Genomic DNA, 126,393 nt, shown 5'->3' with positions numbered 1-126,393 from the left:
CAGAAAAGAGAAACAGGTTCACCAAGGTCCCATGACTTGCCTGAGATACTCAGCAAGAAGGGGCTGCAGTTCAGTCCAGCGCCTTTGGTTTCAAATCCCTGCTCCGAGACTCCATCTGTCTCTTCACTCCTGGGCGGGGGACAGGGGCCTGTCTCCCTGTCTTATGGAGTTCTGTCTCCCCTTTATTCTCTGGATCTCAGTTCTTTTCACTGTGAGCACTCCCTCCCCACCAACCATGTTAAGGAGGAAAGTGAACTGAACATTTGAACCCTTTTATAAAACAAAGCCTCCCAGTGTTCGGCGGGGAAAGCATTCTGGACAGAAGCCTCAACATAGAGAAGGCATCTTGCTGGCGGGTAACCATGGACAAGTGCCATCCCACTCAGGGCCTTGGCTTCCCACCTCTGCACCTCCCCACCGCAGAGACAAGAAGTTCACCCCTTTGCGCTTGGTGAACACTCCTGGAAGGAAAAGTCAGGTGCTTATTTCCCAGGGCAGAGAACCCAGCCTGTCTGGTTGATGAGTTCCACTCTCTGAAAAACAGGTTGGCCCGTGACACCTTTCTACATTGACCTCCATGGACTCCATATACATTTAGGAATCAAAGTTTTTTAAAAACACACAAGAGACAGACAGGAGCACCAGCCGAGGAAGGGGAGCCTGCAGTGATCAAGGCAGGGCAGAGACCAAAAATCCATGGTAGGAGTAGCCGCCAGAGCAGATCCAGTGCAGAGGGAAGGCACTAGTGTGGAACGAAATGGCTGAAGGCAGAAACCCCAGCTCTGGGGGCAGAAAAAAAGACACAGGAAAGGGGGCAACTGGTTACCCAGAAACGCACATCTGAGGGGGAGGATGGAAATCTCCACTGGTCCCTGGTCCCCTTCACCCTCACTCATCCCCAGGACGGCTGTTAATCATTACTCAAGGCCTGCCAAGGCCCCTTGACACCCCCACCCCCCTGGAGTTCGGCAGGCCCAGATATGTGCTCTTTGGAAATGGGTTCTGGAATCAAAAATGGTACCTGATGCCGTCTTGGCCCTTATCAAAGCCAGACACGCACACACCCTTGCCTCTGGAGGAAGCTATGGGAAGTACTGAAGGCTAGAGGGCTGTCCTGGGAAGCTTGCTGGAAGGGTTCAGGAAGGATTCCCAGATGGGATAGCTGGCTGCAGGAAGCTCCAGTTGTTCAAGGATTATGCACCTCCCCCCCCCAACCAGAAGGGCAGGGTTCAAATCCCATCAAATGGTTTGAAAACCCAGCATATGCAAGAATTCGAGGGAATCTTGAATTCTGCGTCCCTGCCATGACCGAAGCTACAGCAGGGAAATGTGCCCATAAGGCCCTTTGAGCTGGTGAAGAAAAGTCTGAGGCACCGCCTAGATACACTTCGCTGGAGGAATGATCCACTCTGGGCAACCCCAGGAGACCCCAGAGCCCGTATCCTGGCACAGAGTCAACAAAACAGTGGGGGCCGCACTTAGCTCTGCAGCCAGCCCAGGTACCGGTTCCCATGCTGCTTGCAAATCTATTCCCATCCTGGGAAGAAGGATTCAAGAAAAGGGTTTTTTAAAACGTGTTACTTTTTCTAAAACCAATATCCTACTAACTTGGCTAAGCCTGGGCAGTTGGGGGCACGGAAGCACAATCCTGGCCTCTGGCCCCCGCAGGCCAGCTGCAGAGGCTGCTAGGCTGATTCTGGCCAACCACCAGAAAGGTTATTGGCTGAGAGACAGCAGTTTCAAGGCCATTGCCCCACCCTCCCGCCCCTCCCCCCACCCCCACCGGAGGTCTCCTGTTGGCAAAGTCCCATCTTGACCACACTTTCTTGCAGAAACCGCAGTCCTCGGATTTAGGAGGGGGGCCTAAAATTTCCTTGGTTGGCCCCAGGGGTGGGTGATGCTGCTTAAGTGCAGGCCACTGATGGCATTCAGAAAGAAGAGGAAGGAGGCCGTGAACTCGCACCAGAACATCAGGGTGAAGCCAGTGAGCGTGACATGGTTCCAGAGGAGGATCACGAAACTCAGGAGGCCCCCGGAGGAGAGGATGAAGGAGATGAGGAGGACGACAGAGCCCATGGCCCACTTGCGCCGTGAGTGGAGGTCTTCACACACCTGGGACACCATGAGAAGCTCTAGGCCCAAAATGGCAGCCACCACGGCCAAGGCGCCCACACTGCGGGCCAGGACCATGCCCACGGCCAGCCCAGGCACATGCGCCCGACTCAGGTCTCTGAGACAGTGTGTCCCCGTCTGGTTGGAGGAAGTGCAGAAGTGCCAGAGCCCGAAGAGGCGGTCTCCATCCAGCAGCCAGTGGCCATCGCAGATGGAGACAGAGGACAGGACCAAGGCCAGGGCAGCGCAGACAATGATGAGGGCCCGGATGAAGGATTCCAAGAAGGGCCGCTGGGGCCTTCTCTGGGCCAGCAGCCTCTGGGCCTGGAAGACATCACGGAGGGCATGTCAGGTAGAGGGCCCTGCTCCACCCCTCCAACCTCTTCAGGAAAAACTCTTGTCCATGCCCCCAGCTTCCCAAAGCCTTAATTTCTGCTGTAGTTGCCTTCAAGGCCCAGAATGCCAACCTTTGCAAGTAGTTTCTGTCCCCCTCCTCCTTACCTTTCAGCAAAGACCCACCTCCTTGGGGAGCCTTTCCCCCATTCCACCTGCTCGCTGTCCTCCATTCAAGACCTAGAAGCACCAAATGTCCCAACTATTCATCAAGCATGAAAAGTTCCCTGACCTTTCTTTAATGATCTCCACAAATAAGAGATCCAAATTCCATTGACTAGCAGGTTGGCAGATCCTAGTCAGCTCTGAATTCAGTAAACTTGTCAGGCCAGGCTAGTGTGACCTTGAATTTGCAGTACCCACTGGGTTTCTTTGTACACAAAGCAAGAATCTGAGCACCGGATTATTAGTATTTTTTTTTAATTAGCATGCTAATACAAGCTACATTCCCCTTCTCCCAGGACTTCCCAGTACACTTCAGTTTTACCCTAATCTCCACCCAGCTGGTTCTGCACGTACCAGACTCCATGTTATTACCTTGTTTTCCTCAGTACTGAAAATGATGTTTGCACTTTGCCCTTCAGTCTTGCCCAGCCTGAACCTGAACCCCACCCAGAGTTTGTCAATCAGTATGTCTGTCTAGTAGCTTCTGGGCGTGGAGAGGCCGCTGAGGCTCTTTCCAGCCCTGAAGGGTGCACCTGCCCCTCCCTTCTGGCAAACTGGGCCAGGCATCCAGTGAGGTGTCCCTTATCTCACAGCCCTGGGACACCACCAAGTATGGGTTCTATCCACAACCAGAAAGCAAAAGAAGAAAAATACTGCAAAGAGTCAAACTTCTTACCACTGCCCACAAGCCCTGCTCCTTCTGCCCTGCCTCTCTCTCCCACTTCTCTCCCTAGCACACTCTTCCTGGCCCCTTTGCTCAGACATAGCAGACCCAAAGACAGACCCAAAGACCCAGACCAAATGATAAAGCGTAGAACTTTGTTCCTCAGACCTACTGGCCCCTCCACCTAAAGGTTCTTCTCCAGGCTACTTCCTTCTCTCCAGTCTTCATGTCTCTGTAGAAATGTGCCTTCCTCACAGAGAGCTTTCCTGCCTCCCCAACCCAAATCAGGTCTCTTCCTGTCAGGGGCTGTCTTCTTCACTGTTCAGACCACCAGTCATCCACTCCCTTCTGACTTGTACTGATTATATATTGCCTGTTGCATGCAGACACTGTGCTCTCCAAAAGGGCAGGGCCCCCCAGTTAGGCATCCCTGGTCCGTGGCGCAGAGCCTGACCTGGGCATTCAGTGAGCGTTTGAGTGGAGCCGCAGGATGAAGAAACAGGCATCGCCACCACTGTCCCCGCCATCCAAAGCTCTCTCTCAATGCATCTCCTGCCCGGTCATAAGTTACCCACCCTTTACAGCGTATATGGAAGAAACCCAGGCGACAGCCCAGTCTGGGAGGCAAGCAAAGCGGGGAGTCATGTGCGGGGAAACCGGACAGGGACTACGTACAGTGTGCTCCCTATACCATGTGTGAATGGAGGCTTCCAAAAGCAATCAGTGGTAACAGAAAGCAAAGCCATGCTCCAAGGAGACTCTTGCTGTTCCAGCCCCAGCAGGAACATAAGGTCGGTGGCTAACCTGCCCACCTGAGCAAGAGTCACTGCTAAATTTCAGCCCAAGGGATAAAAGAATAAGGGCCTGGTTTGCTTTCATCACTTCTATCAAAGCAGGGCCCTATTTTACTCAAACCTGTGAGACTGGTTGAGTAGGGAGCTCCACCGGGGGTGTGTAAGGAGGGAAACTATGTCATGCAGAGGTCAGATGACCTCCCCTACGTCACTCACCTAAATCACAGTAAAAAAAACCGTTATGGCTGCCTGCAAAACTGTATATTGTACAGGGTGTGGGATGCATCCGGCCAACACAGTGACCCAACACACAGTGATGGGGGCCTTTGTGTTAGGGGCTCAGTACGACTGGTGAGGGAGAGGAGTAGACAGTGCAGAGGGATGCCCAAAACAGGATCAGGGCCCCAACTCACACCCCACACAAAGGCAGCCTGGGACGTTATAAAGAACACTCCAGTGGAGTCGGCTGTGGTTCTCCAACGAGGACCCCTTGCTTCCTAAGCGGCTTCCAGGGGGCTGAGATGGGGCCAGAGGACGCTGAGTGGGCCAGCTAGGACTGCTTCCCCACTTCAACCACAACAGGCCCTTCTTACCTGCTGGAGACACTGGGAGCCTAGGAGTCTGTGTTGAATTGCATCAGAAAACAACAACAACAACAACAAAACAAAACAAAATGGCTTTTCTGCTAAGAAACAGACCAAGGAAATCTTGAAACTTCTGTGTCTACAAACCATTAAAGGTGTTTGTCCTTGGGTTTGTCCATAGTGTTTCTCTGGACATACAAAATGGAGTTGGTGACCCCCGCAGGAGACCAAGTGCCAGGAAGTTACCTGGCGGGGTTAGGAGAGGCCCCTAGAAAGTCGGTTGGTAAGGTCAGGAGATGGGAAAGACCCAGATACAAGACCCCAATCAAGTCATGAAACAAAGGACCCAGGACCCAGAAAACAGGTATGTTCTGTGCCCCGCTCAGCACCACCTGCCTTGGGCACAGACTGGACTTTAGTCTCCAACCCTTCAGACACCACACTGAGATCAAAGAGAAAACAGCTCAGGTCATTTCATCTCTTTCCCCTCCCACCTCAGTGCAGGCCTTCTTGTAAACTCTCTGATCACCAAGAAAACTCCCAAGGATTAAATGAGATCACGTATGTAAAGGTACTTGGGGACCTCTGATAATATGAGCAACAAGAATAATGCATATTGGAGTTTTCATTCCGTCCTGCCCCTCTTCAGACTTGCAGTGACCCAGGGCCTGAAACCTCCTCCGGGAGGGCAGCTCACAGCAGTGTGCTCAGCCGAGGGCCAATGGGCAAGAGGGAATCAAGGCTGTCTAGAGCTGCCCCTGCCCTGCCGACCTCCAGCTGTGGGACCTTGGCTAAGGCACTTAAATCTCTTTTCCTCTGCGAAAAAATGTGTTTCTCTTTTCCATCTCTAAACCCGAATGATTCTATGTTCAGGACAGGGTCATTCGATATTCCTGCACCACCGAGTCCAATGGCAAGGTCTTCTTTTCCTCTATACCCCAGGACCCCACCGGCTCCCCTCAACCCCACAGGCCCCGCTCACATCCTCAACATCCTCTCCCCCCCAACCCCCTTATATGCCCACTCTGTACAGGCCCAGGTCAAGCCCCCACCATTATTAACCAGAAACTTCTTAGCCAGCTTCCTAAAGACTTGGCCTGCACAGCCCCATCGAGCCTGCTTTTTGCTGTCTGTGCTCTGGCATGCATGCATCCCCTCTCTTGGGAGTTTTCTTACCATAAAGGAAGATACAGCGGTCTTCCTCTGGGTAGGGCAGGAAGAAATTATCACAAGAGCTAAAAATGGCCCCTGGCACAGCTTTAAGGGGCTCGGAAAAGAGAGCCACAATGAGCGTCTGCAAGGGACAGCGCCCAGTGCACCCACCCTGCAGGGCAGCCTGTGCTGTATGCCACCCTATCCATGGCCCTCCCTGTCTCTCCATGCACTAATGAGGTCCCTCACCTGCTCCCAGTCTTCTGGCCCCTCGGGGCCCAGCACGCAAAGCCCCACCCTGTTAATCCAGCCAGTCCATTCTGCACCTCTTAATTTAGCACTCACTTCCTCACAGGTCTTCTGAATCCTTGTTTACAAGTCTCTGTCCGCAGTGGACCACGGGGCTACCGGAGGGAAGAAACCACACCCAGTCCCAACCTTAGCTGTGGGTCCCCTTCTCCCCAGGGCCCGTCCTAGAGGCTCTCCCTGAAGACACAAGGTTCTGATCCAGAACAAAGAGGAAGCACTTGCTTTCTCTCGCCAAGACACAGGATGCTGTGTCCCAGCTAGATGGGGTTTGGGGTGACTGGTGGGTAGGGTTTCTCCTGCTAGTAAAAAGCAGAAAGGGCAAGTAGGATTCAGAGCCAAGAATTCCTGCTTTGAATCTAGATTATGTCGCTCAGCCGGCTGCAGTGGGCTGGCTACTTCACCTCTGAGCCTCAGTTATTTTGTCTATAAACTGGGCAGAACAGCATCTACCAGAGTCAGTGTTGGGGTGCGGGGCTTTGGGCATCTGCATGCAAAGTCAACGAGCCTCTCCCATCGTTAGTATTGTCCCGCCTGGGACGGGGCGAGCTGGTGAAATGCCTCAGCGGAGAAGTTCGCTCTCAGGGTAGGTTAGCGGTCCCGCCACTGAGTTGCCTTTGGACAGCAGCGCGCCCGAGGAAGGGGGCAGGAACGGGTAGGATCTCAGCCAACTAAACCACCTCTCATCAGCCTGAGAAATCAAACCTTCGGGGATGCGGGTACCTCCCCTCGCTACAGCCTTCTCTATTAATAAAGTATCCGCGCGCAGCAGAGAGTGCGTCCCCGCCCCAGCACCCGAGACGCGTCTGGGAGGTGGGCTTTCTAGCCCCTGCCCAAAAAAGTTCCCGCTTCTCCGGAGACGCATCCTCACGTTACAGAAGACTTGCCTCACTTTGCAAGCGGACTGTGCCCATTCCTCCATCCCAGACGCACCCCTCCCTTTTAAAAAGGCTCTGGTGAGGCTCACCACGGTTACTGGTGACCCCAAAGAGAAGCAGAAAAATCCATTCCAAGAAGCTTGGGAGCCACGGGGGCTTGCGGGACCGCAGGAGACCTCGCGCAGGAGTAGCACTGGGCTGGGGGCATGGGGGGGCGGGGCGGGGGCCCCAGGTTGCTTCCGGCCCACCTTCCTCCGAGCCCCTCAAGCTCGCAACAGAGCGCTGGCACTCCCAGGCACTCCCGGCACCCCCGTCCTCCCGCGCGGCTGCGTCTGGTGCTCCGCGCAAAGTCCCCTCCGGCCTCCCGGTGGGGCAGAGTCTCGGGGCGCTGGGGGGAAGCCGGCTCAACGCCCCGCCTGGTCCTCGGGGTTACCTGCACGGCGATGGCAGTCATGCTGCGCCGGGCTCGGTCGCGCGCTCCTCCTCGCGCCCTCCAGCCGCTCCGCGGCTGCAGCTGCTTTGGGTCTGGACCTCTCCCCGGGGGCGGAGCAGGGAGGCTGGAGGGCGGTGGAGAGGGACGGGGCAATCAAAGCGTAGCGGGGCGGGCACGTCTGGCCCCGCCGCCCTTTGCGGCTCGGTTTACGCTGAGTCAGCGCTGGCGGCCCAGAGGAGCCCCCGGGCAGGGGCAGGGGCGGGGAGGGAGGGCTCCGGACTAGGGGGCGCGGGCCAGGCCTGAGCCGGCTAGGGTCCCCCCACCACCCCCTCCAGTCTGAGGGAGGAGGATCCGGCACTCGCGGGAGAGCTGACCCGGCTGACTTCGACGCCGGGAGTTAACTTCCTTGCTCCTGAACATAGAGGGGCGACTACTCCTGGGGCTCTGATTCCTCAAGGGAGGGCCAGGCGGCGCCACACGAGCCGGTTCCAGTCCCAGCTTGTCCGGAGGGGTCGGTAAGGTCCAGAGAGGCGAGGTCCGCGCCCGGGCTCTGCTGCCTTCGTCACCCGCTGTGTGGCCTTGGGCTGCTTGTGTAACGTCTCTGAGGCAGAGTCAATAAATAAAATATCTGTGAAAGGTCGGGGTCTTCCGAGGCCCGCAGTAAGGATAAACGTAGTGGAACTTTCTGGGGGCAGTCCTTGCATCGGTTTTGTCTCCCCCAAAGGGGGATATACAAACTGGCTACTTCCTGGCCCCAGGGACCACTGGAAAGGCAAACAGGACAAAACAAAAGTCACTCAAAGCCTCGCAGGTTGAAGTCCAGTGGAGAGCCAGGACTGGACATAATTGCCCATCCCAGTCCGGGTTTCACTTCTTCCCACGCTGATGCACCAAAATCACGGGGGGGGGGGGTGGGAGTACTTATTAAAACTCATATTGCTGGGCCCCACCCCCAAATTTCTGATGGAGGAGGTGGAGGGCAAGACCCCACCCTGTGTGTGTGTGTGTGTGTGTGTGTGTGTGTGTGTGTGTGGTGTGTGTTTCCAACAGGGGGCTATAGCTCCTCCTGGTCTGGGAGCCATGAAAGGAGAACCATTGAGCTAAGCAAAGGACAGCTGGCCAGACCCAGCCAGGTAGGCCCCTCTCTGTTGGAGGGGAGTCCTTCCCTCCCTGGCTCTCACCTGCCTTCTCCTCCACTTGCAGCCCCCAGAAGCCAGGCTCTCCTTCCTCCAGAGCCCTAGGCTCTAGAGGAGGGCCTCACACAGGAAAAGAGGACCTGGCCCTGTTGGGGTTCCCTTTCCAGAGCCCTAGGATGCTCTGTGGAAGGGACTTTCTGGGGTTTCTGGGACCTGAAGAATTTCACTTGACCCAGAGTGCCTGGACTCAAAATTAGGAAGAACTGTCAGGATGGCTGACCCATCCCCCACCGTGTGTGTTCACACGCCTTCTAAGATTCCATGTGTGGTCAGGCATGTTTGGGGATACATTGCCTGTTATGCTTCCTTGGTAAGAACAGAAAATCTTGAATCAGTGGAATTTAGAACATGTCTCATCAGCAAGATTGCTAGAGAAGAGAAACGGCTTAGAAATCATAAGGAGGAAGTGACTGTCATTTTACTGTCATAGGAAGTTGGGGGCACAGCCAGGAGTCTGGGTGGAGTTTGTGCTGAGAACCAGGCAACAAGTCTGGAAGCTGGTCACCTGGGCTGGTCCTTTCCATTCTAGAATCCCCGAGTTTACCTTGGTGCCCAGGGCTTGGGGCCAAGTGGGCGCACAGCACCCCCTTGGGGTACACTTAATTCCTACTGAGATGGTGAGAGAGGCAAATAACTCTCCAGGAGATGACCATCTGGAGAGACAAGGAGTTCCCCATGCCATTTTGGGGGCTATAGCAGGGGCAGAGACTGGGGTGGGGTGATGGGGTGGGTTCCCCAGGAATTAAAAGCAGAAATAACATGGGGACAGCACAGAACTAGCGCTGTTCCTTGACTTTCTCTGCCTTTCCTCCCGGCATTGTGACAGCTTCAATACCTGTTCCTCCCAATTCTTTGCTTCTAGGCTGGGCCAGTGTTGGAAAAAGGGACGGCCTAAGGAAAGGAAGGAAGTGACTCCCATTCCACCCTTCTGACCACTCTTGTTTGGTGAGAAAGACCGAGGCATTGTTCTCAGAGACTTCCAAGGCAGAGACACAGGTGCTGATTAATAAATCAACAAGTAACAGATCTACTGGTCAGTCAACAAGGACTCCCCCACCTCTGGGCCTTTGTACTTGTTGCTTTCTGTCTGAAATGTACTTCGTGGGGTGCCTGGGTGGCTCAGTCCTTGAGCGTGTCTGCCTTGGGCTCAGGTCATGTTCCCAGGGTCCTGGGATCAAGCCCTGCATTAGGCTCCCTGCTCAGCACTCCCCCTGCTTGTGTTCCTTCTCTCGCTATCTCTGTCAAATAAATAAAATCATTAAAAAAAAATTCGTTTGAAATGTACTTCCTCAAAATAGACACCTGTAAGACTCCCTGCCTCACCATTCTTTTGAGGTCTAGGCTTAGAGATGACCTTGTCAGGGAAACTTACCGTGACCACCACATCTAAAACCTCTAGTCACCAATCACACACACACACACACACACACACACACCACACACACACACACACACACACACACATCCCCTTTCCCTCTATAGCATAAGCTCCAAGGGGCCAAGGACTTTGCCATGCACACTGGTATATCCCTGGTGCCTAGGACAGAGTCAGGCATATAGTAAGTGCTCAATAAATATTCGCTGAGTACATGGATGAGTTGGTTGAATACTTACCATGTACCCACCACTGTCCTGGCCAATGAGGGACAAGGGAGAAAAAGACAAAGTCTCTGTCAGTGGTAAAATGATTGGGTTTAGGGTCAAATTCTGCTTCCCCTTTTTATTTCTGCTCCCTCCCTGGCATATCCAATTCAGGCCACGTTGTCCATCCCCATAGTCCCTCACACCTTGGATCCAATCTATCCTCCCTACCATGGGCCCCATCATCTCTGAGCCCACGATGTCTGTGGACCAGCCTCCTGCTTGGTTTCCCTGCCCCACTCCCCACCTCCTCTATTCCTTCTTGCAGCTTCCTAGCCCCTTTTCCCAAAGCCCATGAGGCTGGAGTTGTCTGATCCCTGCCTACTTCCCTTGCCTTGCCTGGTCTCAGGGCTTTCGTGCTCACTGGGTTCTTTCTGTGCGGGAGGACCTCCCACTTCCCTGCTTCTAGGGTGTCTACTGGGCAGGGACGTTAGCTGGGCCCAGGCCTCGCTTGACTTCCCAGCCTAAGTAGCAGCCGCCCACCCCCCACATGCTTGCCCCTCTCGACGACCTTTGTATGCTCTTTGTCATTAGCTCAATTTCTCTATTTGCTTCTTGGATTTTCTGTCTTCCCCTCTAAAATACCAGAAGCCCCCTGAGACCCGGGACTGTCTCTCACTGCTGCATGCCAGTCCTAAAAACAGGGACCCTCAGTAAAGCTCAGAGTGCACTGAGCGGTAGACCAGGCTTCAGATGCCTTCTGGGCCAATTACTTCCCCTCTGGAAGCGCCTCTTTGATGTCATATGGGGAAAGTACCCCTCCTGGTGTCATGAGGGTCACAGGAGACAACTGTTGTGAAGTGCCCTAAAGACTGTCTGGCAAACCAGTGCCCGAGGTCCTGTGGTCTAGACCTCCCACTGTCTCTGACCTCAGGGACCAGGGATACTTAGAGAGGAGACAGGGCTCCAGCCCTGCTGTTTGGGAGAGTCAGCCTGCAGAAGGAGATCTCTGCCCTGGAGTTGTCTCTCTTGAGGGGTTGGGGCTGGGGTCTAAGGGGCAAGAGACAGACCCTCCTAGAAGGCACGTAGGGAGTCAGCCCTGAGCTCCGCGGTTCACTGAGCAGTTTGAAAGCTGATGACTAACCCAGTCTGCCCCTCACCTTGTACTTGGACCTCTCCAACTCTTGCCTGCTTTCTGGCCTTGGAGACAAAACAGCATCATCCTCTGCCTCTCCCCTCTCCCTTCTCCCTTTTTCCCTCTGTGCCTCCTTCCCACGGGGTCTTCCTCTTCTCCCAGCTCCCTTCCTCTGGGCCAGTCCTGTCCCTTCCTCAACAGGCCTCCTCCTTGCCCTTTGCCTCCTAGGCTCTGCACTCCAGCCCTGCATTCTGACCTCCCTGTCGCAGGCCCCATGATTGCGACACACAGACCTTGTTTACCACATTCTAGTGTGGCTGGGGGCCACGGGGCTCGCCTCTGTCCCTCCTTCCTCCCAGGCAAGCCGCAGGTGTAAGGAATGAAGCGGAATGAAGCAGGAACCGCACACACACACACACACACACACACACAGGCACATACATGTTGAGGGTGGCAGGGACTGATGACAATGGGACCTCTGAGGATGACCTTCTTCTTTTTTTTTTATTTCAATGAAAATTTATAAGTTTATGCTGATATTTTCAATTCAACATTAAGATTCCAGAGGGTTACTTAACTTCTTTGATTTTTAAAATGTCCTCTTAGGCTAAAATTCTTGTCTCCTAACCACTTCAGCAGAATTGCTTGCTTTATCCTATAATATACCTATAATGTCTCAAAATAACCATACCAATAAGGAGTTCAGATTTAAATTTTTCTGAGGAACATTCTATAAAGAATATATACCCAAAAGTGTGTTTTAAAAGCAGCTGAGCCAACAATTTTCTCCATGTCGTGATGCCACCCGTCTGTGAAGGTGACCTTTTTGAGGCGGCCTCTGCTTTCTAAAGCAAGTCCTTCCTTGAGATGGGAGGCCCCCAGGGCACAGGGACCCAAAGATTTCCAGGCAGACTTCATACCCATGCTGGGGACACTTCTAGCACCTTCTTTTCAGACGGGGACACCGGACTTGTTGGGATACTCTGAGGCAGCCGGTCTCTTGGGGATGGATGGTCCCTATTAGCCTAGTACTTTCAGAAGTCACAAAGAGCAGACTGCCAGCCCAGCCCTGAGCAGAAGGCGGGGTTCTTCCCTAATCACGGTACCCCATCGAGATCAAAGTGTTCAGAAATCAAGATTAGACCGCAGGAATGGAGGGGAAATTAAGTAGTGTAGACAGGGCTTTGCCTAAGCTCTGGGGAAGCCCGGGAAACACCCCTCTGCCCAGGTTATTAGATTTGATGTTTACAAGAAAAACTGGCTGGGTCAAAGGATCTGGAAGGACTGATAAGGGAGACAAAAATCTCTAGGGAATTCACCGGGGAGAATCCGTCTCCCCAGGAGAGGGGCAGTGGCCTCTGTGTGCTCACTGCTTACCATCCTCCATCCATGGACACGTTTTGTTAAGTGTTTCCTAAATAAAAGCAAAAAAAAATCGTCAATCCAAAAATTGGAAGACTGTCTACTAAATCCTTGATTTCCAGCTTTTCTGAAAACGCAACACTTTGGAACCCTGAGAGTCTTTTTCCTGGCCACTTTGGGTGAATGCTATTTGGACAGACTGGGCTCTGTGGGCCCCACTGATCTTACCCTGGGCTCTGTCCCCTGCCTGGCCCTTATAAGAATTCAGTGTGTAAGCCCAGCTCTGTGTTGTGCTCCTAAAGTAACTCAGCCATGTTTTCAGTGTCTGCATATTTCTACCTCCCCCTGCCCCCACCACGGCCTTCTCTTCCTTGGCCTTGGTTTTGGTTCCCCATAACTCTGGCCTGCCTGAGACCCACCCCAGTCTCTCCTGCCCAAATTCATGACTGTCCTGCAGCAGCTGTCACTCCTCTGGTAGTGATATCTACCTTCCATGTTCAGGGTCTGGAGACAGAGTCCCCTCAGTCCAGGAGAGCCAAGCTGGTCAGCTTATCACTATTATTTTTTAAGATTTTATTTATTTATATGACACAGAGGGAGAAAGTGCACAAGCAGGGGAAGAGGGAGAGGGAGAAGCAGGTTTCCTGCTGAGCAGAGAGACTCATGCAAGACTTGATCCCAGGACCCTGAGATCATGGCCTGAGCCGAAGGCAGACACTTAAGCAACTGAGCCACCCAGGTGCCCCCCTATTCATTTTAAAGAGAACCTAACAGGCTAGTGCTGATTACTCTCGGGCTAGGGCCCACCCAGTCCAGAAAATCTGTGACCAAGGGCTGGGGACAGGGTCACATGGTATGAGACATGGCCCCCTGGGCAGCAGAGGCTGTGGGCAAAAAAGGGATGGGAGCAAGGCAAGTATATATGCTGACCAGTCATGCCTCCAATGCTCCTCTGTGCAAGGTTCCAAGCCCACACCTCCTTTACAGAGGGCATCTCTTGGTCGATGGTGAAAGGACGCTTCTACCTTGCTTCCAAGTTTGCCCTCGTTGATATTTTGTCTCTGACCCTTATAAACTGATTTTATTAATGCATTTCAAGAATTCTAAATGTGGCATTCTCTAGCTCCTACGTATTTCTAGAGATTTACGTGATTCTCCAACTTTTCAGCAAAGAGATGGACTCCCACCCCAGCTCTGTTTTGTCGGACTCCCGTTGAGGGCATAATCAACCATTCTGCGCCGGGCCTGGCACAGTGACAAGATCCTTGCATTCAAGATCCGCCTGACATTTATCTTCTTTTTGTTCATACCCCTGCTGGCACCCCCTTTAATGTGTTCACTATGTATCCTTAACTATGGGCAGATCTGCGTGTGTGGGCACACAGACGTGTGCCTTTGGCATTCTTAAGTGGCATTGGGCTATAAATCTTCTTCGGTTTCCTTTCCTTTCCTTTTCTTTTTATTTTTTTTAAGATTTTATTTATTTATTTGAGAGAGAGAGAGAGAGAGAGAGCACAAGAAGAGGGAGTGGCAGAGGGAGAGGAACAAGCAGACTCGAGTTCTGCCTCAGGCTCCTGGCTCAGTAGGAGAGTCTGCTTCTTCTCCCTCTTCCTCTCTGCATACTTGTACTCTCTCTCTATCTCTCTGTCAAATACATAAATAAAATCTTTAAAAGAAAAATGTTTGCTACGTTAACTGGGTATTCATATCATTTGTCTTCTCTCTCTCTCTCTCCCTGACATTAGCCTTTTCTATTGAGGGTGAATTAAACCGGCAGGGGTTGAGGTTTGAGCAAGGGGCCCAGAAGACAGAAGGTGCCCTTGTTCTATTAGGGTCAAAGGAATAGTGGGCCAGACCCAGCTCTAACTCACCAAGAGTCTGACGAACAGCCCTGGACTTTCTCTGGCAGAGGACCCCAGGGGCAGAATGGGTCAGCAGTGGGAAGCCCCATCAAGATCATGAGTATCAGATGCCTTGTATGCTTTGTGTATACCTAGTTTCATAAATAGTCTGTGCCCCTGGGGAAATGTAACATACCGGGAATAGTTCACATCTTCTGCTCCTTCAACCCCCTTCTGTCTATATTCCCGGTACCATCTTCTGGTCTGTCTATTGTGTCCTGTCCATCTATACTCAACGCCTTCTGAATTTCATCCTTCCCATTTTTCTGGCAGAACTGAATGTTCTCGAACAATTTAGCAAATGCCTGTGACCTGTTCCCAAGATGCCAGGGCATCCCATGTATGTACTTGAATATGCCGAATGTGCCTGTTGCTCCCCAGAATGAGTCCTCGGTGCACACCAGCACCCACAGCTGTGTCAGCTGTGATCCCCACATCCTTGCCTACATCTGATTCTATCCTCTTTGTTAAAATTTGCTATTTTGATGGGTATAAACCAGAGCATGTTTATAACTCCAAAATATTTTCAGAGTCCTACACAATAGTTTCTTGATTGGGAAAAGGACATGTTTGCATGTGGACTCCTAGACATGCACTGCAAAAGGCTCTTTCAGTTCTGCCTCCCATGATGATTGGTGACCACTGGTCCAAACTATTGACTGTATCGAAGAACTGCTGTTCTCAATTTTTATCAGTCTGAAGACCTGCTGATGTGCTCTGTGGGGGTGGTGGGGTGACGAGTACATGGTAAGGACTGAGAAGGTCCCCAAACTTCAACTTCCTAATGGACTATAATTCATGACAGAGGTATATATTACACATTTACATATTTATTTGTAGGTTTAAAAAGGTTTTCCTAACCATGGAGGTACTTGGAACCAAGTAGGTTCCAAACTTTCTCCCCTTTTGTGTTCCAAACTTTCTCCCCTTTTTTTTCCCAAACTTTTTTGGAGGGGAGGGACAGGGGGAGCAGAGGGTAGTTTCCTGCTTTGACTTGGTTGTGCCCCTCCTAGAAGCTGGTTATCCATGGCGGCAAGGTGAACAGGCCTGGCCCATTAGAGCTATCTAATGGCCCCAGGGCTGCCATCTTGGAGAACTGGGGAATAGGAGGGGAAAAAGACATTTTTTAATCATTTTCCCAGAAAAAAAGCCCAGGTCTCACAGAAGTTAAGGGTTTCATGTTGAAGTGATTCAGAATTCACCACTGGGACATCAAAACCCTTTGAAACTCAAGTTGTTTGAGAATAGGTTGTTGTGTTTGTATGTTTCTTTGTTTTTCTGATCTGCCTTATCCACCTAAAAGCAGAGCCTCAAAAGAACTTGAAGGGAAGGAAACACTGTTTTTCCTCTACCCATCTTTGGGTCATTGTCTGGGGCCCTGACAACTGGACTGACAAAAGACGGATACACAAGAGAAAAACAAGTAATAGTTTGTTAGTGGGAGTATCACCTACGGACACTAGGTTGGGGGCAGAGCGGGGAAGCAGGCACTCAGTGATTAGTAACTCAAAGAAGTGGGTTAGAACTTGGCCCTGCAGCATTTTAATAAAAGAATATTACATTTATTTTATAATTTTTATTTATTATTGAAATATAAGTGACAATGTTAGATTAGTTTGGGGTATACAACTTAGAGACTGAACAGTTACATGCACTGCTCATTGCTCACGGTCAGTGTATCCCTCTGTCACTGTACAAGATTATTACAATACTATTGACTCTACCCCCTCAGCTGTGCTTTCCATCTTTGTGATTTATTTAGTTCACTACTGGAAGCTGGTACCTCTTAATCCCCTTTCCCTATGCCATTCATTTCCCCTCCCCCAACCACCAGTTTGTTCTCTGTATTTGAGTCCCTTTTTTTGTTGTTGTTCATTTTTTTTTCTTTTTAGATTCCACATACAAGTGAAAAAAAAAAATGGCAAGACAAAGGAAAAAGGCTGAGTTTCCAGGGCAGTGAGTCGTGGGGATGCAAATCCATGGGGGAGATTAGTGGAAGGTAAGGGCCAGTTAGTAATCTTGTGAAGTGGCTTCCTCTGCGGCCATGTCTGGGCTGGTAGGGGTCTACAGTTGTTCCCTGTGATGAAGTTTTATCCTTACTGGTAGAGAAGAGAGGATGGACACCTTGGTAAGTTTATGTTCTGCTTTTAGGGAAATAGCGAATAGACAGAGAACTTCTCTTTAATTTTATTATTTTTAAAAAAGATTTTATTTATTCATTTGACAGAAATCACAAGTAGGCAGAGAGGCAGGTGGAGAGAGGAAGGGAAGCAGGCTCCCCATGGAGCAGAGAATCCGATGTGGGACTCGACCCCAGGACCCCAAGATCATGACCTGAGCGGAAGACAGAGGCTTTAACCCACTGAGCCACCCAGGTGCCCCAGAGAACTTCTCTTGTCTCTGCTTTTTCTCAGTTGCCTTCAGCTCAAAATAATCCTTATGACAAAGTGGCATATTGTGGGATGGCATCTTCTGCTACCGTTCTAACCCAATTGTCATCAATCCGCTCCCTGGGAGCAACAATGGAAAATGGAATGGAAGTCCAACAATGGAAGTCTTATCGCTAGAGACTAAAAGTCAGCATCCCACCTAAACAGAAGTTGTCACCATATCACATCTCCCATCTGCTCTCCTAAGAGCCTGTTGATCTTTCCCCAAAGTTATTTGTTTTCCCATAAGTGCCCTTTCTCTCTTACTTCCCCTATTAAGAAGTCATTTGCTCTTTTCAAGAGTATCTTCTTCCCCTCTCCTTTCTCTATTTAGTGACATAGAAGCACCAAATTCCAGCTCCTCTTTCAGTCATGTTTTGTGTGTGTGTGTGTGTGTGTGTGTGTGTGTATGTGTGTACACCCCTGTTTGTACATGATTAAACTCCGTCTTTGTTCTTGCTAAGCTGTCATTTGTCTCTTTAATTCACAGGGCTCAATGATATAACATAAGAGGGTGGGGGAAAACTTTGTTTCCCAACAGTATCTTCTTTCATTACCAGTCTGCTTCCTGGTGACTTTCTCCCCATATACCAGTGGTCCCCAACTGGTTTACTATGGCTGCTCAGCTGATGGAAGTTTAGATTTAATGATCTGGGCTGCTCAGTTAAAAACATTGTCCTAGACTCGAGAATTGTGACTGGGGCAAACCCTGCCCAGGTCCCCTCCCTAACGTTCTCTACTCCCCTTTCCCCAGCTTCCTTCCTTCATTGACCTGGAACTCAACTGGGTGTGAGGAACCATTAACATTAAGTGGGTAAATGGTCAATTTACTTCCCTCAAGGAAGTAAACTTTTTTTTTTTTTAAATATTTTATTTATTTATTTGACAGAGAGAGGGATCACAAGTAGGCAGAGAGGCAGGCAGAGAGAGAGAGAGGAGGAAGCAGGCTCCCTGCTGAGCAGAGAGCCCGATGCGGGACTCGATCCCAGGACCCTGAGATCATGACCTGAGCCAAAGGCAGCGGCTTAAGCCACTGAGCCACCCAGGCGCCCCAAGGAAGTAAACTTTTAACATGCAGATCGATACTGGTATACCAAGACAGATCCCTAATTTGAACACTACCAGGCCTTGTAGAAAAATGGGACTACAGAAAGTTTTTAGGCTGATGCTAGACCCTAAACCAGGATTTTCAACCCGACCTGCACACTAGGATCACCTGGGGAACTTGTAAAAAGACACCCAAGTCCAACCCCCACCCCAGACCAATCAATTCAGTGTCTCTGTGGGGCTGCGGATGGACATTCTTTCTTAAGGCTTCCCAGATGAATTTTTTTTTAAAGATTTTACTTATTTATCCGACAGAGAGAGAGAGGCGAGAGAGCACAAGCAGGGGGCGTGGCAGGCAGAGGGAGAGGGAGAAGCAGGCTACCATGGAGGAGGGGAAGCCTGATATGGGACTCAATCCCGGAACTCCAGGATCATGACCTGAGCAGAAGGCAGTGGCTTAACCAGCTGAGCCACCCAGGTGCCCCAGAAGATTTTAATATGCAGCTGAGATTGAAAATCTCTGTCCTAAGGGCTTTTTGCTTTCCTTAGTTTCTTGTTTACCTTCTTCTCTTCTGGGTTCTTGAGAGATTTTATTTATTTATTTGACGGAGAGAGACACAGTGAGAGATCCCTCTCACACAAGCAGGGTGAGTGGGAGAGGGAGAAGCAGGCTTCCTTTGGAGCAGGGAGCCTAATGCAGGGCTTGATCCCACAACGCTGGGACCATGACCTGAACCGAAGGCAGATGATCAATCACTGAGTCACTCAGGTGCCCCCAGAAGATGTTTTTGATGTAGAATAATTGGAAGGCAGGCAGGCAGGGACAAGGGAACCCCGCCCTAAGAGGAAACCACCCCCCCTTTTCAAAAAATTTATTCATTTGAGAGAGAGAGAGAAAAAAAGAGAGTGAGAGAGGGAAAGAGAGAAATAGCACCAGCAAGGGGGAGGAGGGAGAAGTAGACACCCACTGGGCCAGGAGCCCAATATGGGGCTCAATCCCAGGAATGAGAGATCAGCACCTGAGCTGAAGGTAGATGCTTAACCACCTGAGCCACCCAGACACCCACTATAGAAAACTACCCTTAATAAAGGATTTTACCCCACCCCCTCCTGCCCCGCCCTACAAGGATCCCTCCCTCCTGTTCCATGTGACAAAATCCTGATTAGATGACAGGCACGAGGAGGGTTAATCACATTAAAACAGCCTGCTAAGAAGCCCCTAAAACCCCCTAAACTTAAAAACTCCCACAGCAACCCTTTCAGGTCCTCTCCCTCCTCAGGGAGCTTTGTACCATCCCTTAGCTATTGCTCAATACACTTTGCTTTGCTGCCCATCCCTCTGGTCTACCTCATCATTCTTTGAAGGGGCGTGACCAAGAACCACAGTCAGCCACGGAGGAAAAAAAAAAAAGTCCTATAACATTTTGACCTTAGAGTTTTGTTTGTGTGTCTGCTTCACACCACTTACAAAGCAAGGTGGGTTCCGAAGGGCAGGGTGGGTGTTGGCTCTTCGTTTCGGTAAATGTTGTAAGTCAGAGACCACGCGTGTGTAGGCATGTACGGTGTGGATCTAGATGGCGACACCTGTTTGCACATCTCTCTTGAGACGCAAAAGTCCTTGCTTATCCATTTACCCAGCAGTGTCTCACGTCTCAAACACAAGCAAGAACTGGGAAATCAGTCCTCCAAAAATTCCCCAACAGAGTCCGGGGAGTTAGTACTGAATTCACTTATTACACTGCTCCGTGTTCCTATGTGCTCAGGTCAATGGGAAAAGTTTAAGAGGACAAGGAGCCCATGAGGGACTTAAGAGACTTAAAGTCACCCGTACCTGACAGGGCTAGCTGCAAATATTTGGAAATCTGATTTATGCACCCTCAGATAAAAAAGGTATTCGTGTATGGTTTGTGTTAGAGGTGCAATAATATAGTAATATTTGCCGAGCACTTATATCCTAGGTCCCATGCCAAGCATGCTAGAGTGAATTGTTTGATTTATTCCTCATCTCCCCCTTTTAAGGCAGGCACTATGATTATATCCATTTGGAGGGAGGAAACAAGCTCAGAGAGGTTAAGCAACAGACCCAGGCATACACAGATGGTAATGGATACCATTTTTGGGGTTTAAACCCAGGCCTCTTTGCAAGGTCAGCACTCTGAACCTCAGCATGTCACTCTCAACCCAGACTCACTGCTCACGTCCTGGGTGCTTGGAAAAGAGTGCTTATTCAAAGAGTCTCTTAAGTCTACCATAGTATTTTCTAGAGCTTTCCAGAATGTTCTAGGTGGTGAGCAGAGATGGCAAGTGAAGAACCTGGAAATTCCTCTCTTTGGGCAAAATGTCATTGGAAAGTGTACCAGGTAGGAGGACTGTGTGTCTGTGGCTCTGAGTCTGCCCACCCTACACCCTCCTGGGCAGGGGGGACTGGGCTGAACTGTTCTGCCACTTATCCCAGGTCACACCACTCTGGGGGTTTAGAAGGAGTCACCCCAAGATGTACCACTTTGCCTTACAAATTATTTCAAGCTGAAAATGATCAAGGCCCAAAAGACTTAGGAAGAAATTAAAGTCTTCCCCTTAACTGCCTAGAAGTATGAAGGTAATGGACGCAACTGTTCCAGGAAGGGAGCTATGACCATAGAGAACCACAGTATGATTATGAACTGGGGCTAGTGGACGGGGAGGAATTGAGCAAAGTCTGTTTGTTACAATGCCTCGGTCTCATTGTTCCTGAGGGGACCCAGCAAATATTTGTTTACCAAATATTTACTCTTTTTTTTTTTTATCTTCCTGTGAATTGTCTTCCTCCTCTTTGAAGCCCCAGACCCCTATGCACGTCTCCTTAGTTCAGGATAACGGGTATTCTTCATTCCGTGTTTGGAATCTTGTTTTTATGTAGACTCTCCACAGGTCCACAATTATATTTTATTTTCTCCTGTTAATCTGTCATTCTAAGTCTTGGACCACTAGAACCTTGAAGGGTAGATGAAAATGTTTCCTCCCTAATACCACCAACAGAATTGTCCCAGCCGAGCACAGAGTTGGCTTTCCAAGTCGTGTCTCTGGGCCCCCCCCGGACTCCACAAATTCCAGAAAAATCACAACATCTCCCTCTGCTGGCCTCTGCCTGAGATTACAGTCAATAGATCGAGGTATTATTCCCCCGCCAAAACATGGCGCCCAACTGCCTTCCATATACACACACACCACCGGGTTACAGACCTCTGGGCTGGGCCGGTGGGGACTGGCTCTCCATTCTCCATGTCTCTCCATTCCAACAGAGCCACAAATCACAGAATCCCGAGGCAGTGACAGCAATGTGCCTGATGGGTGGATCCATAACCCAAACAGGGCAGTCCTGGGTGGGGCCTTAAAGGTGGATGCTGTGAAAGACCCCTTTTCCTGGGGTCTCCCAGGGAGGAGCTGAGAGCCTGGGCTCCCTGTGGCCTTGGCTCTCCTCCCACATAATAAGGAAGCCAGGCCACCCTCTGTAAGGCCAGTGCCTAGAGAAACCCACTGGGGATAGAGCAGGAGGCTCATAGGCGTTCCTAGACCCAGAGAGGCCTGGCTCCTTAACAGAACGCAGGCTTCACTGTGTGAATTGGAACCAGTGGAGGTAAAGGCCCCCCAAAAGAGGAAGTTAGGGGTTCCTTGGAGGGTTTCCCACCTTCAGACTTCCCTCAGATGCGGTTGAACCAACTGGCCGTGTGTTCCTGGGAGAACACTCCGTCAGGGAGCACGCTGCTTGTTAGCATTCATTGAATTGGTGCTTTTCAAACATTTCTTATGTGTGTCCTTTTGTGTACCCCTCAGTGAAAATGCCAAGTTCTTTCACGCTTTCCTGAGCTGGTGAAGACACTTTCCTTGCTTCCAGGGGTTCTGGTCCTGTGTGTTTGAACTGGGATGCCTCAAGTGAAGCCTCAGTTTCCGTGGTGATGTGGCTTAGGGCTGTAGGGCAGGAGCACCTCTCCTCTCCTCATGTCCGCACAGCTGCTGGCTGTGACACGGGACCCACCGAGGCAGGGTGTCCCACAAAGGGCAGAGATTTGACTTTCCTCACCCTCAAGCTCGTGTCCCAGACGCAGCAAGGCCAAACAAAAGAGTGCGGATTCTATCTAAAGCTTGCATCATTTCTGCATTCTGGGATGGTGGCAAAAGTCTTCCAGAGGAAAAGATTTCTTTCTTTCCTCCCTCTCCTTCCCTCTCTCCCTTCTTTCTTCCTACCTTCCTTTCCTCCCCCCTTCCTTTTCTTTCCTTCTTTCTTTCTCTCTTTTCCTTCCTCCTATCTTCCTTCCTTCCCTCATTCTTCCTCCCTCTCTTTCTTTCTCTCCCTCCCTTTCCTTCTTCTCTCCCTCTTCCTTCTTTCTTTCTTTCTTTCTCTTTTTTCTTTCCTCCTTCCTTCCTTCCTTCCTTCCTTTCTTCCTTCCTTCTTTCTTTTCCTTCCTTCCTTCCTTTCTTTCTTTCTCCTTAAAAATAAATTATCTTTTATTGCAGAGGTTGAGCCAATGATTAATTACTGAACTTCTGGAAATCCATCTAATGTTAACCTTCTTGTTTTTCTCTCCTACTCTTCTCCGAAAAGTTTGGAACAAGGGTTGTTGTGGCAAGACATATCAGGGCAGGACCAAAATGGAACCTCCCCTTGGTGGGCCCAACAGCAATTTCTACAATGGAAAGTAGAAATATGGTATTTTTTTTTCCCTTTTCCTTCCTTCCTTCCTTCCTTCCTTCTCCTTCTCCCTCTCCCACTTTCCCTTCCCCTCCTTCTTCCCCTCCTCCTCCTCCTTCTTCTTTTTCTTCATCAGAAACGGAATTTTTTTTCTCACATGTCAAAAAAGCTGGTATTAGGGCCTCCAAGCCTGACGCAGCAACTCCGCATGCCACTGTGGGGCTCAAAATCCATCTTCCTGCTTGACCAGCTTTAGCAAGTGTGTTTGGGTCTCAAACTTGTCTCTTTGTGGGCCCAAAGTAGCCGCTCCACCTTCAACATGGTGTTTGCATTCTGGGCAGAAAGAGAGGGCAGAGCTAAGAACAAAAGACACATGCCAGCCCTTTCTCAAAGGATTTTCTCAGCTGCCTCATCTCACAACCTTGGCATTTCCATATTCAGAACTGGCCATTTCTAGCTGCAGATGGGACTGGAATTTGTAGTTTTTCACTGTACCCGGCTTCCTCATGCAAAATTGGTGTCCTATGGCAAGAAGGAAAGGGGGCGTGGATATCAGGTGGGTGGTAAGGGCACTGTCTGCCACAGGACCACACTTGGTTGGTGCTGGAATGTTCTGAGATATGCATGGCTCCTGGAGTCTCCACTTAATGGCTCCTCCTAGTATTAGCATTTATTTCCATACTCTGCACTGGTCCCAAATACAGACAGATTTTATGCAGGTTGCTGGATGGCATTACCGAGCTGAGTAACTTATGTACGGGAGACACAGGTACAAGCTGGTCCTCCGGATCTCACACCCCTTAGGAGGGCTGCTATCAAAAAGGCAGACATCAAGGAGTGTTGGTGAGGATGTGGAGAAATTGCAACCCTTGTGCATTGGTACTGGGAACATCAAAGGGTGCGGCCGCCATCGAAAACAGAATGGTGGCTCTTCAAACAATTAAAAATAGAATTACCATATGATCCAGCGATCCCACTTCTGGGTATGCACCCCAAACAATTGAAAGCAGGGTCTCAAAGAGATATCTGCACCCCCACGTTCACAGAAGCATTATTCACAACCATGAAAAGGTAGAAGCAGCACAAGTGTCCACCAACAGATGAGTGGGTCAAGAAAATGAAGGGTATACTTACCATGGCAAATTGCTCAGCCTTTAAAAGGAGGGACATTCTGACACACACTGCAACATGGATGAAACCCGAGGGCATTAGGCTACATGAAATATGTCTGTCATAGAAAGACAAATACTGCATAATTTCACTTATAGGAGGTATCTAAAATCGTAAAATTCTGCAATGCCTGAGTGGCTCAGTCACTTAAGCATCTGCCTTCGGCTCAGGTCATTATCTCAGGGGTCCTGGGATGGAGTCCACATCATGCTTTCTGCTCGGTGGGGAGCCTACTTCTCCCTCTCCCACTCCCCTTGCTTGTGTTCCCTCTCCCGCTGTGTCTCTCCCTGTCAAATAAAGAAATAAAATCTTATAAAAAGTATAAAGTAGTAAAATTCCTAGAATTGAAGAGTGGAATTGTGGTTGTTAGGGGATGGGGTTGTGGGGGAGGTAGGGGGAGGGGGATGGTGAAGTGGAAAGTTAGTGTTTAATGGGTATAATTTTGCAAGATGAAAAGTTCCAGAGATGGACCATGGTGATGGTTGCACGGTGCTGGGAATATACTGACATGGAACTGTATACTTAAACATGATCAAGGTGATAAATTTCAAATCATGTATATCTTGTATCTTACTGCAATTGATCTGATTTGAGGAAATGCCCGAAATGTTCAGGAGTGCCTTGGCCACTGATTATTCCTGAATGTGTGTCCCTGGTAGTCCAGCCACCCAAATGGGGTGGAACGCCAGAGGAAAAAGATCAATTCCTTTGCTTACTATGTTCAGACACCATGTCAGTGATCTGATTGAGGACAGGAACTAATCATCCACTGTTCCTGGGTAAGAGCTATCCAGTAAAAACATTGTATCAGGGCACCTGGGTAGCTCAGTCAGTTAGGTGTCTTCCTTTGGCTCAGGTCATGATCCCAGGGTCCTGGAATGGAGACCCGAATTGGGATCTCTGCTCTGCAGGGATCCCTCTTCTCCCTCCTCCCGCTCTCTTTCACTATCTCTGTCTGTTTCTTACTCTCTCTCTCAAATAAATAAATAAATAAAATCTTTAAAAACAAACAAACAAAAAACCCCCAAACATTGTACTGAATGTTTGTCAAAGCCGGGGTTTTGTTCCATCGAGGGAACATTTTGGGACCAGTTACTCAGCAGCCTGCTCCTTGAACCCTTCTGAGGTAAATGAATTAATCTGCTTTAGAATTCTTGAAAGAGTCTGTCTTTCCAGGTGTATTCCATCCCCACTCACCCACACCACGGCATCTGTACCGCTGTCACCAGCCTGCCACAAAGAGGGGGCACACAAGGGCTGTGTCTTTCCACAATGTCAGCTTGATCCATTCAAGGTTAATGTAATTGCAAAGCAGATTCAAGATTCCAAAGTCAATGACATTTCACACCCATTTGACTTGGCTTCATACAGGTCACACAAAGCAAGCACAAGACAAAGTCACACGACAAACGAGATACGATAAGGGGTAAGATGTTAATGATCCAAACCTGCAGCGAGTCCCTCAGCGTGGCATGGTGGGGGTGAGGCCCAGATCAGGAGCAGTTGGGCTCAGCTCTTGGAGGCACCCAGGGTGGGCGGGGGGGGGGACGGGATGGACACACCGGGTGGAGGAACTCTGTTCTGTTCAGAGGTCAGTGCGGAAGGGTCAGCATCTGGAGAGTCCCACAGCTGGCTGCCAAAGTGCTCCTTTTTTCAAGGAGTTCAGTCAGTCTCGGGCCTTTGCAGACCTCCTCTGGCTGTGATGGTTACTGCAACGCCCTTGGCAGTTGCATGACTCACTCCTTGACATGACTCACTCTTCTGACTCCATCTTGCTCTCTACAATCATCTTCAAGGAATCTTCTCTGAGGCTCTGGGGGCTGTAGCAACTGGCTTGAAGTGGGTTTCTGAACATTCCTTCAAACCCCAGAAATATGTTAAAAGAACCTCCAGCCGAGGAGAAAACTGTGAGAGTTTGGGAGGTTTTAAGGAGCTGGCAAGATGTGAGTAACTCAAGAATGTCCAATCTTGAACTCTTTCGCTAATCAGAGCCCTCTGAGAATCTCAAGAAATCCATCGTGACATTTTGATTTATAATAGGAAATATATATTTGATCTTTGTTCCCATTCTGGCACAGAGCTCCTAACACCCTTGAATTCCTAAGGGATATGAGTGATATGGTGTCTTTTCTTAGATTAATAAGTGAATTTTAGATGCAACTATGGATGGAGGCTGGTTGTAAGGGGGTGCCCAACTGTGTGATTGGAGGGTTGGAACTTTCAGTCACACCCCCAGCCTCTTGCCTGGGGCAGGGAGGAGAGAAGGGCTGGAGGTTGAACCAGTTACCAGCGGCCAATGAATTAATCAAGCATGCCTATGTAATGACACTCCGGAAAAACCCAAAAAGACAAATGGGAGAACTATGATGTTTGTACACAGAGGGAGGTGTTGGGGGAGGAGTGCCGCCAGAGAGAACATGAAACCCCCTGCCTTTTCCCCACGTTTCCCCACGCATCTCCAACATCTGCTGTCGCTGACTTATATCTTTTCATGAATGATACGGCAGTGATCTGATAACTAACACGTGTCTCTGAGTTCTGCAAGCAGCTCTAGTGAATTAATTGAACCTGAGGAGGAGGTTGTGGGAATATCAGATATACAGGCAGGGATCAGGAGCCCAGGGGACAGTCTGGCTGAGACTGGCATCTGAAGAGGGGGGTTGTCGGGGGGCAGTCTTGTGGGATGGAGCCCTGTGGACTCTGAAGCTATCTCTGGGTAGATAGTGTCAGAGTTGAGTTGAACTGTAGGACCCCCAGCTGGTGTCAGAGAATTACTTTGAATGTGAACCTCCTCCGTCCTTCCACACATTGGAATTGGATGCTGAATGCAAAGTACCTGTGTACCCTCTAGTCAGATTAAGACCCAAGTGCACTGGTTGTCCATTTTAAGGTGCTCTTCTGGGGGGTGGGGTAGGTCCTAGGTCCAGTTAAGCCAAGGTTAAGGGTTTGGGCTCCAACTTCTAAAACAAGTGTTGTACAGATGGAAAGTGTGTTAGTTTCTCCTCAGTATCAGGGAGGCGAAGTTAAGGAAGACAAGCAGAGTGTTCTCTATCAGGAAAGGGTGAGCAAGAGATTAGGGGGAGTGGGGAAGGGGATCCTGCCATGACTGGCTGCTCTGCTGGCCCTCCAAGACCTCTAATCTTTAAAGCTAGGGTCACTATGTCCTCTTCCTAGGACCAGCCTTGTCTTACCCGTGAGGATCAGGAGCCAGAGCCTGCCATGTTCCTGTGGCCACGTCATAGGAATGTGTCCAAGGCTGGCCCCCCACCGCTGCGGCTCCTTGAGAGACCTAGCTCTCTTAGTCAAGTGTCACTCTGGACCCCTCCCCCTCCAGCTCGCATTCTGCCTTTGAGGGAATGGAATATCACAGTTGAAAGATGACCAGATACTAAGAAAGCCAAAGGTCCAAATGGTGTCACTTAGACCAATGTTACTACATCCAGCTAATACTTAACCTAAACACAGATTCAACCTCTCCCAAAAATGTAAATCTTAAGTTGCAGATCAGGAATTTTCTGATAAGCATCCCAGGAGGTAATCTGTCACTTGGTCCCTCCCCATCCCCTGACAGAAAGTGAGATAATCCAAGGAAGGTGAGATAATCCACGGAAGATGAGATAATCCACGGAACACACCCTTGCCTGCCCCCTAAGACGCGCAGTGCCTGGCATTGTTGCAAACACCAACTTTAAGTTTGTCTTCCTCCTACCTTATAAATTATAGGCCATAAGGTTTGTGGCTCGTTCAAATCCAGGATCGGTCTAGAAAAGGCGGTGGGGAACCACCTCAGGCTCACTTCTGGGACAAAGCAGAAGGCACGAGAGAAGCCCACAGCAGCTTAAAGAGGGGTTATAAGGATCAGAGAAGGTGAACTCTCTCCCCTGAGCCCCAGGAGAACACAGGGCTGTGTTCGAGTCCCATGCTTGGTGTAAGCCAACTGTGATTTCTGGCCTGGGTCTGGGCACCTGCTAGCGAGCACAGAGTAAGGAATGGCTCTTAACTTGGCCACTGTACACATCAACCACAAGGCCTCCACAGGCAGAGCGTCCTGTCCTTCTGGTAACCTGAGGGCTCGAGGTACCGGGAGCCTCCACACAACACAGGGAGTGCTCATAGGTGCCATCTCACGCTTCACCTGAGCAACCAGTTTCTGTCAGGTACCACAGGACAGGAGCTGGCCCATGCAGTTACAAAGCACCCCATGCTCCGAAGACCCATACTTGTTTCAGGGCTGTGCTGTTACCACCTTGAAAAATTTTTTTTTAAATTTATTTATTTATTTATTTTTTTTAAAGATTTTATTTATTTATTTGACAGAGAGAAATCACAAGTAGATGGAGAGGCAGGCAGAGAGAGAGAGAGGGAAGCAGGCTCCCTGCTGAGCAGAGAGCCCGATGCGGGACTCGATCCCAGGACCCTGAGATCATGACCTGAGCCGAAGGCAGCGGCTTAACCCACTGAGCCACCCAGGCGCCCCTAAAAAAATTTATTTGTTTGTTTGTTTATTTGACAGAGAAAGAGAGAGAGAGAGTACAAGCAGGGAGAGTGGAAGAGGAAGAAGCAGGCTTCTCACAGAACAGGGAGCCCGATGCAGGACTCGATCCCAGGATCCCAAGATCATGACCTGAGCCTACTTAGCCACCCAGGCGCCCCACCACCTTGAAATTCTTAATAGTCTCTGAACAAGGGGCTCCGCATTTCCATTTTGTTTAGGGCCTGTAGCCTAGGCAGCCCATCCTGCTTGGATAGGAGGAGTGGGTAAAAGGGAAGAGCAGCACCCAGAACTGTTGGGTCGGTGGCTCCGGGAATGCAGGAGGGACAATAGAAATGACCGCTGGGCCGCCATCTTCCAGCCCCCTCCCCCCACTTCCTCAACCCTTGATTCTCCCACCAAAAGGATGTATGCCTAGGTCGCATCTCCATAGGTAACCCGATACCTATGCAGGAAACAGAAGTATTAGGACCCCCCCACCCCATACCTTCAGCTCACCAAATACCCTACTATATATGGCTGTGAGCCCATGCCCTGCCTTGGCCTGATAAAAGACCCCCCACCGACGCCCTCCCAGTGCGACTCCCCCCACTCCCCTTTCCGGAGTCGAGGGAGAACCAGGATGGGGGAGCCGGGGAATCCAAATCTGCCCTTCCCCTCCATTTTTCAGAGGAGAACACAGAGGCTCTTAGGGAAAGAGATGGTGGGGAGTTTGGTCAGGCACAAAAGCAAGGCTCTTCACTCCTCGTGGCGGGGACAGGACCGGTGGTGGGCTGAAAGAACTGCACTGGGGTTGTGGGGAGCAATTGATTTTAGACTTTGGGGTTGGGGGAGGTAAGGAAAATGGGAAGTTTTCAAAAGAACTTTCATATGCTAAAGAGGACCTACAGGATGCTGGAGGCTTTGCCATTGTCAGGTGAAGGTGGTCTTCTTCCCTCTAGCAAGACATTAACATTAAGATAGTTGAGAGCTTTGGGGGCCTGGGTGGCTCAGTGGGTTAAGCCTCTGCCTTCAGCTCCGGTCGCTTGTCATGATCTCAGGGTCCTGGGATTGAGCCCCACACGGGGCTCTCTGCTAGGCAGGGAGCCTGCTTCCCTCTGCCCCCTCTGCCAGCCTCTCTGCCTACTTGTGATCTCTCTCTCTCTCTCTGTCAAATAAATAAAATAAAAAATCTTAAAAAAAAATTAAAGATAGTTGGAAGAATGTCACATGTGTCCCACTCAGGAGTGGGGGTGGGGGAGGTTGCTGGGTGTCAGCTTCTGCTCTTTCTTCAGCTAGCCTTCTGCTCACTCATCACAGGGACTCTGTGAGGACTGGAAGGGGCTGATCACACCCTATAAGCCATTTTGTAAGTGTTAGTTCACCTTGCTCATTCCTCCTCCTGGATGGCTGCGGGACCCACAACATTCAGTGGGACTCTGGAACTCTCAGCGTCTGGGCGGGGTGGCCTCCTCCAGGAGCTAGCTGGGTCCCTGTGCTGTGAAGTCTGTTTGCTTGTGTCTTCCCCCAACACCTCCTGTCTAGCAACGGGGATAGGTGTACAGAAGCAGGCATGGTGGAGCTGGTCCTGGAGGTTCCTCACTGGGCTGGCCTTTACCCTTCATCACTGGCTGTTGAGGACCCTTCAGAAGGGAGGCTGTAGGAGCGGGGGCCAAGGGGATGGAGGAAGCTTCCATTTACCAGCTTGTACTAATAGGAGGAGTTGAATGAATGAATGAATGAATGAGTGAAGAACTGAATAATGCCTGGAAGGAGGAAAAACACATTCCAAATGCTTTCAGGCTGTGGTTTAGGGGTTTGGGGTTTAGGTCCTTATTTCAAATGCTGAGCAGAAATTCCTTTGAGGCCCTGTATGGAGTGGCGTGGAGCTGAAGGGGTCAGGAACCAGGAACCTTTGCCCAGCCTTTGTGGGTGTTCCCCAGCCTCCAGCAAAGTCGGCTACCTGTAGTGCTTAGGAAAGCATTAGCTTATCAAATCCTGCCCTCTTTGCCCCTTGGCATCAGGGAGTTCACACCCTAAGCTGGCTTGGTTTCTTTCTTCCTACTGGGCAGTTGCTGCGGGATGAGTCAGAAAGAGGCAGTGGAGTATAGAGCAGAAAGTCTCAAACTAGTTCTCTGTAGTCTGGCTCCAGGAGCTAAAGATCTAGATGAATATATGAAGGGGTCACAAGTCCATGAAACCCCCATGGGAAAATGGACTGTCAAGCTAATGTTCATTATTATTTTCTCAGATTTCCATTAATACTAATTTTTTCATTTATTTTTTTGGTTGCCACGAAGAAAAAGTGTATGGGCAAAGCCCTTAACATTGAGCCTGGGTGGCTCAGTTGTTAAGCATCTGCCTTCTGCTCAGGTCATGACCCCAGGGTCCTGGGATTGAGTCCGATGATCCCAGGATTCTGGGATCAAGGCTGGCATCCGGCTCCCCGCTCAGCGGGAAGACTGCTTCTCCCTCTCCCCCTTCCCCTGCTTGAGTTCCCTCTCTCTCTGTATCTTTCTCTGTCAAATAAATAAAATCTTTAAAAACAAAACCAAAAAACATTGAGAACATTCTACTCATCAACTTGGGAGAGCCATGTTACATGGTGGAAAGACTATGGGCCCCTCAGAAGTAGGCTCAGGGTGACCAACCGTCCAGGTTTGCCCAGAGCTGAGGAGAGTTTGCTTTTTAGGACAGGGGACTCTCAGTGCTAAAACCAGGACAGTTCTGAGCCAACTGGATGAATGGCTGCCCCCTACAAGCTGCTTCTGTCCGCCAAGCCGGTTGTGCTCACCTGCTGAATTGCTGCGTGTGTTACGCGAACACAGGTTAAGTAGGGGACGCTCAGCCAGGGCTCACTGTTAGCAACTGGGGGGCAGCACATGGGTTTGGCTGCCCAGGCATTGTCACTGTTCTCAGTGTAGTCAAGGAATGACTCGGTTACTTACAGAATTTGGGAATTCTGGCTCCTCAGGAAGTCGGGGAGTCAGCTCAGGGTGTTAGGAGACACAGAAGCTCCTGGCTTCCCCGAGAGCTGCAGGAATTCAGGGAAGACTCAATTCCTGGTGGTGGGAGAGGCCTGGTTCCACAGATGGGGGAATTCAAGCCTGAGGGCTGGGCTGCAGATAGGGTCATTGATTCTTTAGATGCCTGGGCTCTTAGACTTCTATTTTACATGGTAGTTTTGGAAATTTCTACCCAGAGGCAGAGATAAAACCCCATGTACCCATCACCTCCCTTCTGCAACTACTAACTCATGGTCACTCTTATCTCTGTGACTACCTACTCTCCTTCCCCAGTGATTTTTTTAATTATTAAGATTATTTATCTATTTGACAGACAGAGATCATAAGTAGGCAGAGAGGCAGGCACGGGAGGTGGGGAAGGAGGCTCTCTGCTGAGCAGAGAGCCTAACATGGGGCTTGATCCCAGGACCCAGAGATCATGACCTGAGCCGAAGGTAGAGGCATAACCCACTGAGCCATCCAGGTGTTATTTCCCCAGTGATTTATAAGTGAATACATCATATTTCATATATATTACTTCTGTGTGTCTTGTTAAAAGTAAACATAAGAGTTCTTACAGTAAAAAAAAGCAAAACCCACTATCATTATCACACTGCCACCAAAATAGTAATTCCCTCGTATCATCCAATGTCCATCAGTATTCACATTTCCTAATTATGTCAGCACTTTTTTTTTAAAAAAAGATCTTATTTATTTATCTGAGAGAGAGAGAGGGCACAAGCAGGAGGGAGGGCGGAGGGAGAGCGAGAAGCAGACTTATCACTGAGTAAGGAGCCTAATGTGGGGCTTGATCCCAGGATCCTGAGATCATGACCTGAGCTGAAGGCAGACACTTAATCAACCACCCCAGCACCCCACATCACTTTTTTTTTTTTTTTTTTTTTTTTTAAGACTTACGGTGTTCACATCAGGATCCACACATAGTCCATGCATTGCCCTTGGTCAATTTGACTCATAGGGGTCCTCCCTCCCTCCCTCATTTGGCCCTACCAGGGATAGTTTGGACAGAGCTGGGTTTCTGCCCAGTGGCATTTGCCCATCTGGATTGTGCTGGTTGCCTCCCTCTGGAGAGGTTTACAGGGCTTCTCCTCAGTCTCCCGCACTGCTTGAAAGCTGATAGCTCCATCTGGAGTCTTGGTGAGATGGGAGGGGAGATGGCTGGTGAGAAGAACCTGAGGTGGAACAGTGGTTCCATGTGCAGTGTCCTCTGGTGACAGGGGACTCTGGAAAACAGGGGCAAGTCGGATTTAGTGGTGTGAGGCAGGATCTCTGCCCACCTCTGTGTCCAAAGACCTGGCTTTAGCCCATGCCCCTTACAAGGCAAGAGCCTGGCCTCCCCATGTTTTAGGCCCCTGTGCCCATCACGGCCGAGGGCACTCGAATCCCCTCCCCTGGTCAATGTGATGCTTGAGTGGGCTCCATGGCAGCTCTTTCCCAGACTGTCCCTGTCCCCAGGACAGACTGAGGTGGGGACAGGAGGCCTTGTAGAGGCATCTTTCTATCTCGCCCTGGGGAGGAGGCCAGGTGGAGTATTAGGGGGCAGGGCTCTGGGGCCAGCCACCTGGGTCACAACCACTCCGCCCCTTATACAACGTACTGAACTTTCTGGATCCCAGTTTCTGAACCTGTTAGGTGGGGATACTAGTATCTCCTCCTGTAAAGGCTCAGAATAGCCTTCCCAGGACACAGCTGCTAAATGTTCCCAAGGTTGGTGATCCGTCTTGTGATCAGCTCTTCCATCTGCTTGAACACCCAGGCAAACACCTCCGTTGGTGCAGGTGGGAGAGAGCCAGTGAGAGCTAGGCCGGGTGGGGCCCCGGGAAGGTGGGTGACATCACCCAGACACAGCTTCCCCGGCTGTCTGATGCTTGCACAAGTGAGGAGTGAGTCCCCTCTTGGAGTTGAACATTGCTTTTGTCCTCATTTCTCCTTTTGAAAAGCAGGTGTTCCTAGACAGCATTAAATCCCAATAATTTCTGGAGAAAGGCTGAGAGGAGGGGGAAAAGCCCAGAAAATGGAGACATGGCAGGGAGTGTCTATAACGGGAGTTCTCCTCCCATTCTTGGGGCAGTAGCTCACAGGCCAGATGCTCAGCGCAGAGAGCCTCAGAAGTAAATGGGGCTGTCCCACTGTCTTGGAGAATGGCCAACATGGGGGAACAGGCCTTCCAGAGTCACTCTCAAAGGCCTGTGTGTAGTAGGGTTATGAAAGTCTCCGGAGTGGGATGGGACACGAGGATTTGGAAACTATATCGGATTATAACTTAGGTCTGAAAGAGGGAAAAAGCCCTACCGAACTGCAGCACAGCATGCAAAAGTAAGGAAGTATCCGTGAAGCTGGGGTAAGCTGGTAAGAATGAGGAGCACTTCGGAGGAAGTATCCGTGAAGCTGGGGTAAGCTGGTAAGAATGAGGAGCACTTCGGAGGCCGGGCTTGGGGGCAGGGCGAGGCCGTGAGGCAGAACGCAGGAGGAGACGGTCAGAGAACGAAGCAGACTCCCCATGGAGCTGGGAGCCCGATGTGGGACTCGACCCCGGGACTCCAGGATCACGCCCTGAGCCGAAGGCAGTCGTCCAACCAACTGAACCACCCAGGCGTCCCAGAACGCAGGTTTCTTGAAGGCTGGAAAAATGCGTGGCCGGCCTGGCGAGTGGAGGTGTCGGCGCGCCCTCTAGAGGCAAGGTGCCCAAAGTACAGCGCGAGCCCCTGTCAAAGCTCCCGCGGCCCCCTGCTCCTCTCAGATCCAACAGGGAGGAGACTTACAAGACAAGGTCCCGGGGGATGAGTCATTGGTCCAGGCAGATGTTCCCCTTGCCTAACCTTGCTGTGCCGCCAGCGCACTGAGCATGGGAACTGAGGTGGTAACTCGCAGGTTAAAGGTACCGGGTCTCCTCCGGTTTACAAGATTTGCAAAAAGTTTTCAAATTTAAGACTCCGCATCAGGCCTCCTTTCTGAAGGCGTCTTCCCTCCCACCCTTCCTAATAGTCAGACGGTGGGCTTGGCCTGGGGCTGTGTGCGGGGGCACCCCTGAGTCCCTTACTGATGCAGGGGTGGACGCCTTCTGCCCCAAGCTCAGGGCTCTTGGGTCCCTATGCTTGCTTGCCCTCACCTTGTGCTTGTGCTGGCCTGACCATCCTTGAGACCTGGTGGCCTGGTTCCCTCTTCCTCAGACTCCCTTTGCACCTGGCTGAGGGAATCATCCTCCTGGGACCATGGGCATGTCTGGGTCCTAGAGCTGTCCTGTCCTGCCCCGAAACATGGGCACACTGTTTTCCTTGGCAGAGGCCTTCAAACCTTCCCCAGATCTCCGCACAGGTGCCTGGAAGCAGGGAAAGCTAACTGTTTGATGTGTCAGCGCCCCCAAACACCATAGTATTTTACTCTTAGGATACCTGATATCCCTCCTCCATCTTCAGCCACAAAAGGGAAAGGAGAAGAGGAGATTCTCAGGACCTACCTCTTGCCCTCTCTCCCTCGCTCCTACCAGTTGTCTTCTCCATTCCCCCCAGACCTACTTAGAGGCTCCCCCTGCTCCAAGGAAGTGCAAATACCCCTCACTTAGGTCAGACTCTACATCCTCTTTATATTGTAGCTTATTTTAATGGTCTACTCTCTGTCATCTAGGCTTTGCTTTCAATAAGTGAGGGAAAATTTTTGGAAATCAGCCAACCTCTTCTCTCCATAAAGTCAAGTTTTCAAGACTGCTGTTTTTCCAGGGTTGCCTGGGTGGCTTAGTTGGTTAAGCATCTGCCTTCATCTCAGGTCATGATGGGATCAAGCCCCACATTGGGCTCTCCGTTTAGCATGGAACCTGCTTCTCCCTCTCCCTCTGCCTGCCCACTCCACCTGCTTGTGCTCGGCTCTGTCAAATAAATAAATAAAACCTAAAAAAAAAAAAAAAAGATTGCTGTCTTTCCAGCGTAAAAAAATAATAATAATTTGAAAGGTGAACAATGAAACATTCAAAAGACACCTTCTAGGTCTCTAACTTCAAATATGAAGATTATGATTTTGCTTCATTTGTAAGTTGCCAGGTTGGGTATTTTAATATAATTCTGTGCTAAAGGGAATCAGGACTCCATTAGAAGGTAATGAAGTCCATGTCCAGGGAAGAGAAACAGATAGGAATGGGCCTCAACTATCTGGCTGTTGGCCTCCAGGAATGGAAGGTTGCGTAAATGTGGGGGTGGAGGCCAGGGGTGTGGGGAGGGGCAGGTCATGTTAACAGAACAAAGGGTCTGCTTGGCCAGACTGTGACAGTTGGCAACCACTTAGGACAACTGGAGTGTCAAAGCTGAATAACAATTGTAGTTCTGAAGAGGAGGTCTGGTCTAAAAAGACCAGAGACCATAAGAATAGTTGGAAATGTTTATATAAATACAAAAAGACAGCATTTTAAATGTATTTCAATAGTGAGAAGAATGTTATGGGGGCGCCTGGGTAGTTTAGTCTGTTGGGCATCTGCTTTCGGCTCAGGTCATGGTTTCTGGATCCTGGGATTGAGCCCTGCATCCGGCTCCCTGCTCAGCCGGGAGCCTGCTTCTCCGTCTGCCTGTTCTACCTGCTCAGCCTGCCACTTGCCTTGCTTGGGCCCTCTCTCTCTGACAAATAAATAAATAAAATCTAAAAAAAAAATAAAAGTCATTCTCCCAATGTGGTTTATTAAAATTGTGTTGTTTAATAAAAGCATGAATTCCTATATAAGTGATGGGAAGTGTTTCTCTCTCCTTGAAAAAGTTCTTCTGATCCTATAATTTTCCACTCATGTAAATGAAAGAATCTAAATTCCCACATCTTTCCCTTAGTAAAAGAATTCCCGGTAGGGTGCTGTGGCAGACACTGGCTGGCTACTAAGTAAGCCCATTTCCTCTTCTTTCTGAGTACGCACAGCCAGACTCCATTTCCCCACCCCCACCGTTAGGGTACCATGTGACTGAATTCCAGTGAATGGAACATCAGTACAAGTGATGCATGTCAGTTTCAGAGCTGGCCTGCAAAAGCCTCCATCTCTTTTCTTCTTTCTTTCTTTCTGTTATTATTATTTTTTTTAAGATTCTATTTATTTATTTGACAGAGAGAGTACAAGCAGGGGGAGCAGCAGGGAGAGGGATAAGCAGGCTCCCTGCTCAGCAGGGAGCCCCACATGGGGCTTGATCTCAGGACCCAGGGATCGTGACCCAGGTGGAAGGCAGATGCTTAACGACTGAGCAATCCAGGCGCCCCCTCCATCTCTTTTCCAGTCCACACACTGACTATGGACAACTCTAAGGCTGGGGAAGGGAGGGCAGAGCCAGAATCTGGGGGGCACCATCCACTGAGTGGGAAATCTGCTTTGCGCTTCATCTGCTTTGAGTGAGCAATACAATTCTATTGTAGCTGTGGTCAGTCACTGAGATTTTTGGCTTAGCTGTCACAGCCCGTGATGTTACCTTCATTATGGTAATGGTGGATAGCAGTGGGGATTTATCGATTTATTTTGGAGTATCTTTGAGGGGGGGGGAGGAAGGCAAGAAGATGGAATTTTTACAACTCTCCGTCCGTTCATTCACTCAGTATTCACTGAGGATTTACGTGGCTAAGCTCCAAGGATATAGAGACAGAGAAGACACCAGGACCCTCCAGGACCTCATCCAGGAGCGAGCAGAGAGTTGTGCTAACATATAGTTGTAATACCGTACTTACAGCGTCTTGTGATGGAAGTACATCCATGTGACTGGGTGGGATAGAGGAGGCAGTTGCCATTTAGGGGGAAGGAGGGAACAACCTGAGGCCCCCTGCATCTGTAGTTGGTCGGCGGGGGGGAGGGTAAGGATGGCAGGAGTACCAGGAGGAGGTCTAGAGAAGCAAACATCCCTCAGGTCCCACCAGGCAGCTGGCAAGAGGATGGTGTTGGGGTCTAGGCTTGAGCTCTGCACGAAAACCTCAGGATTCAGCAGAGATCTACTCTCACAGTGCTGCCATACGGAGAGGCCACCCAGTGAGCTGAGTGATGGGCTTGAGGAAGCTCCAGGGGGGACTCTGGGAAGTATGATAGGCACGGTCATAGTTCTTCCCTTGGCCTCCAGAGGGCGCACCAGGGCTTCCCATAAATGTCCACTCCTGACTACAGTAGTCTCCACTTACACCCAGCTTTCCTGTGTTTCAATTACCCGCAGTCAACCGCTCTGTGGAAGCAGATGAGCCTCTTTCCAACGTATAATCAGAAGGTCAGTAGTAGCCTGCTGCTACGTCACTGTGGCTGTGTCATTCCCCTCAATTCATCTCATCATCTAGGCATTCTATCATCTCGAAGCATCACAAGAAGGGTGAGTACAGGACTATAAGGTGTCTTGAGAGGGAGAGACAACATTCACATAACTTTTATTACAGTATATTGTTCTAAATCTTCTATTTTATTATTAGTTATTTCTGTCAATCTCCTACTGTGCCTGATAAATTACACTTTATCATGGGTATCAATGTACTGATGGACTATCTCCATCCCTACCCCGCCTTCCTATGAGATAGTGGGTAGATCTGGCCAGCCTTTTCTTGAGATGCTGGGCAGTCAGGTCTCCTGACAGCCCAGCCTTCTCCTCCTGCAGGAGTATCATGGCCATGGTCACCTGCATAGCTTCAAGCTTGGGTTTGCTCCCCCCTCCAATGCCGTCTTCTGCTTCTCACACAGATTCTACTCAATGTAATGTCTGCCTCAAATTCTGCCTTCTCCAGGGTGATAATTTGCTGGCCCATAAGGATCCCTGCCTATTATCTTCCTATTATCTTTGTTTCCTTTTTTTTTTTTTTTGAAGATTTTATTTATTTATTTGACAGACAGAGACCACAAGTAGGCAGAGAGGCAGGCAGAGAGAGAGGAGGAAGCAGGCTCCCTGCTGAGCAGAGAGCCTGATGTGGGGCTCGATTCCAGGACCCTGAGATCATGACCCGAGCTGAAGGCAGAGGCTTTAACCCACTGAGCCACCCAGGTGCCCCTATTATCTTTGTTTCTGAAACACTAATTAAATCTATTTAGCACATGTTGCCCCAAGACAGGCCTCTCGTATGATAATTTATATTAGTATAGTTATCATATATGTGATAGCATTTCCCACTATAGAAAGATTGGAAATGTATCCAAATTTTATTTTATTTTTAAAATAATTTGTATTTATTTATTTGACGGAGGGAGAGAGAGTAAAGGCAGGCAGAGTAGCAGGTAGCGGAAGAGGGAGAAGTAGGCTCCTCACTGAGCAAGGAGCCCAATGAGGGGATCGATACCAGGACCCGGGGATCATGTCCTGAGCTGAAGGCAGTTGCTTAACCAACTAAGCCACATAGGCGCCCCTGTATCCAGATTTTAATAGGCTTAAAATACAAAATGTAATTAAAGGACAACTTTATATTTGCCTCTAATGCACATTTTTATTACTATAAAAATATTAACTTTTTAAAAAAGATTTTATTTATTTATTTATTTGTCAGAGAGAGAAAAAGAGGGAGCATGCGCACAAGCAGGCAGAGAGGCAGGCAGAGGCGGAGAGAGAAGCAGCCTTCCTGCTGAGCAAGGAGCCCGATACCGGACTCGATACCAGGACCCCGGGATCACAACCTGAGCTGAAGGCAGTGGCCTAACCGACTGAGCCACATAGGCATCCCAAAATATTAACTTTTTAAAGATATACTTTGATACTATAAAATGCTCCTATTTTATTTTATTTTATTTTTAAAGATTTTATTTATTTATTTGACAGAGAGAAATCACAAGTAGATGGAGAGGCAGGCAGAGAGAGAGAAGCAGGCTTCCCGCTGAGCAGAGAGCCCGATGCGGGCCTCGATCCCAGGACCCTGAGATCATGACCTGAGCTGAAGGCAGCGGCTTAACCCACTGAGCCACCCAGGCGCCCAATAAAATGCTCCTATTTTAAATGCATATTTTGATGAATTTTGACAAATGTATATAACCATATTCGACCACCATCATCAAGATAGAGCACATTTATATCATCCAAAAGAGTTTCCATGTGTAAAGACATCTCAGTCAGTGCTTCCCAGCTTCCATCTTGGCCCAAGGCTATCATTGATCTGCCTTCTGACCCTACAGATTAGATTTGTCTTCTCTAGAGTTTCAGATAAGTGAAATATAAAGTATGTACTCTTGTGTCTGTGACTTCTCTCAGTCATGATCTATTTGATATTCATCCTTGGACCAGTATTTCCATATTATTGTTGAAGAGTAGTTTTAGTGTATTAATACACCACAGTTCGCTTTTCCGTTCTCCCTTATGGACAGTAAAGTTCTTTTTTGGTCATTGAGAATAAAATTGCTATGAACATTTGTGTACTAAGTTTTGTATGGACATATTTTCATTTGTTCTTTAGTCCATACCAGAAAGAATTGCTCACTCATCTGGCAAGGTTTTAACTTTATAAGAAACTACTAAATTATTAAGTGGTTGCACCATTTTATGTTCCCATTAACAATGTAAAAGAATTCCAGCAGCTCCACATCTTCAACACTTAGTACTATTAATCTTTTTTTTTTGAAGATTTTATTTATTTATTTGACAGACAGAGATCAAAGTAGGCAGAGAGGCAGGCAGAGAGAGAGGAGGAGGCAGGCTCCCCGCTGAGCAGAGAGCCCGACGCGGGACTCGATCCCAGGACCCTGGGATCATGACCTGGGCCGAAGGCAGAGGCTTTAACCCACTGAGCCACCCAGGCACCCCGGTTTGTCTTCTTTTTAATGTAAGAACTTGTTTTTAGTAAGAACTTTTTTTTTTTTAAAGAGAGGAGTGGTGGTTTTTTTAGCCATTCTGACTGGTATAAGGTGGTATCTCACTGTGGTTTTGATTTGTATTTCCCTGATGTTGAGTGATGCTGAGCATTTTTTCATGTGTCTGTTGGCCATCTGGATGTCTTCTTTACAGAAATGTCTGTTCATGTCCTCTGCCCATTTCTTGATTGGATTATTTGTTCTTTGGGTGTTGAGTTTGATACGTTCTTTATAGATTTTAGATACTACCCCTTTATCTAATATGTCATTTGAAAATATCTTCTCGCATTCTGTCAGTTGTCTTTTGGTTTTGTTGACTGTTTCCTTTGCTGTGCAAAAGCTTTTTGCCTTGATGAAGTCCCAATAGTTTATTTTTGCTTTTGTTTCCTTTGCCTTTGGTGATGTTTCTAGGAAGAAGTTGCTGCGACTGAGGTTTAAGAGGTTGCTGGCTGTTTTCTCCTCAAGGATTTTGATGGATTCCTGTCTCACACTGAAATCTTGCATCCATTTTGAGTCTATTTTTGTGTGTGGTGTAAGAAAATGGTCCAATTTCTTTCTTCTGCATGTGGCTGTCCAGTTTTCCCAACACCATTTGTTGAAGAGACTGTCTTTTTTCCATTGGACATTCTTTCCTGCTTTGTCAAAGATTAGTTGACCATGGAGTTAAGGGTCCATTTCTCTATTCTGTTCCACTGATCTGTGTGTCTGTTTTTGTGATAGCACCATGCTGTCTTGGTGATTACAGCTTTGTAACAGAGCTTGAAGTCCACAATGTGACACCACCTGTCTTGGTTTTCCTTTTCAACATTCTTTTGGATATTCAAAGTCTTTTCTGGTTCCATACTAATTTTAGGATTATTTGTTTTAACTCTGTGAAAGAAGTTGATAGTATTTTGATAGGGATTGCATTGAATGTGTAGATTGCTCTAGGTAGCATAGACATTTTAATAATATTTGTTCTTCCAATCCATGAGCAAGGACCATTTTTTATTTCTTTGTGTCCTCCTCAATTTCTTTCATAAGGGTCCTTCCCTACATTAAGGATGTTCTCCACTATAATTTGCTCCAATATACCTTCTGCTGCCCTCTCTCTTTCCTCTTCTTCTGCGATCCCAATTCTAATGTTGTTTTGCTTTATGGTGTCATTCATCTCTTGAATTCTCCTCGATGATCCAATAGTTACCTCTTTTTCTCAGCTTCTTTATTGTCCATCATATTGTCTTCTATATCACTAATTCTCTCTTTGGCCTCACTTATTCTAGCAGTTAGAGCCTCTATTTTTTTAGAGCCTCCGTTTTTTATTGCATCTCATTAATAGCCTTTTTTTATTTCAACTTGATTATATTTTAATTGTTGTATTTCTCCAGGAAGGGATTCTCTAGTGTCTTCCATGCTTTTTTCAAAACCAGCTAGTATCTTTATAATTGTTATTCTGAACTCTAGTTCTGACACCCTACTTATATCCATACTGATTAGTCCCTGGCAGTTGTGGTACTGCCTCTTGTTCTTTTTTTTTGAGTTGAGTTTTTCTGTCTTGTCATTCTGTCAGGAGAAGAATAGATAAACAGAGAAAAAATAATAAAATGACAACAACAACCCCAGAAAAATACACACTAAACAAAATCAAAGAAACCCAAAACCAAAAAAATAATTTAAAAAAAGAGAATATAGGGATACCTTGGTGGCTCAGTAGGTTAAGTGTCTGCTTTGGTTCAGGTCATGATCCCAGGGTCCTGGAATCAAGCCCCATATCGGGTACCCTGCTCAGTGGGGGGGTCTGCTTCTCCCTCTAACCTTCCCCACAATTTGTGATCTCTCTCACTCACTCAAATAAATAAAATATTTTAAAAAGAGAGAATATAATCAGATGAACTGAGTAGAGCAATGCACTGGATCCTGTGTGTATTTTGGTCCATTTCTTAGAAAATTAGATCCCAAAGTTGTAAAGAAAGAAAAACTTATATATGTACAAAAATAAAATTAAATACAATGAAGAGATAGACTGTAACTGTAAATGAAAATTAAAAGACAAAAAAAGGGGAAAGAAATGAAGGAGTATAAATAGACAGTTGTAAGGAACAGAACAATACACTATATCCTGAGTGTATTTTTGTCAGTTTGTTTGAAGAAATGACATCTCAAAATTATAAAGAAAGAAAAGCTTACATATATACAAAAAAGAATTAACATTGAAAGAACAGAGTGTAACTGTAAAGATGAAAATTTAAAAAGACTTTAACAAAACAAAACAAAAAACAAAAAAGGAGAAGAAGAGAGGGAAAAAAACCCAAGAGAATATGATCTGATGGGTGAAAAGAAAAGAGCCATATGCTAGATTCTGTATGTATTTTGGTCTATTAAGAGAAATGTATCCCAGAATTGTGAATAAAGAAAAATATATATATATAAATATATAAAACAATGAAAGGACAGTGTAATTGTGAAAATAAAAGTTAAAAAATATTTTAAAACGTTGACAAAATAAAAATTGCTTGAGAAAGAAAAGAGAAAAAAAATTAAAATTGAAAGATTAAAGAATTGTGGGGAAAAACCCATCAATTCTATATCCTATATTCCCCTGGCACTGGAATTTTGCAGTCCTCGTTGATCAGTAAAGTTGGTCTTGGCTGGATGTTCTTGCTGATCTTCTGGGGGAGGGGCCTGTTGCATTGATTTTCAAGTGTCTTTTCCTCAGGTTGAATTGCACTGCCCTTGCCAGGGGCCAGGCTAAGTAATCTGCTACAGTTTGCTCTATGTGACTTTTGTTCTCCAGAGGCTTTCCATCCAGCTTTAGAGGATGAGAATGAAAATGGCAGCTTCCCAATCTCTGGCCCAGAGCTGACTCCTCAGTGCCCCCTCAGGGAAAAGTAGTCAGTCACTCCTCTCTGCCCTCCATGCTCACCTGGTCTATGACAGAGCATTTCTATCTCTGGCATGTGACCCGGTTTTGAGTTTCCAAACCCTGCAGACTCCTGCAGCACACTCCCATGCTCCTACTGTGGGGGGGGAAGGTTGGGGGGGGGTCTCGCCGGTTCTGCAGCTTGCTGTGCCTCTCCTTGGAGAGCAGTGGCCTGACCATGTTGAGGTTCAGGGTTTATGGCAACCCTGAGCTGAGACCTCACTCCTGGGCTCACCGATTACGCTGGCTTCCTTGCTCCAATACCTGGGAGCTCTGCCACACTCAGGCACCACCCCCCCCCCAGCCTTCCTGTGATCCCAAGGATCCTGAGATCAGACTATACCACCTAGGATTCCCACCCGATTTGCCACTGAACACCTTTCAGGTGGGGATGGCTCTCACTGGAGTCGATTTCTAAAGATCTGATTTGTACTTTGCTGCTATTATCACTTTCCAGTATCCGGCTGATGGAGGCTTCCACCCCCACAGTTTATCTTCCCATATTTTGCCTTGGATTCACTTCTCTGTACCTCCTACCTTGCAGAAAGTAGTCACTTTTCTATTTGTAGAGTAGCAGCTATTCTTTTCTTAGGTTTCTGGTTGAGTTCACAGCTGTTCAGGATGAATTTGATAGCTATCTAGCTAAATTCTTGGGATCAGATGAAACTAAGGTCTCCTACTCCTCCACCATCTAGAAATCTCTCTCCCTGATCCATTAGTACTATATACCTCTTTATTGAGTTTTCTTTACTCACCCACAATGCTTTGATGTTTTCATGGTACAAGTTTGGCAAATATTTTGTTAAATTCATCTCTAACTATTTCATGTTTTTGGATGCTACTTTAAAGTTTTTTTTTAATTTAATTTGATTTTCAGTTGTTCATTGCTAATCCATAGAAATAGAATTGATTTTTTAATATTGATCTTGTATCCTATGATACTGCTTCTTCTCTTTCTAATCTAGATGGCTCTTACTTCTTTTTCCTTACCACATGGTCTAGAGCAGAGCTGGACCCAAGAAAGAGTCTCAAACTGCAAAACACCATGTTTTACCCTCTAAAGTTTAAAAACAAACCAATTTTTAAAATGATAATACTTAGTGCTGGCAAGGATATGGTGATGACAGGGCACTTGGGTACATAACCAGTAATGGCTTTTTTTAATGGAGATAATTTACATATGTATAAAAAGATTCTTATGTTTTGAATCCATAAGTTATATCCAAGGATTAATTTCTAAGTGAAAAATCAAAACATTTTCAAAGATCTAAATATGAAGATATTTTATAAGTTATCATAATAATAGCAAAAATTTGGTATTGCTTATAAAGATACTCATTCAATTGGCAGTTCAACAATGTGATACAGAAATTACACAGACGTTTTTCATGGTATACTTTTAGGAGAGAGAAATGAGGTTATAGAACTTTATACATAATGTGATCCCTATGTTATGCTAAAGGACTATGTGAGATTATTTGTTCTCCTTTTTATAGTTTCTGGTATTTTCCAAATTAGCTGTTATACATGCACATTGTTTTTCAAATTAGAAAAAAATTTTCGCGATATGAAGGAGAGGTCTACTGGGGATTCACGGTATGATGCATTTAAAGAGACAGTACCTTAAAAAAGTTTGTTGAAAAACTCTTAAAATCAGTTTGCAAAATCTTTTGCTTATAATATGAAGACAGTGCAGGTCCCTGTTTAGGATCAGATTGATGCAAATATTAAGTCAGTGGGTAGAAGGAAGGAGGACTCCCGCTGGAACTTTGTCTACACTGGGCTGGAGCAAATGCATTGCAAAATTCCCAGGAGTATGACTGCAAGCAGGGTGAGTGAACCATCCGTCGTGGTAAAGGTTGCTGTTACTGTTGTCTTGCAGCATAGATGGCATTAGTTGCCAGTTCCCACCATCCACAGGGAAGTGAAGGGTCACTGGAAGGGAAGGAACAAGGGGAAGGGAACAACTTTCACTTAGGGAGTCCCTAGAGTTCGCACTGTGATGTGAAGTTCGAAAGCATTATCAATCATCTTCTCCTGAGAGAAGCCCCATGAGACGTGCTTTATAATGTAGTAACCAGGAAGTGATGGAAACCTGCATCAGATGAGCTCAAGCAAAAAGGGGATGTAATGGTTCAGTTATCTAGAAAGGACGGCTTGATGGAAGCCTCCTGTGATAAGGTCATGAATCTCTGAGAGATTACTACCACACCCCCACAGTCCCCTACACACGCAAATGGGTGCACTAGTGTCTCCCATTCCACAGGCCTTTCCAGTGATGGGACTTTGACATTTCTCCTATTGAGCCATGGGGCCTGTGTCCTCTGTCCTTGAATTTGGGTGAGCTTATAATGATGGCAGAGGTAAGGCTATGTGGCTTGGGAGGCAAGGTGATACAGATTCCACCTGGGCCTCTTGAGACACTCACTCGGAACTCATGCCATTAGGAAGTTTCCTCCACATGGCGAGCCCTGTATAGGGGTCCTGGCTGACAGCAGGATCAAGCACCAGGCGCCAGCATGAGTGATGAGGCTCTGAGAGGACTCCATCCCTTTCATCACCTAGCCGCAGCCATGTGAGCCATTCTGAACAATGACCATCCAGCAGAGCCCAGTTTAGTCCAGAACCAGGAGAACGATAATGGAATTATCATAGTTCTTCTAAGCCACTAATTTTGAGGGTGACTTGTTACACAGCAACAAATAACTTTTTTCTTCCAGTGTCCAAATCAAATCTGAGGTAAGAGCTAGTCTGTTGAGTCATGACCATGTTGGGTCTTCACTGTGGCCCAAGGAATGGAGTTTTGTGACCTAGGTTGCTATCAGTATACTCTCCTTTTCCCCTGTTAATGAGATCCTAGCTCTTTTTTTAAAAAATATTTTTTAAAAAATTTACTCATTTGAGAGAGAGAGAAACAGAGAAAGTACAAGCAGGGGAGAGACAGAGGAAGAGGGAGAAGAAGACTCCCCACTAAGCTAGGAGCCTGATGTGAGACTTGAATCCAGGACCTGGAGATCATGACCTGAGCCAAAGGCAGACGGCCAACCATCTGAGCCACCCAACATCCTAGTTCTATCTGCGTTGACAAGGTGCCCAGTCTGTCTTGTAGCAAAGCGTGTGGTTAAATTCTGGCCGATGAGACACAAGCAGAGATGTATGTGGTTCTACAAATTATTACAAGTTTAGAAGCTTAAAACAACACAGATTTATTGCCTTACAGTTCTGGATTTCAGAAATCTGACCCAGACCTCACTAGACTAAAGTCAGGGTGTTAGGAGGGCTGCATTCCTTCTAGAGGCTGTAGGGGAGTCTCTCTTTCCTTGTCTTTTTCAGTTTCTAGAGGCAGCTACATGCCTTGGCTCATGACCCCTTCCATCTTCAAAGCCAGTGATCACAGTGTGATCACAAAGCCAGTGTCACATCACACTGACATTGACTGCTGTAAGGACCCTTGTGATTATATTGGGCCTAGCTGGATAATGCAGGATCATCTCTCTATTTTAAGGTCAGCCAATTAACAACCTTACTTCCATCTGCACCTTTAATTGCCTTTTACCGTGTAATCTAACATATTCAGAAGTTCTGAGGATCAGAACATGGACATTCTTGGGACATCATTATTCTGTCTACCAGAAATTCTCAGATGGGAGGGGGTGTCTTTTTGTCCTTTCCTCCTCCTTCCCCCGTCTTTGTTTTTTAGACTTATTTATTTATTTATTTAAGAGAGAGAGAACACAGGGGGAGGGGCAGAAGGAGTGGGAGAGAGAGAATCTCAAATAGACTTCCCACTGAGTGTGGAGCCCAGTGCAGGGCTTGATCTCCTGGCCCTGAGATCATGATCTGAGCTGAAATCAAGAGTCAGAAGCTCAACTAACTGAGCCACCTAGGCACTGTATTCCTACTGTCTTGAATGGACTCAGATATGTCCACTTCTGGGATGAGGTACTGTGGTTGGCAGGCTGCCAGAACCACCTCTTGAAATATGTTCAAACCAGAGCGTGGGGGTGGGGATGCTGGATAGACAAAAGCATCGAATGTCCTCTATGAACATCTGCTACAGAAATGCTGCATAACCAACAACTCCCAAGACTGCGGACCTTCCAGCAACATTTATCATCATCATGTAGTAGTTCATGGGTCTTCAGTTGATGGTGGCTCTGCCAGGCTTCTCTGAGACCAACTGGACTTAACTTTAGGCTGTGGGTTAGATTTTGGTGTGCTCCACCTGCCTCTCACATCTACCCAGGACAGCTGCTCCTCAGGAATATTCTCATGGCAAATGGCAAGGTAGATGAGGGCAAAAGAAGCCAAGGAAGCATATTCACAGTTCTTGCTTGCATCACGTCTGATCACATCTCATTGGCCAAAGAAAATCACAGGACCATACCTAGTGTCAATGGAGTGGAAATTAAAATTATTCCCATTCTAGTGGGAGGGTCTTCAGAGCAATGCCCAGAGTAATTCTGTTACGTGAAGGTTGTAAAGGGTTGGGAGCCATCATCCACTTTGTCACAATGGTGTAAACCAAATAATTTCTCTCACCAATGGGGGCATTTTGGAGGGATTTTTATTTATGCCCACTTGATCTGGAGGGGTACTAAAGTGATTTTATTTTCTTCCCACTCTAAAAAAATACTTCAGACATATAGAAAAGTATAGAGACGAATACATCACACACTGAAATATGTACTCACAACCCAAATATAAGAAATCTTTCTTACTTAAAAGAACTCCCTAGATTCATATTCTATTCTTCATATATGTAATTAAGTACATGAATTTTATATATTTTTTTATAAATTTTATATATATATTTACTTGACAGAGATAGAGAGAGACAGCAAGAGAGGGAACACAAGCAGGGGAGTGGGAGAGGGACAAGCATGCTTCCTGCAGAGCAGGGAGCCCAATGTGGGGCTTGATCCCAGGACCCTAAGATCATGACCTGAGCTGAAGGCAGAAGTTTAACGACTGAGCCACCCGGCACCCCAATATATATATATATGTATATATACACATATATATATGCACACACATTTAAGGCACATATATATATATGTGTGTGTGTGTGTATGTATGTGTGTGTATATATATATATATATGTGTGTGTGTGTGTATATATATATATATATATATATATACATATATATATATATATCATACCCATAAACATACCCAGTTTGGTGCTTGAGCTCATGACCCTAAGATCAAAAGTTAACGTGCTCTACTGACTGAGCTAGTCAGATGCCCCTATTCTTTTTCTATTCTTGGAACATCAAATTTTTGAGACCTCCAGATAAACTATAAGTACATTAGTTCCTGTTCCAGAATCCTGGGTCCCCTACACTTGGTTATTACCATACTTACCTTATCTGTGACTATTCATAGTACCTGTATCACATAGAAATTGCATTTGGCTGCAAGTAATAGTGCCCTGGAAAAAAGGTGGTTTAAACACACAGGATATTATTCTTTGACAGGAGGACGTCTTCGGATAAGCAGTCCAAGGATAATCCAGTACTTTTTCAGAGTCATCAGGAATCAGGATCCTTTTATCTTTCTTAGCCATTATCAAATTTTCCTCATGGTTCGATATGGCTGCTGAAGTTCCCTCTATCATGTCTCCTTATGTGTCCTTTTTCTCCCTCATCACTCCATGTCTATCTTCTCAAATTAGGTACTTGATGGGAGAGGATGATCTTCATGGATCCAGGAGAATGACCTTTGGTCAGGTACATTAGTAGTGGAATATGTTTGTGAACTAGGACTTCCCAGCTCCTAAACCTATTCTCTTTTCTAGCTTATTGTTCCCATTTTTTCTCTTCCTCCCTATAACAGAATTATTTTCCATGTTCTTTGCTATGAAACTCTGTAATGCCTCCCAATGGAATAAGTAGAGTGAACATCCCTGCCCTGTTGACTTTGGGCTTGGCCATGAGACTTGTTTTTTGTTTGTTTGTTTGATTAATGAAATGTGAGCAGCTGTGACCCAAGCGGAGCTTTTGAATGTGCTTGTACAACTTGGTTCAGCCTCTTGAACTTTCTGCAGTCTTCCAGGAGAAGAATATTTTCCCAGATACCTGCTAGTTCAAGAATAAGGAGATGAGTGGAACAGACCCAAACCCAAACCTCAACCTGGATTCAGGTTCAGTGATCTCAGGGAAGTCCCTCATGTCATAACAAAAGAGCAACCCCATGAGTGCAAAGTATGTGCTTATTTTTATAAGGCATAGTTTTGGGAATTATTTGTTATAGAACATTAGGATGGCAAAAAAAAAAAAAAAAGTTGACTAATACACCCACCAGGCCGGTCAACTCAGGAGAGTTAAGGATACTATTTTATACTCTTTCTGTTGAAAATGACACGAAGTCAATTCATGTCAGAAGGAAAAAGGAAGGTATGACTCACATTTCTGAAAAGCTCAGGGATAGATCTGGTGTCTCGTACAGCTGAACATAGAACCCAGATGATAGTGCAGGGTTTTATATTTCTTTCTACCTATCCCTTGCCCTTGCTTCTCTTTGAATATTAACTTCATTCTATGCTATGGTAAATAACTTCTTCCATGCTACTGGGAAATGTGGCAGCAAGCAGCTCAAGCTTATAATGTCCCCACAACTAGGGGACCCCAAGGATGGGTGAACCTTCCACCGAGGCCTGGCCAATCAAGGTGCTCCAAGCTCCCGGCCATGGGATTGGCTTCATCATGACCAGATAGCCCAAACAATCCTTTTTCCCTAGAATTTTCATGCTGGGATCCTAAGGAAATGTATCCTTCTGATATTCTAGGGTTCTGATGGGCTAATTCCTCAGGAATAGGGGAGCAGATATATTTCCTTAAAAGAAGGGATGATGGTCCAAGTTCACATGAGCACAAAAGATACACAATTTAAGATTGGAGAAGTGTCTGGGCAACTTTAGCCCAAACCTCTCAAACCTTAAAATCCTAAAAAAAGATTAATTCATTTTTTATTTAATCTCTTTTGTTGACTAATAATAGCTATCATGTATTAATTTTTCTTTTGTGTATTAGGCATTTATTCAATCCTATTTTATACACACAAAAAAATCTCAGGCTCTGGGAAGATAAGAAACTTGCTCAAGTTCACGAAGAACAAAAGTGGTCATGCCGTGATTCAAATTAAAATCTATCTGCAAAGCTCATGCTCTTTCCACCCCAGTGTATCACTTGATGAACTAACTGGCAGTGTCCCTTAGAGCCACACTTGGACAAAACTGTGCTAATCGTCTCTCCAAACCCCTCCCCTCTCCCTCCCCCCAACTTTGCAATTCCCCTCTCTTCTGGCCCCTCTCCTACTTGATGGTGATGTTCTGAGGTTGGTGTGCGATTTCTCGATGTGGTCACCTTGGTAGCAACCTGAGCTCTCCCTTGTTCGTGACCTCCTTCAAAACCTCTAATCCCATGCTTTTATGGCCCCGGTTCTCCAACACAGAGGAACCTAATCAAGTTGTCACAGGAGAGTCCTCCAGGTCATGGAATCATATTTGTACTTGACAAGACTTTCAGGGTCTTCTAAAGAAGGGCTGCTGGTGGAAAGGACCAGCCCATGGACAGTCACACAGGAGTCGGCAGTCATGTGAGTTTCCTGCAACAAATCCCATTAACTGGGTAAATTAAAACAAGAGATCTTTATTATCCCACAATTCTGGATGCCAGAAATTCAGGTTTAAGTACTGAAGGTTCAGTAATTCTGGGGATCCTGAAGGAGATTCTGTTCTGTGCCCTTCTCTTAGTTTCTGGTGTTGCTGGCAACCCTTGGCATTCTTTGGCTTATGGCTGCTTCATTCCAATCTCTGCCCTCATGTCCACATGGCCTTTTTCTCTGTGCATCTGTGTCTCAAATTTCTCCCTGTTACCTCTTAAAAGGAGACCAGTCACTGGTTTAGGGCCCATCCCACAGCCAGGATGATCTTATATCGAGATTCTTTTTGAAAAAATCATAGCACGTAAGAAAAAGCTGTTGGTTGACCAATTCCTGGTCTTCCAAGTGTTGAATTATATCCAAGGCAGGGGGGATTGGTTCTCTGGATGAATACAGACAGGGGATCCCAGGGCACTTCTGTTATCCTGTGGTTTGTGGTCTACATTTTTCAGGGCAATGACAGTGTCTGAATTATCTTTAAATCCTAGGTTCCTGAAAGAGCCTTGCTTAATTTGTGGTCTGTTCTTAGCTTCTCCATGTTCTTTTGAAAGAGATGTCATGTACCATCACACAAATAAATAAGAGCGGAAACATTCTGATATCTTCCTTGGGAGCTCCCAAGGGCAAGAGGTATTGTCTTGCCTTGACCCAGGCCCCTAGGGCACAGCTCTCCTAAAGCCCACCTCTGCTGGTTATTTTTTTTTGGCCCGTCCTCAACAACAGACAACTGTAATTTAATTTTAAACACCTTTAATCATCTGGCTGCTTTAAACCACCCCCTCACAACTTCCCAGCCTGGCTCCCATCAAGCCAGCCATTTCTGGGTCCTTCGGTTTCCCCTCTTCTTGCTTTCCTTCTTATCTACACTGGTCAATGACTTGCTGCTTAACCCCATTTTACTGATGAAGAAACTGAAGCTTACAGAGGTGACCTAACTTGCCCCATGTCTGTGTAACTCGGGCAGTGGCTGAGCCAAGTCCCCTAGTGGCCCCTGCTTCTCAGGACTTTGGCTCTTGGAATTACTCTTGTGTGGGGAGAACATTCTGGAATGACCCAAATTTACTTCCATGGTTGACTCCCCACCTAGTGGAGCATGGCCAAGGTAGGGAGCAGCACTTTGTGGACTTGGGCCAGGACCTGTCTGAATGGTGGGGAAGAAAGTCTTGAAGGTGAGGATGCACAGTAGGGAAGGCCCCTGGGCTGCTAGGAAGTTGTGTTTGCTGGGCATTGTGGGAGGCTCTTTACCCATTTTATCAGTCCATTTTCTAGCTGAAGAAAATATGGCTTCCAAGAAGATCCATGATCTAGCACCCAAGAGACTGCAGTGGGATACACAGGAAAGTTTGTCACCAAAGGCAGACTGGAGGTAAGAAATACCACAGGGGTGCTGGGGATGCCTCACAGGGGAGAGGGAGAGGTCGGGTGCCCTGCCCTGATCACCCCTGCTGATCTCATTTGTTCCCAAATGACAGCTTGTGGACCATTCCTGGGCTGTATGTGCATTTCCTAAGGAGCCACTGGAGCGGGCATGGCCCCAGAAGCCACTGGTGACATGTCGTCAGAACACCATAGCTTGTGGGACACCTGGGTGGCTCAGTCAGCTTCAGCTTAGGCCATGATCCCAGAGTCCTGGGATTGAGCCCCGTGTCAGGCTCCTTGCTTGGCAGAGAGTCTGCTTCTCCCTCTGCCTGACGCTCCCCCTGCTTGCGCCTTCTCTCTCTGTCAAATAAATAAATGAAATTAAAAAAAAAAAAAAAAGGCAAGAACACCGCAGCTTGTTACTTTTGGAGAAACCGGTACCACTACTTTATAGTGTGTGTGTTGGGGGGGGTCAGGGCATGATCCCAAACCTGGAAGAACCTCAGAATCACCTGAGATTCTTAAAAAATTATGGCTAGAAAAAGAAAAGAAAAGAGAAAGTATGGCTCATTGGGGGCCCCTCTTCAGCCTGGGGGTTACGATCTGTATCCCTGAGCTGCTCCTCAGGAAGACTCGCACAGTAGGTGGGGGACTTCACAGCACCTTCTGCCAGCCCAGTGGGGCAAGGGTCACCCCTGTCATTGGATGGACAGGGGCACCGCAAAGCTGAGCGGCAGCTGGTGGTCCTGAGAGAATGAGACAGAAGGGGACAAGCAGGGCCTTCCTGGATAGAGCCCTGGGTTCCAATCCCTCACCTCACCTGAAGCTTAATCCCCTCATCTGAATAATGGGTCCAGGCATTTCCATCACCGAGCACTGAGGTCTAGCCCCCACTTCAAAGCACTGCGGGGTTAAATCCTCCAACCGAAGCGACGAGCCTGTGTGGGAGGCTCACCCCACAGGTTCTCAGGAAGTGACAGCTGGTAACTGGAGGCCACGCCAGCTGTGGGCTGATGGGCCTTTCCACACCCATGGTGGTTCTCTCCTGTCTCACCTACACCTGCATCTGGGGGAGAACCACAGAGTAATCCTAACACAGTCTGAGCACACTTACCCTCGGATGGCCAGGCTGTACTATTTTAATCAGGGCTTCTCTGGGCTGAGGCGGGTTCTCCAATCCTGGCCCACAGCTGGGCAACAACATGGAGCCTGAGCACACATCTGCCTGGCTCTGGCCTCCTTTCACGGACAGGCTCCAGTACCGGACAGGCTCTTCTGCCCACACCCCCGCTGGTGTGGCCACAGGGAGAGATCATTCTCTTCTGGGCTGGGTTCTTGACTTGGACGGCCATTGCAAGGGATGTTGCCAAGGGACAAGGGTTGGTTGAAAACTGGTGGGAGAAAAATTCCTGACGCAGGGTCACGCACTGAGCACCCCCCTGGAGTTTCCCACACCATTTTCTATTTCACACTGACTGCTGCCCTCCAGGTTAAGCGAGCAGATGCCTGACCCTGGAGCCAGGTCTGTCTGGGTGAGAACCACACCCAGGACTCATGTAAGGGGCTTTCTTCTTTGATTTACCCGAGGCGGCCAAGAACTGATCAAAGGAGAGAAGGCAGGTATGGGTAGAGTTGAGTGGCTCTGGCTCCCTAGTGCCTCCCTTTAGGCTCAGAGATGCCTGGGAGTTCCGTGGCCTTGGCAGGCTGGGTACCGTGGAGCCAGGTGTGGGATGGGGGCTGGGGGGAGAGCAGAACAGAGAGAATGGAAGGACTCCTGTCTCATAGGCCCTCCGTCACCTTAGTGCCCAGGGAAAGCTAACTGCCATGTAAATGACATTGTTGCTCAAGAAGTCACTTCACTCAGGTCAGAGGTCTAGGTTTTGAACCTTGGCCCCAGTGGGAGCACTCCCCCCGCCTCCCATTTATACCTGAGCTTCTAGGGTTCGTTTTCCATGCACAGGCTGGGCTGGCATGGGACCATCACCATTCTCATCACCCGGATGCCGTCAGGCCCACAAACTGAATGCCTCTGACTGTGTCTACTTCCCAGCAGCCGCCTAGTCCCTTCATTGACAAATTCTGTACTTTCCAACTTCATTATCAAAGTTTCTATTGGTGCTACCTCATGCTGAAGGTATGCTGCCCTCCCTGGTGTTCTGGCTTCTCCTGTTCCAGCACAGGGCACACCTTTTTTTTTTTAAATTTATTTGACAGAGAGAGACAGCAAGAGAGGGAACACAAGCAGGGGGAGCAGGAGAGGGAGAAGCAGGCTTCCCGCTGAGCAGGGAGCCCGACGCGGGGCTCAATCCCAGGACCCTGGGATCATGACCTGAGCCGAAGGCAGCCGCCCAACGACTGAGCCACCCAGGTGCCCCCAGGGCACACCTTTGAGGCTACCTTGTGTGCGACCAGCATCTGATCCAGGGGGATGAACGCCAGCTCTTAGGTTATATACCAGCCTGACTTGCCCAAGGCCTGAGTGGCCTTGGGCAAGTCAACAAAACTCACACCTCCCTGTTCTGCTGGCTGAACCAGGCCTAAGCCCAGGGCATGGGCTTCGGAGGGAATAGACAGCTGTCTGGCTTTAAGGGGCTTCTCCCTTGACCCCTTTCAGCCTCAGTATCTGGCAAGGAGGGCCTGCCAGCTATCTTTTTTTCTTTTCAATAACCTACAACGCACCCCTTGCCTCCTGGGTCCTGATTTCCTGTCTCCTTGCTGAGCACCCACATCCCCACTCGGTTTTACCTGCTCAGCTGCACGTGGGCCTGGGACCCTGCAAATGCCCTGTGGCAGCTGAACATTTCATTCCTGACTGGGGCTTCTTGCCTTGCTCCTTCACTCTGGAACCAGGGACGGGAGGGACTTCAGACAAACCTCAAATACCTGTCAACTCCACTTTCCCTGGAGCTTGAGGCCAGCAATGTCCCCTGCAGAGGGCTGGCAGTCCCTGCGGCCTGAAATCTCAGCCAGCCCACCAGGTCAGTGTGGCTGGAAGGGCGAGAAAGGAGGACGTAGGAAAGGCTGTTTCTGTAATCCTTTTCCTCACCACCAGGGGCGTTTTGCCTGCCTTGCACCCTGGTGGAGTAGAGGAGGGTGAGCTCCAAGGCTTCCAAACAAAATCTTTAGAAAAAGGAAGTGAGGAAGAGCACTCTGAACAGAGTAAACTGTTTCAAGAACCCAGATTACCAAAGATTTAAAGTAACAAATGCACTTTTAATAGGTCTATGGATAAAAACTACTCAGCGCAGGTCAGGAACCCAGGGCAGCCCCTACTTCTGTTGGAGCCATGCCCTGCATGGTCTTTGGGTCTGAGGTTAACAGGCTATTTGCATTATTTCATGTGATCCACAGTATTAGAAAAACAAGGCATTAGATCAGTTTTGATGAAATGCTGGCAGCTGAATCTGGTCCATTATATTCCGTATTTTTTCTTTAGTTCTTCTACTTTGTTGATGTAAGCTTTCATGGCGTCTTCCTTGGAAGTCCCTGGAAGCAATCAACAGGATTATCTGTCACAGAGGCAGCACGGTAGAAGAGCAGCAGCCTGAAAGCCCTAGATAGCCCCAGTTTCATGCTTAGAGGCTCAGTTTCTCGCCTAGAAAGTGGGGTTTCTCTTACCTGTACCTCACAGGCAGTGGCCAGGATTCACCTTGAAATACTGAATGAGTTCGGCCCATAGTAACTGCTCCCTGAAGCACTGAACCCCTAATGTGTGTGCAGCTGTCCTGAGGACCGTCATTGGCCTGCTGGCCATGTAGGAAAGGCTGGACACTCCAGACACATCAGAAAGCCTGTCCATGGGAAGCCACAGTGACTCTCCTGGCCCTGCTTCCTTGGACTCTCATGGTTGGCTCTGCCCTATCAGGTGTCTCTCTGTGGGGCTCTTCTCTGGTGGAGCTGCTATGTTGGCAGGGAGAAAGCAAAGCCAGGCACCCTCTTCTCCCCAGAAAGGAGCTGTGGGAAAAGTTTTGAGAACTCTGAGCAAAAGCGGCTGGGCCGTGGAGGGGAACAAGGCAGCTCTCTGCCTTCATGCTGCCATCCAAAGGACACAGACCATACCCCTCAGAGACAGTGAACCCCGGGTTCCTGGACGCTGCGGTAAGGGAGAGACGCTGGGAATCAGGGTGTTTTCTGAAACACTGCAGAGTGCCTGGGCACTGGTATACGAATGGCCAGGGACAACGGGCAGTCAGCCGGGCATTCCTGCTCCTGTTCCTTGCAAATCCTAGGAGTGTATTTCTTGTACGCTGGCCTTTTCTGAATCTGAGGGTTTTTCACTCACAGGAAGACAGAGGGCTTATTCAGAAGCTAGCTAGGCGAGAACACAAAAGCTGGCAGGCCCTTCAGTGCCAACTTGTGGGTCCTGCTGCTGCAGGTGGCACGTGATAAAGTCGGAGCTGGGATACTTCCTGCCTCCTGTTGCTTAGCATAGAAAAGCTCCATTCACAGGGCCTACAATGTGCCAGCAGCTTGCCATGCATTAGCTCATTCCTTTCCTTTATGTGCCTTTCTGGCTGGAAGGGAGCTGGGGAAGGCTGCTTGGGCTAGGGGATTGCTGCCTGCCCTTTTGAGGAAGAGAAGGGTGTGAGCAGGAAACAACTCCTTGTGAAGGTGTGGGCCATGAAACCACTCCAGGTCAAATATTCACACACACCCCCACCCCCCGCCCCTAGTCTGGTCTCCAGCTCCTCCCCTCCAGAAGACACCACTGCTCAGAGACAGTGCTCTTGAAGAAGGCATATGTGGTATTAGGAAAGAAAGTAGGTGGCCCAGTTTTTTTCCATTTTGGCCAGGCCAGGCTGATTTCAAGCATGTGCCTCACCCACTGTGTTTTCTCGCCTACCCCTTTCACTCCATAATGAACGGTATTTTGTTACTGGGCTTCACAGACTAGGGACAATGATTATGAACAATTACCTTTCAGCTGATTCCAGGCATCCCACTTGGCCTTGCCTTTGAGATCCAACAGCCCAGGCCGTTCTAAAACACGGGAAGGAAAGACATTAGATCTGCTTCAAGTTCTAATGGAGAACGTCATGGACTCTCTTGTCCTGAACTCATCTTTCATTTCCCTGGTTCCTTCCAGGCTCTGCTATGGAGTTAAATGGGTCTAGCATAGTGAGTTCTGCCTTTAGAAACCCAGATGTACAGGGGCACCTGGGTGGCTCAGTGGGTTAAGCCTCTGCCTCTGGCTCAGGTCATGATCCTGGGGTCCTGGGATCGAGCCCCGCATCAGGCTCTCTGCTCAGCGGGGAGCCTGCTTCCCCCTCCCCTCGCTGCCTGCCTCTCTGCCTAGTTGTGATCTCTGTCAAATTAATAAATAAAAAAAACCTTAAAAAAAAAAAAAGAAATCCAGATGTACAGAAATCCAAACTTTTTAAAAAGATTTTATTTTATTTTTTATTTATTTGACAGAGAGAGAGAGAGAGAGAGGGAGGAGGGAGAGGGAGAAGCAGGTTCCCTGCTGAGCAGGGAGCCCAATGTGGGGCTCAACCCCAGGATCCTGAGATCATGACCTGAGCCAAACACAGAAGCTTAACTGGCTAAGCCACCCAGGCAATCCCAGAAATCCAAACTTAAGATCTAGAGAAAACAGGAAGAAAATCGTTCTCATTACTGAGCAGTTGTCTTAAAAGTTAAATAACTCCAGAATTCCTCCTTTTTAAAAACCATACTTAGGAGTTTTTTGTTTTTTTAAAAAAACAAAACAAAACAAAAAAACAAGCACTACATCCATTCATATGGCTTAACATTCAAATGCTGTCAAGGAGAATACTATAGTTTCCCTCCTACCCCTGGTCTCAGTCATGCAATTTCTCTCCTTCATGTTATTGTTGCTATTGGTTTTCTGGGCTCCTCTTTGTGTGAACAGTCTGTTCATACCCTTGCCCCATTTTTCTACCAATTTGTTGGTCTAATTCTTGTTAATCTGTGGGTGTTTTTTTCCCCAAAGGCAAAGCATTCTTTAAGTCAGGCCATGATTTTGTGCTTCCAGACCTGTCATCAGCTGCACTTGAGAAACACACTGGCTGCTTCCCTGCTGACCTATTTTACTGCTACACTGAGAACAAAGGCAAGAGGAGCAATCCTGGTGCCCATGCCCTAGACCACTGTGCCTGAGACACCTCAAGTCTCCTCAGAGGCTTTCAGAGCAGCATTCCCGGAAATGCCAGAAAGGGTGCCGCGGAGTTGTCACCTAGGAAGAACGAGCACACTCCCGAAGCCCTTTTTGTAATGATGGACATGTACATTTGCACTAACTCAGGGCCACTGGCCACTTCTGGTCCTTGAGATGTGGCTTGTGTGATGGAGGACTGAGCTCTGGATTTTATTTAATTATTTTCAATTTAAAACTCAATGTGGCTAATAGTAACGATCTGTGGGACAGTGCAGCCCTAGATTGAACTGACACCTCCCTACTCAGGAATTGACAGATTCCCAAGTCAGTCTACATACTCATGTAAAAGCAGGGCAGAGACCAGGGTCTGGGAAAATCCTGTTTAGCAGAAAAGCATGTCAGTCACTCTGGTCACCCCCACTTCCTCTTTCCTTTCCTGCCCTGGAAGGATATAAGGTTTATAAATCCAGCGCAGAACTCACCTTTGCCCCAAGACTTTTCTCAGCTAAGCCCTTCCTGGGAACTTTGATTTGGTACTGCGCTGGGCACCATTTCCTGCTTCCAGATGGCTGGCAAGCCACCTACCTGCTCCACTGCCCACCTCAAGCTCAGTGGAATTGGCCATGCTCATCCTCCTGAACAGAGGAGGGGGTGACCTCTTTCTGTGCAGCCATGGACATTGCTTCTGAGTCCCTGCCTAGATTGCATTGTGCTGTTGCCTCAGTACACATCCGAGTTTCAGGGACTCAGGGGCAGAATAAAAACTGTCCTAAGCCAGAAAGACTGTATGCAGAATACGGTAGTCTAAACTACTACCTCAAAGCTATACCAAGATTTTTTTCAACAGGGAAGAAACGGTTAGCAGGAACCGTTGTCAGCAAAAATGCTTCTGACCGGCCACAGGAAGCTAGCTGCTTCTCTGCCCCTGTTATCAGGCTTGGCCTGGCTGCCAAGGGCTCTGACTTTGATTCTGCTGGTCTGGGGTGGAAGTAGTATGATTCAACAAAGCTACTACTGAGCTGAGAGCTTGGACTAAGTCTCTTCCAGGCTGGGGTCTCTACTTCCAAAGATGGAAAATGTTAGTGATAACCAGTAAAGTACTTCCAAAAACTAGGATTTGAATTCTGCTACCTGAGCCACCAAGAACAGTGCAGGGTCTGTGAGCCCCATTCAGGGGCATGATCTTAGCTTGGTGGGGGTGGGACCCCCAGGAGCTATTACCATGTTCCATCTGAAGAGTAAGATTTTGGGTGGTTTTGAGTGTGCAGTTCCCATAGATTAAGAGTTCCAGCACCCATCAGGGCTTCTGAGCCTGCCTTGATGAGTAGGGGCCTTCTCAAGCTCATCTCAGCATACCTGTGCTTTTTCTTTTTTTTCCTAAAGATTTAACTTATTTATCTGACAGAGAGATAGAAAGAGCCAGAGAACATAAGCGAGGGGAATGCCAGAGGGAGAGAGAGAAGCAGCAGGGAGCCTGACATGGGACATGATCCCAGGACCCTCTGGTCCCAGAAGGGTCCTGGGATCATGACCTGAGCTGAAGACAGATGCTAATTGACTGAGTTACCCAGGAGCCCCATACCTGTGTTTACGTCACCCACAGTTACTTGTTTGTAGTGGCCATAGATGAACAACATCTCATCATCTGCTGGCTTGGTCTTCAGGTGCTTAACGTCCTCCGCAGCTTTGTCAAACTCAGCCTAAACACGAGGGAAAGAGGCCTAAATAGAGCTCAGTAATGGGGAGACACAGGTTGGAAAAGCAGCATTCCTGGGATGCCTGGGAGGAAAAACAGTTTGTTTTCTCAGCTCCCCAACAGGGCAGCCAGAAAAATCCAGCAAAACAAGGAGGGAAGCATAGGCGTTCACTGGTTCGATGGACAGCTACATACTGGACCCCTCACCATACCAGGAGCCAGGTGCTGGAAACACAGCGGTGAAGGAGGCATGCTGGGAGTGCCTGCAGTAGGCATACAAGTCACCAAAAAAGCGTGGTCAACAGCCTGACCATCCCTGGGTCAGGCCGGCGTCCCAGTAGAGCCGGGACTTGTGGATAGAGCCAGCGTGTTTGCAACCGGTGAGAGGGAGACAGGGTTTGAGTGCGGAGGTGTGGGCAGTGGTGTTTGTTGGACCCTCCACCACCATCCGCCCTCTGGGACTGGCCATTCAGCACCGACCTCTATTTCAGTGTTCTGATTGGAGAGAGGTGAAAGGAGTCAGAGGTCATCCCACTCAGTTCAGTTTCCGCAAAGCGGCTACATTCGAAGGAGGGAAATGGCCTCTGGGTCACCTCCCCCCAAGCCATCCTCTTCCCGAACGTTGGACACTCAGCCCCTATGTCCCCTGACCTCTAAGTTGTCAGCGACGGCTTCCTCGCTTCCCCATTCTGCATGGCGTCCCTACTCCTGCCCTGACCTTCCGGATGGGGAGCTCGGTCTCTGCTTCTTCCATCCACGAAACCCTCTACCTGCCATCTTTCTACCTAGGACCCTAGCCTCTACCCGCCCCCTCCCCCGTTCCCGCTTCATCGCGAAGTACACCCCACGGGCAACTTTCTAGCAGTTGCGGGTGGGTAGCAGTGTCCAAACCCTGTAAGTTCCGCTCACAAGGCTCTGTGCAAAGAGTCAGAGCTGGGCACGAGTCCAGGAGGCACAGCGGGGCTGCAAAGGGAAAGACCCTGCGGAGTTCTGGCTGGGAGATACCCCCCTCCCCCAGCCTGCAGCCTCGCCATACCTCCGCCGCCAGAAGAGGTACGCTTTATACCTGAGACATGCTGGAGGCGTCTGGAGAAAACCGGTGAGCCCGCGGAGGCGGCGAAGAGCAGGAAACAGTAGCGCACGACTCGACTCGCAGCGCCTTTAGAGGCGCAGCCGCAGGCGGCTCCAACCCCTGCCAGGCCAGCGACGGGCAGCCAATCAAAAGCCAGTTCTAAGCTGCGGGGCGTGTCCAGCCGCTGCAGCGCCGCGAAACCCGTCCGAGCCCACGTGGGTTTGTTCGCACACGCGCAGTGAGAGACCGAAGGGGACGCCGGGTACAGGTGGGGCTCGCGGAGGACAGGCGTGCTTGTGGGATTCAGAGCTCGGCGGCTGTGGGGAGTGGACTGCAGCGGTAGAGGGGACCGGGCGGCGGCTAAAGAGTAGAGACTTCTAAATTTGTTCAGTCTTGTGTCTGGAGTGAGGAACCCGGAAGTTGTGCCTCAGGCGCAAGTAACTTCTCAGGCTTGGGGAGGACGAGTGGGCTCCGCCCGTCACGGGATCTAGAGGAGACCTTGCTGGTCCGGTCGGTGGACAGCCGCGCGGTGGTGGGATGCTGGACTGGTTCCCGGAAAAGCGAAGCCGAGGCCTCTTCTCTGAGCTTTTGGCCCGTTTTGTGACCTAGTAATCTTAAGTTTGCAGTCCTACACTGCGCATTTTATTGTGGTACATTTCCTCCACCTGGTGCATGAAAGGCAATGCCGGTGTCTTATTTGTCTTTAACAAACTTGCCCTGGACCCGGTACCCAGCAAATGTTAAATGAATGACTCTTCATTCATAAATGTTTACTGAACTCTTAGCTACCTAACTTGGACTAGTTTCGACATTGATACAGCAGAGTAGGAAACAGATAAATTCCTGCATTGCTGCTACTTATATTGGAGATATTAGTTAATAAAATAAGTAGAAAATTTGTTAGAGGGTTAGGGAGTTAGAAGTTTGCAGTTTTACATGGGAGAGGGAGGGTAACATTTGAGAAAGCCCCCCAGTGAGAGGAAGGAGCATTCCAGGTAGAAAACAAGTGTAAAGTTGTGAGCAGAGAGTGGAGGGAAAGAGTAGAAAGAGATGAGACTGGAGAGTTAAAGAAGTGCCAGACTGGCTAGATGATGCAGAGCTTGGCCTTTATAGGAACTATAGGGATTGGGACTTTTATTTTGAGATGGGAAACCAGAGGCTTTTAAGCAGAGGAGGGTAAGATCAAGGGGAAGCATCTGCAGAGTTGTAGAGGCTGATGCTCCTGGTGGGAACAGAAAGGAGCAGCACAGGTGATGGGCAGAATTCAAAGGTAATGAGAATTTTCTGGTGGTTACAAAGCTGGGTTTAAGTGAGGCTGATTTGTTGCTTGCTTGTTTGGAATATACTCCACTTTCCACCCAAACAAACAAACAACAACAACAAAAAACCAAATTTCTACATGGTAGTTTTGTGAGCAAGTGAGTCCACAAAAGTTGGTTAATGGAACTGAAGTATTTAACTGGTAAGGATTGTGGGTCCCATGGAGCATGGTGCTAAGTGGTTTTCCTTGCTACAGGGCCCACTCTAGGCCAGGTTTTGAAATAACTGAAGACGTGCTCTTCAGCCTGTGTCCTGCTTTCTTTCCTCATTCCTCAGGGACCCATTTTTTGTGATTTCCACTTACGAAAATGCTGCCTTAAGGCCTCCATTTACTGTTTCCTAGGAAATTGGCACTTAGCTTTTAAAATAAAGAGATAACAAGCCAGCATCTGAGATTTAATTTTTTGTAGTAAATTTTAGAGAATATTTGGGGGTCCATAAATTGTATGAATTTTTAATTCTGTATTTCAATAGCATTGGAAGGGTAATTGCTCTTCATATCCCCAGAAAATGCAGCTCTTTTTCAGCTTTTTTTTTTAAATGATTTTATTTCTTTATTTGATAGACAGAGATCACAAGTAGGCAGAGAGGCAGGCAGAGAGAGAGGAGGAAGCAGGCTCCCTGCTGAGCAGAGAGCCCAATGCAGGCTTGATCCCAGGACCATGAGATAATGACAGGAAGGCAGAGGCTTTAACCCACTGAGTCACCTAGATGCCCCTCAGCTATATTTATATCCTTGCTAAAAACTAGCACACTTCATAATAATTTTATTTACAATCATTTTTATTTATTTATTCTTCTGTCTGATTTTTCTCCCCTACATAAGCCAGGGAAAATAGGGATCATCTTGTATTGGTCTGCGCTTCTATCTCCCAAGTGCCAGGAACTTCTTAGGCACTGAGCAAATGGCAGGTGATGAACAGAGTCCTTGGCTCTCTATGAAATGTTATTCTGATTAGCCATGACCTTGGAAACTTAAGTTTATGGAACTGAATGTGTAACTATAGGCTGTGGTAAAGTAGATGAATTCTGATGCAAGGACCATGTAATCTCTTTGTATCACTCCTAGTTGGGAACAGAACACAACACAATTATTTAGGGAAGATGGGGAACCTGATAAGCCACCTAATCCACCTACTTGGCTCTCCCCTTTAGTAGAAAGGCTCTTGTCATTGCTGTAACCTGCCCTCACATCCTTGGGGTGCCAATTTCGACTACTCCTAGGCTACACTTGCTGGGTCTCAGTGTAAAGCCAGATGGGCAGCATACATTAACAGGTGAAAGCTGTTCTTACTCAGTGGGTGTGAATAGTAGTTTTTTAATATTGGGTTTCTTGGTGTAAACTAAACCTCTAATTTCTAAAAGCCTAATCATTAAAAAAATGTACTACAGTTACAGTAAAGCTTTACTAGAAGGCAAGGGCTAGAGTACTCAAAAATGATGAATTCTATCCCTTTGGTATTTATTTTCACTTCTTGGAATGTGATTCCTGAGGCATGGCTCAGTTGAAGGTGGGAGGGTATTAGTGTGTTTAAAGGGAAGGAAGCACTTGGGAAATGCTTCTGGGATAGGAGGTGAGCAGAGTTGGGGGCGTTTGTTTTGTGAAGGTGGAGGGAGTTAAGAGCTGAGATGGGATAAGAATGCAGCACGGCTCCCCCTCCCCATTCTTTTCAATTCCTCTGTCTCTCTAACTTTTCTGATGGTATAATTCCTTTTCTGGCAGCTGCGACTCTTTTTTTTTTTTTTTTTTAAAGATTTTGTTTATTTATTTGACAGAGATTACAAGTAGGTAGAGAGGCAGGCAGAGAAAGAGGAGGGAGCAGGCTTCCCGTTGAGCAGAGAGCTGGATGCAGATGCAGGGTTTGATCTCAGGACTCTGAGATCATGACCCAAGCTGAAGGTGGAGACTTGAGCTCACTAAGCCAACCAGGCATCCCTGGCAGCTGTGACTCTTAACCAGCCCCTCCCATTTGCCATTCTCTTGTTCTTTTGGGTGTTTAGATTCAGAGGAATTGTAGCAAGCTGGGTGTGAGAGAAGTGTGTGTGTATGTGTGATCTATGTGTGTATGATTCGCCCCTTTCCCAAGTACTGTTTCTGTCCGGCTGACATGGCGGGGTGGTGGTTTGGGCTGAGGTGAGACTTAGAGACCAGGGCTTGGGAGCAGGGGAGCAAGGACGCTTGGGGGAAGTGTCCTATGCTGGAAGGTGAGAAGACCTCTTTTTAAAAAGATTTTATGTATTGGACAGCACAACCAGGGGGAGCAGCAGGTAGAGGGAGAGGGGGAAGCAGACACTCCTCTGAGCAAGGAGCCCAATGTGGGGCTCATCCCAGGACCCTGAGATCATGATCTGAGCCGAGAGCAGATGCTTAACCCACTGGGCCACCCAGGCACCCTGAAAGAAGATTTCCTGAAGACTTACTTAAACATAAGTAAAGATGAACACTGCTGAGACGACTCCTGTATCCGGTTTGGAAATACGATTATGGACAGGAGTAAGGAAGCACCTTAGGAAGATATCTTGATAACTATAGTCGGTTACTCTAGTTCTTACTCAACCTCATTAGAAGTATAAACTCTTCTAAATCTGTTTTCATTTTGCCTGTTTCCCTGGCTTCTGGTTGCACATGACAGACCCTTGGTAAAATGCTTTGAAACTAGGTTGTTATGTGAGCCGAGCTGAAGGCAGCCGCTTAATGACTGAGCCACCCAGGCGCCCTGACAATGCCATTTAAAAAACTTTATTTTTGACATGATGCACTAAAAAATGACAACAACAAGAACAAAACAAAACAACCCAGCACCCTAATTTTTATTTTGAGGCAATTGTAAGTTCACATGAAGTTTTTAAGAATACATAGATCTCTTACACCCTTTTCACATTTTTCCCAGTGGTAATATCTTGCAAAACTATAATACATACCATAATCAGTACATTAACATTGAAATATTTAAGATAAAGAAACTTTCCATCATCAAGAAGCCCTTATATTATCCTATGCTAAGGAAATCTGTGTGATTTTAAAAGGTTAAAGCTTTTGCAGGTGCCTGGGTGGCTCAGTTGGTTAAACGACTGCTTTTGGCTCAGGTCGTTAACCCAGAGTCCCGGGATTGAGTCCCACGTTGGGCTCCCAGCTCCATGGGGAGTCTGCTTATCCCTGTAACTTTCTCCCTTTTCATGCTTTCTCTCACTTTCTCTCTCAAATAAATAAATAAAATCTTAAAAAAAAAAAGGATAGTATTTGAAAAAGTATTAAAAAGAAGCTTTTGCAACTTTATTACTGGTTAAATAAATTTGGCCATTATAATGTCCAAGCAGTTGGGAGGGAAAAATCAAGTAAGTGCTTGTTTTTATAGTAGTTTTCATTAAAAATATTCATATGATAATGTCTGTAAGCATCATCACTTTGATTATAGTAGATGTAGTATTGTGATAAATTGTTTAATGGGGGAAGGCTTTTCATTATTGAATATGATGTTAGCAATGGGTTTGTCTTATATGGTCTTTACTGTCTGCTCTCTTCATTGAGAGTTTTTGTTTTAAACATGTTGAATTTTGTTAAATGCTTTTTCAACATCTGTTAAGATGATCATTATTTTTATCCTTCAGTTTGTTAATTTGGTTTATCACATTGATTTGTGGATGTTAAACTATAGTTGGATGCCTGGAATAAATCCCACTTGATTGTGGCGTCTGGTCTTTTATTGTATTGTTGAATTGGGTTTGTTAATATTTTGTTTGGGATTTTTGCATGTGTGTTCATCAGGGATATTGGCCCGTAATTTTCTTTTTTGGTGGTATCTGTCTAGTTTTAGTATCAGGGTGGTGCTGACTTTGTAAAATGATTTTGGAAGTATTCTGTCCTTTCAGTTTTTTAGGATAATTTGAGAAGGATGGGTACTAACTCTTTAAATGTTTGGTAGAATTCATCTCTGAAGCCATCTGTCCCTGGACTTTTGTTTTTTTAAAATTACGGTTTAATTTCATTACTTGTAATCAGTCTATTCACATTTTTTTAAAGATTTTTATATATTTATTTGACAGAGAGAGAGAGATCACAAGTAGATAGAGAGGCAGGCAGAGAGAGGGGGGAAGCAGGCTCCTCGCTGAGCAGAGAGCCTGATGTGGGACTCGATCCCAGGACCCTGAAATTATGACCTGAGCTGAAGGCAGAGGCTTAACCCACTGAGTCATCCAGGCGCCCCTGTCTATTCATTTTCTATTTCTTCATGATTCAGTCTTGGAAGGTTGTGTGTTTCTAGGAATTTATCCGTTTCTTCTAGGTTTCCCAGTTTGTTCAAAGTATTCTCTTTGATCCTTTGTATTTCAGTGGTGTCAATTTTAAGTCTTCTTTCATTTCTGAATTTATTTGGATCCTCTCTGTTTTTGTTTTGTTGAGTTTTTGAAGAATTAGTCTAGCTAAAAGTTTGATTTTATTTTTTCAAATAGCCAGCTTTTAGTATTGTTGATCTTTTGTTTTCTTATTGCTATTTATTTTTGCTTTGGTCTTTATTAGGTTCTACTAAATTTGGGCTTTGTTTGTTCTTTTTCTAGTTTCTATAGGTTTAAAGTTAGACCATTCATTTGTGATTTTTCTGGTTTCTGGAGATAGGCCTGTATTACTGTGAAATTCCCTTTTAGAACTTCTTTGCTGCCTCCCATAGATTTTGGAAAGTTGTGTTTCCATTTTCATGTGTTTCAGATATTTTTTGATTTCCTTTTGATTTCTTTGTTTGACCCCATTAGTTATTTAGTCTGCGTGTGTTTGTGTTTTTTTCCAGTTTTCTTCTTGTGATTGATTTCTAGTTTCATACTGTTGTGGTCAGAAAAAATTCTTGATATGATTTTAGTCTTGAATTTTGGAGACTTGTTTTTTGGGCCAACATGTGATCTGCCCTAGAGAATGTTTCATATACACTTGAGGAGAATGTATATTTTGCATTTGGATGAAAATGTTCTATATATATCTATTTAGTCCATCTGGCCTAATGTGTTGTTTAAGTCCAGTGTTTCCTTACTAATTTTTCTCTCTGGATGATATATTCGTTAGTGTAAGTGGGATATTAAAGTCTCCTACTGTTATGATATTATTGTAAATTTTTCCCTTTATGTCTGTTAATATTTGCTTTATATGTTTAGGGACTCCTATGTTGGGTGCATAAATACTTATGAATGTTATATCCTCCTGTTGGATTGACCCCTTCATCATTATGTAATATTCCTCTTTGTCTTTTGTTACAGTCTTTGTGTTAAGTTCTTTTGTCTGATACATATATTGTTACTCCAGCTTTCTTTTCTTTTCCATTTGCATGGAATATCTTTTCCTATTTTTTCACTTTCATTCTGTGTGTCTTTAGAACCAAAGTGAGTTTCTTGTAGGTCACATATAGATAGGTCCAGTTGTTTTTTTTGTTTTTTTTTTTAACCCAGTCACCCTGTCTTGATTGGTGCATTTAATCCATTTACATTTAAAGTAATTATTGATACCTATGTACTAATTGCTATTTTTGTTGGGTTTTTTTTTTTGGTTATTTTTGACGTTCTTCTCTGTGTCTTTCTTTTTCTCTTGAGCTCTTCCCTTACAGTGTGATGGTTTCCTTTAGTGTTTAATTTGGTTTCCTTTCTCTTTATTTTTTGGTGTATATGTGTTGTAGGTTTTTGGTTTGTTGTTACTCTGAGGTTCATGTTTGAGATATGTTTGTTTTAACCTGATAGTGCTTACGTTTGAGGGCATACTATAAGTTTGTTCCTTTTTATTGCTAAGTAATATTCTATTATATGGATGAACTAGTTTAACAGTCATCTGCTGAAGGGCATCTGTATTGTTTCCATTTTTGGCCATTACCAATAAAGCTGCCACTAGTCACTTATGTACAAATTTCTGTGTGAACATATTTTCATTTTTCAGAGATAAATGTCCAGGAGTGCAATTCTGGGCCATATTGCCACTTCATGTTTGGTTTTGTAGAAGCTGCCATTGTGGCTGCATCATTTTACATCCTTACTAGGAACAAATGAGAGATTCAGTTTTCCCACATCCTTGCCAGCCTTTGGTGTTAACACTCTTTTTTATTTTAGGTATTTTGATAGATTTGTAACAGTATCTCGTGATTTTAATTTTCATTTCCTAATGGCTAATAGTGTTGAACATATTTTCATGTGCATATTTGCCATCTGTGTATCTCTTCTGTGAAATGTCTCTTTGTGTCTTTGTACATGTTTTATTTTTATTTATTAAGATTTAGACATGGCAAGAGAGGGAACACAAGCAGGGGGAGTAGTGGTAGAGGGAGACCAGGCTACCCACTAAGCAGGGAGCCGGATGCGGGGCTCTATCCCAGGTCCCTGGGATCATGACCTGAGCTGAAGGCAGATCCCCAATGACTGAGCCACCCAGGCGCCCCTCTTTGTATGTGTTTTAATTGTGTTTTTTCAGTGTTGAGTTTTGAGAGTTCTTCATGTATTCTGGGTACTAGTCCTTTGTTGGATATGTGGTTGGCAAATATTTTTTCACTGTTTTTAGCTTATCTTTTCATCCTTTTCCAGAGTCTTTCATAGAGCATAAGTTTTTTTATTTTGACTGAAGCCCACCTTACCCATTTTTCCTTTTATGGATTGGACTTCTGGCATTTAATAACTCCTTACCTAATTCTATATCCTGAAGATTTTCCATTTTTTTATTTTCTATTTTTTAAAGTTTTATAGATTTATATTTCATAAATGCAAATAATACTAAAAACATAAATTTTATATATAGTGTTTAAGATTTGGGTTGAGGTTCTTTTTTTTCAAGTTTTTATTTAAATTCCAGCTAATATACAGTGTGATACTAGTTTCAGATGTGGAATTTAGTGATTGATCATTTACATAAAACACCTAGTGCTCATCACAGCAAATGCACCCCTTAACTTATCCCCCTCACCCACCTGAGGTTCTTTTCTTTATTTTTCCTCCTGCTCTGTCTAATTGTTTCAGCACCATGTTGGAAAGATATCTTTCCTCTCTTGAACTGCTTTTCACCTTTATCAGTAATCTGTTGGGCATATTTATGGGGTCTTTTACTGGGTTTTCTCTCTGTTCTAGTGATAAATGCATCTATTCCTCCATTAATACCACAGAGTTGATTACTAGACCTATGTATTAGATCTTAAAATTGGATAAACAGATTCCTCCAACTTTATTCCTCTTTTTCAAAATTGGGCTAGCTATTCTAGTTCCTTTATTTTTCCATATAAATTTTGCAATAATGTCTATGTCTACAAAAAAACCCATGATTTTGATAGGAATTTGATTAAATCTGTATATCAGTGTGGGGAGAATGGATGTATTTACTCTTGGGTCTTCTGATATATGAACTCCGTATGTTTTAGCTTTTATTTTGATCTTCTTTAATGTATTTGATCAGTAGTTTGTACTTTTTAGCATATAAGTCCTGTACATATTTTGTTAGATTTATGCTAATTTGTTTTTGAGTGATTGCAGATGGTATAGTATTTTTAATTTTGTGCATGTGTTCATTGCTAATATATAGAAATACACTTGTTTTTTATATGTTTATCTTGCATCTGTGACTTTCCTGAGCTCACCTATTCTAAATTTTTTTTCTTGTACATTCCTTTGGATTTTCTCTATAGATAATCATGTCATCTGCAAACATGTACAGTTTTATTTCCAATTTATGTGTCTTTTATTTCTTTTTTTTTTTTTTTTTTTTGGTCTTACTGCACTGGCTAGAACTTCCAGGATTGTGCAGAATAAGAGTGATGAGAGAAAAAAAAAAGGGATTAGGTAGATATCCTTGCCTTGTTCCTCATCTTAAGGAGAAGGCATTTAGTCTTTCACCATTAAATATAATGTTAGCTGTGGATTTTTTATAGATATGCTTTATAAATTTGAGATAGTCTCCCTCTATTCCTATTTTTCTGAGAGTTCGTATCATGACTGGGTGTAGACATTTGTCATATGCTTTTTTTGTTTGTTTTTTGCATTCATTGTGCATTGATTTGCATTGATATGCAGTGATTATGTGATTTTTCTTCTTTAGTTTTTTTTATTGTGGCAGATTACACTGATTACTTTTCAAATATTGAACTAAATTTGCTTCCTTGGAAGAAACCCCAGTTGGTCATGACATATAATTTTTTGTATGTATTGCTGAATTCTGTTTGCTAATATTTTAAGGATGTTTATACCCGTATTCATAAGGCATATAGGTCTGTAGTCTTGGAAGATTCTGTCCCACATAACAAGCCTGGCCAGATCCTAACTTAAATGCCCTTCATGGCAACGTGGGGGTACCAATCACTATATCTGAAACTGGGGACAGATTTCATACCACATTTTCTAATTGGAGACTCATTATAGGGAAAACTACCCATAGAGTACAGTTGACATAATGAGCCTGGAGGACCCCTCCCCACAAGTAATTGAGATTAGTTTTGGAGTGATTGCCACTATTGGCCTGCCTGTTTGTTACCCAGAGCTTGCTCACGGTGTTTTTAAAAATACCTGCAGGTCTAAGATGCAAATAACAGTGTTTGGGGGAAGAGGCAAGTTAATACTAACTTCCACAAAAAAATCACAGGCCCAGGGGTGCACATGGTGTCCTTGGAAAGAAATTGCTTTACAGTTTATGACTGGAACCCACGTGGCTCAGAGGGCACAAGGCGTCAAGACCTCCAGTATAATCTTCAGCCATCTGGTAGGCATGATAGTTTTCGCTTGAATACACATCATTGCATTTGGAACTTATTTTTGGAGGGACTGCCTAAGAGCGGTCAGTCTGGTCTGCCTTGTCTGTGCCACTAGCTGAGAGATGTTTGTCCTTTGGGGTAGCTATGGGAAGTTGGGGAGGCGGGGAGGCACAGTGGTGAAGAAGACACCTGGAAATGTGGGCAGGTGTTTTGCGTGGGAGCCATAGAGGCTGGGATATGTTTCTGATAGACTATTCTAGTAATGGTGATCCTATTGTGGTCACAGCCATCTTTCAGGAGTTGGGGGATTCAGGTATCAGTAAATTGGAGGTGCTTAGAGTCGTTGGGGGGAAATTCAGCAGGGTGTTTTGCTTCATGAGAACTTCAGCAGGGGGAGGTAGTTTTTAAGACAGGAGACCTCTAATGAGCGACCCCCCCCACCCGCATCTCCTGTGGTAGAATTTGTTCTCTACGGACATGTCCTAGATATTAAGTTTGTTTCCCTCCCTCCACCCAGACAAAAATCTGTGTTTCTCATTCTAGTGCTATAACTTTACCTTTTTTTCTGATCAGCTCCTATTCCTTGAAGGGATTTTTTTTTTTTTTAAGATTTTAAGCCCCCCACCCCCAACATGGGGCTCAAACTCATGACCCCAGGATCAAGAGTTGCACACTCCACCAACTGAGCCAGCTGGGCTCCACCCCCTGCTGAAGGGAATTTTTGTAAAACTCACAGAGACCTATTATGTCCCCCACTTTGGCCTGCAGTGTGTTTGCATGATCATTATGCTTGCAATCTAGGACCTGGTCCATTCAACAAGAGAATCCAGAATTCAAATCCCCCAAGCCCCTTTTAGCTCCTTGTCACATGGAGGGTGTAGCAATTCGGCTGGTGGGGGGATTCTGTAGAGGAAAGAGAGAAGCATTATAAGTAATGGTCAGGGTGGAATCCCAGGATTTCACATTGGTCTGTATAAACCACTCTCCCCTGCCCAGTCCTGTTTGTTCAGGTTATTACTGGGAAATGGCTGCGAGAGGAAGGTCCTTTTCTGGGGGCAGCCACGTTCGGAGCAGATGGCTGCGCCACCGTACGTGCTCCTGGAGGTTGTGCGGTAGATGGAGAAATCTCAGAGTTGTTTTTCAGGAGGTTTTTTCACTGTGTCATGATGCCAGATAGCTATGGATGGTGGAGGAGGGGAAAGTTTATGGACTACCTTGACTTTTAGCCCATTGTTCCTTGGCATTGGTGATAAATGTTGAACCATGGTCAGCCTGCAAATAGGGTGGAATACCAAACACATGGCGCGGACTCATTTCAAGGGTCACAGTGGCATGACTGGAGTCAGGTGATTTGGAATATTAACACCCAAACCTGGGAAAAACTGCCATTGGGAGAGTGGCATCCCGAGAGGAAGTCAGAGGTTGAATGTTGTACATCTGCTGGGAGTGGGTCAGGGCAGCATTGTGTGCCGTGTGGCCTCCCTCACTGTGGGACCAACGCTTCAGCTTCTGGCTGGAGTCCCAAGTCTGGCGGAGGCCCTGCTTGGACGTAGAGTTCTTGTTGTGCCCATGCCTGAGGACAGACCAAGACGGCGTCCGTGGTAGATCTGGGTGGTGTGGGCTCCAGCAGTGGCTGGTCATCAGAGAACAGGCCCTTGTGTGGGCATCTAGGGGAGTTGCCCCGGTGGTTCAGCCAGCAGCTGAGAGTTGTCACAGTTCACAGCCCATGGATGGTTTTACAAGAGGCAGATCAAACCACTAGGCCCTTGGTGACAGCTCAAATGTCAGTAAAAACGCAAGCTCCATCTGTGGGAACATTAGCCAGGGCTGTGGGAATGGACTTGAGTTCTGCCCACTGAGCAGAGGGACTGTGTGCGTTTTTGGTTTATCACAGGGAGGAGAGGCAGGGGAGCTTGTTGCAGTGGCATTTCTCTACCTGTAGCTCTTCCCGATTGGGGAGAATCCCCTCAGGTACCGCATATAGGAAAGTGTAAGCAAATGTAACATTACCATTCATACGGAAGAATGACAGTACTTTGAATTGGCCTGAAGGGCCCCGATCCACTGGGTCATGTTAGTCTCTTTCCCATTATGAATCCTGTCCAAACTCCGTGGGCTGAATCTGAGTACTTCCTTCCAGCACAGGACCAGGTAGGATGGTACCTGGGTGCCTGTGTCCACAAAGCCATGAAAGTTTGAGCCCCTCCCCTCCCGGAAGTTCCCCAGCACTCTTGGGTGCATAAGGCCTTTGGTCTCTCTTAGGGACAGGGAGATCCCAGCCTATCCATAATCCTCCTCCTCCTTAAAACAGATGTCACGGTAGAGGGCGAGGGGAGGGGTTGGAAATACATAGCAGGAGAGCAGCTCTGTGCCAATCAGCAAGGCCCACTTTTAGTTCCAAGTGGCCTGGTGGCTATTCGTGGCTCAACTTAGTGAACTTTTCAGTCACCCAGTCTCTAGATCCTCATTGCTGACCTCACTTGTTTCGGCTCTGGGGACTCCTTTGGTGTTCAACAGCTACAGCCACGTCGCCTCTCATCAGAGAGGTGGGCGATATGCAGCATCGCTGGGGGGAGTGACTGACTGACTGCTAGCCAAAGCACCACTGGACAGCTCCTTTCAATCCTGCCCTTTGCTGCTCACCCCCTAGAAGTTAATTATCCCTTTCTCCTCCATACCTGCCGCTTGGACAAGAGCATTTGCTACCAGATCTCAGGGGATCTTCTTACAGCCCCTAAGCCCATGAGACTTTTGCCTGGTCCAAATAGCTATGTCTGTGGCAGCATCCATTCTTGTCAGCAACAGCTGCCAAGAACTGTGAAGAACCTGAGATTTTACCCTATTTGAAAGCTGACAGTCAGCCCGTCACAGTTTGCCAGACACCGGCAGAAGACAAGGCACTCTGGGTCAGAAACAAAGGATTGTCTCTATACAACATGGCCAGCAGCAGTATTTGCATGTTTTTGTCCGTGCTCTTGCCTCACAGATCCCATGGGGACAGTGAGAAGGTCTCAGAAGGATGCTGTCCACGCAGTGGGTTTGAGTCAGGCTGGAGAGCCCTGAGTTCGGGTAGTCCTAATCTCTTATAAAGTGCTATGAACAAATCTGCCCAACCTTAGCCCGGAGGGAGACACAACTTTTATTATACTGGACAACCTTCTCCTCTGGAGGGAGAGGAAGAGGATATCTCTGTGTTTCTAGACTGTTTGCTAGACACACTCCCATGCACAGAAAGTTCAGAGCCAAAGCAGCCAGTTCCTCATAAGAGATGCAGATGTGTGAGAGATCTGTGAAGACTCACCTCTCAGCACACAAGGATTAACATTCTTACCGATGATTGTGAATCAAGAAAACTAGAATTTATATTCTGTACATCTTGTTCAAGAAGGAAAGCATGTGAAGTATTCTTTCGAAAGAGTTTAGTGTCTCACCCCTTTGGAAAACTCAACTGTCCAGGATGAGTCAGTTCTCTGGGTCTTCCTTGCCTTGAGCAGAGAACACAAATTGTGATTTTGTGTATTTGCCCCAACTTGAGGGTCACAAAGTCACGTCTGTGGAATTATAGTTATTGATTTTTCAGGGGGTAATATACTGAGAGTGAACAGCATTCGACAGTTTGTTGATTAGAATTGCTTATGACCCTTCCTCAGGAAAGGGCAGCTGCTAATGGCATTATGCAATGAAGTACAACACTGAGAAGCATTTGGTAGCTGTTAGATTTAGCTAATATTCTAATATTTACTTTGTATGTATTGTGCTATGTGAACATCTAAGGTGGAAAACTGTTTTTCTTAACCTATTTAAGAAAAGGTTGAGGTTAAAGATTTTAAAATCACTCATAAGTTAATAGATTGAAAACAACTTTCTCAAAAGTTTTATGTCCATGAAAGATGCGTAAACTGAATTTTCCTTTTCTTTTTTTAAGATATTGTTTATTGACTTGACGGAGTGAGAGAGCATAATCGGGAGAGTAGGAGGGGAGAGGGAGAAGCAGGCTCTCCACTGAGCAGGGAGCCTGATGCAGGACTCAATTCCAAGACCCTGGGATCACGACTTGAGCTGAAGGTGGACACTTAACTGACTGAGCCACCCAGGCGCCCCCTGAATTTTCTAATAGTGATTTGATTTGAATTATACAACTGAACACTTAGAAAAAGGCAAAGGGGATTTCAAATGTTTATTTAATCCTCACATGGTCTTAGTTTATAAATGTATATGTAATTTCATATTTTAAAAATTATTCTTTTGAAAAAATTTAAAGCAAATTCCTGTTCATTTTTCCCCATTTGTATTATAATGACCAGCTTTTACTATTTCATTGTCACTGAGATCTATTTTTATTTTTTTTAACTTAATTTTTTCTTAAGATTTCATTTATTTGAGGGAGAGAGATAGAGCACAAGAGGGGGGAGGGTCAGAGGGAGGAGCAGACTCCCCACTGAGCAGGTAGCCTGATGTGGGACTCCATCCTGGGACTCCGGGATCATGACCTGAGCCAAAGGCAGATGCTTAACAAACTAAGCCACCCAGGTGCCCCCGAGATCTGTTTTTAGAATAAAATTTTGTTCTGCCTCTAAGAGTTAAAAAAACATAAAAAATGCTTTTCAGGTAGGTCAGAGGAGATTAAATTAACTTTTCACTTTTAGTCATAATCTTCAATGTGATGTGATTTAATTTACGAATTTCATAAATTTATTCTTAAGAACTTTAGTTATATAGAAATGTAAAGTTAGTAATTGGCCAAGGTTGAGTTCTCTTTAAAAGGTGGACATTTATCGTTGACCTACTTAGCAGGATGCCAGGTGCTCAGTATTTTTAAGAGAAATAAAAATAATGGTTTTAATCTTTTCCTTCCCTGGTCTTAACTTTTTTTTGGTAAAATGACCTATTTAGATGATATTTAGCAATACATATGATTATTTACTCCACAATCAGTAAGGTGCAATTTTGGAATCATTTGCATTTCAGTGACTGTCATCTTAGCAGAATTCCTTCTTTATTCTACTTTTATACCTGATTGTCTGTACCACTTTAGTTTCCTCACATAAAGGAACAATAAACTGAATTTCTTACCCTCTTTTTATTGATTTGTTTCAAAAGGAAGACAAATGGACTTTTAGTTCCTAGCTCTAGAGGAAAACTAGGCATTTGGTGCAATATACAATATACATTTATATTCTTTTCTTTTGTTTCTTTCTTTCTTTTTTTTTTTTTACATTTATATTTTTTGTATTTGGTTAGAACAGTACTTTGGAAGTTGTACCTTTTTCGTGTGGGCAACACAAACTTTTTAATTTTACTTTTAAATAATCTCTACACCCAGCGTGGAGCTGGAACTTAAAACCCTGAGATCAGGAGTCACCTGCTCTGCCGACTGAACCAGCTGGGGCCCCATACTGGTAAGACAAACACTGAAGCCAACTTGTTATATGGCAGTTTTGGTTTTATAATATTTACATTGAGGAAGGAGATACAACTTTACAAAGATTTTTAGTTTTTTCCAAAATGATTTACCCTAGGAGTCTGTTAAAATTCATGTCCTATCTCAGAAACCTCCGTGTTGCAGGAAGGAAGGTCATCCAGTGCCTCTTCTTTCTGGTGGTTATAGAATATTCTCCATGTTAACTGCTTGAATGTTGAGTGCTTTCGTACTCTTACAGCTTCTAATACTTAACTCATTTTGGATTCCATTCTCTTACAAAAAGGTCAAGAGCATGCTTTCTTCTAATGCTTTCAAAGGCACATGTCCTTTTTTTGGGTTGATAAAGTCGGTCTTCCTTATTTGCACATTCTTTGTGAATTCACCTACTACTAAAATTTATTTGTAGCCCTGAAAGGAAGACTCAGACTACTTTTTTGGCTGAAATGTGCAGAACAGTGAAAAGTTTGAGTTCCCAGCATTCCCAGCTGAGGTCAAACCAGGGGACCTGCTTGTCTTAGCTCTCATACTGTAAACAAGTTTCTGGTTTACACTCTGTATAGTGCCATGCTTTTCACATTTTTGTGCTTTTTGTTGGCAATCTCACTATTTAAAATGGATCCTACCTGGAGTGACGAAGTGCCCAGGAAGGCTGTGATGTGCCTGAAGGAGAAAAATACGCGCCTTAGATAAAACTTTTTTCCCAGACCTGAGTTATAGTGCTGTTGGCTGTTGAGTTGAATGTTAATAAGAGATGAATAATATATAAAATAAGGCATCTTCAAACATAAACACACATAAAACAAGGTTATGCATTGATCAGTTGATGAAAATATTGTGACCAGATATATCAGAGACTCATGAGAACCTGTATTTCTGCAGGAGCAGTGGTTCGCTATTCACTAATTCAGTGTTCACGACCACTGAATAGATCTTATTTACTGCGAATAATCAGAATTGGCTGCAGTTCGTTGTTTCATTTATTTTCTTTGGGCTGATGGAGATCAGTCTGATGTCTTCAAGTAAGTGTTCTGTGAGTATGCCTGTTTTGTACTTGTCATCGTGGTGGGCTCGGAGCCTTTACATACTGTGCTCGATTTTTTTCACCTCGGGAACCTGTGCCACCTGATTGACAGTCCTTCAACTCAGAATTTTGCAATGAGGAGAGGTGCCAACTTGGAATGAGCACAGTTGGTAAGGAAGCTGGCCTGCAGCTTGACTTGGCTTTCCCTGACCATTCCATGCTGAATTTCCACCTCAGCCATCCATGCTGCTGGAGCCTGGGCCATAAAAAACAAAAACAAAAACAAAAAAAAACAGCTCCAACCTGTCCTGTAAGGACCAGGGAGTTCTCCTCCAGGAGGGGAGGCTGCTGGGTGGTATCCATTCTTGGTTCTGATGAAGCACTGGTTACCTGTCAGGGACCTGGGAGCTCCCTGTGAGGGCTTTCCTACACAGATTTTGTGTTTCTTTGTTTTCAAGAGTTGAGTTTGTTTTGGCTGTGTGGCTTCTTCATTATCCCAAACTAGCTGGATGAGTATCAGCCAGAACAGGTTTTTTTTAGGCAGGGAGGTTTAGAGACCTTCCTAACCCCTAGGCAGTGTCACTTTCTCTCCCTCTCTTTTACACCTCTCACTCATCTACACTGTTCCTTTTCAAATCCCCACCCTCCATCATATTAAATACACCCATATTGTATATTAAACTTAACATATAATTATGAATAGAGCTGAGTTGCCGTTGAAATGTTATATGGTATAGGTATTTGATTAAGTGTTAATTTTGATTTTTCAAAATTTTCATATTCTGAAGCAATAAACCTTTTCTTTACGGTCTCAAATATTTTTTTCTTTTTAAAAAAGATTTATTTTTGTAGGGGCGCCTGCATGGCTCAGTCGTTGGGCATCTGCCTTCAGCTCAGGTCATGATCCCAGGGTCCTGGGATCGAGCCCTGCATTGGCCTCCCTGCTCAGCAGAGAGTCTGCTTCTCCCTCTCCCACTCCCCCTGCTTGTGCTGTCTCTCTCTCACTGTGTGTGTGTCTCTGTTAAATAAAGAAATAAAATCTTTTTAAACGTATAAATAAAAAGATTTATTGTTGTGAGAGAAATCATTTGCCTGCACAAGCCGGGGGAAGGGTTGGGGGGAAGGGGCAGAGGGAGAAGCAGACTCCCCACTGAGCAGGGAGCCCAAAGTGGGACTCGACCTCAGGACTCTGGGATCATGATATGAGTCAAAAGCAGACTCTTAGGAAGCCTGGGTGGCTCAGAATGCTAAGATCTCAAGTATTCTCATGGGCAGTGGAAAAGCTCATAGACCGAGGTACTGTGACTGCAGGCAAGGATGAAGGTTTTCCCCAGCCTGTTAGCTGCACTCGGCTCTGCTGACATTGCTGAGGGCTCTGGTGTGCCTTAGGCCATACCTGTTGCTAGGTGTCCCAAATAAGCCGCAGAGCATTCTTTCTCTTAAGGAGCTGATAGGCCAGACCCCTTCAACAGCTGTCTTCTTGTGGCACAGCTAGGTGCTGTGGGCAACCAGAGGGGCTGGTCGCTGAGCCTGGGGCAGAGGAGGAGCTGACAGCAAGGGTGTCCTGGAGCAGGAGGTCCCGACTGAGTTTTGAAGGCTGCCTGTGTGGTGGTGCAAAGGAGCGTAGGACAGCGGGGGTGTGGGGTGGGGTAAGCTGGGGGCAGAAGGGTATGGCCGAGGCTTGGAAACAATGTGGTATGTATTGGAGACTTGTGCTGTCTTGGCTGCTGGAAGGTGGGTGGTGGTGGTGACAGAGCATCAGAGCGGAGGGAGGGGCTGGCAGTGGAGGGCTTCTGTGCCATCTTAGACAAGACCAGACCCGTCCTGGGTGTGTGACCTACTTCTGGGACCTCTGACTGCTGCATGCATTTGAGATTTATTGGTATTCCTTAACTGCATGTCAGATGCATCACCAAATTTCTCACCCTCTCCATCCTTAACAGCATTGATAAATTCTGTAATGTTTAATTTTGTCCTGGTACCTCTTCTTAAAAGGAAATGGGTTGGTTTTATTTTATTTTATTTTATTTTTTAAAGATTTTATTTATTTATTTATCTGAGAGAGGAAGAGAGACAGAGAGAGAAAGCACGAGAGGGTGGAGGGTCAGAGGGAGAAGCATACTCCCCACGGAATAGGGAGTCTGATGTGGAACTGGATCCCGGGACTCTTCGTTCATGACCTGAGCTGAAGGCAGATGCTTAACCAGCTGAGCCACCCAGATGCCCTGGAAATGGCTTAGTTTTGAAAAATAACTTTTTGTCGGGGCGCCTGGGTGGCTCAGTGGGTTAAAGCCTCTGCTTTTGGCTCAGATCATGATCCCAGGGTACTGGGATCAAGCCCCATATTGGGCTCTCTGCTCAGCAGGGAGCCTGCTTGCTCCTCTCTCTCTGCCTGCCTCTCTGCCTACTTGTGATCTGTCAAATAAATAAATAAATCTTTAAAAAAAACAAACAAACACTTTTTGTCCATGCAAATCACACCAGGGAAGCACACATGTACAGTGAAACAGCTTAACTGAAAAGTACATAATCATTATGAAAACATCAAGCGATATTAGAAGTGCATAAAACCGAGAAGTTTCTTACATTTCTACCATTCAGAGATAGGCACTGTTAACATTTTGGTAAATGCCGCTCTGGATGTCTCTGTGTGCTTATGGAAATATTGCCTACCTGTGGTTTTCTAGCTTGTGTTTTCGTTCACTGGTGTGTCATAGCCGTCTTTCAAAGTAGTGTCCGTGGATCTGTATTTCCCTTTAGTGACTGCAGGGATTTTGTCTTATGGTAACTGTGTGACAGAGTTTACCTGAGCAGATCTTCGTTGATGGGCATCTAGACAGATTCTAATTTTTGTTAAGTATTAGAAGCATTTCAGTGAAAAGTTCCTTGAATGTATGACTTTGTGCACTTTTCTTAAAATGATTTTATTGTGAGAAATTTTAAACATATTAAAAAAAATAGGATAGTATGGCAAGTTCCCACATATATCCAGCTTGAGCACTTAACAATGTTCTGCCATTCTTTCCTTTAATCTACTTTCTCATACTGCTTTTTCTTCTGCCAGGGTATTTGAAAGCAAATCATTCATACCGTTTCACCTATTTATTACCTTACTCTTAAGATAAGAGCTCAAAAACACAATAATATCAAATAAAGAGAACATTAATTCCTTATATCATCATCATTCTTTTTTTATATATTTAAAATTTCTCACAATAAAAACATTAATGCATATCAGAATCCATCTAAAATGTTGCATGGGTTGATCTCTTTAAGTCTCTTTTAATTTCTAATCTTCTTCTCCTTCTTTATTTCTTGTGTTAGTTATTTATTGAAGAAACCAAGTCAGGGATGCCTGCCTGAGTGGCTCACTCCGTTAAACATCTGCTTACAGCTCAGGTCATGATCCCAGGGTTCTGGGATTGAGTCCTGCGTCAGGCTCCTTGCTTAGCAGGGAGCCTGCTTCTCCCTCTGCCTGCTGTTCCTCCTGCTTATGCTTTCTCTCTCTCTCTCACTCTCTCTGACAGAAAAAAAGAAAAGAAAAGAAATCAAGTCATTTATTGAGCAGAATTTTCTAGTCTGAAGTTGGGTGCTGACCTCCTTTTTTTTTTTTTTAAGATTTTATTTATTTATTTAGATAGAACACAAATATGCAGAGTGAGAGGAAGTGGGAGAGGGAGAAGCAGGGAGCCCACATGGGGCTTGATACCAGGACCCTGGGCCACCCAAGTGCCCCCAAAGATACCCGATTACCTTTACCCATGTTTCTACTAAGGTATTGGTCTTTTCTTACATATTTCTGTTGTTATGCCTTTCAGCCTTTTTCTGGATGGTTGCTGATTTTTATTCACTTAGGAAGGCCTTTCTTACCTTGAGATTATAAAAATATGTGCCCCCTTTTCTGGTGCCTCTCTGTGATTTTACAGTTAAATGTAAATATTTGTGCCATGTATGATTGATTTTTGTATAAGGGCTGAGGTAAGGACCTAATATTACTCTTCTCTGAATATCTGACCATTTTTTCCCAATGCCATTTATTAAATAAACTGTCTTTTCCCCACTAATGTCAAACACCACTTTTATACTCAGATCTCTAATCTTGAGTCTATTTCTGAGTTTTCTGTTGTGTTCCACTGATTTGCCAGTTTTTCGTGCTTTATTATCACTGCTTGAATTACAACAGCTTAATTGTCCTTTAAAATTTTTATTACTGACTTTTGTGAATATATGAATCATACCAGCTTATTCATGTATACTATTTTATGTCTGATTATTGCTTAATAATGTGTTTTAAAAATTGATGCTGCCTTTTTTTTTTAATAACTTTGCTGACTAAGCTCACAAATTTATTCTTCCAGCTAGATTTTAGAAGTATTTGTGATAGGTCTCCCAAGGCACCCTTTTATATTTTGACTGAGATTTTATTCAGGTTCTAGATGAATGTAGGGGAGAGTTGATTTCTTTTTTTTTTTTTTTCCAATTTATTTATTTTCAGAAAAACAGTATTCATTATTTTTTCACCACACCCAGTGCTCCATGCAAGCTGTGCCCTCTATAATACCCACCACCTGGTACCCCAACCTCCCACCCCCCTGCCACTTCAAACCCCTCAGACTGTTTTTCAGAGTCCATAGTCTCTCATGGTTCATCTCCCCTTCCAATTTACCCAAAAGCACATACCCTCCCCAATGTCCATAACCTTCCCTCCTTCTCCCAACCCCCCCCCCCCCAGCAACCCACAGTTTGTTTTGTGAGATTAAGAGTCACTTATGGTTTGTCTCCCTCCCTATCCCATCTTGTTTCATGGATTCTTCTCCTACCCACTTAAGCCCCCATGTTGCATCACCACTCCCTCATATCAGGTAGATCATATGATAGTTGTCTTTCTCCGCTTGACTTATTTCACTAAGCATGATACGCTCTAGTTCCATCCATGTTGTCGCAAATGGCAAGATTTCATTTCTTTTGATGGCTGCATAGTATTCCATTGTGTATATATACCACATCTTCTTGATCCATTCATCTGTTGATGGACATCTAGGTTCTTTCCATAGTTTGGCTATTGTGGACATTGCTGCTATAAACATTCGGGTGCACATGCCCCTTTGGATCACTACGTTTGTATCTTTAGGGTAAATTCCCAGTAGTGCAATTGCTGGGTCATAGGGCAGTTCTATTTTCAACATTTTGAGGAATCTCCATGCTGTTTTCCAGAGTGGTTGCACCAGCTTGCATTCCCACCAACAGTGTAGGAGGGTGCCCCTTTCTCCGCATCCTCGCCAGCATCTGTCATTTCCTGACTTGTTGATTTTAGCCATTCTGACTGGTGTGAGGTGATATCTCATTGTGGTTTTGATTTGTATTTCCCTGATGCCGAGTGATATGGAGCACTTTTTCATATGTCTGTTGGCCATCTGGATGTCTTCTTGGCAGAAACGTCTGTTCATGTCCTCTGCCCATTTCTTGATTGGATTATTTGTTCTTTGGGTGTTGAGTTTGTTAAGTTCTTTATAGATTTTGGACACTAGTCCTTTATCTGATATGTCGTTTGCAAATATCTTCTCCCATTCTGTCAGTTGTCTTTTGGTTTTGTTAACTGTTTCCTTTGCTGTGCAAAAGCTTTTGATTTTGATGAAATCCCAAAAGTTCATTTTTGCCCTTGCTTTCCTTGCCTTTGGCGATGTTCCTAGGAAGATGTTGCTGCGGCTGAGGTCGAAGAGGTTGCTGCCTGTGTTCTCCTCAAGGATTTTGATGGATTCCTTTCTCACATTGAGGTCCTTAATCCATTTTGAATCTATTTTTGTGTGTGGTGTAAGGAAATGGTCCAGTTTCATTTTTCTGCACGTGGCTGTCCAATTTTCCCAACACCATTTATTGAGGAGGCTGTCTTTTTTCCATTGGACATTCTTTCCTGCTTTGTCGAAGATTAGTTGACCATAGAGTTGAGGGTCTATTTCTGGGCTCTCTATTCTGTTCCATTGGTCTATGTGTCTGTTTTTGTGCCAGTACCATGCTGTCTTGATGATGACAGCTTTGTAATAAAGCTTGAAGTCCGGAATTGTGATGCCACCAACTTTGGCTTTGTTTTTCAATATCCCTTTGGCTATTCGAGGTCTTTTCTGGTTCCATATAAATTTTAAAATTATTTGTTCCATTTCTTTGAAAAAGATGGATGGTACTTTGATAGGAATTGCATTAAATGTGTAGATTGCTTTAGGTAGCATAGACATTTTCACAATATTTATTCTTCCAATCCAGGAGCATGGAACATTTTTCCATTTCTTTGTGTCTTCCTCAATTTCTTTCATGAGTACTTTATAATTTTCTGAGTATAGATTCTTAGCCTCTTTGGTTAGGTTTATTCCTAGGTATCTTATGGTTTGGGGTGCAATTGTAAATGGGATTGACTCCTTAATTTCTCTTTCTTCTGTCTTGTTGTTGGTGTAGAGAAGTGCAACTGATTTCTGTGCATTGATCTTATATCCTGACACTTTACTGAATTCCTGTATAAGTTCTAGCAGTTTTGGAGTGGAGTCTTTTGGGTTTTCCACATAGAGTATCATATCATCTGCGAAGAGTGATAATTTGACTTCTTCTTTGCCGATTTGGATGCCTTTAATATCCTTTTGTTGTCTGATTGCTGAGGCTAGGACTTCTAGTACTATGTTGAATAGCAGTGGTGATAATGGACATCCCTGCCGTGTTCCTGACCTTAGTGGAAAAGCTTTCAGTTTTTCTCCATTGAGAATGATATTTGCAGTGGGTTTTTCATAGATGGCTTTGATGATATTGAGGTATGTGCCCTCTATCCCTACACTTTGAAGGGTTTTGATCAGGAAGGGATGCTGTACTTTGTCAAATGCTTTTTCAGCATCTATTGAGAGTATCATATGGTTCTTGTTCTTTCTTTTATTGATGTGTTGTATCACATTGACTGATTTGCGGATGTTGAACCAACCTTGCAGCCCTGGAATAAATCCCACTTGGTCGTGGTGAATAATCCTTTTAATGTACTGTTGAATCCTATTGGCTAGTATTTTGGTGAGAATTTTTGCATCTGTGTTCATCAAGGATATTGGTCTATAGCTCTCTTTTTTGATGGGATCCTTGTCTGGTTTTGGGATCAAGGTGATGCTGGCCTCATAAAATGAGTTTGGGAGTTTTCCTTCCATTTCTATTTTTTGGAACAGTTTCAGGAGAATAGGAATTAGTTCCTCTTTAAATGTTTGGTAGAATTCCCCCGGGAAGCCATCTGGCCCTGGGCTTTTGTTTGTTTGGAGATTTTTAATGACTGTTTCAATCTCCTTACTGGTTATGGGTCTGTTCAGGCTTTCTATTTCTTCCTGGTTCAATTTTGGTAGTTTATATGTTTCTAGGAATGCATCCATTTCTTCCAGATTGTCAAATTTGTTGGCGTAGAGTTGCTCATAGTATGTTCTTATAATAGTTTGTATTTCTTTGGTGTTAGTTGTGATCTCTCTTCTTTCATTCATGATTTTATTTATTTGGGTCCTTTCTCTTTTCTTTTTGATAAGTCTGGCCAGGGGTTTATCAATTTTATTAATTCTTTCAAAGAACCAGCTCCTAGTTTGGTTGATTTGTTCTATTGTTTTTTTGGTTTCTATTTCATTGATTTCTGCTCTGATCTTTATGATTTCTCTTCTCCTGCTGGGCTTAGGGTTTCTTTCTTGTTCTTTCTCCAGCTCCTTTAGGTGTAGGGTTAGGTTGTGTACCTGAGACCTTTCTTGTTTCTTGAGAAAAGCTTGTACCGCTATATATTTTCCTCTCAGGACTGCCTTTGTTGTGTCCCACGGATTTTGAACCGTTGTATTTTCATTATCATTTGTTTCCATGATTTTTTTCAATTCTTCTTTAATTTCCCGGTTGACCCATTCATTCTTTAGAAGGATGCTGTTTAGTCTCCATGTATTTGTGTTCTTTCCAAACTTCCTCTTGTGGTTGAGTTCTAGCTTCAGAGCATTGTGGTCTCTAAATATGCAGGGAATGATCCCAATCTTTTGATACCGGTTGAGTCTTGATTTAGGACCGAGGATGTGATCTATTCTGGAGAATGTTCCATGTGCACTAGAGAAGAATGTGTATTCTGTTGCTTTGGGATGAAATGTTCTGAATATATCTGTGATGTCCATCTCATCCAGTGTATCATTTAAGGCCTTTATTTCCCTGTTGATCTTTTGCTTGGATGATCTGTCCATTTCAGTGAGGGGAGTGTTAAAGTCCCCTACTATTATTGTATTATTGTTGATGTGTTTCTTTGATTTTGTTATTAATTGGTTTATATAGTTGGCTGCGCCCACGTTGGGGGCACAGATATTTAAAATTGTTAGATCTTCTTGTTGGACAGACCCTTTGAGTATGATATAGTGTCCTTCCTCATCTCCTATTATAGTCTTTGGCTTAAAATCTAATTGATCTGATATAAGGATTGCCGCTCCTGCTTTTTTCTGATGTCCATTAGCATGGTAAATTCTTTTCCACCCCCTCAATTTAAGTCTGGAGGTGTCTTCGGGTTTAAAATGAGTTTCTTGGAGGCAACATATAGATGGGTTTTGTTTTTTTATCCATTCTGATACCCTGTGTCTTTTGATTGGGGCATTTAGCCCATTAACATTCAGGGTAACTATTGAGAGATATGATTTTAGTGCCATTGTATTGCCTGTAAGGTGACTGTTACTGTATATTGTCTCTGTTCCTTTCTGATCTACCACCTGTAGGCTCTCTCTTTGCTCAGAGGACCCCCTTCAGCATTTCCTGTAGAGCTGGTTTGGTGTTTGCAAATTCTTTCAGTTTTTGTTTGTCCTGGAAGCTTTCAATCTCTCCTTCCATTTTCAATGATAGCCTAGCTGGATATAGTATTCTTGGCTGCATGTTTTTCTCGTTTAGTGCTCTGAAAATGTCACGCCAGCTCTTTCTGGCCTGCCAGGTCTCTGTGGATAAGTCAGCTGCCAATCTAATACTTTTACCATTGTATGTTACAGACTTCTTTTCCCGGGCTGCTTTCAGGATTTTCTCCTTGTCACTAAGGCTTGTAAATTTTACCATCAGGTGACGGGGTGTGGGCCCATTCCCATTGATTTTGAGGGGCGTTCTCTGAACCTCCTGAATTTTGATACTCGTTCCCTTTGCCATATTGGGGAAATTCTCCCCAATAATTCTCTCCAGTATACCTTCTGCTCCCCTCTCTCTTTCTTCTTCTTCTGGAATCCCAATTATTCTAATGTTGTTTCGTCTTATGGTGTCACTTATGTCTCGAATTCTCCCCTCATGGTCCAGTAGCTGTTTGTCCCTCTTTTGCTCAGCCTCTTTATTCTCTGTCATTTGGTCTTCTATATCGCTAATTCTTTCTTCTGCCTCATTTATCCTAGCAGTGAGAGCCTCCATTTTTGATTGAACCCCATTAATAGCTTTTTTGATTTCAACTTGGTTAGATTTTAGTTCTTTTATTTCTCCAGAAAGGGCTTTTATATCTCTGGAGAGGGTTTCTCTAATATCTTCCATGCCTTTTTCAAGCCCGGCTATAACCTTGAGAATTGTCATTTTGAACTCTAGATCTGACATATTACCAGTGTCTGCACTGATCAGGTCCCTAGCCTTCGGTACTGCCTCTTGTTCTTTTTTTTGTTGTGAATTTTTCCGCCTTGTCATTTTGTCCAGCCAAGAGTATATGAAGGAGCAAGTAAAATACTAAAAGGGTGGCAACAATCCCAGGAAAATATGCTTTAACCAAATCAGAAGAGATCCCAAATCGTGAGGGGGGATTTCTCCCCCCTCACGATTGGGTGAGGGATCTCCTCTGATTGGGATCTCCCCTGATTGGGATCTCCCAATCTCTTCTGATCGGGATCTCCTCTGACCTGGGGACAAAAAGAGGTTCAAAAAGAAAGAAAGAAAAAAAAGAAAAAAAGAATAAAAAAAAAGAGATTGAATTAAAAATTCAATCAAGAATTTAAAAAAGAATTAAGAAAAAAAAGATTGAAGAGATTAGGATCTCCTCTGATTTGGGGATAAAAAAAGGTTCAAAAAGAAAGAAAGAAAAAAAAGAAAAAGAATTTAAAAAAAAGAAAATGAACAAACAAAAGTATAAAAAAGAAAAAAATATATATTAGATAATCTAGTTAAAAAACGTTAAAAGAGAAAAGGGTAAAAGTTATAAAAAATTTTAGCAGAAGAAGAGAAAAAAAATGAAAAAGAAAAAAATTAAATTAACTGCAAGACTGAAAAATCACAGGCAGAAAGCCATGAGTTCCATGGTTTGTTTTCTCCTCCTCTGGAATTCTGCTGCTCTCTCCTTGGTATTGAAACTGCAGTCCTTGGTAGGTGAACATGGTCTTGCCTGGATTTCTTGTTGATCTTCTGGGGGAGGGGCCTGGTGTAGTGATTCTCAAGTGTCTTTGCCCCAAGCGGAATTACACCGCCCTTACCAGGGGCCGGGCTGAGTGATCTGCTCGGCTTTGCTTTCAGGAGCTTTTGTTCCCTGAGCGCTTTCCGTAGAGTTCCGGAGGACGGGAATACAAATGGCGGCCTCCTGGTCTCCGGCCCGGAGGAGCCGAGACCCCAGGGCCCCGCTCCCCTGTGCGCCCTCAGCGAACAGCTCCCAGTAACTCGCGTCTGCCCAACCTCCGGCCGCGCTCCGAGCTCACCGAGCTTGCGACCGGTTCAAGGCAACTCCAAGCTGCGAGCTTACTGTCGGCTCTGTCTCTGCAGCCGGCTTTCCCGTTCCAATATCCGCAAGCTCTGCGACACTCGGACACCCCCGATCCTTCTGTGACCCCGCAGGACCTGAGGTCACGCCGACCCCGTGTGGGCTTCACCCCGGTTTAGCCTCCGGAGCGATGTCCCTCAGGGGAACAGACCTTCAAAAGTCCTGATTTTGTGCTCCGTTGCTCCGCCGCTTGCCGGGAGCCGGCCCCTCCCCCCCGGGGTCTATCTTCCAGTCGCTTTGGATTCACTTCTCTGCCAGTCCCACCCTTCAGGAAGTGGCCGCTCTTCCGCTTCCAGAATTGCCGCTCCTCCTCTCCTCGACCTGCCGATGGATTCGCAGGTGTCCGCAATCTTCAGATAAGCTCCCCAGCTGATCTCCTGCTAGCTGAGGCAGTCTCAGCCTGCTACTTCTCCGCCATCTTGACTCCTCCTCAGTCCGAGATTCTATAGTTCTAACCAGGAAGTTTGCAACCCTAGGGTACTGTACTTAATGACAACCTTTTCCTGTTGTCCAATTCTAAGAAAATTTGCTCATTACTATGTTAAAAGAAAAAAAACAAGGGTGTTTAGAAATTCTTCTTCTGACCAACTGAAACTATACTGTTTTCCCAGAGGTGACTGCCTAGATTGTATTCAACTTAGCGAAGAATGTGAGAGTTGATTTCTTTACCACTTTGAGCCTTCATAGTTAACAACATGGTCATTTCATTTATTAAAATTCTTGTCTGTCCTTAAATTTTTTTAATTAATTTATTCCAAAGTTTTTATTGGTTTTGAATTCTCTATTGCTTCGGTGGGATGCCTTTTAAATTTCACCAGATTTTTTTTTTTTTTTAAGTAGGTTGAACCTCTGGGGAAATACCACATTTCATAATCTGTAGTATGAGCGTTCAAAACTCTCTTCAGTATGCCTGCCTCCCTGAACTAACAAGCTGTAATTCCTTTTTTTTTTTTTTTAATTTTTATTTATTTATTTGAGAGAGAAAGAGTGTAAGAGAGATTGAGCGGGAGTGGGAGTGGGGGGATACAGGTTGGCAGGAAGGGCAAAGGAAGAGGGGCAGAAAGAGAAACTGCCACCCCCCCGCTCCATGCAGGGCTGGGTTTCAGGACTCTGGGATCATGACCTGAGCCAAAAGCAGACCCTTAACAGACCGAGCCACCCAGGCACCTCTACAAGCTGTGATTCCTGTAGTCCTTAAGACAAATCAGATAATGGTTGCCTCCTGTAGCTGTTATTCTTCAGTGACTGAGTACAAATTATAACAAATTTCTAATGAAGATGACAATGCATTGCTGGCCAAAATTAGAGATTAATGCAAATTCAAAATTTCAACTATTTGAGTATGACATTTGGTCAGCTTTTTATTAAGTGGAAGGAACAGACCTCTAATTATACAGGTTTCATAAGGCGTGCATGTGCTAGTCTGCCCAGACTCCTTAGACCATTTACATGATTTATTTATTGCACCTGGGAATCTGGGATCTTCTGCCTCCGTGAGCTGCCCTTATGCCCAAACTTGTTTTATCCCAAGTTGACTATTGCTAAAGGCAGCTTCTATTCATTAAGAGTCTGTTACGTGAGATCCAACTGTGTGTTGCCACACACAGGTGTAGTTGATTTCTAGGTAGATCTGGCCATGTCTGAACTCTTTGGGGACCAGGACTATGCAACAGGGCTTCATAACAGGTGTGCCTGGATGTGTGTGCGTGTGCGTTGGAGGACTTCTTTGTTGTTGTGGGAGCACTGTGTCAGGAAGAAGAAGTGGTCATGATATTAGCAAACCTGTAATACTGTTCTGAAGTCTTTCACAAAAATCCTGTGCAGTATCCCTTTTTCAAGAAGTATGCTTTATCAAATATTTCAGTATATCTTACATTATACTTATGTAAGTGTCTGCTGAGCTGCTATTACTAGATAGATTCTAGGATTAGAATTTTGGGGGAGCATCGTAATCCAAATTTAAGAAGTAATAGTGTCATCACTAATATTGGAAGTATCCATTCCAGTTGTTAATTTGAGGTCATTAAGTACTTAGCAAGATTATAAGGTGAGCCCTTACCTTGTTTTAGAGGGGGGAAAAATAACTAAGTTCATTAAGAACCATTCATTTAAATATAAACAATACAAATTACAATTACAAATTTTTGTGTTAAAACAGCTTGAATCTTTGCTTTTCACATATAATGAGCTATATATTCTCTCAACTTTAGTAAAATATTTGTTTAAGCATTCTATGATAGAGAGACCCTTTCTAGGCCAAATTGGTATGGCTTGTTTGTGTATATTATTAAATAGTCCAGACACCCTAAAAGGCATAAAGAGTAACACACTATCCATGTACCTAACATCCTGCTTAAGATACGAAATCCTACCAATATAATTGTCCCATGTGCTTCTAATTGCATAATCCTTCCTTTGCCTCAGGAATAACAATTACCTCCTTTTAAAGGTCATAGAAGCTGCTTTTGAACTTTAGTATAAGTGGTGGGGCTAACCCTGACTCTTCTGCAACTTGCTTTTTTTTCATTTGCCATAATATTTTTGAGATTCATTTATGCTGATGCATAGGTCTATTCATTTTTGCTGCTTGTATTCTCCCACTGTATGCCATAAAAAAATTTCCTTATCTTTTCTGTTGATGGAAGTGTTTCCAGTCTTTGCAGTTAATAAACAGTGTTCTTCTTTTTTTTTTTTTTTTTTTTTTTTAAAGATTTTATTTATTTATTTGAGAGAGAGAGAGACAGTGAGAGAGAGCACGAGCGAGGAGAAGGTCAGAGAGCGAAGCAGACTCCCCATGGAGCTGGGAGCCCGATGCGGGACTCGATCCCGGGACTCCAGGATCACGCCCTGAGCCGAAGGCAGTCGTCCAACCAACTGAGCCACCCAGGCGTCCCAACAGTGTTCTTCTTGTGCACCTATTTCACAGATTCCCTAGGGTGCCTTTGACTGAAATTACTGGATCAAAAGATTACTGTTGGGGATGCCCACTTTTCTTGATTAAATTCTCATTGCTCTATATGCTTCCTTGATAACACTAGGTATTATTAGACTTATTCTTATTTTGTTAGTTTGGTGAGTGATAGGTCTCATTATCTTGAATTCCTCTCATTACTAGTGAGGTTTGACATCCTTTCTTATGTGTAGTAGTATTACAGGTATTTTTTCCTGGTGTAATTGTATATTATGGCAGAAAATTATATGTAAAGTTGGAAGTACCATGAAGTAGTTCCTACTAGATAGAAATATACCATGGTTGTATCTTTAGAACATTGACAACTTTGCAGATTTTTTTTGGAGGAAATAATGTGGCATGATTTTCTGATAGTATATGAGAGCATGAACTTGGGAATTAAATTGATGCTTGAATCCTCGCTGCATTGTTTTTTGTTTTTAAGAGGGGAAGGGAGGGACAGAGGAAGAGGGAGAGAGATTTATCCTTTTGTGTCATTCAGGACATTAGCGACTGTGACAAAGCTGTCGTGGGTCACAGTGGGTAGGTGGGAGTAACCTTGGGACCCTTGTGGGTGCCCGAGATCTGGCCTGGGTTTGGGGACTGTCACTAACTGTACGATGAGGGAGAGATGGCTGCGTGCCCTGGAGTTCATAATGGAAAAGCAAGCTTGTAGATAATTGTGAATTGATGTTATTTAGAGTGTTCTCATGTCCCTTGCCACAGGAATAGCTCCACATGGCTTCCAAAGACGTGACCGTTACAGTTCGCCTCATTCGTTCATTTGAGCATCGCAATTTCAAGCCTTTAGTATATCACGGAGTTGATTTGGACCAAACTACAAAGGAATTCATAGTATTTCTAAAGCAAGGTATGAGATGTCTTAGTCATTTTGCTTCATTAGAATTTTGAAAAAATAGCTATTACATAGATGGTAATCTTTTAAAAATACTTTGGAAGATATTAATCTAGGTTTTAAGCCAGGGACGAGGTCAGCTCCTATTCTGTTCCTTGGCGTCAGCAGGAAGTACCTTCCTGAGGCTCATTTAGCCTGTGTGTGCCCACCTCAGGAATTGCCCTCATGTTTGGTTTCTCCCTTTTTTTCTCCTTTTTTGATTTTTAAATTATTTATTATTTATCCATTTATTAAGATTGTATTTATTTGAGAGTGTGAGAGGGAGAGCACGAACATGGGGAAAGGGACAGAGGGAGAAGTAGCCCCCCCACCCACCCTGCACTGAGCAGGCAACCCGATGTGGGACTTGATCCCTGGACTCTGGGATTGTGACCTCAGCCTAAGGCAGATGCTTAACCATCAGAGCCACCCAGGCACCCACCTTTTTTTTTTTTTTTTTTTAAATTAAAAACAATTAAGATCTAGGTTTTCTTATAATGAGTTTTTGTATTTGGAGGTAGATTAACAAGGAAATGCAATGTGGCTAATTGTGTGACCTGGCTGAGCACACAGAGGGCCTTACAGGGCAAGGTAGGAAGGTGGCAGACCTCTGTACAGCCAGAAAATCATTAGGGCTGTTGGTCATTGAGATCACAACCAGACCAACTGGTGCTATTTTATCATTTCGAGCTTAAAATTCAAAAGGCATAAAGTGAGTGAAGTCTTTTTTTCCCCTCCCCAAAGATTTTATTTATTTATTTGTCGGGGACTGGGGTGGGGGGAGAGAGAGAGAGAGAGAGAGAGAGAGAGTGTGCAGGCACACAAGTAGGGGGAGCAGCAGGCAGTGGGAGAGGCAGGCTTCCCGCTGAGCAGGGAGCCTCACATGGGATTTGATCTCAGGAGCCAGGGATCATGACCTAAGCCAAAAGCCGATGCTTAACAGACTGAGCCACAGGGTATCCCAAGTGAAGGATTTTGATAGGACCTCAATGGGTTTCTAACCCCTGTTCTCAATTATTGAAGTGTTCCAGTCATCAGCATTTGATAAAACATCTAGAATGAGCTTTTATTATTTTAATTGAAGAGTAATTTTTTTTTTAAAGATTTTATTTATTTATTTGACAGAGACAGATCACAAGTAGGCAGAGAGGCAGGCAGAGAGAGAGAGGAGGAAGCAGGCTCCCTGCCGAGCAGAGAGCCCGATGCGGGACTCGATCCCAGGACCCTGAGATCATGACCTGAGCCGAAGGCAGCGGCTTAACCCACTGAGCCACCCAGGCGCCCGAAGAGTAATTTACGTATGGAGTACAGATTATAGTTCCATGAGTTTTGACAAATGTATTGCTTTATACCCATCTTAATTTTTTTTTCTTTGACATAATTTTAGACACAGAAAAGTTGCAAAAATCGGACATGGAATTCCAACTTTGGGCAGTTTTACTGCTCAGTATTACCTAAGTAGGGAGTAGGCAAGGTAGGCGACCTATAGAGAAGACAGACCAGTCAGTCTCCTTTAGTGACTATAGTCACTCCTGTAGTGACTATAAAAGATGTCATAAGGAGAACATAATTACTCCTTAAAGTAACTGTAGGCTGACATATGGAGCATATATCGTGTTCTTAATTGTTAGGGAGGAATTGAGAGTTGGTACTAAGATATTGCCAATTACAGAGTGTCTTGCTTTTGAAAAGATAACACTGGCAGCATATTTGGATTTCAAAACAAAAACAAATCCCTCTATTTCTTAATTTGAAATCATTATGCATATTGTGGATTACAGTGTTTCTTGGTATGTCATAGAATGTGCTATGATGTTCTTGGTACAGTGCAGGATAAGTTCTTCTCAAAGCCCTTGAGAATGGGGTGTAACCTTTAGGCTACTGCAGGGGCAGGGGAAGATGTACCCACATTTCCCCCTCACCATCCCCTCTCCCCACCCCCAGTCACTATGTTCTTCTGTTCCCAGGTACCATAGGTGCCTTCCCCATCAGAGCAGTGGTATAGATCACAGCTAGATGCTCAGCCCTGCCTGCCCAGATCTTTCACCCGTGTTAGTAATAAAATTACTGCTGCTTTTTAAAGTTACACATGTAGGAAATGTGTCCCACTGACTAAGAGGTGAACTTTTGGGATACGGGCTTTTTTGAGATATGGACTCTGTGCCCGGGCCTATCTGACTGAAGCACTATGGAACTTCTCTGAAAGGTTGGTGGGCCACATATCTACCTTTTATAATTTTGTACATAACAAAGGGTTTATTTCTGGGGAATTTTTAAAGTAATAATAGCAGCAGATGTTACTGTGTGCCTGGTACTGTGCTGAGAACTTAAACTAGATGATCTTACTTCATCTTTTTTTTTCCCCCCAGATTTTATTTATTTATTTGAGAGAGACAGAGGGAGAATGCAAGAACACAAATAAGGGAAGTATTAGAGGGAGAGGGAGAAAGAGACTCCCCATTGAGCAGGGAGCCCAATGTGGGACTTGATCCCAAGACTCTGGGATCATGACCTGAGCTGAAGCTGAACTGAACCGTCCACATGCCCCTTATTTCATTCTTCTAAAGTAAGAACCATTTTATCCCATTTTATTTATAGGTGAAGAAACTAAGGAGCAGGGAAGTTAAGAAATTTGCCTGAGGTTACATGGCAGATAAAAGGCAAAGGTGCAATCCAACCCAGGCAGTTTAACTGTACAACATGTTCTCTTTAAAAATTTTTTTAAATTTTAAATCCAGTTAATTAATATTTAGAGTATTATTAGTTTCGGGGTAGAATTTAGTGATTCATCCTTTGCATATAACACCCAGTGCTCATTCCGTCAAGTGTCCTCCTTTATGCCCATCACCCACCTTCCGTTCAGCAACTCTTTGTTTCCTATAGTTAGTAGTCTCTTATGGTTTATCTCCCTCTCTGTTTTTATCTTATTTTATTTTTCCTTCTCTTCCCCTAGGTTCATTTGTTTCTTAAATTCCACATATGCCGGAAATCATATGGTATTTGTCTTTCTCTGGACTGATTTCACTTAGCATATGTACTCTTTTCTTAAAATTTAGATTCAATTAGCCAGCACATAGTACCTCATTAGTTTCAGTTGTAGGGTTCAGTAATTCATCGGTTGCATAAAACACCCAGTGCTCATCCCATCATGCAGCCTCCTTAATGCCCATCAGCCAGTTGCCCCATCCCCCCCACTCCCTCCTCTCCAGAAGCATATGTATTCTACACACCACACTAAGTTGCCTCTCTTCTGTTCTATTGCCTGACTAGCAAAGTGGGGTCTCTAAAGTAAATGGGTTCACTCAGTGTCAAGAATCTTTGCATTGAGTTCCTCTTGCTCTAGGGTTTTGAACCCTGAAAGCTAGAACCCTGTGACCTAGTGAATTTTGCATACAGCCAGAAATGACCATTGTGATGAATCATCTTTGGGTTGGGGGGCGGGGAGGTTTTAGATGCCTTCTTGCCTTTCTAACTGTTCACCTTTTGCCATCCTTAATCTAGCTAGTTTCCTCTCATTATTATCTGTTTCTCCCTCAGCAAAGGAACTTTGGTTAAACTGGATTCATACTTACTGAGAATCAGTTTCTCAACATCATGCTATTAAAATCTTAAGTTGTATAAATATTTATAATAAGTATAAATACATCTATAAGTATAAATAGAAATATATAAGATTATGTATAGGCATGTAAATATAATAAAATAAAACCCATTATTAACCTACGGGGAATGGGTGTTATTTACATAATCTGATCACAGACATACTGTGTATACCGTCTTACAGAGATGACTAATTTTCTAGATTCAGAATAGTGTACAAACCAATTACCTAGATAATATAAGACATTTTAATTATTCTTTGATTTGGAAGCATTTAAATATTTTGTAGTCCTTTAGGTCTTGATTCTGAATGTAAAATCAGTCCACCCATGAAACAGAAAAAGGCTGTAGAGGATTTGCCAGACCTTCTAGTTTGGAACCACTTCCTGTCCCTCCTTACTCCTGGTGGTATGTTAATCTGTAAAGCAGCTGTTCCATTGGGTGAATACTAGAAGAGTTAGTTTCTTTGTTTCCTTGTTTCTGATGCTCCCTCCTGTCCACACTTTCCACTGTTACTAATGTCTTACCTTAGTCTGCTACTCCTATTGCAACGAAATGAGCAAATAGTGAGGCATCATTAACTAAAGTCCATGGTTTCTTCTGGTTTCTGTAGTTTTTACCTTGTATCTTTATTCTGTTCCAGAATCTCTTCTAGGATTCCACACTATGTTTAGCTGTCACGTCTCCCTAGATTCCCCCGGGGTCCTGTGGGTTCCTCAGATCTCTTCCCCGCTTGATGGCTTTCAGTTTTGAGGAGCACTGGTCAAGCCTTTTGGAGGACAGCCCTCTAGTGGAATTTGCCTGCTACATTTCTCGTGATTAACCTGGGGTTATGGGTTTTGGGGAGGAAAGCCATGAAGGTGAAGTGTCAGTTTTATCTCCTCATATTGGGGACATGTACTTTCTATGTGATGGTGATCACTGCTGTTAGCTCCCCTGACTGTGGCAGTGTTAGGTTTCTCCACTGGAGAGCTAGCCTTCTCTCTCCTCATGCTCTTTAGAAGGCAGTCACTGTGTAGAGCTCACACGCAGTTCATGAGTGGATAGTTCTGTTCCCCCTTCTTTCTTTCTTTTTTTTTCTCCCTAAATCAACTTATGGATTGTATTCATTGTAAGCATACAGTTCGGTAATTGTTCCCCCTTCTTTAGGGAGGAATATCTACATCATTTATTTGGAATTATTCTGCAGGGGAGATGTCATTTGGTTGTGCAAGCTCTTCTGGCTCTGGCCTTTGGGGACTTTCAGTTGTCTTCTGTGCCCCTTTGATGTGTGCCTTCTCTGTGTGTCTGCTGAGTACTGTCTCACTTTCTGGTGCTGTAAGATGCTTCAGGCTCGTCGTGTGTGTATCCTGCTCCAGTCCCAGAATCAGCCATTTCTCAAAGGAGCCCCGGTTCCTGAGAGCCAGATCTGGGTGCTGGATGTGCTCCCTCATTCCTAGGGTATTGTTTTGTAAAGCTCTCTCAGCTGACAGAGCAAAGAAACAGATCACCCTGTGTACACACACATATCTGTGAGTATCTTCATGTCATCTATATCTGTATATTAAACCTGAGTCCTTCCTGATGTTTTCCAATCCATTCCAACATGTATCCTTCTGGCTTCCTCCCCTTGCGTATTTGTAGTCTTATGTCTAAGAATGAGAAGTTTCGCTCCCATCCTCTGCCATCCATTTACTTAATTCTTTAATTCCAGTATACAGAGTCCTTCATCTGTACGCTCTGGGAAGCAACTTGATATCAACTAGAGCACAGTGCTCTTGTGCAGTTCCTTTTGCCTTAGACTTAAAAATGTCTTCATTGCCATAGTTACTGAGGTCAGCAGCTTTGCTTCCACTGCCCTTAGGAAGGTTGTTTCATACATTTGCAGGATGTCTAGATTCTCTTGTCACTCTCTGCATTCTTGCCTGGGATCCTCTGTCCTCCTACATGCTGGTGGGTTTTTTTGTTTGTTTGTTTTTGTTTTTTACTTTGCATACGTTGAAGTCCACTCTTTGTGCTGTAAAGTTCTGTGGGCTTCAACAAGTGAGTAATGTTGTGTCACAGTACCCTGTGGTACAGGAGTTTCAGGGCCATAAAATCCTCCATGCTTTACCTCTTCATCCTCCCCCACAAGCCCCAGGCAACTGCTGATCTCTTTATTGTCTCTAGTTTTGATTTTTCCAAGATACCATTACCATGTGCTTGGATTTGCGCAATATGTAGCCTTTGCAGACTGGTTTCTTTTACTCTGAAAGGTAATAAAGGTTCCACTGTGTCTTTTCATGGCACATCCTGTCTTCTTAATTTCCTTTAACCAGGAACAGCACCTCCCCACCCCGCCTTATGTCTGTCATTGTATTGATTTTTTTTTTTTTTTAAATCCAGGTCCGTGTTCTTATAGAATGCCCTACGATCTGAATTTATTTGATTGTTTTCTCATGAGTAGATTCAGGTTAAACATTTTTGGCCAGATTACTCTGTGGGTTGCATGTCCATGAGCTTTGACAAGCTAAGACTGACCTGACACCTGTTTCTATAAATGAAGTTTGTTGGACCACAGTCACAGTTGTGACCCAGACTCTATGGCTTATAAAACCTATAATGATGATTAGCAGGCCTTTACATAAATAGTTTGCTAGAATCGGTGGAGGTAATTCCTTGCTGTTGCATCACATCAGGAAGGGTTTGCTATTGCTTTGCCTTGTTACTGGTCATACAGATTTCAGGCATTTGGTTAAGGCTCCATCTATCGGATTGTTCTGTTATAAAAGTACCTTTCTGATTAATAAGTAGTGTGTGGAGTGATAAACATTGAAAACATTCACAAATCTGGTTTCCAGTAGTTTCAGTGTCTCTTGATGAGCCTTACCTGAATTATTGATGTTTACAGAAATCAGCGTTTTGTGTGTCTGGGTGGCTCAGTGGGTTAAGCCTCTGCTTTCGGCTCAGGTCATGATCTCAGGTCCTGGGATTGAGTCCCGCATTGGGCTCTCTGCTCAGCAGGGAGCCTGCTTCCTCCTCTCTGCCTCTCTGCCTACTTGTGATCTCTCTCTCTGTCAAATAAATAAAATCTTAAAAAAAAAAAATCAGAGTTTTTCTTCCTCTGTGATTCCTTTTACATTTATTATTTTGCATTCTGCTGTAAAGAAGCAGGCCTCTCGTGCCCCTCTTTTTTTAGAAAGGAACAGGTTAACTTTTCAGTGGCTAAGTCACCTTATCCTCTTATCACAAAGAGACTCTTCCTCCAGTGTTGTGTTGAGGCAATGTTCTCTTGTTTGTACTATAAAATACAATGTAGATTCCTTAGTTTAAATATTTAACTCTATAAACTCAAAACACAAACTAACACTCTATAGTAATGGGGGGAGATAAAGGGATTAGAGAAAGACAGGTTTCAACTGTATCATATCGTTTTTATTTAATAAAAAATAGTAAAGAATCTGAAGCAGTCATGACCATATATTAAATGTGGTTGGTGGGTTAAATGAATTCTGTTCTATTCTCCGCACTTTTTTTTTTTTTTTTTAAGATTTACTTTTTTACTGAGATAGAGCAAGCAGGGGAGCTGGGGGCAAAAGGAGAGGGAGAGAGAATCTGAAGCAAGCTCTGCACGTGCCCAGTGTGGAGCCTGACATGGGGCTCGCTCCCACGATCCTGAGATCACAACCTGAGCCGAAACCAAGAGTTGGACTCCTAACTGAGCGCCCCAGGTGCCCTTATTCTCCACACTTTTTATGTTTAGATAATTTTGTAATTAAAGTGAAAGATCTTGATAGAGCGTAACCTGGGAATCTTACTATAATATCACACAGGACCCCTTATTAGATTTTAATGTTGGCACATTGTTCTGATTAATGGTGGGTATTTGGTATTCTTGCTTGTACATATTTGTCATTAAAGTAGTCAATTTCTTTTTTTCCTGTAGGTGTTCATGCTTTCCTAAAAGTCTTCACAATGTAGAATAGATCTAAAAATAAGTTAAAAATTGTTTCTCTTCTATTTTTAGAGGCTTTACTATGAGGTAAAGAATTATTTTATTGCCCATCAATATTTTAATAATTTTCAAAGCTTTATTGATTTTTACATTGAAATGTGTGTTATAACATTTCAGACTTTTGAAAAGGATTTTGTTTATTTATTTGACAAAGAGAGAGAGATCACAAGTAGGCAGAGAGGCAGGCAGAAAGACAGATGGGGAAGCAGACTCCCCAACGAGCAGAGATCCCAATGTGGGGCTCGATCCCAGTACCCAGGATCATGACCTGAGCTGAAGGCAGAGGCTTTAACTCACTGAGCCACCCAGGTGCCCCACATTTCAGACTTTTTTGGTGGTATCCTAACTGCCAGCAATGTATTTATTAAGTAGCCTTATTTTGCTAATTAATTTTTCTATAGATGCCTTTTATGGTAACCAAACTGAATGAGTTAAGCTAGTAGTTACCTTCTTGTGAACTTTACAATAATGAGATATTAAATTGATTTATTGCAGAATTCATCCTGTAATCCCAAAATCTTCTATAAAAGTTCATTAGGTCTCAAAGTTAAGTTCAAAGTTGGGGAAAGAAAATGAAAGGAAAACTCTATGCAAAATGGGAAATATTTTCCAGAATGTCATAGATTTGTCACAGACTTTTCCTTTCAGTCAACATGAACAAGAGGGACGAAACTTACTCTTCCATCTGAAATAACTGAAAAAACTATGCAAAATTTATGAAGCAGTGGTTTTCAGATATTGGGCATGAGGGAGCATGAGACAGTGGTCCCTGGGGTAGGAGAAACAAGGTGGTTCCTATGATTGTGCCACCTTATCACCTGGAGAGAGTCTTTAGGCCACAGAGCAGGGCAAGGGGAGTGCAGGTAGAACTTGGTTATTAGTGTCATGAGTTCAGGAGTCAGAGCTGGCAGTCGGGAGTGGAGCCTAGAGACTTCATAGGACAGAGAACTGGCATGGAGGAGCTGTTCAGAGAGAATACTCTGAACATTTGCAGAGCATCTTTGAAGATGGGCAGAGTGTGTATCTTTAGCTGAATACAGTTAGCACAAGTGTATGAGGCCAGGTAAAGAACAACCTGAAGGGAGCAGAAGGCAAAATGCTCAGAGCTCATACAAGCCTGGGAATAGTTGACCCCCACCCCGCCAGCCCGGCCAGAGTGGAAGACCTTGTAATTTACAGGTTATTTAGGCGGGGTATCTAGAAGGGTATTGTTGAAATTGTGAGGCAGAATTTAGAGTAAATTCCACCCTGCTGTCATTTAACAATGCTCAAAAGCAAGACTCAAATGGATCTAACAGTTTCTAAGTAATTTAAGAAAGCTCAGGGTGTTTATAGAAATACACAAATATCCAGCCCTCAAGCAAGATAAGATTCACACTGACCTGCATCAAATCAGAACTTACCAGGCATGCAGAGAAGCAGGAAAATATGAATCATAATTAAGAGAGAAATCAGTCAGTTGATGCTAGCCCAGAAATGTTGCAGATGACAGAATTAGTAGACAAGGACAATTGAAAGTTATAACTACATTGCAAATGTTCAAGAAGGTAGAGGGACCATTGAACACATTAGAGATGGAGGCTATGAACAAAAAAAAAGACCCAAAAGAGCTAGAGATGAAAAATACGAATTTGAGATGGCTATGCACTGAGTAGGATTAACAAATGTATAGATCAGATGGGGCAGAGGAAGAGATTGGTGAACTTGAAAATAAAGTAACAAAAGCCATCTAAAAGCATAGACAAAGGACTGAAAGAAAGATAAATAGAGCAGTAGAGAGGGGCAGGGCAACTTCCACCAGCCAAATATACATGTAATTGGAGGCCATGAGGATGGGAGCTGGAACAGGGGACAGAAGACATATTTGAAGAAATGGTGCTTGGAAATTTTACAAATGTGATGAAAACTATAGACCCACCTGCAGTTCAACGAATCCCTAAGCAAAAGAAACATGAAGAAAGCTACACCAAGGCATATAATCAAATTGTGTATAGTTGGTTATAAAGAAAAGAAAGTCTTAAAAGCAGCTGGGGGAGAAAACCACATTACATAAGGAGGAACAAGGATGAACAATATCAGACTTCTCATCAGAATCAATCCATGTCAGAAGACAGTGGAGCAACATCTTTAAAATAAAGAAAGTCAGTCTAGGATTCTGTTCTGGTCTTTCAGAAATGGTGGCATAGGAAAGACTTTCAGACATGCAAAAACTGAGAGTCCATCACCAGGATACCTGAACTATAGGAAATGCTAAAGGACCTTCTTCCAGCAGAAGGGAAATGATACCAGATAGAAATTTGGAGGCACACGAAGAAATGAAGAGTACAGGAAATGGTAAACATGGGTAAATCTGAAAGCTTTTTTTTTTCTTATTTTATAATTTTTCTTCAAATAGATTTCATCATGTAAAGAAAAACAGTAACAATGTGTTGTGGTTTATGGAAAATACACGAACTAGCACAAAGGCTTGGGGGGGAGAAATGGAAGTACAGGGTTCTTTCACTATAAAGTGTTACAGTATAATTAAAGATGTATTACTACAGACTTTGAAGCAACTGCGTATGCACGCATACACACATCACCTAAGAGTTACAGATAATATGCCACCAAAAAGGTTAAAATGGAATAATGAAAAATTATCAGATAGGTTAATCCAAAAGAAGGTATAGAAGAGAAAATAATAACACATGGAGAGAACAAAAGAAAACCCAAATAGCAAAGTGGTAGATTTAAATCCAAGCATATTAATAATCACATTAAATATAAATAGTCTGAACAGCTTAATTAAAAGACAGATATATAACAGGAAGTCCTAAATTATATGTTGTCTATAAGAAATGCACTTTAAATATAAAGATAAAAATCAGTTAAAGGTAAAAGGATGAAAAAATTACACCATGCTAATACCAATCAAAAGAAAGCTGGAGTGGCTCTAGTAATATCAGATAAAGTAGATTCCAGAGTAAAGTATATTACTAGGGATAAAGACTATCATTTTATGATGGTAAGGCCTCAATTAATCAAGATGACATGATTCTAAATGCTTATGCACCTGACACAACAGAACTTCAAAAATATGAGGTCAAAACTAACAGAACTGCAAAGAAAAATAAATGAATCTCCAATCACTGGGAGATTTCAGCATCGCCCCCTTAATAATTGATGGAGCATATAGATGGTAAGAATACAAAAAATTTGAACACTATTAGACTAACTTGACCAAAGTGACATTTATAGAACACTCCACAAACAACAGAATACCCATTCCTCTCAAGTACACACAGAACATTTACCAAGAGACTATATTTCAAGCCATAATACAAGTCATGACAAATGGAAAAGGATTAAAATCCTACAATCCGGGATGCCTGGGTGGCTCAGTTGGTTGGATGACTGCCTTTGGCTCAGGTCATGACCCCGGAGTCCCGGGATCGAGTCCTGCATCGGGCTCCCAGCTCCTTGGGGAGTCTGCTTCTCCCTCTGACCTTCTCCTCACTCATGCTCTCTCTCACTGTCTCTCTCTCAAATAAATAAATAATCTTTTTAAAAAAAAAAGTCCTACAATCCATGTTTTCTAACCACAGTGGAGTTAGATTAGAAATCAGTGACAGAAGAATTTCTGGAAAATTCTGAAATATTTGGAAACCAAATAGCATACTTCTAAAAACCTGTGTCTAAAAGCAGAGATCAAAAAGCAGAATATTATGAACTGAATAAAAATGAATATACAACTTTTCAAAATTTGTGGAAAGCAGGTTAAACAGTACTGAGAGGAATAGTTACAAAATTAGAAATGTCTAAATTAAAAAAAAGAAGAGGTCTCAAATTACTGATTTCAGCTTCTGTGTTAAGAAGGTAGAAAAAGAAAAGAATTAAATCCAAAGTAAGCAGAATAAAACAAATCATAAAGATTGTAGTAGAATATTGAAAAACAGAGAAAAATCAAAATCAGTCAAAGCCGATTCTTTGAAATCTATTAAACTGATTAAGCTCTAGGGGCACCTGGGTGGCTCAGTGGGTTAAGCTGCTGCTTTCGGCTCAGGTCATGATCTCAGGGTCCTGGGATCGAGCCCCGCATCAGGCTTTCTGCTCAGCAGGGAGCCTGCTTCCCTTCCTCTCTCTCTCTGCCTGCCTCTCTGCCTACTTGTGATCTCTCGCTGTCAAATAAATAAATAAAATCTTTAAAAAAAAAAAAACTGATTAAGCTCTAGCTGGCCTGATTAGAAAAAAAACAAAAGAGAGAAGACACAAATTATCAGTATCAGCATTGAGAGTTGTTACATTACTACAGAATCTTTATAGACACTAAATGAATAACAAAGGAATACATTAAACAACTTTATGCCATAAATATGTTATCCCAGGACAGTGGACAAGTTCCTTGAAAAGACCCATACTACCAGGGCGCCTGGGTGGCTCAGTCATTAAGCATCTGCCTTTGGCTCAGGTCATGATCCCAGCGTCCTGGGATTGAACCCCACATTGGGCTCCCTGCTCAGCAGGAAGCCTGCTTTCCCTCCTAGTCCCCCTGGTTGTGTTCCCAATCTCTCTGTGTCTCTCTCTGTCAAATAAATAAATAAAATCTTAAAGCAAACAAAAATGACCCAGACTACCAAAGCCAACTAACAGACAACCTGAATAATTCTATATTTTAAAATAATCAGTAGTTAAAATACATTTCCACACACAAAACTCCAGTCCCAGTCCAGTTACTGGTAAATTCTACCATACATTTGAGGAAGAAATAATCCCAGTTCTATAGAGACTCTTCCATAAAACTCAAGAGGATGGAAATATTTATCATCTGATTTTCTGAGGCCATCCTTAGCTTGATATCAAAATCAGAGAATGTAATTAGAAGAAAAAAGCAGCTGCCAACATCTTTCACACAAAGAGATAAAAATTCATAACCAAGGGGCGCCTGGGTGGTTCAGTCATTAGGTGTCTGCTTTCGGCTGGAGTCATGATCCCAGTGTCCCGTGATTGAGTCCTGCATCTGGCCTCCTGCTCAGTGGGGAGTCTCCCTCTTCTGCTCCCCCTGCTTGTGTTCCCTCTTTCCCTGTGTCTCTCTATCAAATAAATAAACAAAATCTTTAAAAAATTCATAACCAAATTTTAGCAAATCAAATCAACAATATTTAAAGAAGAATAATATGACTATATGGAGTTTATCTTAGGAATGCAAGAATGGTTTACTATCAGAAATCACGTGGGTGCCTGGATGGATCAGATGAAGCATCTGTCTTCAGCTCAGGTCAACGGTCCCAGGGTCCTGGGTTCAAGCCCCATGTCCAGCTCTCTGCTCTGTGGGGAGTCTCCTTCTCCTTCTACTGCTCTGCCTGCTTCTACTCTCTCTGTCAGATAAAATCTTGAATAAAAAAGTCAGTGGAAAAACAAAAAAGGGCAATCAATGTAATTCATTATATGAATAAATGAAGGAAAACCAGAGGGCTATTTCAGCAGGTAAGGAAAAATCCAGCATCCATTCCTGTTAGAAACTCTCAGCAAAGTAGGAATAGAAGGGAACTTACTCTACCTGACTAAGGATATCTGTGAAAAATGGACCTCCAACATCATACTTAATGGTGGAAGACTGAGTACTTTCCTCCTAAGATTAGGAACCAGGCTCATGATACTTCTATTCAACACTGAGCTGGAAAATGAAAAGACAAGCTGTGGACTTGGAGAAAATATTTGTAAAACATCCAACAAAGGACTTGTGCCTAGGAAAAAAACCAAAACTCTTCCAACTCCATAGGTAGGACATAACCCCATTAAAAAGTAGACAGTAGGGTCTGAACAGACACTTGAGAGCAAAGAAGATACATGGTACTCACCATTGTTAGTCTAGTAAAGTACAAGTCTAAATCACAATGAGAACACAACACTCTCACTGAAATGGCTAGAGTGGAAAGGGCTTATTAATTAAAACCCAGTGTTGGCTAGGATGTGGAAGGACTAGAACTCTGATGGGCTGTTAGTAGCAATGTAAAGAGGAACCCCTTTAGGAGGTGACTTGGCAATTTTCTTAAAAGGGTAAACCCACTGCTACTTAGAACCCAGCCATTCTGCTTCTGGGTGAAATGGCACGTCCACATGGCAACCCACAGCTTAATTTGTTGTAGTGCAGAATGAGAAACAGCCTCTTTCGTAAGGAAGGTGTTTGTTCTTTTTCTTTTCCTCCTCTGGCTTTTTTTATGTTTGTACAGCAAAGCTCTTACCTCTCACCTAATGGGTTGAATGGCTGGTCTCTTTTTGCCACTGCAGAAAAGAACCCCTTCTCCTTGCTGCAGAATTGGGGGGGGGGTTGGATTCTAGCCCTTAGCTCAGCCACCCTGGGCCCACCGGGCCCACCAGAGTTCTTAACTGCCAAATGGAAGGCTTAAGTTCTATTTATTTATTCATTCATGAATATTTTTGAGCACCTGACACGGACCCCACACTCTTTTGGGTACTGGTAACACAATGAGGAAAATCGGCTACGGTCCCTGCCCTCCCGGAACCAGTTCTCTGTTAACCTCTGATGGGCTGGACACTGTCTTCAGTTTCAGGAGCTAGGGCCTAGAGTCTTAATCTCAAGGAATTTATGAATTAGGAGAGCAGGAAGACCAACTTCACTGAACAGACTGAACTATAGTTGTAAGGAATGTTATGAAGGAAATTATTGGAGGGGAGAACCCCTTCCCCCACCCCTTCCCTGAGCAGGGCTGGGAGGGCGGGCCTCTCCATGGTGTGGCTCTTGAGCGGACACCTAGAGGAAAAGGGAAGGGGGCCCTCATTTGCCTGTCACTGTCTCTTCTCTCAGAAATCCAGACTGAACGGAAGACAGTGATTTGATTTCTTCCAATGTAAGCGCCTCTGACGGTGAGCAGTTTCTCCAGGCCCTCTGCGTCTTACCTCACACCTTTGCAGGGCTGCGTTGTCTTGTTTGGGAACTATAAGTGCTAATAAATTAACAGATCTAACTCCCCTTTCTGGTGTTTACTTAATACTTCTTCAGCCCATAATTCATAAGTGAGACACAAAAAGGAGAAAATGAAGCTTCTGCACTCTGGCAAGCCTAAGCCAGAGTGGCCGGTGGATCCGGGCTCTCTGTCCCTCTTGTGTTCTCCCACCAGTGCACCGTGCTCTCCCCCACCTCACGAACATACAAGCAAATGCAAACATACATTCTTTCTTTTCCCCTGCTTTACTTGAAAGGTGGCTGGCTTTAAAAATAATGGTCTGCCTTATGCTTCCCTTTACCTTTAACATATCTTGAAGATATTAGTAGAGCACTTCTACTGCCTCTTTTTTTTTCCCAGTTGAAAAATATGTTTCATTTTTGAGGCATGTTATTTATTTAATAAGTATGCCCACTGGAGGACATTTGGATTTTTCTGAGTATTTGCTACTGTAAACAGTGCTACAGTTAGCAGCTTTGTTTGTATGTCATATTACACACACACATGATTGAGTCTTGAAGTTGAATTGCTAGGTCTATGCATATGTAATTTTGATACGTATCAAATTGCCCTCTGATGTACATGCCCTCTCAGACATTTGAATTTCTGTTTTAAAAACAGTATTTAATTTGTTTTTGTTTTGTTTTGTTTTCTTTGCTAAGTTAGTTAGTTATATTGTAGGTTGGGTGAGTTTTGCTAAGAGTAATAACACTCATCTAGATCATTGCTTTCCACTACTGGCCTGAACGAGTTCTCAGGTTCATATGCTAAATGAATATCAGCTGTATAGAAAATAAGATCTCACACATGAATGCTGTGTATTTCAAATGTACATAGATGCTATTATATTTAATAAAATGACAATTCATTTAATAGTGTTACTGAATTCTTAGTTCAGCTAGTGTTACTGAATTCTTAGCTCAGCATTTCCTTAGTGGTCCCATTGTTTTAGATGACCTTTGGATTTTGATGGCATGTTAGCTTCATTTTGTGTTCTATCAAATTTCCCAAAGTAGCTTAGTCTGGAGATCTAGGAGAATGTAGTGAAAGACTATGCATATGCTACAAGTGTCTATTTGAATATAACAAAAATAATATTTCTCTTACAGATATTCCTTTAAGGACCAGCCTGCCACCACCATTCAGAAATTATAAATATGGTAACTAATTTTACTTACTCTTTAAAAATGTATATTAATATTATTTTGTTAGTTTTGTGTTGATGGCAGTTTGAATTTGGTTTTCAAAAATGAGTTTACTATCTGAAAATAAAAACCAGTATGGAAATCTACTTAGAAATAGAGGAAAAAATAAAAATAAAAAAAACCCAGAGGAATCATGGTGTATCATTGAAGTAAATTTTAATAGTGTACAAAAGTGGCCTATTTGTGAGGACCAAATAACGTGTTTGGGAAATGATGTCTAAAATGAATTTCTTTGTCAGGTAACCAGGAAGGAAAAATGATTTCAGACTAGGAATTAAGAGATTAAACATTTTAAATACCAGTAACTTGAGCATAGTATTTAGTAATTTTGTATGTTGCAGTGGTCAATTAAACAATGTAGTAATGAGGCAGGAATTTGGGTTCCATTACTTGGTGTAATAGTTGGTACAGTTATTAACCTTCAGCTTAGTGACACTCACCAAACTTTGAGTTTGAGACCTCACTTGAAAATTATGACGGATCTAATAAATATTTCTTTTAATTGGTACAGACATTTTTTGAAGTATAAATTTTTTATTACCTTAGATCATTTTTTGGAGTGGCTTTTAATTCTGTTCCCATTTGGTAGAGCAACTTATGACCTAAAATACTTTGAAATCACAATCTTCACCGTGTGTATGCATTTTAATATCCAGAGACTAATTGTGAGGTCATAAGGGGTAGTCAAGCAGAAGCTGAAGGCACTAAGTGGAAAGTACTTTGATTTATTGGGCTTAAAGAATTTACATACTAAATATTGAATAAGAAAAGAATAAAAAGCATGATTAAGTAAATATGAATCTTCTCAATTTTGGCTTGCGTGGCTTTCAGAGTATAATGACTCGCAATAAAACCTTGAACTTGAATCAACCTACTGATGCCATTTCTGTTTCGTCACGGTGTGTGTGTGTGTGTGTGCACATGCGTGTGTATGCATACACATTCTAACTTGTGTTCCCTGTAAGTCATTTTGGAAGATAAGTTTTAGGTAATGAAAGTGTTAGAATATCTAACTGTTAATCATCATAGTGGTAGATAGTGTACCTCTTACATTTTCCCCACCTAATTAACACTGTTTTGTCCTAGGATTTGCATACTATTCAGGTGAATTGGCAAGAGAAATGAACACATTTATCTGGGAGATGAGAAATTGGAGAACCACTGGGCTTTTGATAGACTTTCAGTGACTCGGTCTAGGCTTGGCTTGGAAAAATCTGCCACTTTGTTCAAGAAGGAAGGCCAGATGTTAGTTTCTCATCTGTCCTCGTCCTCCGGTATTGCTACCTGCTCTGTGGGAACAGGATACATTGGGTGCTGCAGAGTGGAAAGGCTGCGGCATCAGATTTCAGCTTTGCTAGTTGAGGTCTCTGTGCCCTTGGGCAAAGGGCTGGCTCACTGGCCAGGCCACAGAGAGTCTGAGATTTCTCAGGGCCCTTCCTCCTGTTTAACTGGCATCTACATCTATGATGGATTTATCCCGACCAGACTGTGTTCTAAAGCACACTGGATATGGTCTTATTTTTAAATCCTTATCACCTAGACACTGTGCGTGTGTGCAGTAAATATTGATGGCTGTGCAGTGTGGACTGCTGATCCTGTTTGTTTCATAAGGCCGGTGAGACTAAACCACGCTTGTGTGAACACATCAAATGCCTCACAAATATTCTTTTTATTCTTTGTTTGTTTATTTATTTATTTTATTATATTTTTAAAAGATTTTATTTATTCATTTGACAGACAGAGATCACAAGTAGGCAGAGAGGCAGGCAGAGAGAGAGGAGGAAGCAGGCTCCCTGCTGAGCAGAGAGCCCAATGCAGGGCTTGATCCCAGGACCCTGGGATCATGACCTGAGCTGAAGGTAGGGGCATTAATCCACTGAGCCACCCAGGCACCCCTATTTATTTATTTTTAACGATTTCATTTATTCATTTGAGAAAGAGAGAGAGCACAAGCAGGGAGAACAGCAGACAGAGGGAGAAGTAGGCTCCCCGCTGAGCAGGGAGCCTGGTGTAGGACTCAATCCCAAGACCCTGGAATCATGACCTGAGCCGAAGGCAGACGCTTAACCGACTAAGCCACCCACGCATCCCTATTCTTTTTATTTTTATGAGATTACACTCCTGTGAAAGAGATTATTCAACAAGGAAAAGGACATTATTAGTACAATATTGTTTGCTAGCTTGTTGTTTTCCTGACCTTCTTACCAAGTCTTGGTGGTTATTGTTGGAGGGAAAAATGTGAAAATTTTTGTTCAAATCATTTCTTCTGCTGCTAAAAAATTAAAAAAATATATATATATATATAGCCTTCTTATTGTGGGTTTGCAGGACCCATCAGAGCAAGGATATTTCTAATAAAGGCTCATTACCAAAATATGTAGAACATGACTGATATTTGGTAAGGTCAAACCACAGTTTTGCTTGTTAGTTGTAACAGACTTTAAGCAGGATCCTTTTACTTAAAAAACTGTTATTGGCTTTTTTAACTTGCCTTTTGTAATAAACCAATATCTATAATGAGAAAAAGATAATAACTCAGAATAATAGATAATCCAAAGCCAATTTGTTTATTTTCTTGTGTACATTCTGAACTTATTTTTAGCAATTGTGGTATATTTACATCCCTAGGATGCATTTTTTCACCTAAATTAGGTTTATTTTTAGTTCTTAAGAGTACATAGTTGCAGTCCTAGAATTAGGCTGAACTTGTGTTTAAAATAGTGGGTAATTCAGAGTGCCAGTTCTCAATAGCTACCCTATTCTTTTGTAGTATTAGAACAGAGTTAAGTCAAGGCCTATTTTTAAAGTAGATCCTTTCATTTCATTTTACTATTGGAGCTCTTTATTGAATTGAACGGCCTAATTGATAGAAAGAAACGTTAATTTAAGGTTAGGAGTTTATCCAGATATAATAATACATATCATAATATGTTAATTCATAGTTAAGAATTAGAGTTAAGAATTGGAAGCTTTCTGACTTGAAACCCGTTGAGTGCTGAGCCTCTGCTATAATTAAGAGCTCACTGTTGCAGAGTCGGACTGCACCCAATGTGGAGAAATGGCTTATTGGAAAAGCACAGCGTAGCCTGACATTAAGGTAAACAGATTAAGGAGTGAAGGAGGATGGAATAAAGCAGATTAGGTGGTGTGAGTCTGTGCAGCATGTGAAAACCAGGAGGCAAATACTGATACTCTTTGGGCTTTAACTGCAGTGCTCACATTACCAGTGAGCCTGAGCTCGGAGTGTGGTAACAACTTGTCAGGATGGTGGTTTGACCTCCTGTCACTGCATGTATTCTGAGAGATCACTAGGCTTTTTGAACTGCTCATGTTAACATCTGACATGTTTTACATTATTTGCTAATTATAGCCTTCTGCCACTCCAAAAAACAGGATCGAGTAATATCCACCTGTCTTCTGTTCTAAGGGAAGATGTGCCAAGTTCATTGCAGGTTATAGCACCCAGTTTTGTGTGTCAAAGACCAAGGCTTTCAGATAACTTTATAGAGCAGTGACTTTTAAGGTGATGATATATATAAGTAGTTTTTTAATTTACTGTACACTGGATTTTTAAGTAAATGGATCGTAAGGCAAGGACTTAAGTTTCTTACTGTGACCTCCCATTTCAGATTACTCAAATGAAGTTTTAAAATAATCTTTTACAAAAACTTCTTTTTTTTCAGATAAATTAAAGATTGTTCATCAGGCACATAAAGCAAAGGTATGTTTCATATGTACAGTATCTGGCACATAGCAAATAATCACTGTTGGCTGTCTCAGTGAATAAATGAATGAACACACGTACTTCTAAAATATTTCTCATTATTTTTTAGCATTTTTCATTTCGTGAGTACCCTTTCTACAGCCATTAAGGGGAAAAAACCCACCAAGTGGGTTTAGTGGTAGATCCTTTAAAAAAGTGTTAATTTTTAAAAAAGCATGCATTTTCTATATCAAGCAAATATTTACTGTAAAAATATGTATGCAAAAATATGTTTTTTGAAGTTACTAATTCACAGGCAACAGCCATACCCTCATAGCATTTTCTTTGTAATCTCTGGTATACAGTTACTTGAAAGCTGATTGAGTTTATGGTGGGTATCTAAGACTAGGGAAGACAAGGAAATTAGGTGAATTCAAAAATAAATACTACTTGGGGTACCTGGGTGGCTCATCCAGTTAAGCATCTGTCTTTGGCTCAGGTCATGATCTCAGGGTCCTGGGATCGAGCCCCGCTTTGGGCTCCCTGCTCAGTGGGAGTCTTCGAAATGCTAGTGAGGGTCATTCAGTTGTCCAGACTCATTGAACTGAACTCCCCTTAAGATCTGTGCATTTTACAGCTTGCATGGAGCACTGGGTGTGGTGAAAAAATAATGAATACTGTTTTTCTGAAAATAAATAAATTGGAAAAAAAAAATCTTAAAAAAAATAAAAAAAAAAAAAAAAAAAAAAGATCTGTGCATTTTGTTTATGTGAAATTCTACCTCAATTTCACAAGACCCTAGATGTGCCAAAAGGGAGCCAACATAAGACTTAAATGGAAATGCTTAGGATATTTGGATGGAAAGATGCACCAGCGTGAGGATGTCCATTTTTTCTTAGTTTATGAATTTAATGCCACCCCATATATATAAATGAAAGAAGCTTATTATAACACTAATACGCAAAAAATAAATAAGAATAGTTAGGAAAAGGAAGAGAAAGGAGAGTGACTAGCTCTGATATATATTAGCCATATCATTAAACTCTAGTAAATAAAAGCGTGTAGTGCTGCTATATGAACTCTTAGGTCAATGGCGCAGAATTAAAACTCCAAAAATTGACCCAAATATATATCAGAATTTAGTGTATAATAAGTATAACATTTTAAAGCTATGGAGAAAACATGAGAATTCAGTAAGTATTAGTGGGACAATTGTGAGACATCGAGAAAACAGTGAGCTGAATCCACATTCTTTTCTTTATCCCAAAATAAATACCCGTGGATTAATGACATAAATGTGAAAATGAAGCCCACAGGTAAGGACTGAGATGAAACTGATTGAACATGAGTATATCATTTGTTCAAGCCGGATGATGGGCGTGTGGAGGGTTCATTGTGCTGTTCTGTATGTTTTAAATTCTCCATAATTAAAAGCTTTTAAAAAAAAATGAAATTGACAAAAACATTTGAAGAGAAGGTAGAATTTTAAAGTAATCTTAGAGCGATCCTAAGTATGATAGAAAACCATAGTATCCTAAGTATGGTAGAAAACCCAGAAACTATAAAAAATTGATAATTTTACTTATTTATTCAACCATTCAGCAAATTTTACCAGGAAAAAAAAAGCACTAAGGAAAATTGAGGAATGAATGAAAACAGGGGAAATTTTCTTTCTTTCTTTCTTTTTTTTTTTTTTTAAAGATATTATTTATTTCAATCTCAAGTAGGTGGAGAGGCAGGCAGAGAGAAAGAGAGGAGGAGGAAGCAGGCTCCCCACTGAGCAGAGAGCCCGATTCGGGGCTTGATCCCAGGACCCTGAGATCATGACCTGCGCCGAAGGCAGAGGTTTAACCCACTGAGCCATCCAGGCGCCCCCAGGGAAAATTTTCTAACTTGCATTACAGAAAAGACCTAATTGTCTTAGTATATGATGCTATTTTATAATTCCACTTAAAAAATGATCCTTCAAGTTCATTAAAAAACAAAATATTTACAACTTGACTCAAAATAAATGCAGATTAAGACCACACTTAATCTCCATCTGTTAGGTTGGCAGGGATCAGATGGTTTTGATAAGACACGGTGTCAGCGACACTGTGGGAAACAGGTACTCTCAGCGATCAGTAGCGTTCCTGTAAAGTGGTACACGACTACTCAGGAGCATTAGCGTTCCTGTAAAGTGGTACACGACTACTCGGGAGCATAGTTTAGTGACATCTGCCAGAATACAGTTGCATGTGCTTTCTGACCTAACGATTCCTCTTCTAGAACTTATGTAAAAAACTAGTACATAGGCAGAATGACACAGGTTATGAGCATGTTTGTTGCTGGGGTTTTTTTATGGTAGCAAGAAACGGAAACAACCTGAATGTCCATCCATGGGGACAGAGTGTGCGTGTGTGTGTGTGTGTGTGTATGTGTGTGTGTGTATCCCTTCAGTGGAACAGCTCACAGCCTTGGTAAATTGAGGCAGCTTGTGTACTGATTTTGCAAGATTTTAAGCTATATATTAAGAGGAAAAAGTCAGGAGTTAGAATATAACGTACAATAGGCTGCTATGTGTTTGAAAAAGTTTGCCTGCGCATTTCTGCCTACATGAATGTGTACAGAGACAGCCACTGGAAGTATTCGCCAGAATTAGCCTAACTTCTCTGGAAGAGAACTAGACCACCTGGTAGATAGGGCTTATGAGGAGACGTACTTTTCACTCTTCCCTATGTGCTTGGAGAATTTTGTATCATGAGTATGTGCTACCTATTCCAAAATTATTTTTTTGAAAGATTTTATTTATTAATTTGACAGAGTGTACAAGCAGGAGGAGCAGCAGGCAGAGGGAGAGGGAGAAGCAGGCTCCCTGCTGAGCAGGGACCCTGGTGTGGGACTCAGTCTCAGGACTCTGGAATCATGACCCGAGCCGAAGGCAGATGCTCAACCAATTGAGCCGCCCAGGAGCCCCTAAAATGATTTTTTTAAATAACGTTCTCCCCAACCTTTAATCTGTGTGCTTCAGAGGTCAAGCCCCTGCACTCTCTAGTGGGTGAAGTTGTGGACTGTGGAGCATGCCTTCTGGGCCTTCTATTTTAGCTGCTGAAGTGGCCTTTCTTTTCCCTCTTAGCCATATTCTAGAAATAGATGATGTTGCTGAGCAGCTGCATTCTGTTGACAGGTGGTACTGTGTATCCAACTAGTGGTTACCTCTGTGTGCTTTTTAGGGGCAGATATCCACTCAGAATCTTTTCCGATACTTACAGTGTTTAACTGGATTTGTAAATTCCACTGGAGGGCCAACTCATCCACTCCCACCCCAAACCTCATAGAGGAAGGTTACAGTCAGTATGACATGGGATTAAATTAATATGATGTGAGATCAAGTTAGTTAATATGACGTAGGTAGGACAAGGTTTTTAGATAAATGGGCTTTCAGCCATTCAGGTAAACTTGCTTCTCTCCAAAGTCAGGCTGGTCAGAGCTCAGGGGCCTCAGTTCTGTGTACTCTGGGCTAGCTGGTTGGCTGGCTTGCTTGCTTTCTTTCTCTATCCCCTCCCTCCCTCCCTCCCTTCCTTCCTTCCTTTTTTTTTTAAAGTGTCACGTATTTATTTATTTATTTATCATGCACTTAGAGCATGAATGGGGGTGGAAGGAGGAGGGAGTAGTAGAGGGAGAAGCAGACTCCTGGCTGAGCAGGAAGCCCGCCATGGGCTGGATCCCAGGACCCTGGGATCATGACCTGAGTGGAAGACAGACATTTAACCACCTCAGCCACCCAGGTGCCCCATCTAGGTCTGTGTCTTAACCTCTCTGACTCTTGGAATATTGTGAGGAAGAGACAATGACGATGACGATGAGGGCAACAGGCACAGCACAGCAGCTGACATGGAGAGGCCTTGCTCTGTGACTGACACTCTGTTACGGTTTTCTGTACTTCATCTCATTTCATCCTCACCACAGGGCAAAAGAGAAGATTCATACCTCTCCCCTTTTTTTAGAGTGAGAGATTGAGGGAGCAGGGTGTCCGGAGGGGGACAGGGACAGGGAGAGAAAGAATCTTAAACAGGCTCCACACCTAGCACAGAGCCTGCCATGCAGCTCCATCACACAGCCCTGGGATCATGACCTGAGCCGAAATCAAGAGTTGGATGCTTAACCGACTGAGTGACCTACACGCCCCCTCGCTTTTGTTTTTTTTAACGGAGGAGGAAACTGAGTCTTGGAGAGTCTGTGTGGTTCGTTGAGAACACACAGCGGGACATCAGTGGAACCCAAATTTCCATCCAGACCTGGCCCCAAAACTTTGTGCTAGGGTGCAGTTCCCCCAGCACTTACGGAGTGTGTGTACATGGTCAGCGCTCACATCCATTTGCTTCTGTCCCGACGATGATGGGAAGAGAATGTGACTTTGGTTACTGCTGTCACACAGGGTAAGAATTCTGTGTCTTTGAAACGTCTTAACCAAATACGAAGCACATACGAGTACTGATAAGATGCAGGTTTTCTTTCTTCCCAGACAAATGAGCTTGTGTTGAGCCTAGAAGACGACGACACGCTCATGCTGGAAGAAGACTGCACGCTGCGAGCTGCGGGAATTGGTGAGAAAGTGCGCCACGCGTTGCTGGAGGGGCACTCAACGTCCCCGGCCGCCTCACCGACGCCCGACGCCTGGCTGATTGTGTTTGCATAAGTTGCTGCAAAGTAAATGCTACCCTGGGTGCCCTTTACACTCCCTGATAATTATTCAGAGGAGGAGGACAAGAATGATGTACATTCAGATCATTTGACTGAGGGCAGGAGATAGCTGCTCTCCAAATGTGCAGAATGCAAATAGTTCTTTCCTGCAGGTCTGCTCAGAATCCTGCGGAGGGTTGTTTTAAGTGATTGACAGGCTATTACTCACTTAATAACCTACTTACTCTTATCAGCATCATTTGAATGGATGGTTTGAGAGAAATGGACCTGGTAGAACTAATGGGGAATAATGAACTGAGATGTTGTTTGTAGAAGGTGTAGCGCTGTTTCTAATAGTCCTCCCGACCGCTCAGGGCCACCCTGTTGTGGGATTTCAAACAGGAACCTCGCGTGTGCGCTTGAAAGGGGGCCTGAGTTAGCTTTTCAGCCTATAATGTGCAGGTAGTTCTATTTTAAAGAAATGCCATGTGGCGTGTTTTGTGACCATTAGGTGTCACTCTAATTCTGTGTATGTGCATCTGGAGATTCTCTGGCGGCTGGGAGCAAGGCTTTTCAGAGAGATGGGACTGTTGAAGGTGCTATGCCTTGTCGTACCTCTGTGGTCCATGACTCCAAGGAAACAGCACAAATCACACTTATTTTGTAATTATCCAGACACACTGGTTAAGGGGCACTCCAAGTGAGGTCCATGTTAGGAAGCTTGACTGTTTTTTTTGTTTTGTCTTCTTTTTTTTTGACAGGTGTTCTATTGAGTTATTTTAGTGACATATGTCAGGAATCCAGTTTTGAGTGACACATGTGCCTAAAGTGAGTTCCTGACAGGTCTTATTTATTTATTTTTAAAGATTTTATTTATTTATTTGACAGAGAGCATGCACGCATTAGTAGGGGGAGCAGCAGGCAGAGGGAGAGGAAGAAGCAGGCTCCCTGCTGAGTGGGGAGCCCAATGCAGACTCAGTCCCAGGGCCCTGGGATCATGACCCCAGCCCAAGGCAGCTGCTTCACTGAGTGAGACACCCAAGTGCCCCAGGTCTTCTAATTTAAATAGGATCCTAAATAACATGTTACAAAATCTTAAGCTTGTTTTCCTTGTTTGTCTACACTATTGGCTATTTTTAGTGTCTTTTCATAGCATAAATAAGTAAGGTAACTATTGCTCTTATTTGAAAACACAGTTTTTATTTTGCCATTTATTTCTTCACGTGCTGTTCTGTTATTATGGCAAATGGCACCTGTGTTACTGAGGCATGAGGCACCTAGAAGCTAGCCCCGCTTGTTGTTAAAACATAAAGCTGTAATTATTATAACAGACTGGTTTGGTATTGATGGAGGGATTAAAACCTCTGTGGAAAAGATCAGAAGGAAACTAAAAAAAGTAAGATCTCACAATATGATAAAGTTGTGACCTCTCAAATAAGTGGGGTAAGAATGAATTAGCCAGAAAATGATGTTAGGCCCGTTGCCAAAGCATTTGGGAAAATAAAATTTAAATCCTGTCTCGACCTTTATTCCAAAATAAATTGTTGATTGATTATATGTCATAGTGTAAGAAAAATCTTTTTTAAATAAAATGTAGCTTAGTAGTTTCATAATCTTGGGGAGAAGAGCTCTTCAAGCGTGACCTTGAAGGCAGAGCCCTAAAGCAGGGAGAAATGATAGATTTAATTCTGTAAATAGAGTTAAAGGAGAAGCACTAAACAATGAAAAAAATACTTCATATATGACAAAAAGTTATTAGCCTGAATTTATAAAAAACCCTCATAATTAGCTTGGAAAAAGGTAAAAAAAAAAATTTACTGATAAATGGCTAACCTATGAAAAATAGTTCAGCCTTATGAGTCCGGAGAGAAATGCACTATGAAGGTAGATGCTATTTTATATAGTGTACTAGGCTAGTGGTTAAGAATTAGAGACCAGAGGCAGAATGCATGGGTTTTCAAGCTTGATTCTGCCTCTTACAGGCTGGGTGACCTTGGACAAGCAGTCATTTGAAGACTAACAGACGTTAAAAAAAATTGGTAGTATCCAAGAGAGTGTTGGGAAGTGGATACCCTCTGGGTTTACTGTCAGGAATGTATACTACCTCTAACTTCCTGTCGGTCAGTTTGGCCAGTAAGACTTCCTCACTCTTAACTTCCTGTCGCATCTATTACCAGGCCAACAGGAGTATGCTTCCTCAAGCTCTGTGACTCCCCCAAGATTGAGATGTGCCTTCAAAGGGGTAACAAGGGTCTCTCACCTTCCCCATTGGTGAATCACTGATGTAGAGCTTTCTTTATTGCATGGAAATAGAATCTAGTATGTGATACCATTATTCGTAAATGTATATATTTGTGCATCTTATATGTGTATATGAAGAAAAGGTGATATAATGAAATTATAGAAGTATTTCTCTGGCTGGTGGCACTGCAAGCAATTGATTTCTTTTTTCTTTCTTGGTATTATTTAATTGTTCTTGTAATTTAAAATTTTTCTGTAGTTCCCATGTACTCTAAATAAAGGAACCAATTTTTTTTTTTAAAGAATATACTCCTACTACAGTTGGAGAAAATTGGTTTGAATGAGGGCTGTGTATTTTACTTATTTTGTGACTGTTCATAAGCCATTTAGTGTTGTTGAACTTCTGTTTTGATTTCTGTAAAACAAAACAGAAACCATTAAACCTGTTTCAGCGTGTTAAGAGTTGAGTGAAAAAAGCTAATGAAAACATCTGGAACGATGCATGAGGAGACCCTCAGAAATATGTATTTGGAAACCATTTTAGAGAAGGCAGCTGGCAAATGTTTTGGATTTATTAAAATACTGTGAGTTGTTGGCTTAACTGTTGTGACTTTCAGACTTGTGTAATGAATGATCTGTAAAGGTGAGAATCAAATCCATCTTTCTGTCATTCTTGTTGTAAGGCCGTGGGTCTTTGATGAGCATCACATTCTTGTCCTGAGTTCCCCACTGGTTCAGGGTGAACCCAGAACCTCACACTGCACACCCACCCCCCCGCCTTGGGCCCTGGCAAGCCCACAGCCCTGGTCTGGTGTGACTCTTGGCCCGGCTGGAGTGGCTTCCTCTCCGTGTCACCTGGAGCCACCATGCTGTGCCCTGGAGAAGCTTCACTTCCGCATGGGGAAGGAAGCTGTGCTCCCTGTGAGCCACAAGAAATTAGGAGTGGGAGTAGAGTTGTAAAAATGACACCTGCAGTGTGTGATTTTTCTGGGGAATTTCTCCTCCCTCGGTGCCTTGTCTGGTTAGGTTTTTAAGTGGTTGAAGAGAAGAATCCCAGGTCCTCGTGCTCCATTTTTCCCACTTGACCTTGCTTAGAGCTGTCACTCTGCCATCACAGCCAGTTGCCATGGGAACAACGCCAATGTAACAAATGTATCATTATGACTTTTCTGCAGAATTCATGAAAGGAAGAGGACTGTGAGGAGAGGGAAATTAGGGGAACAAACTTGTTTGAAGATCTCTTCTCTCACAGAGAAATTCTCCAGTTCCTGCCCTGGCCTTTTAACTGCCTTGCAGATCCCAATTGTATATTCTGTTCCCGACGTCAGGGCACACGTTCACTTGTGGACTCTGAGCTAAAAGACCTAAGGAAAAAGATGTGGGTTTTTTTTTTTTTGAAGGAAGAAGAAAGCTTTACTTAGCATTGTTATTTGTAAATGCAAAGGTTTTTATCTTGTCATTAATGATTGTAGTTTTACGGACTCGTTCCCCTAAGTGGTAAATTTGCATGTCAGTAATTTTAGGGTGCTGTTTTTATGTCTTTCCTTCAGCTACATTCTACTATTATCTTTTGAATCCTCTTTACTTAGGCAAAAAATGGTGGAGAGTAACTCTTTTCAGGCCCATTGTGTTTTACTGGAACTATTTTAAAACAAGATATAGTGGACCAAACCCTAAGTGCTTATCTGAGAGAAGAGTTTGTGTCAAACCAGATCCTGTAATCAGTCCAAAGCTCCCCTGTGGTCGGTTTTCATTTTATGTGTCAACTCATGCGGTCTGCCCACAACCAGAACCCTGACTTTGTGCCCAGCACCTTTTGATTCTCTCAGATGTACAGCTAATATTGCAGGATTCTTGGGCTCTCCTTTCTTTATCAGGATCGTGTTTGATTTGTGTTTCCTGAGTGTTCCAGGTGCCTTTCCCATTCTCTTTTGAGTAGCAATATCTTAGGGCATACATGCTCTCCTCCCTTAATGGCATCTTACAGGGGCTGTTCTTTACCTTAAACATCAAAGCCGTGGTAGTCTGGTGCTCAGGAAAGTATGTGGGGGGCCCAGGGAATTTGGGATTCCAGAACGGGGGTATGGATTGTTCTTCCTTTTTTACCCTCCCCTTACCACCATGGGAATCATAGGCCTGTGTCCAGTCCATCAAAAGTCAGATTTATTTTACTTTTTATTCTCTTCAAACTGTAGCTTGAAGTCCTCTCTGCCAGCTGATCTAAAAAACAGATGCTTGAAGCAAATATGAAATAAAGCACTGTGTTTGGGAACTCTTGGCTGGAGATGCCTTTGGTGTAAACTTAGAAATATAACTCAGCTGTGAGCACAGTTTTAATGATTCATAAATTCAGATTTTAGGAACCTTAGAAAGATAGGATATACTCTTGGATCAGGTGAGAAGGTGAAACTTTGTCCTTTTGGTCTCAGGTTGCTGCAGAAACCAGAACTCAGTGTTCCTGTATTTTTTTCCCCCAGTAATCTGTACTTATTATCACATTACAGCTTGTCTGATCATTAATTATCTGTACCATAGAGTCTGTGCACATGTCTCTGTCTCTCTTCTCAGACAACAGTTGCTGTGCCGAATACTACTTTGGTGCTACCTAGAATAGGCTAGGGACTTTGAAACTGTGCAAAAATCCTCACAGAGTTTTTTGGAATAAATTAGTTAGGAGCTTAAGTATATTGCCTTGAATTTTTCTTGAGCTTTTACGTTTAAAATTGGTTTTTCTTACATTCTTTTATTTAAAGGCATTATTATTTTCCTGTTAAAGGGGTGTATGTATATATGTGGCTGACCTGTTTGGACACATTATAAAATTATTAATTTCAGTGGCGCCTGGGTGGCTCAGTTAGTTAAGCATCTGCCTTTGGCTCGGGTCACAGTCTCAGGGTCCCGGGATCAAGCCCCACATGGGGGCTCCCTGCTCAGCGGGGAGTCTGTTTCTCCCTCTCCCTCTGCCTCTGGCCCCGACTCATGCTATCTCTCTCTAATAAATAAGATCTCAAAAAAAATTATTAATTTCATTTTCAGAGTTTGAAGGCCCTGGCTTGTGTTCCTTGCATTAAACTTGAAAGTCAATATTAAAATGGTGCACCGTATTTGGAGGGTTCTCACTCGAGTTCACTTGCTAGTAAGACAAAGGGATGAACCGGCAGTGTATTTATTGGATTTTAGATTTTACATTCATTTCGGATTCACACGCCGAGGCACTCTGCACCTGAGTGCACTGCGCCTGCAGCACATTTAATTTAAAATCAGGTGCCCTAGGGGACTGGCACGCAGTAGACGTCCTCGGGGTTCTTCTGGAGCCATTTTAAATAGAATTGGGGCAGCAAGAATTTAAGAGATAATGGTCAAAAGGTTGAGGATGTTGAGGTTCTGGAAAATCTTCTGTAATTTGTTTTCACTCCAATCGACAAGTAAATGCGTGGCATAAATGTAGGAAATCATTTTCAAACATTTTCAACAGAATTTTGCAGATTTTAAAAAGCATTCTGTTTGGTTTCTTCGAGGACCACATTACTTAAGTTTCAAGTACATTTTGTGTCTGACTTTTGAATGTTTATAGTAACCCATGTTGAACTTGTGTGCTATTTTCCAGTTTTTGAAGGGTGTCAATTTTATCAGCCCTCACAAAGTATTGGGACTGGAACCCATTTGTCAGTCTTGTCTTGTTGTTTTTGAAAAAAAGTATTCATCTGAAAATCTTTCTCTTAGGGGATCTCATTTTGAGCGTATATGAGAGATGGCGTATAAAAATACTTGAGAAGTAACGAATTGATCTATAAGTTAATTAGACCCAAGAAAACCTGCGTGGCAAAGCAAAAATGCTTTGTCAGTTATTTCTTTCCTTCAGCTTATTCTGAACCTGTTATTACCATACGGAGGAACTATACGATGTATTCGTTTCTCAAAAGGGGTACAGATAAATGTCAACAGCAGTAAGTGAAAATTGTAATTACAGTTAGTGTGTATTGAGCAAAGTGCTGCGTGGGCAAAGCACTGTGTAAAGTTCTGTATGTAAATAGCACATCGTGGATAAAACCCTGCATTGTGATTCTGAAGAACAGGGTGCTTTTAGCTCACTCTCCGTTTGGAGGATGATTAGAATCCCTTGCATATGATAGAGGTCTACCTTTGGGCTTGCTTCCCTTCAAAAAAGGAAACCCAGGAGCTTTTTATATATAAAGGAATAGATCTTAAGATACCTTCTCTCTGAATATTGAGTTTCCTGAAGCCCCCTTTCAACATTTTACTCATTCCAAGTGTGGAGCCTCTTAGCCATTCTTTAAAATGCTATTTTTGTGTAAAATTCAGCTGTACATGAACTTCCTGTTTGCCCAGGATTCATTTGTTTCCAGCCCCTCCCCACTGATTCTCAGCTTGTCACAGCCCTGTCTGCCACCCACCCACCCCCAGGCTCATTGTGCTGAGAGTTTGCAATCTGATTTTCATCAAGATTAATCTTCATTTAATCTTGAAGATGCAGTGGTCCTGGAATCAGAATTTGAGACTATGGGCGACTTTATTTTATAATTTGAGCACAGTAATGAGCACAGTAACTCATAATTGAGAAACAAGAAGTTTAATATCTTTTTATTTTTATTTTTTTTAGATTTTATTTATTTGACAGAGAGAGAGAGAGCACAAGCAGGGGGAGTAGGAGAGGGAGAAGCAGGCTCCCCGGGGAGCAGGGAGCACTACGCAGGACTCGATCCCATGACCCCAGGATCACAACCCCAGCCAGAGGCAGACACACAACCAACTGAGCCACCCAGTCGCCCCTAAATTTGATATTCTTAAAACCAACAAAAACCTTTTTTTTTTTTAGCTGACATGTCATGCTAAGCTCCTTAATTTCATTCTTTTGTGACAAATTCTAGTGATGAGATGAGTTCGGTAAACTAAGAGACCAGGGGTAATCCTTGGCATCTTTCCCTATTATCCTATTTATTTGGCGTGAAGAGTTTTTACTTGTCTGTTTTTAGAGGATATGTTAATTGAGTGATCGGTATTCATTACAAATAATCTCGTCTGTTTTCCTGTCGAGAGTCTGCAGGCCCTTTTGCTCTTTCTGTAAAAGCTAAGCAGACTGTATTAACTTCTGGTTTAATTTAAAAAAAAAAAAAAACGAACGTGGAACTTGTTGGCACACACCTCAAAGATCTGCATGTTTAATAATTGGAAGGCTCTCCATCAGATTTGTCTCCATTCTGAATTAATAATGTTGCTGACTTATTGTTTTAGAAGACGGAGTCCTTGACCTGCTAGGTTGAAAGAATTGTGACTGCTCTGCTCCTTTGCGGGTCCTTTAGCTGTGCCGTATCCCCTGTGAATAATTAGAGGTGTTTGAAGGTATTGCGGGAGAAGCCAATTTGTGTCTTTCACTTTGCATATTGTTGAAGCCTCATGAATTAGTCATAAGCAGGCAAAAAATTAACTTCTTCAGACACATATTTTGATGGGTCATGAGGGAGAATGTAAAGTGATCTGTAAAGTATTCTACTGATCCTCTAAGTATTAAATTATTATACCTACAGGCTAATTTCAAAGAGAAAAAAAACGTTTTTCCCTCCTCCTTCAGAACTGAGCAGCACATTTGGAAAAAAATAAACGTTTATTTTCTAGGATTGTTAAGAGGACTCTGACATGAGTAATTTTATGGTTTCCTGGAAACCAGTCTTGTACTCATTCTTGTTTTTAATTTCTTTTTGTATTTTTCTTTCTACTTTTAAATTATTTGAATTTTAAATTCTTACAGCGACAGCTGATACTTCTTGTTGATTTGGTGAAATGTGAAACCAAACAAGTAGTTCATCTTTCTCACTTTAGGCATCTGAAACACTGAATCAGAGTAATATGGATTTTAATGCTTGCTTAAAATCTAGTTTGACATTAAAATTTTTTTCCATTATCTTCTTTTTTTTTTTTTTTTCCAGCTCATGAAACTGAAATTGCATTCTTCTGTGAAGAAGATTATAAGAACTACAAAGCTAATCCCATTTCATCCTGGTGAAAACCTCTTGGGGGCTCTCTTTTTGCATACCTGTATTAAGCTCTTTATTCCACTAGTGAGTTTTGGAAATTGACAAATAAACTTAAAAATTAATCTCAGGCTCTGCTATGTGAGCTCAAGTCTGTGGTGTTTTCTCTTTCTGCAAGTCTGCTTTTTTTCTTTCTTTCTTGTTGTAAAACAATATAATATTTTTGAGAAAAACATTTTTTTTTAAAATGATAGAAATAGTTATTCAAAAATTATCATGGAGGGTGCCTGGGTGGCTCAGTTGGTTAAGTGTCTGCCTTCGACTCATCATGATCCCAGAGTCCTGGGGTGGAACCCCAGGTTGGGCTCCCTGCTCAGCAGGGAGTCTGCTTCCCTCTCTCCCTCTGCCCCCCCAGCCCCTGTTCATGCGCTCTCTTTCTCTCGCGCGCGCTCATAAAATCTTAAAAAGTCATCATGGAATGATGATTGGGTCTTTAGTCATAACTTACTTTTCTGAAATTAGGGGTTTCTTGGGTAGCTTACATGTCAGGTTCTTTAAAAAGATTATAAGACTAAGGTCATTCTGTTCATTTTATTTTTTTCTCACAGTTTCTCTTAAAGCCACTGTGCACTCTTACTGTCTGTGGTTAGCAGAGATTCTGAGTCTCTGATGACCACAAGTGCCATCTTTTTGCTCACAGTGATATGCTGCCATGCATGCATTGAATTATTTTATATTTTGGGGAGGTTTTCTGATGTAAGAGGTTTTCTTCTTTTCTTCTTTTCATATTTCAGCCCACACAAATAATGTGGCTGAATTTTTTTTTTTTTTTCTTTCCCCTGAGCTCTGTTCCCTTACTTCAGGAACACACTATAATAGAACCAAACTCATTTCTTTGGAGAGAGAAGGTAGCAGGATGTTTGTACTTCTGGAAGAAAATTGTTCATTGAGAATAAGTCTAAGCCATGGAAGATACATTCTTTCAAAATAATACAATACTCTTGATTCCTGATAAAGGCCAAGACCAATACCTGAAGACTAGTGATTTCAAAGGGGCCTCTCAGCCAGTGTGTATATCTAATCAGAACTCCTACAAGGTTAGTTGGCTCTAGAATTATTCTAAGAACCCTTAAAATTTCTTGTAGGGCAAATTGGTTTCATTGTGGTCGAGGCTAGCTTAAAAAAAAAAAAAAATCAGCTTTGAAAGTCTGGTTAACATAATCAGAATATGCTTTTTTTGCTTTTGCTTTTTTTTTTTTTTTTAAAGATTTTATTTATTCATTTGACAAAGAGAGACACAGTGAGAGAGTAAACACAAGCAAGGGGAGTGGGAGAGGGAGAAGCAGGCTCCATGCTGAGCAGGGAACATGATGCGGGGCTCGATCCCAGGACCCTGGGATCATGACCTGAGCTGAAGGCAGACGCTTAAGGACTGAACCACCCAGGCGCCCCTGTTTTTGCTTTGTTAAAAGATGTAGTAGAGCCTTATTTAAAACAGAAAACTTATTTTATTCATCATTTCATTCATTAAAAAAGGACCAATGACTGAGTCTTTTGGGGAGTTAAAGAATTAAATAAGACACAGTTTTTGCCTCACTGAGTGGGGAAAGATATTTAAGCAAGTGCTATAATGGCAGTGAGAACTGCTGTGGGAGCACTCATGGTGGGGTAGGTAGTTATGTGTGGGGTTAATTTTTATTTTAAAAGAGGTATCAGTTGAGCTTTTTCTTAAAAGGTTCAATAGGAATGTTTGCTTAGTAGAAAATAAGGGAAAGGCTTTTAGGAAAAGGGACCAGCATATGCAAAGGCAAAGCCCTGTGAGAGAGCTTGTGATTTTCTGTAAAGTACAGCTTTCGGTGTACTGGCGTTGGAAAGCCATTAGACCAGAGAGGAGGAGGAGAAGGCCAGAGAGGAGGTTGAGGTGGGCCTTGTCCCTCATGCCAAGGAGTTAGACATTTATCTAGTATCTAGGTAGTGGGGAGCCAGTGGAAAGATTGAAACAGATAAAATCATGTTGATTTG

At 44.2% G+C, this 126,393-nt stretch overlaps 3 protein-coding genes across 10 annotated transcripts; 1 reads left to right on the top strand and 2 right to left on the bottom strand.

Moving 5' to 3' along the window:
* Positions 1-1,766: 1,766 nt before the first annotated feature.
* TMEM37 (transmembrane protein 37) lies at positions 1,767-7,627 on the bottom strand. Of its 3 annotated transcripts, XM_044242619.1 has the most exons (3): positions 7,482-7,627; positions 2,632-2,685; positions 1,767-2,436 (listed from the first exon to the last, which is right to left on the bottom strand). In XM_044242619.1, exons 1-3 carry the CDS (start codon positions 7,500-7,502, stop codon positions 1,864-1,866), a joined length of 648 nt encoding a protein of 215 aa, XP_044098554.1. In that variant the 5' UTR covers positions 7,503-7,627; the 3' UTR covers positions 1,767-1,863. The 3 variants fall into 3 exon arrangements, with proteins under 3 accessions (XP_044098554.1, XP_044098555.1, XP_044098556.1); XM_044242620.1 differs by lacking the exon at positions 2,632-2,685 and having other exon boundaries at positions 7,482-7,622; XM_044242621.1 differs by lacking the exons at positions 2,632-2,685; positions 7,482-7,627 and adding an exon at positions 5,889-5,928.
* A 47,708-nt stretch (positions 7,628-55,335) lies between these two features.
* Positions 55,336-61,138, bottom strand: DBI (diazepam binding inhibitor, acyl-CoA binding protein). The gene is made up of 4 exons (XM_044242616.1): positions 61,024-61,138; positions 59,844-59,961; positions 57,061-57,123; positions 55,336-55,629 (listed from the first exon to the last, which is right to left on the bottom strand). Exons 1-4 carry the CDS (start codon positions 61,030-61,032, stop codon positions 55,556-55,558), a joined length of 264 nt encoding a protein of 87 aa, XP_044098551.1. The 5' UTR covers positions 61,033-61,138; the 3' UTR covers positions 55,336-55,555.
* A 78-nt stretch (positions 61,139-61,216) lies between these two features.
* Positions 61,217-124,516, top strand: C3H2orf76 (chromosome 3 C2orf76 homolog). 6 transcript variants are annotated; one of them, XM_044242613.1, is made up of 7 exons: positions 61,319-61,396; positions 76,366-76,441; positions 91,885-92,029; positions 107,680-107,730; positions 111,459-111,496; positions 115,983-116,064; positions 124,327-124,516. In XM_044242613.1, exons 3-7 carry the CDS (start codon positions 91,897-91,899, stop codon positions 124,401-124,403), a joined length of 381 nt encoding a protein of 126 aa, XP_044098548.1. In that variant the 5' UTR covers positions 61,319-61,396; positions 76,366-76,441; positions 91,885-91,896; the 3' UTR covers positions 124,404-124,516. The 6 variants fall into 6 exon arrangements, with proteins under 6 accessions (XP_044098545.1, XP_044098546.1, XP_044098549.1 ...); XM_044242610.1 differs by lacking the exons at positions 61,319-61,396; positions 76,366-76,441 and adding an exon at positions 61,217-61,297; XM_044242611.1 differs by lacking the exon at positions 76,366-76,441 and having other exon boundaries at positions 61,312-61,466.
* Positions 124,517-126,393: the final 1,877 nt, after the last annotated feature.

Source organism: Neovison vison, chromosome 3 (assembly GCF_020171115.1).
Source record: "Neovison vison isolate M4711 chromosome 3, ASM_NN_V1, whole genome shotgun sequence".
Classification (NCBI taxonomy): Eukaryota; Metazoa; Chordata; class Mammalia; order Carnivora; family Mustelidae; genus Neogale; species Neogale vison.
The sequence above is the reverse complement of the archived record's forward strand: the minus strand, read 5'-3'. Positions and strand labels throughout refer to the sequence as shown.

Coding starts and splice junctions, on each gene's coding strand:
- TMEM37 (XM_044242619.1), bottom strand. CDS start 7,502: ATGACTGCCATCGCCGTGCAG. Junction 2,686..7,481: donor TGACTGCCATCGCCGTGCAG/GTAACCCCGAGG, acceptor TGGTGCTTCTAG/GTCTTGAATGGAGGACAGCG. Junction 2,437..2,631: donor GGGAAAGGCTCCCCAAGGAG/GTGGGTCTTTGC, acceptor GATGTCTTCCAG/GCCCAGAGGCTGCTGGCCCA.
- DBI (XM_044242616.1), bottom strand. Junction 57,124..59,843: donor TGTGGGTGACGTAAACACAG/GTATGGGGCTCC, acceptor CCCGTGTTTTAG/AACGGCCTGGGCTGTTGGAT. Junction 55,630..57,060: donor TGCCTGGAATCAGCTGAAAG/GTAATTGTTCAT, acceptor GATTGCTTCCAG/GGACTTCCAAGGAAGACGCC.
- C3H2orf76 (XM_044242610.1), top strand. CDS start 91,897: ATGGCTTCCAAAGACGTGACCGTTACAGTTCGCCTCATTCGTTCATTT. Junction 111,497..115,982: donor ATCAGGCACATAAAGCAAAG/GTATGTTTCATA, acceptor CTTTCTTCCCAG/ACAAATGAGCTTGTGTTGAG. Junction 116,065..124,326: donor GCTGCGAGCTGCGGGAATTG/GTGAGAAAGTGC, acceptor TTTTTTTTCCAG/CTCATGAAACTGAAATTGCA.